A 144,179-nucleotide genomic window follows, 5' to 3' on the forward strand; every position below is an offset into this window, starting at 1 on the left:
TACTGATACTTAAAAATTGCCAACATAGTTTATGTGGGCTGTGGAGTCATGGGCCAATTATTTGTTTTTGTTTTTTGTTTTCCCTTTGTTTCTGCATTCAACTTCAGAATTCTCTGTATATTTTCTTCTTTGTATTTCTTTGCTAAAAAGAATAAGTATTTTAACTTTTATATTGAGTTATATCCTTGTGAATTGACCTGGAAAATGTCTGTGGAATAGTAAGTGAAGAAAGCAAGTTGCAAAGTAAAATTTTTCATTAAAAACAACCTGGGGAAGAATGACTGTTATAACTTCAGATGAACTAGATTGATGAGGAAGAACACAAAACTGCATTTCCTTTATGCATAATGAGCAACTTATAAAAATCGAATGAAGTAAAAAAAATTAAAATACCACTAAGAGGTCTTATAAGGCCTGTTTAGTTTCTTATAACTGCTGTAACAAGTTACCACCAATTTAGTTGATTAACACAACACACATTTATTATCTTACAGGTCTGAGGTCAGAAGTTCAAAATGGATCTCACTGGGCTAAAATCAAGGTGTTGGCAAAGCTGCATTCCTTTCTGGAAGCTCTAAGGGAGAGTTCGTTTTCTTGCCTCTTCCTCTTCAGAAGAGGTATCTGCATTCATTCTTTGGTTCAGGCCATTTTCAAAGTCAATAATGACTAGTCTAGTGTTTTTCACACGATATCATTCTGACGCTCTCCTTCTTGCACTTTTGAGGACCCTTGTAATTACATTGGGCACACAAGGTAATGCAGGATAATTTTCCTTTTTTTTTTTTTTTCATCAAAAAGCTTTATTTCCATTTGGTCCAAGGCTTGTTAGGGTAGTTAAGAAAGCTGCCTAGTGGCTGGAGGGAGAGGCTTAGGCAGAAGCCCTGTTATTTTGCAAGGGGCCCTTCAGAAGTCGCAGGGCTCAGAAGGCTCTTAGTCGTGCTTGAGAGTGAGCCTTTTGAAGAGATACTCGCCCAGCCCAGCCTCCGGGCCACCCAGCCTGTGGAGGTTGGTCAGGTGGTCACCCATCTTCTTGATAAGCTTCACTTCCTCATCTAGGAAGTGAGTCTCCAGGAAGTCACAGAGATGGGGGTCCGTGCGGGCAGAACCCAGGGCATGAAGATCCAAAAGGGCCTGGTTTAGCTTTTTCTCCAGGGCCATGGCGGCTTTCATGGCGTTCGGGGTTTTCCCCTACTCATCTTCAGCTGGCTTCTTGATGTCCTGGAAGAGAGCGTGGCCGCCACGCTGGTTTTGCATCTTCTGGGGACACTCGTAACCCTCACACTTCTCCTCGGCCAATTTATGGAAGAAGTTGCTCACGCCTTCCAGAGCCACATCATCACGGTCGAAATAGAAGCCCAGAGAGAGGTAGCTGTAGGAGGCCTGCAGGTACAAATTGACCAGGCTGTTGACGGCTGCCCCTACGTTGGTGGAATAATTCTGATGAATCTGGGAGCTCATGGTTGATCGGCAAGAAGGAGCTAACCACAAAAACGGTGCTGGCAGGTCCCAGAAGCAGGAGATGGCCGAGAAGATGGTCCCGGAGGTTGCAAGTGGAGAGGAAATAGGAGGGCGGTCGGAGGCTGGAAGAAAGAGTCCCCGGATCTGTTCCATCCAAACACTGTTGAAGCAAGAGACAGACCCGCAGGACCGCCGAACTGCAATTCAGGATAATTTTCCTATCATAAGGTCATCTGATTAGCAACCTTAACTCAACTTGCAGCCTTAATTCCCTGTTGCTATGGAAGGATACATATTCATGGATTCTAGGGATTCGAGCATGGACATTTTGCGGTTATCACTATTTTGCCTACCCCAGGACCTGAGAACAGTGGCCACTTCTGGGACTATACAGGGATGTTCCCAATTCCAGAGGAGCTGGAATGCTAGTAATTTATCTGGAGAGGACAGATGTGGCTTCTTTATCATACCCCCTTGACAGTACTTCAGTTTACTGTAACCTGAAGGAAAACTTGCTATGTTAGTTTAGTACCTGAATTAAACCTGAGAAGCAATAAGATTCCTAACTGCTTAATTCCTTTACCTCTTTCCCTTCATTTTGAGGTGTTTGCTGCTCCTGCTTCTGCATCAGTGCGTTTGCTCTTTTTTCCTTTTGTTTTGTTTGTTTGTTTGTTTTTAATTTTTTGAGACGGAGTTTTGCTCTGTCGCCCAGGCTGGAGTGCAGTGGTGCGTGATCTCCGCTCACTGCAACCTCTGCCTCCCAGGTTCAAGGGGATTCTCCTGCTTCAGCCTCCCGAGTAGCTGGGAACACAGGTGCCCACCACCATACCCGGCTAGTTTTTGTATTTCTAGTAGAGATGGAGTTTCACCATGTTGGCCAGACTGGTCTCGAGCTCCTGACCTCAGGTGATCCACCCCCCTTGGCATCCCAAAGTGCTGACATTACAGGCATGAGCCATCACACTCAGCCCGTGGTTTTGCTCTTTTACAGAGTCCTTCATTCACTGATACAACTATAGCCTTTGCAGATAGAGAGGGGTCTTCTTCTTATGCAGACCAAGTGCTCTGTTCTTGGCACACCTCCTGAGAAAGTTTTAACCATCCCCCAGATCCCCTGCTATAATACGTTTCTCCTCATCAACTACTCATTGACAAAAAGTTTGAGTTAGCAACACTTACTGTGTGCATGTCACACAGATACACATACACAGAATTGACTCTGGCAGTTTACATGGAAAAAGAAACGAGAATACAACTTGGCTTATATAGAAACTCTATGCAAAATTCAGTAGTAGAGTTAATTTGAGGATAATAGAAGAATTGCTTCTATAATTAAATAAAATCGTACTGTTCAGGAATATCAATTCTTTTCTAAGGTCTCAAATGCACATTTTCGTGACCAATTATATATTTCTCTCCTAAACTTAATCTTCCCTCCTGATTTCATGGCATTAGTAGTATCCAACCCAGAATTTGAAAACATCAGAAAAAAATGATCATCCAAAGTGAAGATAATATGAATCAAAATGAAGGAGATTACTAATGAACAAGAGTGATCTAGAGAGTTGATATGTGTATTAGGGAACTAAGCCCGAACTCAAGCGCAAATCTTCGAACTTCTAAGTCCAGAAATTTTACTCTTTAAGGTAGAGACAAAATTCTGGCTTGCTGTATCTTGGAGGAATGGGCAAAACTTAAGGCTAAGGTGGCTGTTCACATAGGAGAATCCCTCGTTGTTGTCAAAGGACAGGGTTAGTCTCCTGTTTAGGAGAGCACTTCCTGTATTTGGTCTACTTGGCATTATGTAAAGGTATGGCCTTATAACAGGCTTTCAGCAAATATTTACTTGCTGCTTGACAAGTGTTTTTTCTTCAGTATAATATATTTTTTAACCTGGTTTCGACCTAGGTGACAACCTCCACAATGGTTGGTTCATGAGGAAATGGTATCAAAAGAATGAGTGCAGAGTGAGGAGGGTTTGGGGTTGGATTAGGAGTGGAAATTTTGCGTGGCTTTGAACATGTAAATACAGGGAAAGGCAGCTGAGAGACACACAATTATTGTGTCATTTTCAAGGCAATATAATGAGCTTCTTTCATCTGAATGGAGCTGCTTATGTAATGTGGGTGTGGGTGTTGAGTTGGGGGAATGAATAGGGAGTACGTTCATGCCTTTCTCCAAGCAGACCTATAAGAACATTCCTGTCACCCCCTACCTCTCTCTCTTCTCTTTTCATTCTACCCACTAAGAGGAAAGACAGGAAGCAGCCAAGTCCACTTCAAATCACACTAAGTAAAAAGCCAAGTATCCTTGTGTACTTAGCATGTTATTTAAATACGTTGCTGCTGATGGTGACATACCCTGAAAAAGTTACGTAATCTGGTTGTGAAACGCACAACAAAGAAAGGCAATATCTTCACTGGCAATTGTCTATAAGTTGCACACTGTAGAGACCAAGGGAAAACATTCCCTTCACCCTCTGAAGGTTTGCTGAAAATCACAGACAAAAGGCAGATGCAAATTTATTTGATCATAATTTTACATGAATGTGGGAGCATTCACAATGAACCTCAAAGATACAGAAGAAACTGTCCATTTTTCCGCTGAGGTTCAACAAAGTACAGATAGCTGTGTAGAAATGTGTTTGGACAAAAAAGGTGAGGAAACCCAGTAAGGCCTGTCTGTCTAGATTCTTCTTGGCCTCTGAGCGTGCATTCCTTCCTTCTGGGTATGGGGCAGGTGCCTCTCTGGAGTGGGAGTGTCTCATGACAGTCAAACAAGATAGATCAGGTAGTTTGTCTTTATGGCCAGTTTCTACACAGAAAGGCAGGGAGAAAGTTAGAATAATATTTTAGGTTTTATGGCTGGCTTTGGGAGAAAGGGTTTCTGACTTCTAATTCATTTTGGGGAAGAGGGATTCTAGTTTCTGTAGCTAGCCTTGGGGGAGAATGAGAAGCCAGCAATAGGAGGGCAGGAGAAAGTCAGAGATAACTGCTTCTGAGACTTTCATTTTGGGGTATCATTTTCTGAGACCCTACAACACCTATCTTTTCCTTTGTTCAGAGTTGAAAACCAACTTACCCATCAGCTTCAGAATTCACAAAAATGGGCACAGCAACTGAAAGACAGGTGTTATTATTCTTTTAAAATCCAAAGAAGGCCAATCCCAATGACTTTTATAAAGCTGTATTTCCTGAGTTAATGGAAAGAAAACTTTAGTATTAGACATTTAATGGTGTCATGCTTTATTTTCTCTTATCCAATAAGGTTTATTTCATAGCTTATCTTTCTTGTCTGTGTCCTTATTTTTGGAAGTTTTAAGTTTGTAGTACCTTTATCCTGACTACAGATCAAGACCAGTTAAACGCCCTTTAGTGAAGAAGAACATATTGAGAAATCACAAATCATTGCTGTGTTTACATTTCTATTATAAGAGTTAAATATTTGTTTTAAGTAAGGGATTATTGTTACTCTTAGTTGCTTCCTAATGAAGGTTGTTTAGCAAAGCCACTTCAAAGCTGTGAGAACATGAAAATTTTGTATCTTTCTCTCTTCATATTTTATAGCAGGAATCAAAGTTCATTCAGTGCTCCAACTTGCAGAGACCTCCAACTTAGGTTAATAAAGAACTAGTCTTTTGTGTGGATTTTGTCTTTATTGGGCAATATTTAAGGGACTTGCTAATAGTTCTTTGGAAATTAAAGAGTTAGTTGTGGAAGACCAATAGAAGGGCAGGGAAAACATTACTTGGGTGAAGTAGCCTGAAAACTTAGTTCTAAGGCCATAACTTATTAACTGAATGACCTTGGGCAAATCACCTTGCTGAACCGAATTATTGGAATTGTATTGGAATTGAGGAAAAGGTAACTGAAAAAACCCTAACATGGAACAATTAGTATTTGGTCCTGAGCAAGCACTCTGGAATCAGACTGCCTGGGTTCAAATTCCAGCTTGGTTGCCTGCTGTATTTGACCTAGAGCAAGTTACTCAACCTTTCCATGTGTAAATTCACTATCTATAAAATGTGGACGAAAATAGTACCTACCACATAGAGTTGTATGATGAATAAATGAGCTGGTATATGTAGAGCACATAGGAAGTTCTATTACTTCCAAATGTGAGTTAGTATGCTTACAGTGGTCTTAATATTGAAATCGGTTAATGATCAGTTCACGAACAGAATAATTTGCCGCATACGATGCTTGAATTTTTATGATCATCAAGAAGAAAAAGGCCTTATGGATGACAACCAAAACCATCTACACCCACAGAGCTCACTATGTACAATCATTAATGTGACTTTACTACTCCATCCTCCACTGTCTTTATTTTTAAAATTTTAAAATGTTTTAAAATTTTTATTTTAAAAAAATTTTATTTGAATTTTGGTGGGTACATAGTAGGTATATACATATTTATGAGGTACATGAGATATTTTGTTACAGGCATGCAATGCATAATAATCACATCATGGAAAATGGGGTATCGATTACCCTCAAGCATTTATCCTTTGTGTTACAATCCAATTCGACTCTTTTAGTGATTTTAAAATGTACAATTAAATTATTATTAACTATAGGTACCTTTTGTGCTATCAAATACTAGGTTTTATTCACTCTTTCTATTTTCTGTGTACTCATTAACCATCGGTAACTTGCCCCCACCACCCACCACTATCCTCTCCAGCCTCTAGTAACCATCCTTCCATTCTCTATGTCCATAAATGTCATTGTTTTGACATTTAAATCCTACAAAGAAGTGAGAACCTGCAATGTTTATCTTTCTTTGCTGGGTTTATTTTACTTAGCAGAATGGCCTCCAGTTCTATCCATGTTGTTGCAAATGACAGGATCTCATTCTTTTTTATTGCTGAATAGTACTCCATTGTGTATAAGTACCACACTTTCTTGATTCATTCCTCTGTTGATGGACACTTAGGTTGTTTCCAAATTCTGGCCATTGTGAACAGTGCTGCAAGAAACATGGGAATGCAGATATCTCTTCAATACTCCAATTTCCTTTCTTGTGAGTAAATACAGTATATCCAGTGGAATTGCTGGATCATATGGTAGCTCTACTTTTACTTTTTTGAGGAAACTGCAAACTGTTCTCCATAGTGATTGTACTAATTTATTCCCACCAACAGTGTACGAGGGTTCTCTTTTCTCCACATCCCCACCAGGATTTGTTATTGCCTATCTTTTGGATTAAGCCATTTTAAATGGGGTAAGATGATATCTCATTGCAGTTTTGATTTGCATTTCTCCAATGATCAAAGATATTGAGCACCTTTTCATATGCCTGTCTGCCATTTGTATGTCTTTTTTTGAGAAATGTTTATTCAAATATTTTGCCCATTTTAAAATTGGATTATTAGAATTTTTCCAATAGAGTTGTTTGAGCTATTTATATCTTCTGGTTATTAATCCCTTGTCACATGGGTAGTTTGCAAATATTTTCTCCCATTCTGTGGTTGTCTCTTCACTTTGTTGATTGTTTCCTTTGCTGCACAGAAGCTTTTTAACTTGATGTAATCCCATTTGTCCATTTTGCTTGTGGGGTATTAAGAATTTTGCTCTGTCACCTAGGCTGGAATGCAATGGTGTGATCTCAGCTCACTGCAAACTCCATCTCCCAGGTTCAAGTGATTCTTGTGCTTCAGCCTCCCGAGTAGCTGGGATTACAAGTGCCCACCACCATGCCCAGCTATTATATTATTATTATTATATTATTATTATTATTATTTGTATTTGTAGTAGAGACAGGGTTTCACCATGTTGGCAAGGCTGGTCTTGAACTCCTGATCTCAGGTAATCTGCCCCCCTCAGCCTCCCAAAGTGCTGGGATTACAGGTGTGAACCACCACTCCCGGCCTTTCTTTCCAATTGGATGCCCTTTATTTCTTTCTCTTCTCTGATTGCTCTAGCTAGGACTTTCAGTATTCTGAAAGAGACTCTCCTAAGAGACTCTTGCCCAAGAAGATCATAATTGCAAATAACTGTTGCTCATTCTGGGAAATTTTTGAAAGACATATTTACTCTTCTATAGAAAGCATCAATGATTTATACCCCAGATATTTTGAATTCCCTTTCCTAAAATCCTCACCTTGCCCTTTCTACCAGTCCTAAACTATTATTCTTACCCAATAATAAGACTCCTAATTGAAAGGCCTGCCTTAAGTCAGATTTCAAGCTCTCATAAATATCTTGACTTTCCCCTCCCTGCCCAAGATTCTGTCAAGGTTTCTTTCTTTTACTTCAATAAGAATAAAGTCAACTTTGTATGATCAACAAGTCATCTTGATGATATTTATGGAAGCCAGTCTTCCACATGGATTAATGGAATTAGCTCTGGAGTTTGAGTTAGAAGAGTTTAAGTCATAGTTCTGCTACTTGGTCCACTAATTTTCAGATACCTCTTCTGTAAAATGTATGTATATGAAATATATATATATATAAAAGTGACTATATAGTGTGTGATAGAGGATACTTAATAAATGTTTCCTACATTATCCTTACTTTTCTTTTTGGTTGCCTGCTGGAGAATGGAAAGCTGGGGAAGTGAATATGCTGTTAGTCTGTTTAAGCCATCATCTTTGGGTAAGTGCTCCTTGGCCACTAGTAACTCACCTTATAAATACAGCCAGTGCTAGTTGAAGACCCTGGGGGATGGGCATACTTCTCTCTGCCAGGGCCACCATAGTTTTCTGAAAGCAGTGCACACAAGACCCAGAGCAAATAGCAACTTTTCATAACTGCAGAGAACTAGTAGCTAATCCTTACGGGCAGAGGGCTGAGGAGGACCAGCACTCAGCTACTTTCTATACATAAGAACCTTGTGTGTATGCAGGAGGTCCTATGTAGGGCATTTCCTAGGCCTTCCAAGGGTTTTCCCCATGAACATAATCTTGCTCACTGGCTCCTCTCTGCTTTCTTTCTCACTTCCTGTGCCAGTTATTGATTCATTGACTCTCAGGTCCATATTCACCCTTTTTGCCTGCTATGGAAAATGGATCTGGGCCTTTTAAATATGCTTCTTTTGCCAGCTGCACAACGTTCATCTTTGTCAGTAGAAGGTGCTAGAGAGATGTTGTAGGAGAAAAGTATTTCATTTCATGCTCTGGTATGCTTGCTCAGGCACTCTCCTGTAGGGCTCTGGGCTTCTCCAGTGTAGACAGTTTCTCCAGTCCCCAGTCCCCACAGTGCACAGCTGCCAGGAGCATGTAGTGTCCAGCAGCTTCACCTGGCCCCCATTTTGGGTGGTTTTGTAGTAGAGTGCCTCTCATGAGAAACCTCCCTGCAAACATCTTCTTGGGAATCCTTGATGATGGATTTTTTTTTTCTAGCAAGTTAACAGAAGGTGGGTTTCTAGCATTAAAGGATTAAATTTCAACAAATTGATTTTTAAAAATATAATTGACTTTTATTAGTAATTTATGAACTGGGCATCATCCAGTCTACAAAATAGACAGAAACTCCACTGGGAATAGCAGAACAGTCAGTTTTTGTAAGATAACTTTGGCAGGAACAAGGAAGCAGCATAGTGCAAAAGGTGAATTGGTTAACAACAGGTTACTTTTCTTGTATGAGTTAAAGCAGAAGGGATTTTCTTTTTTTTTTTTTTTTTTTTTTTTTTTTTTGAGACAGGGTCTTGCTCTGTCACCCAGGCTGGAGTGCAGTGGCCGGATCTCAGCTCACTGCAAGCTCCGCCTCCCGGGTTTATGCCATTCTCCTGCCTCAGCCTCCCGAGTAGCTGGGACTACAGGCACCCACCACCTCGCCCGGCTAATTTTTTGTATTTTTTAGTAGAGACGGGGTTTCACCGTGTTAGCCAGGATGGTCTCAATCTCCTGACCTGATCCGCCCATCTCGGCCTCCCAAAGTGCTGGGATTACAGGCTTGAGCCACCGCGCGCGGCCAGCAGAGGGGATTTTCTTATCCTGCAGGGTCAGGTTGCCTTGGCCCCTTTTGGTTGGTTGCTCTGAATCTCCTGTTCTTGTTTTAGAAAACTGGCCCGTTTGGGAATTTGTCTCTCATTTCTTTCCTGATTTCTTGGAAGGGCAAATCTTACAAGTAAAGAGCTTAGGTTTCAATTTGGTTACATGGAACCTTAGCATGAGTGACTCCATTTTGGGCTGGTCTATTGGGGTATAGTATATCAGCTCTGTCCAAATCAATTGCCTTCCATAAATTTTATTTAACACCAGCAAATTCTGCTGGTGAGGCACCACAACTTCTCTGTCAGTGAGTCATAACCATGACTTGCTGACGAGGTCTGGATCTCATCCCTGGGTGAGGTAATCTTCCTTGGGAACTCTATTTTGGGACCTGGTGTGTTTACTTCTGTATCTGCTATTCTTATATTCTGTAGTGTTCTCCTTACCTTTTACTAGGCAGTCTCTCCTTTCTCCAATCCTCTGTTATAGTTAATAATTGTTTTTTGGTTGTTGTTGTTTTGCTTTGTTTTGTCTTGTTTTGTTTTTTTGAGATGGAGTCTCACTCTGTCACCCAGGTTGGAGTGCAGTGGTACAATCTCGGTTCACTGCAACCTCTGCCTCCCAGGTTCAAGTGATTCTCGTGCCTCAGTCTCCCAAGAAGCTGGGATTACAGGTGCCTGCCACCACCCCCAGCTACTCTTATTTTATTTTTATTTTTTGAGATGGAGTCTTGCTCTGTTGCCCAGGCTGGAGTGCAATGGTGTGATCTCAGCTCACCGCAACCTCCACCTCCTGGGTTCAAGTGATTCTCCTGTCTCAGCCTTCCGAGTAGCTGGGATTACAGGCATGTGCCACCACGTCTGGCTAATTTTGTATTTTTAGTAGACACAGGGTTTCTCCATGTTGATCAGGCTGGTCTCAAACTCCTGATCTCAGGTGATCCACCCACCTCGGCCTCCCAAAGTGCTGGGATTACAGGTGTGAGCCACCACGCCCGGCTACTCTTTATTTTTAGTAGAGACAGGGCTACACCATGTTGGCCAGGCTGGTCTCGAACTTCTGACCTCAAGTGATCCGCCCACTTTGGCCTCCCAAAGTGGTGGGATAACAGGCATGAGCCACTGTGCCTGGCCAATAATTGTTTATAATAACATTTCTTTGTGTGTTTTTCCCCTGATTGAACCCAAACTGATATGCTTCTCAAGCCATTTATTTATCTTATCCTCTTTGATTTAATGTGGTATACCAGGCTGTTCTTGCATTGCTACAAACAAATACCTGAGACTGGGTAATTTATAACGAAAAGAGGTTTAATTTGCTCATGGTTCTGCAGGTTTTACAGGAAGCATGCTGCTGGCATCTGCTTGGTTTCTAGAGAGGCCTCAGGGAGCTTTTACTCATGTGGAAGGTGAAGCAGGAGCAGACATTTCACAGAGCGAAAGCAAGAGCAAGAGAGAGATAGAGCTGGGGCAAGTGCCACAGACTTCTAAATGACCAGATCCCCTGTAAACTCAGAGCAAGAGCTCATTTTATCACCAACGGGATGGCCCAAGCAATTCTTGAGGGATCTGCCCTAGGATCCAAACACCTCTCACTAGGCCCCACCTCCTACACTGAGGATTACATTTCAACAAGAGATTTGGGCCAGGATAAACATCCAAACTATATCACTGGGAAAGGAGACAAGACCCTGCCCTAAGTATTTGCCAAATCCCCCATTACAGATAACTAAGTCACAGTACTCATCAGTCTTTTCTGGAGCTTTGGAGATTTTGTAGCTTCAAGTACCCCTAATTTCAATGTTTTTTTCTCCTCCTTTCAGTCACCACTGCTCCAAGGCAGATAGTTTCAGAGCCTTGCAGTCTGTATTATGGAAAGAGCATCATAGGGAAGGGGGGCATAAAGAAGAGGGGCTCTAGTTGATCTTCTAGAGAATTTGAGAGCAAACACATCCTGCCTTCACAGAAATTAATTTTCTTTGAAAGCTTCCTCTACAAAAGGCAAAAGACCCAGTTATATAAGAAAAATCCATTGTTCCTTTTATTTCCTTTTATTTATTGGGAGCTAGAACCCTGCCTGAATTACGTTAAAAGAGCATTTTGGGCGGAGCAAGGTGGCTCATGCCTATAATCCCAGCACTTTGGGAGGCTGAGGCGGGTGGATCATGAGGTCAGGAGTTTGAGACCAGCCTGGCCAACATGGTGAAACTGTGTCTTTACTAAAAATACAAAAATTATCTGGGCATGGATGCGTGCACCCGTAATCCCAACTACTTGGGAGGCTGAGACAGGAGACTCTCTTGAACCCGGGAGGCGGAGGTTGCAGTGAGCCAAGATCGTGCCATTTCACTCCAACCTTTTTGAGACTTTGTCTCAAAAAAAAAAAAAAAAAAAAGCGTTTTGCCTTCTCTCAGCCATAATTTACATTACAAGGCATGACACAGTATCTGGTAATGTCCGGTCACAATGATTGCAATCTCCTTCCTCATTGAGATGTGCTGTGTGTGTATTTCCCTGTTTTTAAAATTTAAATGAAACAATCTCAAACTTCAAAAAATAAGACAGGCTACTAACAAAATACATTTAGAAATAATTTATGAAATTGAGAATAAACAGCATTTATTTATAAAATTGCTTCCCCTTTCTGTACTAACTTTTTACTCGATTGAAGTTATTTTTACTTCTTTTAACCCACAAGGCAGCTGCTATTTGACCATGTCCCTCATTCTGTTCATTATTTATGAGTGTTTGTAATCCTCTCCTGCGTCTTCCATTCCAAGGCAACCACTGATCTGTTTTCTGCTGCTATTGATTAGTAAGCATATTCTAGAGTTTTATGGAAATGGAATCATATAGCATGTACTCGTTTTTGTTTGACCTTTATCACACAAAAAAATTATTTTGAGGTCCATCCATGTGGTATGTGTCTGGCCCCTGAGCCCAAGCTAAGCCATCATATCCCCAGTAACCTGCAAATATACATCCAGATGGCCTGAAGGAACCGAAGATCCACAGAAGTGAAAATAGCTTAACCGATGACATTCCACCATTGTGATTTGTTTCTGCCCCACCTTAACTGATCAATGTACTTTGTAATGTCCCCCACCCTTAAGAAGGTTCTTTATAATCTTCCCCACCCTTAAGAAGGTTCTTTGTAATTCTCCCCACCCTTGAGAATGTACTTTGTGAGATCCGCCCCCTGCCCCCAAAACATTGCTCTTAACTCCACCGCCTATCCCAAAACCTATAAGAACTAATGATAATCCCACCACCCTTTGCTGACTCCTTTTTCGGACTCAGTCCGCCTTCACCCAGGCGAAATAAACAGCCTTGTTGCTCACACAAAGCCTATTTGGGGGTCTCTTCACATGGACGCGTAAAACAGTATGCACTGCTAATCCATTCCTTTTTCAGTTCAGCAAATGTATTTCTCAGTTCCGAGATTTGTTTTTATTTTTTATTTATTTATTTATTTATTTTGAGACGGAGTCTCGCTCTGTCGCCCGGGCTGGAGTGCAGTGGCCGGATCTTGGCTCACTGCAAGCTCCGCCTCCCGGGTTTACGCCATTCTCCTGCCTCAGCCTCCCGAGTAGCTGGGACTACAGGCGTCCGCCACCTCGCCCGGCTAGTTTTTTGTATTTTTTAGTAGAGACGGGGTTTCACCATGTTAGCCAGGATGGTCTCGATCTCCTGACCTCGTGATCCGCCCGTCTCGGCCTCCCAAAGTGCTGGGATTACAGTCTTGAGCCACCGCGCCCGGCCTGTTTTTATTTTAAATAGTTTCAATCTCCTTGTTAAATTTCCCTGATAAGTTTCTGAATTGCTTTTCTCTGTTATCTTAGAGGTCACCCGAGTTTCTTTGAAGCTACTATTTTGAATTCTTGGTCAGAGAGGTCACATACCATCATCTTGTTAGGGTCAGTCACTGGTTCCTTGCTTTGTCCATTTGGAGAGGTCATGGTTCCCTGTTTGCTGTTGTTTCCAGTGTATGTCTTGGCATTGAAGGATGAGTTATTTATTCCAGTCTTCTCTGTCTGACTTTTTTTTTTTTTAAGTTAGATATATTTGCTTAGAGGTTGTTTACTGCTAGGTCACTGCCTCCTTTTAGCTCTAGGTGGTGCTTTAAGCTCAGGTTCACCTTTGCTCTAGTAAACAATCAGAGCACTGCCCAACCCAAATCGGGGAGGTCCTAAAGGGGATAGCCCAGCATTTTGGGAAGGCTGTCTAGTGGTTCATGCCCAGGGGATCTGTAGGATGAACCTCCTACAGCATGGTGATGCTGAGCAGCCACTCTGATTTGGCATCTCCTGCTTATGAGTTTTCAGGTCTGGGGATGGTAGTTCTGCCTCCCGCCTTTGTCACTGCCTGTTCTCAGGATTATTTTTCCCTTTAGGCACTCGCGATGCTTCTGGTGGGTTAAGGCAGAAACATCCTGCCCGGAACCCAAGATGGTGGGGAAGTTGATTGTGCACCTCAATCTTACTTTTTCCAGTGTAGAAACAGTGAGTTGGGGGAAAATTTTCTATGCACTTGGTGCCAGGCAGAATGGGGCAAGGGCACTGTGGATGTTGAGGTTTGATTCTCTTACCATCAGCTTAGAATTTTTTACTTCTCTGTTGCCCCGGAAATAGTCTCATCTTCATATATAAGATCTAGGATGTTTCTGGTGATAATCCTGGCAATGTATATTTGTTTTTGGTTTTCTGTGGGGAGGAGAATGAAGTGAGTTTGCTTCTATATCATCATTTTGGAACAAGAAGTCCCAATCTTTTTTATGGTTTAGTAATATTCCATTGCATGATACATTACAATTTATTTTTTGAGATGGGGGTCTCTTTGTGTTGCTCAGACTGGTCTCAAACTCCTGGGCTCAAGCTATCCTCCCACCTCAGCCTCCTGAGTAGCTGGGATTACAGGCACCACACCACTATGCCTGGCTTACATAATTTTTATTCATTCACTTGTTGATGGATATTTGCAAAGTTTCCGGTTTTTGGCTACTGACAAGTAAAGCTGCTATGAACATTTGTATACAAATCTTGTGCATATATGCTTTGATTTCTCTTTCGTTGAGCAAATACTTAGGTATATGTTTAACTACTTAATAAACTGCACAATTGTTTTCTGAAGTGGTTGTACCATTTTACATTTCTACCAGAAATGCATAAGAGTTTCAGTTGTTCCACATTCTCACCAACACTTGGTATGATCAGTCATTTTAATTTTAGACATTCTAATAGGTGTGTAGCAGTTGCTCATTGTGATTTTAATTTGCATTTCCCTTTACTAATGATGTCAGATCATCTGTTAATGTGTTTATTTGACATCCATGTATCTTCTTTGGTGAGGTGTCTATTCAAAATTTTCGCCCATTTTTAATTGAGTTGTTTCCTTTATATATTCTGGATATTAGTTCTTTAACAGATATACAATTTGTATACATATTATCCCAATCTGTGGTTTGTCTTTTTATTCTCTTAGTATTTTTTTGAGGAGTGAAAGCTCTTAATTTGGTCGAAGTCCGATTTTCATTTCTTTTATTATATGTATCGTATCGTGGTTTTGATGTTGTATCTGAGAAATCACTACCAAACCCAATGTAACAAAGATTTCCTCTTGTTTTTTTCTAGAAGTTGTACAGTTATAGGCTTTACCTTTGGGTCTCTGATATATTTTTAGTGAATTTTGTATATACTGCAAAGCGTGAATTTAAGTTTGCTTTTTCAAATATGGTTGAATATCCAACTGTTCCAGCACTTGTTGAATAGACTAGCTTTTCTCTGCTGAATTGCCATTTGTACCTTTGTGAAAAGCCAATTGACTATATTGATATGGATCTACTTATGGATTCCCTATTCTGATCAACTGACCTATTTTTCAATCCTTACACCAACACCAACTGCAACTTTATAGAGTAGCTTGCTCTTATCCTCAGTGTATATGTTCCAAGACCCCCAGTGGATGCCTGAAACCATGGATGGTACCAAACCTCATCTATACTATGTTTTTTCCTATGCATATAAAACTATGATAATGTTTAATTTATAAATTAGGCACAATAAGAGATTAATAACAATACTAATACAGTAGAATGATTATAACAATACACTGTAATAGCTGTGTGAATGTGTTCTCTCTCAAAATATCCCTTTTTAAAAGTTTTATTTTATTTTTAATTGACACACAATAATTGTATTTGTGGGATACAATGTGATATTTTGATACATGTATATTCAGAATATCTTCTTGTACTGTATACATCCTTCTTCTTTGGCATATCTGAATTGCTGGCATCACTACTCTTGTACTTTAGGGCCATTATTAAGTAAAATAAAGGTTACTTGAACACAAGTACTGCCATACCATGACAGTCAATCTGATAACTGAGATGAACACTAAATGACTAATAGGTGGGTAGTGTATACAGCATGGATACACTGAAAAAAGAAATGATTCACATCCCTGGCAGGAAGGCACAAGGTTTTGTCATGCTACTCATAATGATGTGCAATTTAAAACTTATTAATTCTTTATTCTTTATTTCTGAAATCTTCCATTTAATATTTTTGGGCCATGGTTGACTGCAGGTAACTAAAACCACAGAAAGCAAAACCATGGATAAGGGGTCACTACTGAAGTCAAGTAATATAAGTCCTCCAGGTGCCTGCCACCATGCCCAGCTAATTTTTGTACTTTTAGTAGAGACGGGGTTTCACCCTGTTGGTCAGGCTGGTCTCGAACTTTTGACCTCAGGTGATCCGCCCACCTCAGCCTCCCAAAGTGCTGGGATTACAAGCGTGAGCCACCGCACCCAGCCTTACAATCATGATTTTTTAAATCTTAAATTTCATCTCCTAATTTAAGATTTCATCTCCTTTGAATAAAATAAAATAAAATAAAATCTCAGCTACTGGTGTACATTAATTAATGCACCACTTCATACACATAACAGTTTCCCATGTCAGTCTGAAATCCGACTTACATTTTCCTTCAAAACACTTTCCAATTTTTCCAAAATTTAATTATCTATGGAGCAGCTAAATCTCTGCTCAAAAGACCATTAGTAGAATGTCAATGTAATTTAAAGAGGTATTAATAAGATAGCATACCTTAAATTCTGGTTTCAGATTGAACTGAATTTAAATATTGGTTTTATTAATTACCAGCTGCAGGACTGTGCCTCAGTTTCCTTTTTTTTGGTGGGGGGAGACAGGGTCTCACTCTATCACCCAGGCTGGAGTGCAGTGGTGCTATCATGGCTCACTGCAGCCTCTACCTCCTGGGCTCAGGCAATCCTCCCACTCAGCCTCCTGAGCAGCTGAGACTACAGGCATGCACCACCACGCCCGGGTAATTTTATTTTTTTGTATAGATGAGGTCTTGCTATGTTGCCCAGGCTGGTCTCAAACTCCTGGACTCAAGCAATCCTCCCGCTTCAGCCTCCCAAAGTGCTGGGATTATAGGTGTGAGCCACCGTGCGTGGCCTGGTTTTCTCTCTTTTTTTTTTTTTGAGAAGGAGTCTCTCTGTGTCGCCCAGGCTGGAGTGCAGTGGCGCAATCTCGGCTCACTGCAACCTCTGCCTCCAGGGTTCAAGTGATTCTCCTGCCCCAGCCTTCCAAGTAGCTGGGATTATAGGCGCCTGCCACCATGTCCCGCTAATTTTCATATTCTTAGTAGAGACGGAGTTTCACCATGTTGGTTAGGCTGGTCTCGAACTCCTGACCTCAGGCGATCCGCCCTCCTAGGCCTACCAAAGTGCTGGGATTACAGGCATGAGCCATCGCACCCGGCCAGTTTTCTCATTTTTAAAAATAGGATAAAGGCTGGGCGCCATGGCTCATGCCTCTAATCCCAGCATTTTGGGAGGCTGAGGCAGGCGGATCACCTGAGGTCAGGAGTTCGAAATCAGCCTGGCCAACAGCGTGAAACCCTTTCTCTACTAAAAATACAAAAATAAGCCTGGCGTGTTGGTGCATGCCTGTAATCCCAGCTACTGGGGAGGCTGAGGCAGGAAAATCATTTGAGCCCAGGAGGCGGAAGCTTCAGTGAGCCGAGACTGTGCCACTGCACTCCAGCCTGGGCGACAGAGCAAGACTCTGTCTCCAAATAAATAAATAACAATTAAAATGGGATAAGATTAGTATCTAACTCATAGGGTCGTGGAAGCGAGTAAATGAAATAAAACATATAAAGAGTGTAGTACTGTGCCCAACACATGACAAATGCTTCACAAGTTGCTGTTTTTGCCTCAGATTAAAACCGTTGGGAATGTTTTCAGTGGAGTGTAGGGTTTCTTTTTAAAAAAAGATAGAAAATTTCTGATTTTGAGGGCTTCAATATTTAAAGGGGAAAAGCAGGCTGGAGGGGAAAGAGGGAGGGCATGGTCACATTACTGAATTTACATATTGCAAAAGAACAGGAGCAGGTAGGGGAATAGTCAATTATGTATTTGTCTAACGCTTAGTAAATTGGCGCTTTACATAAGATAAGCTGAACTTGGAGTAGTTACCTGTGGAGACATTTAACCTTGTATGTGTAGCTATTTGCTTTGAAACAAAAGGAAAGGCAGTTTCCTGCGTGACTCAAGTTTTAGCTTAATTTTTTCCTTTGGCAGAGTGAATTGGGTTTCCAAGATTTTATTTTCCTTTTACACAGTGCACCCAAAGTACATGACACAATCTAATTTCCTGTGGCCAACAATAACTTTCACATTGAGCATATGAGAAATCCAGAGAGACTCATGGCATAGACTGTGATATAAATAGAATCCTTAAATTGTGGAGTGTACCCACCTATACATGGACTAAATCTGTTTTTATGAGATCATCACTGACTCCATATTGAGCATGTTAAGAAACCCAGAAACATCTATGGAATAGGGTGTAATATGAATGGTCTGCCTTCAGCTGGGTAATGCACCCAACTGTATATACAGTAAGTCTACTTTCATGGAGTCATCACTCCCTTCCACACTAAGCAAATTAGGAATTCAGAAAGATCCCTAGCATAGATTGTGGTGTGATTGCTGCCTCCTTGATTTGTGTAGTCCTCTCAACCATGCATAGACTAGGTCTACTTTGATATGACCATCGCTAAATTACATTCACATATGAGTAAATCTGAATAATTTATGATATATACTGGGCTATAAATGGCAGCCCTTCCGATGTGCAATGGAACAATCTCTACATGGTAGACCTATTCTCTATATTTATCCATTCTTGTTTCTTCCTTGAATTTTCAAGCACAGATTCCCTGAATTTTAGCTGAAGAAATGACCACCAAAATAAAGACAACATTTCTCAGCCACTTTTGTAACAAATTGTGGCTATGTAACTAAATTCTAGACAATGTGTATAAGACATGTGAAACTTCCAGGAAGTGTCTTCAAAGTGAGGTAGATGCTTTTCCAGAAAATTTGAATGAGATTGGATAGTTGAGGCTAAGAAGTCATATTCGGACATGAGGCAGAAACTATGTGTGGAGGGAGGATAGCAGAGCAACAAACTGGAATGGGCCTGTTTCTTAATGATTGGAGGGTTACTACACCAGTCCTGGGCTGCTGCCTTTCACTACTTACTTGAGAACTATCTTGTTTATAAGCCACTCCTGACTGTAAGATGTGAGTCCAACGTAGCCATTCCAAATCCCAACTGTTAGGGGTATTTTTATATATATAGGTGTCAACTTGGCCAGGCTGTCATGCCCAGTTGTTGGTCAAATGCCAATCTAGATGTTGCTGTGAGGTTATTTTTTTAGATGTGATTGATATTTAAATCAGTAGATTTGAATAAACAGATTACCTTCCATAATGTGGGTGGGCCTCGTCCAATTAGTTGAAGGCCTTAAGAGAAAAGACTGGAAGTCCACTGAAGAAGAAGGAATAATGCTTCCAGATTGCCTTCAGACTCAGGACATCAACTTCTTGCTGGAATTTCCAGTCTGATCTGTGGGTTTGGGTCTTTTCAGCCCCCGCAATCATATGAGGCAATTCCTTAAAATAAATCTTACCATCTCTGTCTTTCTCCTTCTGTCTTTCTGTGTGCGTGTGTATACACACATTCTGTTTTTCTGAAGAATCCTGACTAATCCATCAACTAATTCAGTTTTCGGTTTATTTTAGTTCATATATTCTCTTCTACTTCAAAGACCGCCTGCTTAAATACTATAAATAAATGTTGCAGAAACCAGCTATGAGCCAACAGTGTAACTTTCAGACAAGTGATTTTATACGTCTAAAATTAGGTACAAATAATTAGGTAATAATACTCTGCCTTTATCACAGAACTATTTTGAGGACAAAACAGCTGTGTTTGGAAAACAAAGGCAAAAAAAGCACTTTAAAAAATATAAAAGACTATACTTCTTGATATCCAGAATGAGTTATATATCAACTGTCGTGCTTAACAACTTACTCAACAGCTAAAAAGAACAGACTTTGCAGCTTGTAAAGAAATATGACTCAATTTTCAAGTCAAGTGCTTCGAACAGAACTTGAAACGTATGCCTGCAAAATTCCATTCATGACTGGGATATTTGTCTGGTTATTGCGTCAAGTTAAATGGATAATTGCTTTACTAGGTTTGCATGCCTGGCAGCCCACTATCAGAGTTTTATGGGGATTTTGGGATCTGTAGAAGCTGCATACAAGGAGGCACACTTTTTCTACCTTTACCTCTGTAGCTGAATCTTAGCATCAGAAGTTTACCAGCTAAAGAGAAAGCTTGTCCAACCCGCTGCCCTCAGGCTGCATGTGGCCAAGGACAGCTTTGAATGCAGTCCACTGCAAATTCATAAACTTTCTTAAAACACTATGAGATTTTTTTTTCGCAATTTTCTTTTTTAAGCTCATCAGCTATTGTTGGTGTTAGTGTATTTTATATGTGGCCCAAGACAATCCTTCTTCTTCTTCCAATGTGGCCCAGGGAAGCCGAAAGATTGGACACTCTTACTAGAGCATCTCTTGTTCTTGACCCAATGGTAGCATAAGTGACTATTCCATCGCTTATCTTTGTTATGAAGAAACCCCTTAAGTAATAAAACAAAGCAAAAAACTTTTCTCTTTTTTGATGTATTCCATGTACACAATTATCAATATTTTGGAGTGTTGCCTCAATTGGTCCTTGTGGCAGCCCTAAACTTTTTTTTTTTTTTTTGAGACAGGGTCTCGCTCTGTCACCCAGGCTGGAGTGCAGTGGCTCAATCTCAGCTCACTGCAACCTCTGCCTCCCTAGCTCAAGCGATCCTCCCACCTCAGCCTCCTGAGTAGCTGGGACTACAGGTGTGTGCCACCATGCCTGGCTAATTTTTGTATTTTTTGTAGAGATGGGGTTTCCCCATGCTGCCCATTCTGGACTTGAACTCCTTGGCTCAAGCAATCCTCCAGCCTTTGCTTCCCAAAGTGCTGGGATTACAGGAGTAAACCACCATGCCTGGCCTAAACTTCTTATAAGTCTTGATTAATTCTATCTACACTCCAAACTCACCTAACAGATACCATATTTATCTATTCTGTTAGCCCCATTGGTTTCTGCCATATAAATGTTTTTATCATTCCTCACTAACAGTCTTTCTCATTATGCCACAGTGATTATACACTCATCATACTAAATCTCTTATTCTCTGGGATATGTCACTCTTTGGCATCTTTCCCGAGTCTATCTGTGTGTTTTTCTTGTCTTTACATGTTCATAATTACTGTAATATCTCCTAAGCAGGAATCTTTTTTGCAGGGCAAAGTTAGGTTTCAGCTTGCTTAATCTTAGGTATAATTGTGACTCTTGTTTCTCAGGCCATGGGGAAAAGGTTAAAGACCATCTACTGAAAAGAGGTATTGGGAACAAGCCTGCAAGAATTTTTTAAAATTAATTTTTTTGGGGAATACGTAATACAAATACATAGTACAAAATGGCAAAAAGCTCCCTAGGCACCCAGTTTCTCTCTCTGGAAAGTAAACAACATCGTCGATTTCATGTGACTTCTTCCAGAGATGTTCTAGCATTTAAAAGACATACACAAAATAAAAAAAAAAATAGAAAAAGACACACGCACATATATGCAAACACACACACACACACGAGAGAGAGAGAAGGGGGGGGCATACTGCATGTACATTATATAACTCCTTTTTTTCACTTAATATATCTTGGGGAATGTTTTATATCAGTACACATACAGCCATCTCATTCTTTTAAATAGCTGCATTATACTCCATTATATAGATGAGCCATTATTTATCCAATTCCTTATTGAGAAACACTTGGGTAATTTCTAATCTCTTGCTATAATAAAAAATGCTGTAATGAGTGTCCTTATACATACATAATTTCACACACCTATGAAAATATCTGTATAATAACTAAGAGCAAAACTCCATAGTCAGAGGGTTTGTGAAATTACAATTTTTTGTAGATATCTTTGACCATTAGTATAAGGGGAAAATGGAATCTCTCTGTAGTTTCCATTTGCATTTCTCTGATCACAGTGAAGTTGAGTAACTTCTCCTAGCAAATTGTTTTGTTTTGTTTTGAGATGGAGTTTTGCTCTTGTTGCCCAGGCTGGAGTGCAGTGGCACGATCTTTGCTCACTGCAACCTCCGCCTCCTGGGTTCAAGTGATTCTCGTGCCTCAGCGTCCTGAGTAGCTGGGATTACAGGTGCCTGCCACCATGCCCGGCTAATTTTTTCATTTTTAGTAGAGACAGCGTTCCACTATGTTGGCCAGGCGGGTCTTGAACTTCTGACCTTGTGATCTGCCTGCCTTGGCCTCCCAAAGTACTGGGATTACAGGCGTGAGTCACCGCACCCGGCCTCTTCTTAGGCTCTTAATGCTGAAAATCCTCAGGGTATCAATATATCACCTCATTCCCTAGAGTTCTTGAGATGCCTATCAAAGCCAGGTGCTTTTTATATGCAGAAGTGATGAGAATGTCCATCCTTGCTCCCCTGGTGTTCCTTACCTCCTAGGCATTGACCCAGGCCCCTGTTTGTGTCTCAGTGACATTTCCTTTTTTTTTTTTTTTTTTTTTTTTGAGACAGAGTCTCACTGTTGCCCAGGCTAGAGTGCAGTGGCATGATCTTGGCTCACTGCAACCTCTGCCTCCCGGGTTCAAACGATTCTCCTGCCTCAGCCTCCAGAGTAGCTGGGACTACAGGTGCATGCCACCACACCTGGATAATTTTTATATTTTTGTATTTTTTCTTTTTATGAGATGGAGTTTCACTCTTGTTGCCCAGGCTGGAGTGCAATGGCACGATCTCGGCTCACCGCAACCTCTGCCTCCCATGTTCAAGCGATTCTCCTGCCTCAGCCTCCCAAGCAACTGGGATTATAGGCATGCACCACCACGCCCGGCTAATTTTTGTATTTTTAGTAGAGACAGGGTTTCTCCATGTTGGTCAGACTGGTCTCGAATTCCCGATCTCAGGTGATCCACCTGCCTCTGCCTCCCAAAGTGCTGGGATTACAGGCATGAGCCACTACGCCCAGCCTAATTTTTGTATTTTTAGTAGAGACAGGGTTTCACCATGTTGGCCAGGCTGGTCTCGAACTCCTGGCCTCAAGTGATCCATCCACCTTGGCCTCCCACGGTGCTGGGATCACAGGCTTGAGCCACTGCGCCCAGCCAATATTTCCTTTTAAAACCAGCTCTTCAGCTTCTGCCTACAGGACATAGTCTCAAGGCAGGTCATTCTGGGAGCAGGGAATTGATATCCAGGACAGACAGGCTGTTTTCTTCATTGCCTGAAGCCATCCTGATACAAATAGAGTTCTCCTGACCTTACTCACCAGTATATCATGTAAGCCTGAATCCCAGTTCAGGTGAAACCTGGGATCACAGCTCTATAAGGCGTGCTAGGTCCATCCCTGTGGGGGTCCCTACCCTGCTTTCTCCTTCTATTACCTGTGCCTCCTGTCTTACACCCCACCTCTAAGTCTCTGTGCTCTAAGTATGGTGAATTATTGGCTATTCCCTAAATGTGCATCAACTTTCACATCTCCTTAACTTTCCCCATGCTGATGTCTCTTCCTGGAATCTTCTTTCACCAATTTCTATTTGAAGATTGCTTCTTCATTCTTTATGACTCAGCTTCAATGTTCATTCACCTGTCAAATCTTCCTCAAGGCTCTTCTGCATTGCAGAGGCCTCTAGCATCCCCCCAGGCTCCTAAATTAACATCTAGTTATTTATTTTTTTGTCTATAAATAACTATTGTATAACTATCATACTATTTTAGTAGTGCTTTTTAAATAATTTTCCTACTAAAAAATTAATGATATTCTGACTTGGAACTATTTCTTAGCCAATCCTGGCAGTCTCTGACTGGGAAATCAAACACAGACAGTTGCTTGATGGTAGGAGTTATTTCCCAGGCACTAACACAGAAGGTATGGTCAAATTGTATTGGCGATGTAGATGACTAAGTGATTAAATAGATAAGGAATGATGTGGCAGACAAGACAGCAAGCAGGGAGCAAATGGCAGTGCCACAGCTGGGGGCATGTAAAAATGACAAGTGTTTTCCTACTTCTGGGAGTGACAAATTACTTCAGAAAACTAAGAAGGGGATCTGCTGAAATTCTTGACTCATAGGTTAAGGTGCTTTAATGGCACATTCAAAGAGAAGAGGCAGAGTTCCTGAAATCAGGACTTGACCCAGTCTGGGCAGTGGGTCAACTAGCTACTCTTGGGAAGGGGTGTATGTCCTAGATGATTCTGGACTAAGAATATCCTGAGGAGAGGGCTCTTAGGTCTCTTGAGTGTATGAGGATATCTTGATAGACACAAAGATGTGCCTTGTGGGTGTGTATTTATAGTAAAAAATATGGCACTCAGTATATTTCGTGAATAAATAATAGAAAATAATTGTAACTTTCAACTGGGCAGCTATTAGGAAGGTATGTATGGAATTGTGTACGGTATATTTCTGTGACAAGTCTGATTTCCACTTTCCCTTGCTTTTTTCTTATTCCTTGAATTCATATAATTTTGTCTTTTATATATGGCAATTTTCCAATCATCTTATTTTCTACTTTATTTTAGATATATAAATAACACATATTTATTATAAAAGTAGAAATCTCAAATAAGCAAAAATAGAGAGGGAGAAAAATTTTTCCCAAATATCATCTTTTGAAGATAACTGCTGTTAAATTTTGGTGGCTACCCTTATAAAGACGAACATTTTTCTTAGTAATCTTTTTATAATATTGAGTAGAAAACAGCTTTTCTCTCGCACTATAACTTTATTTTTGAAATATTTACTCTCTTTTTGCATACCTTCCCAGAGATAATGTATTTAGAACTATAAATATATTATGTATAATTATTATATTATAATATATAATAGATTATATCTAGTGGCTGAGATCAGCCACTAGAGATAGGAAGGGAAAGAGAAATTTATGGAGAATGAGCAAGAACTATTGAAACCCTAAAGAATCCCTGGTTTTGTTCTACTCTGTATGTGTGGACAGGGGAAATTTCTGCCTAGCTGCCATCCCCAGTTTATGCTTCACAATACTTCATTGTAGCCTATCTGAGTTTCTGTCCTACTTGGTTCTCCTGCCTCTTGCAGTTCTTCTCTCAGCAGCAGGGCTGCCCTGATGTGAGGGGACTCTCAAGGCCAGTCTTGGGCCTGTTTTCTCTGGCCTTGCTTGAAGTGTCTTCTTCATCATAGTTGATACAGAGGCCAGGAAGGACTCAAACTTCCCTCCCTTGAGACTCTCCTAGGGAGTCCAGAATCCTCATTCAATATCTTTCCTCTCACAGTGCTGTGTTGGAAAAGCACTGACTTTTCACAAATCCTTCTCTGTTCTTTGCCTAGAGGTGGCAAATCTTGGAGAATTAACAGCCACTTTCTGCTTTCTAAGGGAATGGTCTTCTGCTAACCTTCCGAGGGGCTTAGGTTATCCTTTGTGTAATAATTCTTGAATTGGGGTGGGAATTTCTGCTTACTTCCAGTGACAGTCTTCGACTTGGATCTAGGATTGGTCTTCTTCATGAAAGTAGAGGTTTTGTTTTGTACAATGCCTAAAATAGTCCTTAGGAGAGTCTCTGTCTTCAGAAAAAATATCTGTCGAATGAGTGAGTGGATAAAAATGTAGTGAGGTTTCTAAGGTACCAAAAAAACTAATTTAAGCAGACTGGAAGTGGAGTCTATGCTAAGAAAACTATGGATGAGAACCCGTAAGTGTAGCAATACTCGTAGGGGAAATGTTTTCGGAGATTCCTGACCCCTTGAGGCAGCTTTAACTGGGAGAGTACATCCTTTAGTTCCAAGCTTCCAGTGGAGTCCATCTGAGCAGAGACTGGAGTCCGAGAGTTAGGAAACAGAGACTCAAATAGATGATGGGAAGGCCTGAGCAGGGAGAAGCCCATATTAGGTTTGGGGCGGAAGGGCTGGAGTAGGCATGAGGGAGTGGATGAGCGTGGGGAAATGAGGGTTCCTGTGGAGAGGACAGGTTCATTGGCCCTTTCTTTTTCACTTATATCACTGGGGAGTTCTTAGATGGAATGAGCAGAGACTGAAACCTTAGGGTGGGCGGAAGAGGGTAAGTGGAAAGAGAGAGAGAGAGGAGAAGCAGCAGCAGTTAAAACGCTTGGAGCCCTTAGTTACAAAACAGGATTTTCACTTCTCTTTTTTTTTTTTTTCTTGCTGGTAGATGCTGTTGCCCGCTGAGGGAGGATTTTCCTGTCCCCAAAGCCCCTTCCCTTTTTGCAGAGCCCCTTCACCTTACTTTTACCTGGGAAAGCCAAAAAGGAGCCATCAGGACTCAGGAAGTAAGACTGAGAAAAAATGTAGATGTAGCAGGGAAACAGAGTCAGAGTCCACAGCAGGGTGTACAGTAGGGGACAGGGAGGTGATGAGGGAAGAACTTCTATTTCCCAACCCCAGCATGATCCAGAGGGAGGCAATTTTTAATCACACATGAAGGACAAAGTTGTTTGCCTTTGTGTGCTTTTTCATAAGTAAACACGAATAACCTTTCTTTCTGGATAAGGAGTCTTGCATTGGCTGAAGAAATGGAGTTCCATTTAGGAAAAGGAGCTCTTGTCTTGGAAGTTATCATATAAACCCATTTTAGCAGATTGAGTAACAATACCACACGATTATTTTTAGAAAAAGGAAATATACCCCAAGACGACTAATTATTGTGATGGCAAATGGCAAAGGAAATGGTTTTATTGTCAGACCCGTGATTTTTCCAGTGCCCTGGTCTTCTCCAGGAGCAGGTGTGTTCTTTGATGGTCTGTCATATGCTCAGTGTGATATAGACCACATTCCTTTCCCATCTGCAGACTTGACCACGACATCCTGATCTCAAAATCTGAAAATGTAAACTGAACTATACCCCTTTTAGGAATCTATTCTTAGTGATTTCTGTGAATTAACTTCTTGCTGAAATTTCCACACACTTAAGGTTTTTCCACACATGATTTTGTCTCTCCTCGAGGAAACGAAACAAATAAACCAAGATCTTTTGATCACATGACATTTTAGATGCAAACGGGCAAAAGTATTTGTTTCAAGCATTGAAATAGTTCCTTTATTCAAGTAATAATTACAAGTATCTTAATTATAATGTTTTTATTCTGAGTTTTTCATTACTATTTTTAGGAGATGTTGTGTTTTTGTTGTTGTTGTTGTTTTTGAGACGGTGTCTCGCTCTGTCGCCCAGGCTGGAGTGCCGTGGTGCGATCTCGGCTCACTGCAAGCTCCGCCTCCCGGGTTCACGCCATTCTCCTGCCTCAGCCTCCCCAGTAGCTGGGACTACAGGCGCCCGCCACCTCGCCCGGCTAGTTTTTTGTATTTTTAGTAGAGACGGGGTTTCACCGTGTTAGCCAGGATGGTCTCGATCTCCTGACCTCGTGATCCGCCCGTCTCGGCCTCCCAAAGTGATGGGATTACAGGCATGAGCCACTGCGCCCGGCCCGTTTTGTTTTTTGAGATGGAGTTTCATTCTTGTTGCCCAGGCTGGAGTGCAATGGCGCGATCTTGGCTCACTGCAACCTTTGCCTCCTGGGTTCGAGTGATTCTCCTGCCTCAGCCTCCTGAGTAGCTGGGATTACAGGCATGTGCCACCATGCCGGGCTAATTTTGTACTTTTAGTAGAGACGGGGTTTCTCCATGTTGGTCAGGCTGGTCTCCAACCCCCGACCTCAGGTGATCCACTCGCCTCAGCCTCCCAAAGTGCTGGGATTACAGGCATGAGCCACCGTGCTGGCCAGGAGATGTTTTAGTAAAATGGTTTTGAAGCCAGTCCTCTTGGGCTAAAATCTTAGCACGATAGTTACTAGCTGTGTCCTTGAGAAGTTCTCTGGGTCTCTGTTTCCCTGTGTTCTAAAATAGGGTGTCTCTTTCGCTCAGGCCGGTGGCGCCGACAGGATGGGCAAGTGTCGTGGACTTCTTACTGCTAGGAAGCTCCGCAGTCACCGACGAGACCAGAAGTGGCATGATAAACAGTACAAGAAAGCTCATTTGGGCACAGCCCTGAAGGCCAACCCTTTTGGAGGTGCTTCTCATGCAAAAGGAATCGTCCTGGAAAAAGTAGGAGTTGAAGCCAAACAGCCAAATTCTGCCATTAGGAAGTGTGTCAGAGTCCAGCTGATCAAGAATGGCAAGAAAATCACAGCCTTTGTACCCAATGACGGTTGCTTGAACTTTTTTTTTTTTTTTTTTTTTTGAGACGGAGTCTCGCTCTGTCGCCCGGCTGGAGTGCAGTGGCCGGATCTCAGCTCACTGCAAGCTCCGCCTCCCGGGTTTACGCCATTCTCTCGCCTCAGCCTCCCGAGTAGCTGGGACTACAGGCGCCCGCCATCTCGCCCGGCTAATTTTTTGTATATTTTAGTAGAGACGGGGTTTCACCGTGTTAGCCAGGATGGTCTCGATCTCCTGACCTCGTGATCCGCCCGTCTCGGCCTCCCAAAGTGCTGGGATTACAGGCTTGAGCCACCGCGCCCGGCCTGCTTGAACTTTATTGAGGAAAACGATGAAGTTCTGGTTGCTGGATTTGGTCGCAAAGGTCATGCTGTTGGTGATATTTCTGGAGTCCGCTTTAAGGTTGTCAAAGTAGCCAATGTGTCTCCTCTGGCCCTATACAAAGGCAAGAAGGAAAGACCAAGATCATAAATTTTAATGGTGAAAACACTGTAGTAATAAATTTTCTTATGCCAAAAAATAAAATAAAATAAAATAAAATAAAATAAAATAGGGTGTATACGGGTATTCGCCTGTTAGGAGGATTAAATAAGTTAATACATTTAAAGTTCTGAGAACTGTTTTTAGTGCATAATAAATGCTTGATATGCCTTAGTATCTATTATTTACACCCTCAACGGTTCAATAGAAGGAAAACAACTTGGTGTAGTGGCGACAGAGTAAGCTTAGAATCAGGAATATATTGATCTAAATCCTGATCCTTGCTTGATCTTAGAAAATTATTTAGCCTTTCTGAGCTTCAATTTATTTATTTGTAAAATAGGAATAGTAACATCTAGTTTATGGATGTTACTGAGTATTAAGACAATAAATAAATAACCCAAGTAATGTGAATGTTCTAATCTCAGCAATAAATAGGTAAATACATGCTAAACTTGCCCCGCCCACCTCCCCTACCCTACTGCTTTGTGCTCTTTTAGGTCAGCAGTTCTCCAAGTGTGCTTCCCAAGGCATTTCAGGGGAGTCCATATCAAAACATTCTCATAACAATACGAAGATGCTGTTTTCCTTTTTCACTGTATTAACGATTGCACTGGTGATGCAAAAGCAAAAAACAAAATTCTGACTCCTTAGCATATATCAAGGCAGTGGTGCTAAACTGTACTAGTAGTCATTGTATTTCTCATCCCCACACACTCACAATTTTAAAAAGCCTCTCTCAGTAGGAGGATCACTTGAACCCAGGAGGCGGAGGTTGCAGTGAGTGGAGATTGCGCCACTGCACTCCAGCCTGGGCGACAGAGTGGGACTCCATCTCAAAAAAATAAAATAAAATAAAATAAATAAAATTAAAAAAAATTAAAAGCCACTCTCATTTAAGAATGTCCTTGATGAAACAGCGAGAATTATTAATTTTATTAAATCTTGACTCAAGTACACTTAAAAAAAATTCCCTGCAATGAAATATGAAGCATGCATAGAGCACTTCTGCTGCACATTGAAGTAGAATAGATGCCTCCAGGAAAAGCATTTGAGTGATTGGGTTGATGGCTTAACTAGTGGCTTTTCTCGTGAAACACTCTTTTTACTCCAAAGAGCAACTGGCAAACTATGGTTTTTCAGACTTGGAGATTTGGCAAACATTTGCTTGAAAATGAATGAAGTCTGTTTGTCACTTTAAGGAAAACAACTGACAGTATCTATGGCCAACAATGAAACTCAAGTGTTCAAATGAATATTACAGTTTTGGAAAACTTATTCCACTATTGGGATTTTGACATCTCAGTACCTACCGACTCTTCTGATGAGACCGGTTGTGATATTAACAAATGTGATGTTTTGATATTATACAGTAGGAAATGTGCCAGCATTTGGAAGGGCTGCATAACTCAGGGAACTGATATTTTTTCAAATGACCAATGTATGATGTAAAATCTTTCATGAGTAAACGATACATTAAAAGTATAAGATAGATCAATGGATTTTAATATAATGAAGTATAAGAAGTTCATAATAGACTTTCTGTTCCACATTACAAGCAACCTTTAAGAAATCAAGTTTTGGTGTTGTGTCCAAGAGGAATATCCACAGTTATCTGAAAAGCTTATTAACATACTCTTTCCTTTTTCAGCAGCATATTTCTGAAGGGCCAGATTTTCTTCATATACTTCAGGTTGAATTCTTCAATCAAAACAACTTATCCCAATAGATTAAATGCAGAAACTAGTTGTCTTCTATAAGCCAGGTGTTAAAGAGGTTTGTAGAAACAGAAAAGGATGCTATTCTTCTCATGAATTCTTTAAAAAATAATTTTTAAATCAAAAGTATGTTATTTATATTACCACATAATGGGACTATTATTATAATTATTAAATGGGCCAATAAATGTTTCAAAATTTCTTAGTTTTAATTTTGTTTATGGATAATATCAATATAACCCACATGAGAGCTCTTTGAAATTCTCCATAATTTTGTTTGCTTGTTTTGTTTCTTTATAGACGGGGTCTTGCTTGTTGAGTGCAGTGACTATTTGCAGTTGTAGTTGTAGCTCACTGCAGCCTTGAACTCCTCCTGGGCTTAAGCAATCCTCCTGCCTCAGCCTCCCAAGTAACTGGGACTGAAGGCATGCACCACTCTCCACAATTTTCAAGTGTGTAAAGGAATCCTGACACCAAAAAGTTTTATAACTGCTACTCTAGATCATTATTTCTGAACACTAGAATGTCTCAACACTAGAATCACCTAGGGAACTTTAAAAAATGAACAATGCTTGGCACCATCCCGGATAAATTAGAGTATTTGTGTTTGCAACCTGGGTATTAATATTTATGTACTTTTAGAAACTCACCAGGTGGCGCACCTGTACTCCCAGCTACTAGAGGGTTTGAGGCAGGATAATCGCTTAAGCCCAGGAAGTTGAGGCTTCAGTGAGCTATGATTGCACCACCGCACTCCAGCTTGGGTGACAGAGTGAAACCCTGCCTCTAAAAAAAAAAAAAAAAAAAAAGTGGAAAAAAACCTCCCCAGATGATACTAATGTACATCCAAAGTTAAAAACTATTGCTGTAGGGTAGTCTAATCATAAGAATCTTCTGAGGCAGTTGTTAAATGTGGCAGTCCCAGGTCCAAATCTAATGAACCAAATCTCTAGGGGAAGGGCCTAGAAAATCTGCATATTTCATAAGCACATCAGGTGATTCTTAAAATGAGATAATTTGGGAAACATTGCACCATTCTCTTCCCAACTTCCTCATTCTTGATGACAGGCTCGTTAGTTGCTAACAAAGGCATTATTCAACTAAATTCAACCCACAGAAGATTGCAGTATATGCCTTAAAACTTCCCCTGGGCAGCTATCTTTTAATGTGAGATTTTGCTGCAGAAATGACTTCAAAACTTAAAGTTTTGAAAGTATAAAGACACAGTAGTTAATTGTTTGACAAGGCACTATTCTTGTGTGGAAGGTCTCTCGTCCGGGCTACTCCAATTTCACAGTTTTGTGGGGGGCACTTTATGAATTTGAGTTGGGTAAATCACTGAATTCTGCATAGGCAGCTGACTCTTTACCTTAAATGTTCAGAGGCACCTATGTCAGAGGACCAGCAAGAACCAGTTTTTCTGACTTGATCATCTTGTAATTCGGATAAAAGCTTTGTAGATACAAAAATATCATGTCCTTATGAATTGCAAGAAGGCAAATAGATCCAAGGAGAGGTTCAAATGGATTACCTTGGAGTGCAGACTTGAAAAGGGTTTATGGGAATCACTGGAGAAGTGAAACTTGCCCGAATAGAATATATCCTCAAATTCCGACTTTTTCTCTTCTAGTGAAACAGGAAGAAGGCACTGCCAGTATTAAATAGTAATTTCCTGTCTGCAACACCACAGTCATTTTTTTTCCTGATCAGAGAAGTCACTGAACTATGAGCCTTTTGGAGGTAGAAATCGAACCTTAGTGGTTTTTACGTGTAAAATGCCTAATACCTGGCTCTTAATAAATGCTCAATAAGTATTTTCTGAATTGAATCAAGTAGTGATCAAGTCTAGATCTCAATGTTAAAAAGGTACAACAATTCAATAATTCTATATGGAACATTTCTTTTTTTTGTTTTGAGACGGATTCTCACTTTGTTGCCCAGGCCGCAGTACTGTGGTGTGATCTTGGCTCACTGCAACCTCCACCTCCCAGGTTCAAAAGCAATTCTCCTGTCTCAGCTTCTCGAGTACTGGGACTATAGGCGCACACCACCATGCCCGGCTAATTTTTGTATTTTTAGTAAGGTAGGGTTTCACCATGTTGGCCAGGCTGGTCTTGAACTCCTGACCTCAGGTGATCCACCCACCTCGGCCTCGCAAAGTGCTGGGATGACAGGCGTGAGTCACTGAGCCTGGCCTATATGGAACACTTCTTTAAGGTAACTTGTGCTCAACAAAGCTCACATTGAAAATTGTAAAAATCTGTAAGAGAAACTTAGTTCTTCCAGAAAAGATACACATAAAATGGAAAACAATGCTTTCCTTTGGAAAGTGGGAATAAGGGAGTTAGGGGAGAAGCCTTCTTCCTTTATAACTCTGTACCATTATATATATTTTAAACCACGAGCAGGTAATTTATATAAATTATTTTTAAATGTCAAGTTCAAAATTTGAATTACATAATCTTTTAAGTGGAGATGTTGAAGGGACTTTAGAAATCCCTCTCTCTTCCCCAGCCCCAACTCACAGAAAAGTTCCAACTGCCTCCTCACTATTATCTACATGTGGCAGTTGTTAGAGTGCCCACAGTTGTCCACTTCTTCCATCAAGAGGTAGATTAATGAGAGTTAATCCAAAGTAATTGTACAGAAATATATTGATTAATTTTATCCTTTCCTATCCTATTACTATTTAATTAACTCAGCAGTCTATACTTCTTTGATAGTTGCACAATACTGTTAAAAACCGTAATTTATCTCTTTACGTATAGTCTGATTTCTGCCATTGTACTGTTGATTCTGAATGGTAGAAACTTTTTCTCATCTGTGTCTCAAAACGCTGTGTACTAGATGTTGTATATAATGCATAGAGAATAGTCCTCTGGCTTTGGAGTCAGAAAAACCTGGGTCCAAATTCCTGGCACTGACTTCCTGTGTGACTTTGGACAAAGTAATTAGCCTCTCTGAAATACAAACTTTTCTTATTTTAAAAAATAATCAAACATGCTCTATAGGATTATTTTGAGGATTAAATTACATAAATCAAACCTTTTAGTCTATAATGCATGTATAGTAGGCATTCTGCAAATAAGAGCTTTTGCTATATAAAGCCTTAAGATGCAGAACATAGGTGCCTTGAAACCTTGTTACTTAAAGTGCAGTCCTCCACAGATGAGCGGCATTGTCATCCCATGGGAGATTGTTAGGAATATAGAATGTCAGGGCACACCCCAGATCTACTGAATCTGGATTTAAACAAGATTCCCAGGTCATTCATATGCGTGTCAAAGTTTGAGAAGAGTTGTCTTAAAAGACCGTTCTTATTGTATATGTTTAAAGTGTACAACATAATGTTTTAATATATTGATCATAATATACATATACATAGTGATTACTATAGTCAAGCAAATTAACATACCCAGCATCTCATAAAGTTACCCTTTTTCTTTTCTTTTTTTTGTGATAAGAGTACTTAAAGTCTAAGAGATTTTAAAGTAAAGCCAAGAGATTTGTAAATCAATTTGATATGAATATGTGCAATTAAGCACTTACATCTACTGGATTAGATTCTCGTTAGATTAGATTCTTATCTCATTATTCGATGGGAATTTCTGATAATGAGTCCCCAATAGAAAGTTTGCATCATCATATGCTTCATAGTAATCCCTTCAAGAGACTTGATAAAAAGGATTTATTTCTGCTCTAAATTTTGAAACTAATTAGTTTATTTCTACTAAATGTGAATGTAGAGGGATTCATGAATTTAAAATTTATCTTGAAAGATGTTTTTTTATTAACCTCAAGCATTGTTCTTCTCACCTGCAGGAGTTAAAGAGAAGGGGAAAGAATTACAAAGAATAGGAATTGCTTTATTGTTGTAAATATGTGCCTGTAAATAGACAGAGTTGCTTAAACAAAACTAGCTCTTGAATCTATAATCTGATATATACATTTGCTTGAATTTTACTTATAGAGGGACAGGACCCAAAGAGGGGTTTGATGTGGTCAGTTGGAGACAGAGATGAAACATTTCTACCCCAGAAGCCTCTTCATAAAGCAAGGAAATCTGGAGTCTTAAGGGCTCAACGGCACTAATTTCACTTCTCCATTGCTTTGTGAAATAACGTTACTTGGACTGAAGTTCCAGTTTCTCCTCCATAGGACTCATGTGTCCCTGACTGTCTTTATTAACACGAGCCAGTGCTATGGCATGATAAAAATAGAATCAAGGGGAAAAAAAAAAACTAAGAAGCTTTCCAAAGAGAAAGTAAATTGCAAAAAATCTGGAACTTTCTCTGGGGTGTAGAAACCCCCCACTTGACTTTGGAGTGTCTAGTCCCTTTTTCTTAAAAAATATGCCAAAATTGCACAATCTCGTAGGATTAGAGGACACCAAGATTATGCAGGTTTAATTTTTCCAGGCTCTTTTACCTCTGAATATAAGCCTGAAAACTGTTCAGTTGGCTCTCACAAAGGAACCTCTGAACTTCTAACAACTACTTGATGACAGAAACTAAACTTTTCATAAAAGCTTGGATAAACAGCAATATTTAAACTGCTTAGAAGCTTTGCTCTTGAGAGTCACTGTCCTAAAACAGTCAGGTTGGAAGAGAGAGATGATTTGGAGAGCCCACTATCATCTTTAGAGTTGAAGGTTTACCAAGCTCATTCTTTCTGTTATAGTTCAAATTATCTAAACATGCAGAGAAAAGGATGCCAAGGAAAACAGAATCCATATCTTACCTCAAAATACAGTTTTAACCTCTTAGTTTAATGTGTCTTTTTCATTTAATTCAGTTCTTTACAGAGTACCATATTTTGGATGTTTCTCCCTTGCAAATCTCATGTTGAAATTTGATCCTCAGTGTTGGAGGTGGGGGTCTAGTAGAGTTTGGGTCGTGGGGGCAGATCCCTTACAAATGGCTTGGTGCTATCCTTGCAGTAATGAGTGAGTTCTCACTCTATGGGTTCTGTGACAGCTGGTTGTTAAAAAGAGCCTGGCCCCTCCCACCTCTTGCTTTCTCTCCTGCCATGTGATCTCTGCACACACCAGCTCACCTTCACCTTCTATCATGAGTAGAAGCAGCCTGAGGCCCTCACCAGATGGAGATGCCCAATCTTGAACTTTTCTAGATGTCAGAATCATGAGCCAAAAACCTTTTTTCTTTATAAATTACTTGGCCTCAGATATTCCTTTATAGCAACGCAAATGGAGAAAGATGGAAAATTGGTACCAAGGAGTGGGTTGTTGCTATAAAGATACCTGAAAATGTGGAAGCAACTGTGGAACTAGGTAATGGAAATGAAGTCTCAGATGGAAATGAGGAACTTATTGGGAACTAGAGCAAAGATCACCCTTGCTGCATAGCAAAGAACTTGGTTGCATTATGTCCTGTGCTCTGTGGCTTCATGGAAGGCCAAATTTAAGAGTGATGCCCACCTGGGGTATCTGGAAGAAAAATTTTCTAAGCAGCAAAGCCTTCAAGAAGTGGCATCATTGCTTTGAACAGCTTATGATCAGAAATGTCAGCAAAAGAAGGATCTAAAGTTGGAATTTATAATTTAAAAAGAAGCAAAAATCAAAACTACAATGAGATATCAACTCACCCCAGTTAAAATGGTTTTATCCAAAACCATTGGATAAAATAGCAAGTGCCTGTGAGGTGTGGAGAAAACTGAACCCTCATACACGGTTGGTGGGAATGCAAATTAGAATAACTGTTGCAAAGAGCAGGTTAGTGGTTCCTCAAAAAACTAAAAATAGAGCTGTCATATGATTCAGCAATCCCACTGCTAGATATATACCCCAAGGAAAGGGAATCAGTGTATCTAAGAGATATCTATACTCCTGTGTTTATTGCAGCACTGTTCACAATAGCTAAGGGTTGGAAGCAACCTGAGTGTCTGTCTATCAACAGACGAATGGATAAAGAAAATGTGGTACATACACACAATGGAGTACTGTTCAGCCGTAAAAAAGAATGAGATCCTGTATTTGCAAAAACATGGATGGAACTGGAGATCATTATATTAGGTGAAATAAGCCAAGTCGGGCGCAGTGGCTCATGCTTGTAATCCCAGCACTTTGCCAGGCTGAGGCGGGCGGATCATGAGGTCAGGAGTTCGAGACTAACCTGGCCAATACGGTGAAGCCCTGTCTCTATTAAAAATACAAAAATTAGCCGGAAGGTGGAGGTTGCAGCGAGCCGAGATTGTGCCACTGCACTCCAGCCCAGGAAACAGAGCGAGACTCCATCTAAAAAAAAAGAAAGGCCGGGCGCGGTGGCTCAAGCCTGTAATCCCAGCACTTTGGGAGGCCGAGACGGGCGGATCACGAGGTCAGGAGATCAGACCATCCTGGCTAACACGGTGAAACCCCGTCTCTACTAAAAAAATACAAAAAATTAGCCGGGCGAGATGGCGGGCGCCTGTAGTCCCAGCTACTCGGGAGGCTGAGGCGAGAGAATGGCGTAAACCCAAGAGGCGGAGCTTGCAGTGAGCTGAGATCCGGCCACTGCACTCCAGCCTGGGCGACAGAGCGAGACTCCGTCTCAAAAAAAAAAAAGAAAAAAGAAAAAGAAAGAAGCCAAGTACAGAAAGACAAATATCACATGTTCTCACTTAGCTGTGGGAGCTAAACATTAAAATAATTGAATTCATGGACATAAAGAGTAGAAGGATGATTAACAGAGGCTGGGAAGGGTAAGAAAGGGATGTGGGGGGGAGGTGGGGATGGTTAATGGGTACAAAAAATAGAAAGAATGGGCTGGGCATGGTGGCTCATGCCTGTAATCCCAGCACTTTGGGAGGCTGAAGTTGGCAGATCAGCAGAGGTCAGGAGTTTAAGATCAGCCTCACCAACGTGGTGAAGTCCCGTCTCTACTAAAAAACGCAAAAATTAGCCAGGTGTTGTGGCGGGCACCTGTAATCCCAGCTACTCAGGAGGCTGAGGCGGGGACAACTGCTTGAACCCAGGAGTCAGAGGTTACAGTGAGCCGAGATCGTGCCACTGCACTCTAGCCTGGGCAACAGAGTAAGACTCCATCTCAAAAATAAATAAATAAATAAAAAGAATGAATAAGATCTAGTGTTGCTAGTACAATAGGGTGACTATCATCAATAATAATTTAATTGTGCATTTAAAAATAACTAAAAGAGTATAATTAGATTGTAAAACAAAGGATAAACATGTGAGGAAATGAACACTCCATTTACTCTGATGTAATTACACATTGTATTATTATCTATATCAAATTGTCTCATATACCCCATAAATATATACCCTACTAACTACCCACAAAAATTAAAAATTAAAGGCAATAACATTACAAAGTATTTCCTTAAGGTAAAAAAAAAAAAAAAAAAAAAAAAAGAAGCCGAACATCAAAATTTGGAAAATTCCCAGTCTGATCATGTGGTAGAGAAGGAAAGAGTGTTTTCGGGAGAAAAATCTAACGGTACTGTGGAGCAACCACTTGCTAAAGAGATTAGCGTGGCTAAAAGGGAGCTAGGTGCTAATATTTAATACAATATAGGGCCTGAAGGCATTTCAGAAATTTTTGAGGCTGCTCCTCCCATCCACTGGCTCAGAGGCCTAGAAAGACAGAAAAGTTTTGGGGGAGGTGCCAGGGTATTGCTGCCCTGTGCCATCTCAGGATGCTGCTCCCCAGATCCTGACCACTCCGAGTGGAGCAGCCATGGCTGAAATGGCCCCAGGTACATCTCCAGCTGACACTCCAGAGAATGCAAGCTGTGCACTCTGGTGACATCCATGTGTTGTTAAGTCTGCAAGCATGCAAAATGCAAGTACCTAGTGGAGCTGTAGGAGCAGGGCTACCACTCTCCCGACCTCAGATTATAGAGCCACTAGTAGTGTGCAACTCCAGCCTGGAAAAGTCTCAAGCCCAAATTCCAGTCCATCAGAATAACCGCCTGGGCTGCATCCAAAATAGCCATGGGGGTGGGGCTTCCCAAGGCTTTGGGAGCCCAACCCTCCCACCAATGTGCCCAGTATGTAGGAAATGGAGGTAAGGGGGATTATTTTGGAGTTTTAAGATATAATATCTGTCCTGCTGGGTTTCAGAATTGCTAATAGAGCCTGTTACCTTTTTCTTTTGGCCTATTTCTTCCTTTCAGAATGAAAATGTTTACCCAATTACTATACAACCATTGTATTTTAGAAGTAAATACTTTTTGAATTTACAGGCTCACCACTCTAAGGAACTTACATTAAATCTCAGATGAGACTTTGGACTTTGAACTTTTAAATTGGTGCTGAAACAAGCTAGAACTTTTGAGGACTATTGCTATCGAATGATTGTATTTTGCAATATGAGAAGGACATGCTATTTGGGGACCAGAAGCAGAATGGCAAGGTTTGCGTATGAAGCAGAATGGCAAGGTTTGCGTATGAAGCAGAATGGCAAGGTTTGCGTATGAAGCAGAATGGCAAGGTTTGCGTATGAAGCAGAATGGCAAGGTTTGCGTATTTGTTGCCCCAAATCTTACATTGAAATTGGATCCCCAGTGTTGGAGGTGGAGCCTTGTGGGAGATGTTTGGGTCATGGGTGAGATCCCTCCTGAATGACTTGGTGCCACCTTTGCAGTAATGCGTGTGTTCTCACGGAATTAGTTCTATGAATGCTGGTGGTTAAAAAGAGTCTGAAACTTCCCTCCTATCTGTTGCTTCCTCTCTTGCCATGTGATCTCTATATAGCAGGCTACCCTTCACCTTTGCCTTGAGTGGAAGCAGCCTGAGACCCTCACCAGATCAGATGCACAATCTTGAACTTTCTAGTCATCAGAATTGTGAGTCAAATAAACCTTTTTTATTTATTTATTTATTTATTTATTTTTGAGATGGAGTTTCGCTGTTGTAGCCCAGGCTGGAGTGCAATGGCACAATCTCAGCTCACTGCAACCTCCACCTACTGGGTTCAAGTGATTTTCCTACCTCAGCCTCCCGAGTAGCTGGGATTACAGGCATGCGCCACCACGCCCGGCTAATTTTTTGTATTTTTAGTGGAGACAGGGTTTCTCCATGTTGGTTAGGCTGGTCTCGAACTCCCGATCTCAGGTGACCCACCCGCCTCGGCCTCCGAAAGTGCTGGGATTACAGGCATGAGCCACTGCACCCAGCCAACCATTTTTCTTTACAAATTACCCAGCCTCAGGGATTCCTTTATAACAATACAAACAGACTAAGACACAGAAGCACTAACAAGAAGAAATAGCAACAGATTCAACTTTCCCTTTTCCTTTCTTCTTTTGAAAGGCGCACAGCAGAAAGGGTAATGATAGACTTGGGTTTACGATAACAATCAATGCATGAAAATTGAGATTCTCTACAAATTTGACTGAGTCTTTGGCCTCCTGGTCTTAACAGAAGCAAATTGTTATGAGGCCAAAGCAGAGTTCATATAAATATTCATTTGTACGAGCTTCAAAGAATAGGTAAATACACAGCATAAGTACAATGGAAATTCTCAGTTGTTCAACTATGAAACAGAGCAAGTATTTTCTCTTTAATATCAATTTATGATAGAAGGAATAAAGCATTATCTTGGCTTGAGGAGGAAGTGTCTCTGTGTCCCAAAACCTGAAAATCAGACTGGGGGAGTGATAAGAGGTTAACAAAGGAAAATATAAAAACTAGGGAAGTGAGGCAGAAGTTTGTCAAAATGGGCTTAAAAGAAACAAGCCCTTGTAGCCAAACTCTGTCAAGTATTTCCAGGGGTTGATTTACCTTAGAGTTAATAATAGAGATTTGAGTTTTGGTGTTAGAGATTTTTGCCAGATTGTTAAAGCAAATAACGTTAGGTAAAAGCAAAGGGTGACAATTAAAAAGCAGAAATCAAAACATTTCATGAGATTGCCAATTCCTTCAGCATTCAGGTATTTGTTTTACTGACTCCAAGTAATACCAATTAAAGGGTAATGGCCAAAAAAAGAGGAGCTATTCTATGTACTGTACGTGGCCTTAAAATAAAACATATGGGGATTACATTCAATTTCCCCTTTAACTTATATCATATTTCATTATAAAACATTTTTCAACTGAAAAATATTAAAAAATGCTTCAGAAACTTTACAAATGCAATAATCATATTATTTGATGCTGAAATGGAAGTCTCTTTGAGTTGGAAAATGGGAGTTATTCAAGAGCAAACAGTATACATTACAATGAATTACAGCCTAAATAACAAAATCTCTAGTGCACAAGAAGCCATTACAGCTTCATAGAAATTCAGAATGTTGTACTTAATAAAGCAATTATAATCTGTCATCCCATCCTCAAGCTAAGCAGTATTGTTCGAGAGCTTACCTTATGGATTTCTTTGGTATAAATTAAACCTACTGAAGTATAACTAAGAATTTTTAAATGTCATAGTAATTTTACCCTATGGGATATGTAACATGTTCCTAAATTCTAATGTGTTCATGTTAATTTTTATAGAATGTCAATTAAATTAATCTTCTGCAGAGGAAGTGCATTAATACCTTATATGTAATTCCGTAATTGTGTCTGCAGGCAATAGCGATTATAAAAATTACTAAGGTAAACTATGAAAGTGCATACGGGATAATAGGGTTGTGTTTTTAAAGACATAATGTTAAACATTATTAGGAAAAAAACTTTATTTTTATATCATTATGTTCTCTCATATGGGCACCAGCACTTTTTGTTTTGTTCACTTTTCTTTCGTTTTCTTTTCTTTTCTTTCTTTCTTTGAGGCAGAGTCTTGCTCTGTCACCCAGCTGGAGTGCAATGGCGCAATCTCTGCTCACTGCAACCTCTGCCTCCCGGGTTCAAGCGATTCTCCTGCCTCAGCCTCCCAAGTAGCTGAGACTACAAGCATGCGCCACCACAGCCAGCTAATTTTTGTATTTTCAGTAGAGGCGAGGTTTCACCATGTTGGCCGGGATGGTCTCCATTTCTTGACCTCTTGATCTGCCCACTTGGCCTCTCAAAGTGCTTGGATTACAGACGTGAGCCACCGCGCCTAGCTGTTTTGTTCACTTTTTTTAGAGGCATTTCTGGTGTTATGACAGCTATGATGTCACTAGGCAGTAGGAATTTTTCAACTCCATTATAATCTTATAGGACCACTGTGGCATACGCTGTCATGTATGCGGTCCATTGTTGGCTAAAACGTTGTTATGCAGCACATGACTGTACAGTGAAAATTATTATTATTATTATTTTGAGATAGAGTTTTGCTCTTGTTGCCCAGGCTGGAGTGCAATGGAGTGATCTCGGCTCACTACAATCTCCACCTCCTGAGCTCAAGTGATTCCCCTGCCTCAACCTCTTGAGTAACTGGGATTACAGGTGCCCACCACCATGTCTGTCTAATTTTTGTATTTTCAGTAGAGACAGGGTTTCACCATGTTGGCCAGTCTGGTCTTGCACTCCTGACCTCAGGAGATCCACCTGCCTCAGCTTCCCAAAGTGCTGGGATTGCAGGCATGAGCCACCACGCCTGGCCCTGTCCAGTGAAAATTAAACCTCTCTTCCTATCTGATATTTGTCTCTCAGATCTCCTCCCCAGAGGCAATCACTATTGTCACCTTCTTGTGCATCAATCCAAAAATTATAACTAGTAGTGTGCAATGACACAATATCAACTGGGGGGAGGTGTGGTGACTTTCCTAAAGGAGGGGCTACATCAATGAAGAACTTGTTAAATACATTACTATTGGAACTTCCAAAACCTGGCAGTCTATGTAGTTATTTAAAAGGATGAGGTCAGTCTGCAAGTACTTATGGTGAAAAATTATACAAAAAAGGTAAGAGAACAGCACGTGTAGTATCCTACCATTTGTATACAAAGAAGGATATCTATAATTTTTGGATTGATGCACAAGAAGCTGACAATAGCAATTGCCTTTGGGGAGGAGAGCTGAGAGATAAAGTTCAGATAGGAAGAGAGGTTTAATTTTCACTGCAGTCATGTACTGCATAACGACATTTCTGTCAACAATGGACAGTGTACACGACAGTGGTCCTATAAGGTTATAATGGAGCTGAAAAATTCCTGTTGCCTAATGACATCATAGCTGTCATAATGTCATACACAATTATTTTATTTTAAAAATAAAGCATGTGTAGCCTAACTGCACAGTATTTATAAAGTCTACAATAGTGCCCAGTAATGTCTGAGGCCTTCACGTTCACTCACCACTCACTCACTGACTCACCCAGAGCACCTTCAAGTCCTGTATCCTCTATTCGTGGCAATTGCCCTATACAGCTATACCACTTTTCATCTTTTATACCATATCTGTACTGTACCTTTTCTATGTTTAGGTATATTTAGATACACAAATACCACTGTGTTACATTTGCCTACAGTATTCAGTACAGTCACATGCAGTATAGGTCTGAAGCCTAGGAGCAATAGGCTGTACCATATAGCCTAGGTGTGCACTAGACCAAACCATCTAGATTTGTGTAAGTACACTCTGCGATGTTCATACAATGAACTCACCAAATGCTGCATTTCTCAGAATGTATCCCTGTTGTTAAATGATGCAAAACTATATTTTTGTACCATTTACAGTTTTTAAAAACATGTATGTAATTTTTTTAAAGAAATAAACTATTGAAAAAAGAGGGAATAGTGAACAGTGTCAAATACTATAGAAATGTCAAGGAGGATATAGGGTGAGATAAAGGCTATTAGACTTGATGATTAAGGGGCTTTGGTAACTTTGAGAAAATAGGTTCAGTTGAGTCATTTGAGTATTGAGAGTGGTCAGAGAGCATACTTCAGAAAGACAAATAATTTATCCTGAGATAGTTGAAGTTTGACGGATTACATTTGTGATTGGTCTGTTGTGTGTGTATATATACATATATATTTAATATATACTTACATATACCTTTCTCTAGTTATGGAAAGGCAATAATGGATTTTTTTTTTTTTTTTTTTTTTTTTTGGGATGGAGTCTCACTCTGTTGTCCGATTGGAGGGCAATGGCGCCATCTCTGTTCACTGCAACCTCCACCTCCCAGGTTCAAGCAGTTCTCCTTCAGAGTAACTGGAATTACAGGCACCTGCCACCACACCCGGCTAATTTTTGTATTTTTAGTAGAGACAGGGCTTCACTATGTTGGCCAGGCTGGTCTTGAACTCCTGACCTCAGGTGATCGGCCCACCTTGGCCTCCCAAAGTGCTGGGATTACATGCATGAACCACCACGCCTGGCCAGGCAATAATGGATTTTATATGGGACTGGAAATTGGCAAGTAGGATGTGACAGAAAGACATATTGTTGTGGAATTTAGAGTGCCACTAGGAGTACTTAGAGTTGAATAGAGGGTAGCCAGGGTGGAGGAAACCTGGTGAGGACTGAGAGTGAGCTAGGAGGGATGCTATCATAATGGAAATAACTTGGAGGGTGTTTTCTACAGCAGGAAAAGTAATTGAATAATAGGAATAATGTCCATTTAGAGGCACAGATATCGAGGCAATAACTTTAACTACTATTCAGCAGATTAATAGAAAATCATATTGTAAGATTTCAGCTACAAGGGATATAATTCTATTTTATTTTAACCAGTGAAGAAAAAGCTATTTAAAGCTGATTTTGTATGCTCAGTTTTATCAAATGAGAAATAGTAGAAATAGTAGGCTAGCTTGACCTAGTGCACACTTTTTCATTACAGAATTTTTTTTCTGCAAAGGTGTTTCCATCAAAGGGGTAACTTATAGAGACAAAATAAAGAATGGGCATAATCAAAATTCTGCATATTGTATTTGAATAAAACAGTAAGTGTGACTTAAGACAATGTGGAGAAGATGGAATCACCGCACAATGGTTATTTCATTGTACTTTCCAGGCGACTTCTTGGTAACTCACCATAAAGTGTTTCTGGAGGTCAGTGAGACCTACTCTACGGTGTCTCACGATTGTGATTGAAGCTACACTAAAGTGAAATAAATCAATGTTTGTCCCTACAGGTGTTATGGTCTCTTGATCACAGCTAAATCCTTGATGGGCTAGAAATGCCTGAAGACATCCCTGAACCTGATTTTGTATGATTACACTGTAACTGAACCTGCCCCTGGGGCAATGAGTCTGGTGTTTCCTGTGACGGCAGGTCAAGTCAGATTCAGGACTAGTTGAGAAATTGTCCTTATCATGGCTCATACATGAGACCATGCCTTCTGAAGTGGATTTAAGTAATATTTCATGAAAAAAATAACGCAGAAAATCATGACTGACAAAAATAAAAATGCTAGTATACTTTTAAATATATGACATTTTAAGATAAGTCATTGAACAAAAGTAAACAAAATCAAATCCATTAAGTGGAAATGTTCACCTCTTAAGGGTTTGGAACTTAGCTTTTTTTTTTTCCCCCATAGAACTTAGCTTTGATTGGAGTTAGGTAGAAAAAGATGATGAAGTGGTTATGATGTGGACAGGCTTATTCTTTATTGGTTAACTCGAAGCAGTCAGGGTAAACCAGTTAATGATTTTGAAACCCTTAATTTTTCGGCTTTTGGGCAAGAACTGACCCATTTGCAGATAGATTTGTCTGTCCTCCAGAAAAGACATAGATCATAATACATTTGGGCTGTACAGTCAAAGTTACATATGACTTAAGAATGCCAGTTTTTAAAGTGAAAAAGTAATACATACACATAGGAATTTCAAAAGATATAGAATGAAAAGTGAGTCTTGTTCTTGAACACAATTGCTTATTTCTGATTTCTTGTGTATAGTATAGAAAATGAAATATTCTAGAAAGGCTATAACAAATGCTGGTGAGGATATGGAGAAAAGGGAACTCTCATACACTGTTGGTGGGAATGTAAATTAGTACAGCCACTATGGAGAACACTTTGGAGGTTCCTCAAAAAACTAAAAATTGAGCAACCATATGATCCAGCAATCCGACTGCTGGGTATCCACCCAAAAGAAAGGACATCCGTACATCGAAGAGCTATCTGCATTCCCATGTTTGTGGCAGCACTGTTCGCCATAGGTAAGATTTGGAAGCAACCTCAGTGTCCATCAACAGATAAATGGATAAAGAAAATGTGATACATATACACAATAGAGTACTAGTCAGCCACAAAACAGAATAAGATTCTGTCATTTGCAACAACATGGATAGAACTGAAGGTCATTATGTTAAGTGAAATAAGCCAGACACAGAAAGACAAACATCACACATTCTCACTTATTTGTGGGATCTAAAAATCAAAACAATTGAACTCATGCACATAGAGAGTAGAAGGATGGTTACCAGAGGCTGGGAAGGGTAGCGGAGGGCTGGTGGGGGAGGTAGGGATGGTTAATGGGTACAAAAAATAGTTAGAAAGAATGAATAAGACAAAGTATTTAATAGCACAACAGGGGTACTATAGTGAACAATAACTTAATTTTACATTTCAGTATAACTAAAAGAGTATAATTGAATTGTTTGTAACACAAAAGATAAATGCTTGAGGGGATGGATACCCCATTTTTCATGATGTAATTATTATGCATTGTATGCATGTATCAAAATATCTTATGTACCCCATAAATATATACACCTAGTATACCCTCAAAAATTAAAATACAAAATTTTAAAAGGAAATATTCTATTACATAAGCATGTGTATACATATATTGCTTAAAAATACAAACTGGAAAATGAGTTCTTGCTAAACAAGGTATGTTAGAGATCTTTTCTTTCTTTCTTTCTTTTTATTTTTTTTGAGATGGAGTCTCGCTCTGTCACCCTGGCTGGAGTGCAGTGGCATGATCTCGGCTCACTGTGACCTCCACCTCCTGGGTTCAAGGGATTCTCATGCCTCAGCCTCTGAGTAGCTGGGATTACAGGTGCCCACCACCACGCCTGGCTAATTTTTGTATTTTCAGTAGAGACAGGGTTTCACCACATTGGCCAGTCTGGTCTCAAACTCCTGACCTCAAGTGATCCACCTGCCTCGGCCTCCCAAAGTGCTAGGATTACAGGCGTGAGCCACTGCACACAGCCTACATAGGATTTTAAGTATGCATACATTCTCATTTATTTGGCCAATATCTTATTTATGGATATAATTTTTTCTAGTCATGTATTTTCTCAAGCAGTGCCGCAACAAATATCTTTTCACATAAGTCTTTGTGTACAAGTGCAAATATATAGCTTGGATAAATTTATAAAAATACAATTGTTGGGTCAAAGGGTATGAATATTTGTATTTGAGAGATACTGGGAAATTGCCCTCTAAATATGCTTACAACCTCATCAGTAGTGTTTGAGAGTGCTTGTTTCTTCACAACTTTGCCCACACTGTGTATTATTGTTTTGACCTTTGGTATTTGGAGAGAGAAAACTTTTTTCATTTACGTTTTTAAAAATTATAAGTACCATTGAGAAATAATACTTCTTAAAAATGATAGATTAGTAATGTAACAGATTTCTCTAAAGTCATATCTGACTTTGGCTCTCTTTTGGGCAAAGGATCCCAGATAATGTACTGTTCTAGAAAGAAAATTTAATTCTGTTGCTAGGGTTCTTACAAAATGTGTAACCATAAACTATTTTAATAAGAGACAGTTTCGTAGATAGGTTTCATTTTTCGAAAAAGAGGAAGAAACACCATTCTGTGGCTTGATGTGGCTTTGTCAGTTACTGCCTCCCCACCTCCCGGGACTTCCCACTGCCTCTTTAGCACAAATCAGACTTAAGCAAAAACAACTCTTTTTCCATGGGATCAGTTATAAAAAGAATGGCTTTGCAGTGAGCAGTTCAGTCTACTGTTCTCATCAGTGAAAGGCTTGTGAAAATTTCTGGAAAGAGCACTGGCTGGCTTGTTCATCTCTCTGTTTGGTCAATTGCTGTGTTTCTGCCGGATCAGATGAGCAGATTGGTTAGTGAAGGTAAGAAAAAGAAAGCAAAGGACCCTAGAACTCTGCTATTATTTTTTGTCATCTGTCTTCTCACACTTTCTTAGCCCTTTATCACCAGAGCACAGATCCATTCTTATGACATCAAAATGCTTCTCTAGCTTACCATATCAGAGGCAAGTGGGAGTTTAAACAAGCATTCAGTGGAGTTGAAAAATAAAGAGAAATTAAGCCCAATACTTCCTTTTCTTACCTCCTCGTGTCCACATTCTAAGCATTTCTAAAATACATATATTTTTACCTACAATTTTTGACTGATCTGATCAAATATTTATTGTATTATTTTTGCAGTCCTCTTTCACTAATTGCTACACTGGTTTAGCTTCTGCATTTTTAAAAGAAGGCCTAAAAACCTAAGCAAGGTTTTGCAGGGACAACACAGCTCTTGAATTCAGTTACGGTGATGCAGTTTTAGAGACGAACACAATCACAATCCTTTCCAGTTGGATTTGACTCTCAATTATTCAGTTCAGCAAGCTTGTGATAGTGTTTTTCTGTGTGGCAGGATGTATTCAAAATGAATGCGATCTATAGTGAGGATGCTTTTCGACTTTCATCTGGGTGATTTGGGGAAAGCTTCCCTCTTGGTATTAAAGATAGCACATGTACGAGTGGATTTTTGTTTGAATTATCTTTAGATTCGCTCGAACATTCTTTGTCTTGTGCATATGAATCTGTGCTTAAATATAGACCTGGTTTGGAAAGAATATTTATATTGATATTTTTATAACATTTCTTGCGTAGGTCAGTGTGAGAAGATTGTTTCTGAGCTTGAGAAGCTTCTGGAGGATTGAAGAGTATTTGAAGTCTGTGTCAAACATTCATATCATAAGTGGAATTTTGGAGGTATTCAAAGGTAGTATACTAATTCTGTTATCTCAGAGCAAAGTGATGTTTGAAGTATTTATATCGAGGCACTGAGACATTTCCCATCACATATGTAATGATTATTTTAGATACATAAGATATTGTCCCTCTAGGCCCTTAATAAACATTATACAATGTAAATATGCCTTCATTAACTAAATATGGTTATTTCCCCTCCCAATTTTTGTTTAAAGACGTTTCAAATCTATATAAAAATTGAAAGATAGTACAACGAACACCCATATTTTCATCATGTATATTAATCAGTGGTATCCTTTTGTCACATTTACTTTCTCTCTCGCTTTGTCTTTCTGTCTCTGCTTGTCCTTTTATGTATATATATATAAATATAAATATAAATACACACATACACACACATATGCACAGTTTTTTCCCTGAATGGTTTGAAAGTATGTTGTTGACTTTAGGACACATGTCACCCCTAAATTCTTGAGCATGTATCTCCTAAAAATAAGAGCAGTCTTCCATAACTCAATTACGACACCACGGAAACATAACATCAACACAATACTATTATCTAAGATGTGCTACACATTCAAATTTTCCCAATTATCCACATGTCCTTTAGAACCTTTTTATTTTTTAAATCTAGGATCCAATCAAGAATCTTGCATTGCATTTGTAGTTGACATGCCTACAGTTAAGTAAATGTTAGTGATAATTGGCATAATTAACATGATTAACAATGATTAACAATTATAATACCAAGGACATTGTATCAATACAATACTATTATGATAGGTTTTCTTATTTTTGTAGTCCTCTCATTTTGCATCAAAATATGTTGAAAGTGATTCAAGAAAACAATCCATAAGATTTAATTTTTCAATTTATGGTATATCAAGAAGGGGTATAAAGAAAAATCCAAACTATGATAAAAATATATTTACTAATATTTCTTCGCCAAAGTTTACAACTTCTGAACTAAGAAAATTCACACATCAGATCGTCCTTGGAAGTAGCCATTAACTTTGGTCGTAAGAATCTAAGCAGAACTGAACACAAAAGTATTTATTTACTTGGTAATATTAATATGAAGAACAGAGGGCTTTTGATTTATGATTGTACTATCTTAGCCATCAAGTTATACTTTCAGAAATTAATTTGTTAAGTAAGAATTGCTTCATATTTGATAGAATAGATAATCCCAAATTATATGATTTGTAACAGAAATTGAAATATTAATGAGCAATATTTTAGAGCATTCATCAGTAAATTCAGTACAAGTTGAAATAATACGGATATAATCTAAGGTATGTGATGAAGTGATTATTTCCAGGTCTAAGGAAAAAGTATTTTTAAAGATAAGAGTAAGGAAACTGCAGATGCTATTTTATACAGGGAGGTCCTTCCTAAAGAAGCTTTTTGTTTTAGATAAAGGTCTTGCATCATTCACTGAAAAAAAAAATCGGAACATGTAATACAGATTTGGTTACATTATCATAATTAAATCATGAACAAAACAATATTCAAGTTTTTCAGTGATCACTTTTCAGCAATTTACCTGCAAGTCCCCCAAATAAAGAAAGTCTTAAAAAGTTTACATTGGAATTATGGGATTTAGAATTTATATTATAGGATAATATAATATAGAGGTAAAGAGATGAAATATGGGATTTTGAGTTTTGCAGGTACTAAAAAATAACACATGACCTACATATAATCTTAACAAGACAGTTCACTCTCTAATTTGAGACAAACATAAATTAGCTCATTTGATTGGAAAACTAAAAAAAAATAATGTGCTAAGGAATGTCAATGAAAACAATCTCAAACATTGCTTGTGAGAGAATAAATTGATCCAAGCTACTTGAAAGGAAATTTGGCAATAGCTTTGATCTGGTAATTCTGCTGCTCTAAGTCTGGCCTGTGGAAATACTCACGGAGGCATATGCAATAATTATACATAGAGGAAAAGCAAGACTAACCTTAGTGTCCCTCAAGAGAAATGATTTACTAAAATAAGATGTGTCTTTAGATGTACTATTTCAAGGCCGGGCGCGGTGGCTCAAGCCTGTAATCCCAGCACTTTGGGAGGCCGAGACGGGCGGATCACGAGGTCAGGAGATCGAGACCATCCTGGCTAGCATGGTGAAACCCCGTCTCTACTAAAAATACAAAAAACTAGCCGGGCGAGGTGGCGGGCGCCTGTAGTCCCAGCTACTTGGGAGGCTGAGGCAGGAGAATGGCGTAAACCCGGGAGGTGGAGCTTGCAGTGAGCTGAGATCCGGCCACTGCACTCCAGTCCGGGCGACAAAGCGAGACTCCGCCTCAAAAAAAAAAAAAAGATGTACTATTTCAAAAACTCTTAAAAGTTATATCTCTGTAAGCAGACATGTTGACAGGTAGAAGCCAAACTGCACCCCTGCTAGCTAGGCTCAAGATCTATGAAACAGCAGATAACAAATGTTTTCCTGTCTATAATTGCAAGATGTTATAGCCCATGATGGTGGAAGGCAGTCCCATCCCATTGCCTCCATTTGTGTGTGGCAGCTAGAAGTTTTTGCGTCCATCTCAATCCAGCCTCTTCGGGTGTCTTAGTTCACACACCTCCAAAATGTTCTTCAAGAGGAAGGATCTGTTTTGCCTCATCATCCAAAATTTCCGCACTCTCCACCAATCCTCAATCTTGTTTTCCTTTTGCTCGTGTCAATTTTTCCTTCTTTCCAAAGACTATTCCAGTGATTTATCTTTTCTGTTTTATTAAAGTTTCATGCAATCCTTTTTTTTTTTTTTTTTTTTTTTGAGATGGAGTCTTGCTCTGTCGCCCAGGCTCGAGTGCAGTGGCCGGATCTCAGCTCACTGCAAGCTCCGCCTCCCGGGTCACGCTATTCTCCTGCCTCAGCCTCCGGAGTAGCTGGGACTACAGGCGCCCGCCACCTCGCCCGGCTAGTTTTTTTGTATTTTTAGTAGAGACGGGGTTTCACCGTGTTAGCCAGGATGGTCTCGATCTCTGACCTCGTGATCCGCCCGTCTCGGCCTCCCAAAGTGCTGGGATTACAGGCTTGAGCCACCGCGCCCGGCCCCATGCAATCCTAATGAACACCTTGGGGTAGGGGAGAGAAGAGCCTAGAATCATTTTTCCAATTCAGATGCAAGGATTCTGAGTAGATGGCCAAGGGTTCTGAAATGTTAACATATGAGGTGAGACTTGAAGGTTATGGGTGGTGGACCAGAGGGTGGGTAGGGAACCAGAACTCTCAGGACAGAAGACACAAAATGCACAAATCCCTGGGCTAGGCATGCAGCTCAGGTGAACTGGGAAGGGATCAGCATGGCTGGGGTCCTGGGTCCTGTGGGAAACAGGCAGAGATGAGATTAGGAAGACAGATAGGGAGCACACATCACAGGCTTATCCTGTATGAACTTAATCCCTGAGGTGATGGGAAGTGGTTTGTATTTAAACAGATAATCTGTATTATTATTATTTTATTTATTTATTTATTTTTTATTTTTGAGATGGAGTCTCGCTCTGTTGCCCAGGCTGGAGTGCAGTGGTGTGATCATGACTCACTGAAACCTCCACCTCCTGGGTTCAAGCAATTCTCCTGTCTCAGCCTCCTGAGTAGCTGGGACTACAGGCACTCACCACCACACCAGGCTAATTTTTGTATTTTTAGTAGAGACAGGGTTTCACCATATTTGTCAGGCTGCTCTCGAACTTCTAACCTCGGGTGATCCACCCACCTCAGCCTCCTGAAGTGCTGGGATTATAGGCATGAGCCACCACACCCAGCCTGTAATATTAAATTACCTTTGAAAGATGGTTGTAAAATTAAAGATGAGGCAATGCCAGGCTATAGCAGTGTCATGGTTTAGGAAAATGTTCATAGGGTTAGATTTAAAAAAAGAGGACAAATTAATTGTATTCCTGAAAGACATATGAGCATTGATACACAATTGGGACATATGTGTAGTCATCTGGGCCACCCCTCTGGGGTGAGTGCTGGCTTTTCCCTGGAGCCTTCCTTTTTGCACTTCACTGCACCTTCCTTCTTTTATTTGGCAAGTGCTGTTGTTACTACATGGAATCAGGGCTGATGCCCTTTTCCTGGAAGGACTAATTGCTTGTTATTATGATTGCGTGATATTAACTGCTCTTAGCTGTACAATAGTGTGATATGTTCTAAGAACAGAACACACACTTTGGAGTTTGTAAACTTGGGCTTGAATCTTGCCTGTAGTACTTAGTAATTATATGACCTTGGAAGGGGTATTTCTCATATCTGAAACTCAGTTTTCTCATTTAGAGAATCTAGATAACGATAAAGAGAAAAAAATTAAAAGATTTTTAAAGTGATATGCTCGCATCTAGATTATGATCATGTCTAACCTGCAGTGTTGTTGGAAGGTTAGGGGCTATGCCTGGAAAGCACTTGGCATACAGCTGTCATTATTATGATGCCTATCCCATTTATTGCATCTGCTTTTTGACTTAGGTCAAGGGTAGGCAAGCCACTGCCCAGGACCAAATTGGCCCCCTGCTTGTTTTTGTAAACTTTAGTAGGAGCACAGACACAGTCATTTGTTTACATATTGTCTATGATTTCTTTCTTGCTATGCCAGCAGGGCTGCAACAGAGTTTGTATGATTTGCAAAGCCTAAAATCTTAACTCTCTGGCCCTGTATAATAAAAGTTTACTGATTCCTAACTTAGGTTTTTTTAAACGTTCCCCCTTATAAAGTTCTTCTCTCATTAGATTTCCTCTTTGACTCCACGCTTGTGTCGTTTAGATGTAAATTAAAAGTGTGTCCTTTGATCAGCATGCTCAAAGGATACAAAATTACAGTTATATAGAAGGAATAAGTTCAAAAGATCTCTTGTACAGCATGGTTACTGTAGTTGATGATCTATCATATTCTTGAGAAATGATAAGAAACTGAATATAAGTATTCTCACCACAAAAATAATAATGTGAGGTAATATATATGTTAATTAGATAGATTTTGCCATTTCACAATACATACACTTCAAAATACCATATTATACATGAGAAATTCATACAATTTTATCTGTCGATTTTTTAAAAAATCAATAAAAAATGTGTCTATGTGAAGAAGTGATAACAGCTTTTGGAAAAACTAAATGCTAGTCTAGAAAGAAGAACCTACATTGCAGTTTCTTCTGAAAAGCAAGTAAATGATTTAACAAGGCACTGCACTTTAGCACATATTTCTAAGTTGTGAATTTGCACATAAGGTTAATTTTGGCATTCCCCTATCTGTTAATGATTAATGTGGGCTAAATTTGCCTAGAACATCCCCTCTGCAAATGTTCTCAGGTATCTTTTCCTTCACACCTAACCAATCAGGGAGAATTTTATACATTTTATATATGTGTATTTTATATGGAATATATATAGCTTTACATATATATAGCTTTATATATATATAGCTTCTCTAAGATGAGAAACAAGAATTCAAGTGACAAAATATCATTGAACAACTGAAGTAACCCATTGGGTCAAATTTTGGTGTCTCAGATGAAATCGATTCTAACAAGTATGTTAATATTAAGAAAAATGCCAAAAATCAGTCAAAATAAACTCAATTAACTTTTCTTGATGTCTCTAAAATTTTAGGATATTGTGATGTGCAATGCTGTCTTTATTCTAGTGGTGCATTAAAGGGTGCAGTAATGGGCCCTTTTTTTTTTTTTTTTGAGATGGAGTCTCGTTCTGTCACCCTGGCTGAAAGGCAGTGGCCCAATCTCAGCTCACTGCAAACTCTGCCCATCACCCCCCCACCTCCATTCCAGCAATTCTCCTGCCTCAGCCTCCCGAGTAGTTGGGATTACAGGCGTGCACCACCACGCCCTGCTAATTTTTTGTATTTTTAGTAAAGACAGGGTTTCATCATGTTGGCCAGGCTGGTCTCGACCTCCTGACCTCATGTGATCCACCTGCCTCGGCCTCCCAAACTGCTGGGATTACAAGTGTGAGCCACTGTGCCCAGCCTTGAATGGGCCCTTTTAAGTGCATTGAAGTGGAAGATGAATTGAAGCAAAAGGAAATTAATTATGAAGATTAAATGTGTTAGTACCTGTACTTTTATTTATAAATTTTATATTTTATTACTCTGCATAGCTTTAGAAAGATCTTTTAAAAGCCTCCTTAGTGTGCTCTATGCTGCCCTCTGCTGCTAATTTTCAGAAATTAATTTTGATTCTGATTAATGCTCACTTGACTCTTCATAATCTGATTCAAAATTAAAGTTTGATGGTACTCAAGACATAATTTAATCCCGCACTCTCAATTTACAGATGATAAGTTGAGTGTCTGAGAGGTTAAGAAAATGAACTTGGCCTCCGTTTCCTGACTGCTGGTGATTTGGGGCACATTACTCAATTTTGTCATCTGTAAAACAAGCGTAATAATAGTACCTAAATATTAGAGTTTTTTTGTGATGATCAATTAATTTAGTACACAAAAAGCTTGCAGAATATTTTCTGGGTTGTAGCTAGTAGTATGTTAGCTATTTTATAGATTTGGCAACAACTAAACTAAAACCACTGCCAATGACAAAATCAGAGCTAGAACTCTGGTCTCTTAATACTAGTACGTGCTCTCTCTCTCTCTCTCTTCATATATGTATTTATGTGTGTGTGTGCATTTATGTATACACACATATATATTTTATAAAATACATACAATTCTCCATGATTTGTTAAGTGTGAAGGAAAAGACACCAGGAAACATTTGCAGATGAGATGTTCTAGGTAACATACATATATTTAATATATACACCACATATGTATATTGCCTGAATGAGTATGAAATTAAATTTTGCCTTCAAATATAGGGATTTTTTTTTTTTTTTTTTGACGGAGTCTTGCTCTGTCGCTAGGCTGAAGTGCAGTGGCTCAATCTCGGCTCACTGCAATCTCCACCTCCTGGGTTCAAGCGATTCTCCTGCCTCAGCCTCCCGAGCAGCTGGGATTACAGGTACACGCCACCACGTCCAACTAATTTTTGTATTTTTACTAGAGATGAGGTTTCACCATGTTGGTCAGGATGGTCTCGAACTCCTGACTTCGTGATTCATCCACCTCGGCCTCCCAAAGTGCTGGGATTATGGGCGTGAGCCACTGCACCTGGCCTGAGTATAGATATTTAAAATGTGACTTGTTCACTGCATCCAAAGCTCTTGTAGTCTTTTTTTTTTTCTTTTTGAGATGGAGTCTCGCTCTGTTGCCCAGGCTGGAGTGTAGTGGCACGATCTGGGCTCACTGCAAGCTCTGCCTCCCGGGTTCACGCCATTCTCCTGTCTCAGCCTCCCCAGTAGCTGCGACTACAGGTGCCCGCCACCTCGCCCGGCTAGTTTTTTGTAATTTTTTTTTTTTTAGTAGAGACGGGGTTTCACCGTGTTAGCCAAGATGGTCTCGATCTCCTGACCTCGTGATCCGCCCGCCTCGGCCTCCCAAAGTGCTGGGATTACAGGCTTGAGCCACCGCGCCCGGCCAGCTCTTGTAGTCTTTACAAAGCCCTCGCTGCTGCTCCTTCCTCCTTGTACTGTTCCAGGTGGGCTCCCCACAGAAGAAGTTACAAACCTAGAAAGCTCCTCAAGCCCCCAGTATAAATTCCTACTGCCTGCAATTGGAAGGTGACTTCACTGTGGACTTTAAGTAGCTTCTCTAATGAGCCGCCTACCTGAATCTCCAATGGACAATGACACACTTGCACCCAGACAGTCTATCTCTTGTCAGGCTCAAGAAGAGCTAAGCGAAACCCATTGCTTCCTTCGCAGCTCCTCCTGATCTTCCCATTTTGGTCAATGATGGTGCCATTTTCCCTACATACCCACACTCAGAGTTACTTTTGGCTCCTCTCTCTCCTTCACTTCCATGTCTGGGCGTCTTGGTCTCTCAAATGCGTTCCTTCTCTTTCTTTTCTCCTACCTTCCTCTTGGTTCCTGTCCCAGTCATCTCAGGCTGGGATGAATCCAGCAGCCTCCTAACTTGAGTCCTTAACACCAATCTCACTCTGCTGAAATTAATTTTGCCCTTTATTGCTATATTATATCATGTGGTGAATCCGCTTCCTTACTTGCCAGAACATTGTATTGCCTACAGGATGAATCAAATGTACTCAGTCTTGCATGTCCCAACTTATCTCCCTGACCTGACCTTATCTCCCACTCCTCCCTCCCAGGAATCTTTTTTTCTTCCTTTCTTTTATTATTATTATTATTTTTGGCTGGGGACATGTCTATCCCTAGACACTAGGATGCACTTTCTGCTTTTCCGGCATCGGACCCACCACTTTACTGGTCTGTCTTGGGTCCTACACATCAGAATGATAGAGTTCTTATTCTGCCGGAATTAAGATACCAGCAAACTTCTCAGTTGACAACAAATAGGAAAAGGGGCCCATTACTGTACTCAAAATTCTAGGCCCTTTTCCTTCATTGCTATGAAGGAGTGTGGAGATTATCTGGAGCACTTATAAACCTCATAATGAAAGAAGACTCCGTTAGGGCTGATTGTTTAATATGAAGAGAAATAAGATAAATAGTGGGAGACTTGGGGCATGTCTGAATGGGGATAAGGGATCCTAAAGGGGAGATTCGGCAAACTGGGACATTTCAAGAAAGGCTCTTAGATGAGCATGACACTGACAAACAACGCTTGTACCCACCTATATTGGTGTCTGTTACTGACCCACGTGAAATTGACAACAGAAACCTCTTCACTTTTGTTGCCCTTCTCTCCTCTGTCTCCAATGTTTTCCCTCTTCTCACTGCCCTTATGAATTCTTTCTGTCTGTAGGGCCAAATAAAGGTTAACCTGTCACACAGTCATCTCTCTCTTCTTCACCCTTAGAATGTGCATCATCTTTAACCACAAACAGCTGTACAGGAAATGCCATCTGCTTCTCCCCCCACCCCCTTAGTTACTATTTATTTATTTATTTATTTATTTATTTATGACAGAGCAAGGCTCTGTCATCCAGGCTGGAGTGCAGTGGTGCGATCTTGACTCACTGCAACCTCTGCCTCCCCAGTTCAAGTAATTCTCCTGCCTCAGCCTCCTGAGTGGCTGGGATTACAGGCGCCTGCCACCATGCCTGGCTAATTTTTGTGTTTTTTAGTAGAGATGGGGTTTCATCATGTTGGCCAGGCTGATCTCGAACTCCTGACCTCAGGTGATCCGCCCTCCTTGGCCTCCCAAAGTGCTGGGATTACAGGCATGAGCCACCGTACCTGGCCCTTGGTTACTTTAAAATATTTATCTTTAGTTTTTATTTTAATTAAAAATTTAATCACAGTTATACTTGCACATAAATTGGGTCAAATAATTCTGAGAAGTTTGTTATGAAAAACTGCTGTCCTTGCCTCCTTTTCCAGAAGCAACTACTTTTATCTCCCTTAACTAATTATTTGATATTTACCATCATTTCTTTAAATGGCATGCTTTTGTTGCAACTTTTGGATTTTTCAGTTTGGGGCATTATTTCTTGACTTGTCATCATGAAGAGGAGGATTTAGTTCTCATTCCTCTCCTGGCCTCACCAAGGATATACAACTTTGTCCCCTTCCTCTCACTATATGGAGTGGCCACCTAGTCTGGACTCACAGGCCAATGCCTAGGATGATTTTTATTGGTATCACTGTACTATATATATATTAAAATAGTGTTTTATACATACATGATATTCTGCTATATATGATAAAAATATTTTTTCTTTGTTTACTGACTTTATGGTCACCTTGTGGTTATATTTTAAGTTGAGTTAGATCCATTTTCAGTGCTTTATATTATCATGTGCTGTATTATTATGACTCTATAAAAGCTATTTATAGCTCAGCCATGTAGTAGACGATGGGTTGTTTTTGTTTTGCTTTGTTTTTTGCAACACAACTTTCTTTCTTTCCTTTTTTTTTTTTTTCTTGAGACATGGTCTCGCTCTGTTGCCAGCCTGGTGTACAGTGGCACAATCACAGCTCACTGCTGCCTCGAACTCCTGGGCTCAAGCGATCCTCCCACCTCAGCCTCCCAAGTACTGGGACCACCACGCCTGGCTAAGTTTTGAATTTCCTATAGAGATATGATCTCCCTATATTGCCCAGACTGGTCTCAAACTCCTGGGTTCAAGTGATCCTCCCGCCTCAGCCTCCCAAAGTGCTAGGATCACAGGCATGAGCCACTGTGCCTGGCTTTACTGCTACACAACTTTCTTAAAATTATGAATTGGAGATTATAATTGTCTGGATCTGTCTATATGACAGCTACTAGCCAAATGTGGCTATTTAAATTGAATTAGATTAAATCAAATTAAAATTTCAGTCACAGTAGCCACATTTTAAGTGGCTATTGGCTATCATATTGGAAAGCACAGATATTTGACATTTTCATCACTTCAAGACGTTCTATTGGATAGCACTTTTGTCGCCTCAGAGATGACCTAAAAGAATGCATAATTAAAATGAAAATATCTTTACAATTTTTCTTTGAACAATTCACACAGGCATTCTAGACTTCTCCAAATGGAAGCATTTAAAAACCTTTAAAAGAAATTCTATATCTTCCTTGTTTCAAAATAGTGAAACAAAAAAAAAAAGCCTCAAATAAGTGTTCTAGTCCCATTTCATTACCAAACATCTAATAGTTTATGCTCTGGCTTTACCATCTCTTTTTTTTTTATTTGTTTGTTTTTGAGACAGAGTCTCACTCTGCCACCCAGGCTGGAGTGCAGTGGCTCAATCTCGGCTCACTGCAACCTCCACCTTCCGGGTTCCAGCGATTCTTCTGCCTCGTCCTCCCGAGTAGCTGCGATTACAGGCATGCACCACCACGCCTGGCTTATTTTTGTATTTTTAGCAAAGATGGGGTTTCACCATGTTGGCCAGGCTGGTCTCAAACTTCTGACCTCATGTGACCCAGCTGCCTCAGCTTCCCAAAGTGCTCGGGTTACAGGCATGAGCCACTGCGCCTGGCCTGGCTTTACTATCTTTTGTTAGCTCCTTTCTGACATCCCTTGAAAGGAATACAGAAACAAATTAATTACTCAAATGTTACTTTAGTATGCTAAAAATAACTGTCATAGTATGCTATGATAGCGATCCACCAATGAACTTTAAATTGCAATTATTGGCCAGGCGCAATGGCTCATGACTGTAATCCCAGCACTTTGGGAGTCCAAGGTAGGCAGATCGCTTCAGGTCAGGAGTTCAAGACCAGTCTGGCCAACATAGTGAAACCTCATCTCTACTAAGAATACAAAAATTAGCTGGGAGTGGTGATGTGCACCTGTGGTCCCAGCTACTCGGGAGGCTAAGGCACGAGACTCACTTGAATCCGGAGGTGGAGGTTACATTGAGCCGAGATCGTACCACTGCATTCAGCCTAAATGAAAGAGCGTGAATGCCTCAAAAAAAAAAAAAAAAAAAAAAAAAAAAAAAAAAAAAAAAAAAAAACACACACACACACACAAAACAAACAAACAAAAAACCCCAAAAAACTGCAATTATAATTAGCAGTCTTCAGTATTTAAAAATTTTACGTTATCACTTCACTATTTTCTAAGTCTTTGCTGTTCCATAGAGTAGCCATGTGTCAATTAAAATCAAATTAAGTTAAATTAAAAATTGAGTTGCCTTAGCCATATTACAAGTGCCTAATAACTACATGTGGCTATTGGCTGCCATTTTGGACAACACAGATATTGATCGTTCCATCATCCCAGGAAGCTCTGTTGGACAGTGCTGGTCTAGATTTTTCATTTGCTTAGCTTTTTCTAATTTATCCCCAAAGTTTGTGGTCAATTATGTAAATTGTATTTCATCATGGTCAGACCTTTTCAGTTGTCTTCAATTTTATCTTTAGCTTCAGAAGCCTTCCGATCTGTTCTAATCACCTGTTTGCCTTTTTTTTTTTTTTTGAGACGGAGTCTCGTTCTGTCGCCCAGGCTGGAGTGCAGTGGTGCGATTTCGGCTCACTGCAAGCTCTGCCGCCTCCCAGGTTCACGCCATTCTCCTGCCTCAGCCTTCCGAGAAGCTGGGACTACAGGCACCCGCCACCACGCCCGGCTAATTTTTTTGTATTTTTAGTAGAAACGGGGTTTCACCGTGTTCACCAGGATGGTCTCGATCTCCTGACCTTGTGATCCGCCCGCCTCGGCCTCCCTAGAGTGCTGGGATTATAGGCGTGAGCCACCGTGCCCGGCCCTGGTTGCCTTTTAAACCTGATACATATGCAGCTTTCATCCTGGAATGTCTTTTCACTGTCATCATGGGTAGGTCTCCTCTTCACAACTCCTGGGCCTAGGACAAAAATGGGGAGCTTCAGTCTTCAGCCCTTCCATCTTCTTTTCCCAGTCCTGGCTATCCTTGACATTCTGCCCATATACCTAAGCTCTGTCTACAGCCCTCGTTAAAAACCACCTCTTCATCATCTTTTGGGCCTAGGGGTGTGTACACATTCAGTTTCCCCAAGTCTGTCCTAATCATAATGGATTTGGGGCAGAGCCTGTACAGACTCTGTAGTTGGGTCTGCCATCTGAGCAGGGAATTCTGAGGTCCTGAATACCAGAAGTGTGAGTTAGAAGGCAGCAGTATAGAGGCTGGGTGGCCTCCCATCATGTTGGACTCTAGAACTCCTTACCCTGTTGGGAGAGGTGCAACTTAAGGAGGGCTAGAATGAGGCCCTTTACATTACTGGGTTCAGAACAAGGGCTCAGGCTATCCTGGTTTAAGGGCTATTTGTTTCTCTCCTGTGCTGGATTTCCTGTTTCCGGTACCCTTTGTCTCCATTTTATTGTTTTGCTTACTCCTTTCAGTGGAGCACATATTCTATTGACTTTCTGAGAAAGGTGCTTGGAAAATCAGCTATTTGAGACTTGTAACCTAGAAATATCTTTATTCTATCATCATACTTAATTGATAACTTGGTCTTGGTTGAAAATAACTAGTTGAATGAAAATTCAGAATTTGTAGACATTTTTTCATTGTCTTATTGTTCCTTATGCTGCTGTTGAAAAGTCTGAAGATTCTGGTTCTTGGTCTTTTTTTGTGACTCTTTTTTCATTCTGGAAGCTTATAGGATATTCTCTTTGTCCCAGGGGTTCTATCATTTCACATTCATGAGAGGAGGTATAGATCTATTTTCACTCACTATTTTGTTAACTTATGTCCTTCCATTCTGGGAAATATTCTTAAATCGTGTCTTTGAATTTCTCCCCTATTTTCTCTGGTCTTTCTGAACCTCCTATTATTCAGATAATAGATCTCCTGGACTGGTCCTCTCTAATTTTATTTTCCATCTTGTAATTTTGTTCTGCTTTCAAAATAATAATTTGCTTCAACTTTACCTTTCAATCCTTCCATTGAGGTTTAAAATGATCATTTTTAATTTCTAACAGCTTCAGAATTCTTCTTTTTTATAGCATCCCATTTGTAATTCATGATTATATTATACCTTAACTCTTTAAGAATATTGGTGGTAGAATCTGCCCCCTCCTTCACCCCGCCCTAACTTTGTTTCCTCCAAATGACTATTTTGGTCTCCCTGATAGCAGACCTTTCCTCAGAGGTTTCAGAATTCTACTCATATTTAAGGATAAAGATCCAAAAAGCTCAATAGGCTCTATTAATTGTGGGCTTAAATAAAGGATGATCTGGTGGCCTGTTGAGTTGGGGAAACTCTGATGTCAATTGCTCTTCTCAGACAAGTCAGATTCCCCAAGACATTCTTCCCAATATCCTGCTTAGAAGGATACTCCTCTTGCTATCATTCTTTGAGCTGAGTAAGGGGAGAGAGGTCATGGATCTCAGCAAAAATATGCATATGTTTATTTAATTGATCTATTATCAATTCAGTAATTTTACCCTCAATTGGTATTCCCTACTCCAGAGACCCTCTGTTTCACTCTTTAGAGACTACATTTGAAGTTTTTCTTTGGGGTTAAGGATGGGGAGTGTCACCTGGCTGCATGGCCAGGTGTGAAAGATGATCTGGGTTTCTGACTGCTTTTTAAATAGACTTTCAATATTTCTTACTTTAGATATATCCCCTTTACTCTCACTCCAAAAAGGTATGTGATACCACCAATTCCTCAACACTGAGGGTAATTTAAATCAGATTGGCTCTTCGCTTTCCCCATGTGTATTAGTCTGTTCTCATGCTGCTTTAAAGAACTGCCTGAGACTGGTTAATTTATAAAGGAAAGAGGTTTAATTGACTCAGTTCTGCAGGGCTGGGGAGCCTCAGGAAACACAATCATGCTGGTAGGCACCTCTTCACAGGGTGGCAGGAGAGGGACTGAGTGCCCAGAGAAGGGGAAAGCCCCTTATAAAACCATCGGATCTCATGAGAACTCACTATCACGAGAACAGGATGGGGGAAACCACCTCCATGATTCAATGATCTCCACCTGGTCCCTCCCACAACACATGGGGATTATGGGAACTACAATTCAAGATGAGACTTGGGTGGGGACACAGCAAACCATATCACCATGGCTCTTGTAAGATTCAGTTTTCTTAGGTCTCCTGTCATTAATCCTCAATCTCCTGCTTCCCAGCTTCTAAAATGTTATTGTACTGGTCTCTTCTCCTGTTGTTGTTGTTTTTTTTGTGTGTGTGTATTTGTGTGTGTATTATACCTTTTGAAAAACCATTTATTGTTGTTTTAGTGAAGTTTGGAAAGGAAGAAAAAATACATGCATGTGCCTATTCTGCTATCTTTCCTAGGGATCCTTGCTTTCTTCAACCTCAGTTGGATATCTTTTTTGAGCTCACGTTCTCCAGAGTGGTGGGAAAGTACTCACTGTCAATCAGGATTTCCTCAGTCACTTCAGGGCTCCCTCCTCCTTGGATGTGCGTCTAAGTTTTAGATTGTTTATATAAATCATAGGGTCAGCTGAGGATGGGAGTGGGTGGGAGATATCTTTGGTTGTCATCATGTAGCCATACTGGTATCCATGGAAACTTATCATTCATCTGGTCCCTGGTTTGTAGTCTATGGAGATCATGTCTGCAATCTTTCCATCCCAACTGTAGGTCTTCTCCAGGGTTTCAGGTTCTCAGCAGCATGCTGATGTGTGAGCAGACTTGATGAGGCAGCCTCATGCCGGCCTGCCCAGGTGATGCATGTGGCTGTCTCTCCTTCTGCTCCTGCAACATGCTGGTCATGAGATAATTTTGCAAACTTGTCTACTCTTGGCTCCCAAATCTCTCTGGAGACATACTTTTTCCCTCTATGGGGGACTCAGTCTACTTAAGTTTATTATTACTGCATAAATATTATGCCTTAAGTCCTTCATGGTTCTGGATTCTGAGGTGTAGAAGCTCAGGTTATGGTTTCTCAAAAGTCATTTCTCCCAAACGATTATTTCTACCAGGAGTTTCTAAAGCCCATTTAGATACTCAAAAGTCAACAGATCGTTTTTGCTCTGATTTTCCACAATGATATTCTGAGGACTTGAAGGTGGAATGCCCTAGCTATAGCCTGGGTGGGGGTAGGGTGTTGAGGGCCAGGAAGTAACTGCATCCCCATTAGTTCTTTATGATAAACTCTTTCTCTGTTTCTTATCTTTCCATGTAGGCAAGATTGGCCTTTTCACCTGGATATTAGGTTTGAGGGCAGAACTTCATATAGATTTTTAAGGAAAGGGCAACTTTTGTTTTTATCCCTATAAGTGTGTTCAGCATACAGTAATTACTTCATGGATTTGTTGAAGACCTTTAACTTAGTAACTTCATGGCACATAACTGTGCCCAAAATATAGTAAACATTAAAAAAATTGAGATTTGCTAAATAAACCAGGAATAGTTCCAGAAGAGAAAAAAGAAATTTATAATCTGACCCTTCTACAATTTTTAAAAAAGGGAAACATTCTATTTACCTGGGAAACAATAATTACATGAATGTAAAAGAGATGTTAACAATTTTTAAAAGGACCTTTATGTACGGTTAAAAAAAAATCCTCCTTTTCTTATTTTACGTTTCAAGTTCAGGCTCAAGTTGACAGGTCTGTTTCAGAAGCCCAGCTCTCGAGGCCCAAGAGGACCAGTTTTCCTTGCTGTTGCCTCTTGCCCCAGTGCCAGGAATGCCAGTGTGTTCTGTTTTTAGAAAATGCAGCTGCTGGTTTCTAGCCTGTTCTAGCCACTCCAGACCAGTGACAATTGCTGGGGGTGGGGAGGGGAGGTAGATGTAGGGAAAGCCCGTGGTCAGGAAAGCTCCTTGGTAACTAGGAGGTAAACATCAGTTAGATACAGCGACATTTTCAGGATGTATTCGGAGAACTGGGAGGGATAGAGAAAGAAATTTATTCTGGGATACAAAGGCAGGGTAGGCTTTGTGGTACTTCATGATGTATTGAGCACGAATTAATTTCATACCATGTCATTGTTGAAAATTCTTTAACTCAAATTAACAAATACCTTTTGAGTCTCTGTAGAAATGCAAATAACTGTGCTAGCTCCCAGGGATCCAATACAGTGTTAAGTAAGACACAGCACTTGTTTTCAGTAGAATTTGCCACAGATTTTCTCATTGTTTGCTCATAACCCACTAGCCATGTTTCCAATCTGCAACTTCTAGGTCACTGTTCATTTCCTATGGGGCAGAATGTAAATGCTTTTGCCTGACTGCCAAGGCTCTTCACGATCCAATTTCAGCTTATTTTCCCAATTCCTTCTGCTTGTGCTCAGCTTCTTGTATGTGGTGGGTAGGTCATGCTGCCATATTCTCTTATAACCCTGTTCCTATGGCTGGAACTCCTAATTACTCTTCAGCATTCAGCTGAAATGTCACCTTCCCTATGACACATCCTGTGACTTCTCCCCTTTGCCCCAGGCTAAGTTAGGGACCCCCACCCCCTGTACTTCCTTTGTACCTATCACTATTATAATCCTCAGTGATGTAATATTGGAATTGTTTATATCTAGTTAATTTTTTCCTATAGTGGGAAACTTCCTGAAGGATGGAATTGCATGTTTTTCATTTTTATATCGTTAGCACATGCCATAGTCCTGGTACAAAGTAGGCACAGAATTAGTAAGAGCTTGGTGAATGTATAAAGTGAGTTTATTCATTGTCCTTATTTTTGATATATCAAGTGCCAACTTCTAAAATTTCAGTATTCTTTTTCCCCATTCTTACTCATTGATTCTCATTCCAGAATGCTGTCAGAAGGGTATCTCAGTGGACTTGAGTACTGGAATGACATCCACTGGAGTTGTGCCTCTTATAATGAGCCGGTGGTTGGGGAAAAGGAAGAGGAGACAAATTCTGTTGCTACTCTTTCCTATTCCTCTGTGGATGAAACACAAGTCAGAAGTCTCTACGTGAGCTGCAAATCATCTGGCAAGTTTATCTCTTCAGTGCACTCAAGAGAGAGCCAACATAGCAGAAGTCAGAGAGTCACAGTGCTGCAGACAAACCCCAATCCTGTGTTTGAAAGCCCAAACTTGGCTGCAGTTGAAATATGTAGAGATGCCAGCAGAGAGACCTACTTAGTTCCATCTTCTTGCAAAAGTATTTGCAAGAATTATAATGACTTACATATTGCAGGGGGCCAGGTGATGGCCATTAATTCAGTGACAACAGATTTTCCCTCTGAGAGCAGTTTTGAATATGGCCCTTTGCTGAAGTCATCTGAGATTCCTTTACCCATGGAGGATTCCATTTCTACTCAGCCCAGTGACTTTCCCCAAATACCTATCCAGCGGTACTCATCCTATTGGAGAATAACAAGCATCAAAGAGAAAAGCAGCTTGCAAATGCAGAATCCTATTTCTAATGCAGTGCTGAATGAGTACCTGGAGCAGAAGGTTGTGGAGTTATATAAACAGTACATTATGGACACCGTGTTTCATGACAGTTCTCCTACTCAGATTCTGGCATCTGAACTCATCATGACAAGTGTAGACCAAATCAGTCTTCAAGTGTCTAGAGAGAAGAACCTGGAGACCTCAAAAGCCAGGGATATAGTATTTAGCCGCCTATTGCAATTGATGTCAACTGAAATTACTGAAATTAGCACTCCTAGTCTCCATATTTCTCAGTATAGCAATGCAAATTCATAGAGAGAATGCTTCCATTACTGTCTCTCATTTACTTAACCATGAAGCAACACTTTATCCATTTATTCTGAGAATGTGCAGGAGGGAGTGGTGAAGGGGAATTAAGGGCTAGAGAAGTAAAGGTCAGTTGGAAGTCATGTGTGAATGATGGGGAAATCTCATATATTACACTTGATGAAGGAATGTGGTAAGAGGAGCCATAAGGAAAGATTTCAAAGAAAGGTGTGTACAGCAAGGAAGCAAAAATAAAAATGATCAAAAAAAGAAAAGGTTAATTCATTTAAAGAAACATAGGAATTAAAAAAGAAGACAGCCAAATGAGATGAAACAAAAAGGCCAAAAGGTAGCTGGGCGCGGTGGCTCTAGCCTGTAATCCCAGCATTTGGGAGGCTGATGTGGGTGAATTACCTGACATCAGGAGTTTGAGACCAGCCTGGTCAACATGGTGAAACCCCATCTCAACTAAAAATACAAAAAGTTAACTGGGCGTGGTGGTGGGTACCTGTAATCCCAGCTACTCAGGAGGCTGAGGCAGGAGAATTGCTTGAACCCAAGAGGCGGAGGTTGCAGTGAGTCGAGGTCGTACCATTGCACTCCAGCCTGGGTAACAAGAGTGAGACTCCATCTCAAAAAAAAAAAAAAAAAGCCAAAAGGTTTCCAACTTGTTTATTTTCGAAGGAAATGGACTGTAGAAACCTGCTATATTTGGGTGGAAAGATAGGGTCAAACAGTTTTCAAAATACGTTTATCTCTCATTTGTCTATTCTGTATCAGATCATCTAAAGGTTTATTCTTTGTAAATATTAAAACTGTAACAAATTATAATTGTGTTTTTATTTTTGAATGGTTTCTTAGTTACAGACACAGTCACAGAACAGCCACTCAAATCGCCTACATCTGTTTCCTGGTAGAGATGAAGTTGTCTAAATGAAAAATACCACATAGCACTAAACCATTTAGTGTTATTTTGCTGTGTATGATTTTCTTGGTACTAAGCTTCAAAAGAAATTATGAGTCCGGGCGTGGTGGCTCATGCCTGTAACCCCAGCACTTTGGGAGGCCGAGGCAGATGGATCACCTGAGGTCAGGAGTTCGAGACCAACCTGGCCAACATGGTGAAACCCTGTCTCTACTAAAAATACAAAAATTAGCCAGACGTGTGGCAGGTGCCTGTAATCCCATCTACTTGGGAGGCTGAGGCAGGAAAATTGCCTGAACTCAGGAGGCGGAGGTTGCAGTGAGCCAAGATTGCACCATTGCACTCCAGCCTGGGCAACAAGAGCGAAACTCCATAAAAAAAAAAAAAAAAAAGAAAGAAATTATGAATCTTATTGTTTCCCTTTCTTTCCTCTTCCTTTTCTCCATGCTCTCTTGAGCTGGAGCCAGGAAAGAGTCTTCCATGTCTTTGGAACAAGGTTACAAGCCGTAGGGTCCCATGATATCAAAATCTCTAAACCTCATTCACTAGAATAGTAGCTTCACTGCTCTGCATCGCATCTTTCCTCTGGCTCAGGGATTGTCAAACTATGGCCCATTGACCAGATCTAGCCTGCTGCCTGCTTTTGAACTCCCACGAGCAAAGAATGGTTTTTCTAATTTTTAAATGGTTGGGAGAAAAAAAAAAGCAAAATAAGAACGGTATTTTGTGATGGGTGAAAATTATATAAAATTCAAATTCAGTGTCCATAAAATACAGTTTTATTGGAACATAGCAGTGCCCATTTGTTTATGTGTTGTCTGTGGCTGCTTTCACACTAGAATGGCAGAGTTGAGTAAAAGTGATAGAGAACATGGCTCACCAAAGCCTAAAACCCTTACTGCCTGGCTCTTGACAGAAGAAGCTTGCCAACCCTGCCTAGCAGTAGTGAGTTGTCCATATAGTGGTTGTTGGCTTAATTCAGGTTCGCTGGGAAGGCAGACTCTGAGATGGAGCTTGGTAAATTTCTTGAGGAGTGGTCTTGGGAACAACGTCTGTGATGGAGTGAAAGAAGCAGAAGAGATTTCCACAGCAGCCTCCGCCCATCTCACAGGGAGCCCTGGAGCTAGGGTGACCCTTCAAAATGGTTACAAATGGAAACAAGAGAGTCATATTTATACTCCAGCATCCACCAGGAGCGGGGTGTAACCTTAGCCGAGGTGGTTCAGTGGAGGGCAATCCCCAAAGTAGGAATCGACTGTGTCTTCAGCAGCCAAACTCCAAGCAGCTACTGGGGGAATGAGCTCCTCACCCTGAAAGAGCAATCTGGGTGGAGCAATCCTCTACATTTAGCAATATTTGTATTTGTAGAGTGAATGGATATATATATATTTTTTGGATGTATGTTTTTTCACAATATATACTATTGTGTAAGGAAATCTGGTTTTGAAATAATTGTTAGAAATGTTATTCACTGTTTTAACCTATCACAATAATAACTGCAACGTACTAATTGCTTGCTCTATGTCTAGCACCATGTTAAGAATTTTACATGAATTATCTTACATAATTCTTATAATAATCTTATGAGGGGAATGTCTATTATTATCCCTATTTTACAGATGAGCCCGCTGGGCTCAGGGAAATTAAATAATTTGTCCAAGGGCACACAGTAGATAGTGGAACTGGCTTTGGGTTCAGTTTCATTTAACTTGAAAGCCCTGGTTCTTAACCACTGTCACCTACTCTTTCTGTTCACCACTCTATTTGTCTCACTAAAGATTTTTTTCTGCTCCGAGTGGAGTCAACTCATTAATTTCTTACGTTATCTCATCTTTCCTTTTTAGTATTTTGCTTGATATACTATTTATTTGTATGTCTTCCTGCCCAGAACATGAACTTTGATTTATCCACATGCTTTTCCACATCCCAAACATTACTTGCACATAGTAGGCAATCATTTCATATTTGTTAAATGGATAAATATGTTTTGGTCATGTTGGCTACTGCATTTGGTGATTGAAGTAAAAGACCATCAATATGAAAACCAGATAATTCTGACTAGGAAAAAAGTGCTATTGAGGTTTTCTCAAGGCATAAACTAACTAAATAAATGAGTCTAATTTATTATAGCAGGTTAGTAAATGATACAATAGAATGCATGGTTATTTTCCGTTGCTTCCCAAGATATAATTTGTTACAAAGTAAACTGGTTCATTTTCTTTTTCTTTTCTTTTTTTTTTTTTTTTTGAGACGGAGTCTCGCTCTGTCGCCCAGGCTGGAGTGCAGTGGCCGGATCTCAGCTCACTGCAAGCTCCGCCTCCTGGGTTTCCGCCATTCTCTCGCCTCAGCCTCCCCAGTAGCTGGGACTACAGGCGCCCGCCATCTCGCCCGTCTAATTTTTTGTATTTTTTTAGTAGAGACGGGGTTTCACCGTGTTAGCCAGGATGGTCTCCATCTCCTGACCTCGTGATCCGCCTGTCTTGGCCTCCCAAAGTGCTGGGATTACAGGCTTGAGCCACCGCGCCCGGCCTCATTTTATTTTTCAATGAATATTTATTTGATGCGGTGTTTTTGTTTTGTTTTGTTTTGAGTTTTGAGTTGGAGCACTCTGTATTAAGCATATGGAGGGAAGACATATGCATGTGTACACACACAGAAGTAGACCCTGCTCTCTGAAAACTTACCATATTGTCAGGGAGACCTGAAAGATAACTAAGGAAGAAAACTTACCATATTGTCACGGAGACCTGAAAGATAACTAAGGAAGAAGTAACAAAGCCATTTATTAGGTAAGAACTTGGCAAAGTGATACAAACAGGAATAAGATGATAAATTATTGCAACTCAAGTGTAGTGAGTGCTGAAAAGGAGACATGGTAGGGAGTTCTAGACAGTGGGGGAGCCCAATGTAGGAAATGCTTCCAAGGGGGAAGTGATGGTTTAAATAACTCTTGAAGAACAAGATCAGATCTAAGTAAATGGATAGGAGAAGTGTTCAGGAGACTGCAAGTCGATGGCTGTAACTGGAGCTGAATGAATGCATGAATAGGCAGGATATTTGTTTTTAAAATTGCTATTGTAACAAATTAGTAGAGTTTAGTGGCTTAAAACGACAGAAGTTCATCATCTTACATTTCCAGAGATCAGAAGTTCAAAGTCATTCTCACTGGGCTAAAATAAAGTTGTGGGCAGGGCTGCCTTCCTTCTAGGGTCTCTAGGAAAGAGTAAGTTTCCTTGCCCTTTCCAGCTTCTAGAGGCTGGCAACATTCCTTGGCTCTTGACTTTGACCTCTGCTTCCATCCTCACGTCTTCTCTGACTCTGATTCTTCTGCCTACATTTTATAAGGACCCTTGCGATTACAACTGGGCTCACCTGAATAATTGAGGATAACTTTCGCATCTCAAGATGCTTCATTTAGTCATACTTGCAAAGTCCCTTTTGACATGTAAGTTAACAGTTCACAGGTTCTGGGGATTAGGATGTGGACACTTGCAAAGGGGGAAGGTAGAATTATTCTTTCCAACACAGACAGAAACAAAATCATTTTTGACTCTTAATTGTCAGAAATTTGCCTCTCTAACACTAATTCTCTTTAAGATGGATAAATCCATGTTTGTTTATGTACAAAATAGTTTGCTTCTCTTTTTGTCTCCTGTCATCCAACACTATATATGTTTTTTCTGTATACATTAATTCACTCTCTCTTGCTCATTTTAGTTATCATTTCTTGTACTTTAATTTTATTCTTATCTTTCTTTCCTTTAAAATATTTCTTTTTTCATTATAAAGATAGTACCTGCTCACTCTAGAAGACTTGGATAACAGCAAAGTAGAAACGCAAAGAAAAAATCACTTTCAATTCTCCAATCCCCAAACATTCATAGTTTCAAGTGAATTTTAAGTTAATTTCTTCCCAGTTTTCTCTCCATGCATTTTTTTGTTTCTCTGAGTAGCAGTCATGTTATCTATGAAGAAAATACTGTCTCTTGTTGTTTGTTTTACTTACACTACAGCAGAGCTAAAAGTTCTAAAGCTGATAGATTTACATTGCTTGCCTGAGGATCATATATTAATTTTTATTTCTTCCCCATTCTACTATTTGATAATGTCTGATATTTTGTTGACATTTTTCTTATCTGTTATTGAACACTGGGCCAATCTACTCAGGAAATTGTGTATATTAACAATAGGTCTCTCTTTGTGTTATGACTACTAAGTCAGGTTGACATGCAACATAATTTGGATTATTTCCCTTTTATATACTACTTGTCCATACTGAAAGTCAACTGCTCAATTTTTACCTACTCACACTATAAAATGAACTAAATTTAACAAATGTTTTTGGAGCATGAACTATTATACAAAGATGAGACTATCCCCATTTAAATAGTTTATGTAATACAAAACCTATAAAGCAAGACACACTAAGTGTAGTGAGACATGTGCGATGACTGTTTAGGTGTGTTGAGTAATTTTTCTTTTGCAACTTATTCCAATTTAGCATCTGTAGCCCTTGCCCATTGCTTATTTTATTTATTTTCTTAGTTTTTGCCCTCATTCCCTATTACAGGGTTATGACTGGAACCTTCCTTACTAAGTACTCTGGGAGAAGATGAAGGGGTAGGGGTTGAGTACTTCAGTATGGATGTTAGTAATCATCCTGGCTTTGACTTTGACTTGGCCTCAATCTCAGAGTGGTCACGATGCATGGGTATTGCACACTTGGTGCTGAAACCGCTCTGTTCCTTCCCAAAGCGCTGATTTCAGTCTTTCTGTGCCCAGTTCCTGCCGGGAACAACCCAAATGTTGAAAAAAATTTCAAGTAGAGAGCCTCTCAACATTTCATTTGAGACTTGCGGAGAATACTTGTTAAATTTGCTTCTGTGATTTAATAATTTTGGGTATTAGGAGCATGAAGAAACCAAGGCAAGTGTGGGACTTGTTTTTGCAGTTTTTTAATTTTGCAAAATATAATTACTTTTATTTATCTTAAAAAATAGAGGCAAAAGTCAAGGTTCAGGGAGCGAATATTTCAGCTCAAATTGTGAGAGAAGTTAATTTTTTTTTTTTTTTTACTCTCAGTATATCCTAGTCAAAAGAATATTTTGATTTTTCAGACTTCTTTTCCTTTCTTTTCTTTTCTTTTCGTCTTTTCTCTTCTTTCTTCTTTCTTTCTTTTTCTTTCCTTCTTTCCTTCCTTCTTCCTTCTTCCTCTTTCTTTCCTTCTTTCTTTCTTTTTCTTTCCTTCTTTCCTTCCTTCCTTCCTTTTTTTTTGGACAGAATCTTGCTCTGTCACCCAGGCTGGAGGGCAATGGTGTGATCTCAGCTCACTGCAAACCCCCACTTCCGGGTTCAAGCGATTCTTCTGCCTCAGTCTCCCAAGTAGCCAGGATTACAGGTGTATGTCACCATGGCTGACTAATGTTTTGTATTGTTAGTTGAGACAGGGTTTCGCTATGTTATCCAGGCTGGTCTCTAACTCTTGGCCTCAAGTGATCCACCCACCTTGGCCTCCCAAAGTGATAGGATTACGGATGTGAGCCACCATGCCCGGCCAAGACTATTTTCTTAAGTAAGGTAAATTGGGTGGTTGTAGGAAGAAGAAAACGTGGCCTGTGGGTCCTAGAAAATCAGGAACCTGGAGCTGACAGTCTCCTGCGACCCCCAACCCTCCCTCTGCAGAGGTGGCATGGATTCAGAGAGGACCAACCTGTGGAGAATGGGATCAGAGGAAACCCTGAAAAATTACTGGGTTCCTTCTATAGTCTAGAAGCAGCAGACACTTTGAGGACTGGAAGGGGCCATGCAGACAGAATAATGGGCTTCTTGGTAACCTGTAGTAACCTGTGTCAACTGAAGACCAATAGTCTATGGCTTGAAGATCACCCACAATCTCCTGCCTTGCCCTTCACTGGCACTGCATGACATTCTAGGACTGTGAACCAACCCTGGGGAGGATTGAAGAAACCAAGAATGACTGAAGTGAAATTATCTGCCACCATGGAAGAATGGAGGTCCAGCTTCAGAAATTTAGCCATTCTGGAAAGAAAAAAAAAAAAGGAACAAAAGAAAAAAAGAGGAAAAGAAAGAAGAAGAAGGAAGAAAGGAAGAAAGGAGAAAGGAAGAAAGAAGGAAGGAAAGAAAGAAAGAAAGAGGAAGAAGAAGAAAAAGAAAGAGAAAGAAGAAGAAAAAGAAAGAAAGAAGGAGTGAAAGAAAGAAAGAAAAAGAAAGAAAGAAGAGAGATGTTATTAATTATACTTCCGAGTTTGTGGAGAAGTTGAAGTTAATTAGATTCCTATTCCTCAGCCCTGTCCTGGGAAGAAATAACCCAAAGACAGAAACCTCTTACTTCTGAGGTAACATTATGAAGTAACATTATGAAATAACTTCTGAAGTAGCATTATGAAAGGCACAAATGAGAAACTAGGTTTAGATCTAGTCTAGGAGGAAGAGGCAATGGAAATTAGGAAATTGTGTTTCTCCCCTCCTTTTCCCTTCCTCTTCTTTGTTTCTTTCTGTTTTTCTTTTCTTTTCCTTTCTTCCTTCCTTCCTTCCTTCTTTCCTTCCTTCCTTCCTTTTTGTTTCTCTCTGTCTCCCTTCATTCTTTTCATTTATTTCATTCATTCTCTTTCTCTCTCTCCCTCTTTTCATCCTTTCCCTTCCCTCTCCTACTCTCCCATCCTTTCCATTTCTTTCCTTTTCTTCTTCTCTCCCTTCTTTCCCTTTCCTTCTTTTATTTTTTCTTCCCAACTTTTTTCCTCTCTCTCTGTTACTATTTATTTGATACAATGCTAATTTGTGAAATTCCAAAAATATTTCTCCATTTTATTTTATGTAATGCTAATGAATAAGAAGTTAATTCATGAATATTGCATAAAAGAAATTCAAATAGTGATGACTTCTCACTTCAGCACCCCTTTCCTTTCCAGATTCCCTGCCAGAAAGGCTCACAATAGTCTACACTTGTACAATATATAATTATATATATATATTTTTGAGACAGAGTCTTGCTTTGTCACCCAGGCTAGAGTACAGTGGCACAATCTCGGCTCACTGCAACCTCAGCCTCCTAGATTCAAGCAATTCTCCTGCCTCAGCCTCCCGTGTAGCTGGGACTATAGGCACCCACCACCACGTACTGCTAATTTTTGTATTTTTAGCAGAGACGGGGTTTCACCATGTTGGTCAGGCTGGTCTCAACCTCCCGACCTCAGGTGATCCGCCTGCCTCAGCCTCCCAGTGCTGGGATTACAGGCGTGAGCCACTGTGCCTGGCTATAAATTTGTATTTTTAAACAAACGATACTGTACTATTCTGTCCTTTTGTCACTTAACTGTACACATTTACATAGGAAGGAGTGTTGTAAAGGGTTTGAATCATATATACTCTGTGAGGAGGACGCCAAGACCCCATTCTACTACAGCTTTCTCTAGAATGGGAAATATAGAAATCTGAATAGACAAACCTCAGTACAGGAAAAACAATGAACACTATCTCCTTGTAGGCCATATATTTCTTTTTTTTTTTTTTTTTTTTTTTTTTTTTTTTTTGAGACGGAGTCTCGCTCTTTTGCCCAGGCTGGAATGCAGTGGCCGATCTCGGCTCACTGCAAGCTCCGCCTCCCGGGTTCACGCCATTCTCCTGCCTCAGTCTCCCGAGTAGCTGGGACTACAGGCGCCCGCCACCTTGCCCGGCTAGTTTTTTGTATTTTTTAGTGGAGACGGGGTTTCACCGTGTTAGCCAGGATGGTCTTGATCTCCTGACCTCGTGATCCGCCCGTCTCGGCCTCCCAAAGTGCTGGGATTACAGGCTTGAGCCACCGCGCCCGGCCTGTAGGCCATATATTTCTTAATGGAAAGACTATTCACATAAAATAAAAAAGTTTTCTTTTTTAGGCACCTAGTGTTAGAGAGAGTGTAAAATTTAGCTGAAACACACAGGCATTACACTGAAATGGACTGACAGATTGACACTGGTCCATTAACAAACTCCTCACTTATGGTCCACGAATTCTAGACTGTATTTTCATCTAGCTCTTATTTCTATGTCTTGTCCACAAAGATATTATGTTGACTAATGTGTTATTATGTGACAACTTGACTGGACCATGGGGTGCCCAGGTATCTGGTCAAACAAATTTGGTTCTGAGTATGTCTGTGGGGGTGATTTTAAATGAGACTAACATTTGACAAGGTAGACTGAGTAAAGCACATTGCCCTCCCTAACGTGGGGAGGGCCATTAATTGAAAGCCTAAATAGAACAAAAAGGATAACCCTCCCCTGAGTAAGGTAATTTCTTCTGCCTGACTGCCTTCAAATAGGGACATTGGCTTTTTCTTGCCTTTGAACTCAACCTGAGACATTGGCTATTCCTGGGTCTTGAGGCTGCCAGCTTTCAGATTAGCACTACATCACTGGTTCTCCTGGGTCTCAGGCCTTCAGATTGGAACTACACCCTGCAGATTTTGGGACTTGTCACCTTCCATAATTGTGTGAGCCAATTTCTTATAATAAATTTATCTATCTATGTATTCATCCTATTGGTTCTGTTTCTCTAGAGAACTCTAACTAATAAAGATTTTATGACACATTTTCCAGATGCCTTCCTGAAAATAGGATACACTAAGCCTATGGCCCCTTCTTAAGCTATCAGCTTAGTGACCCTATCAAAGAGTACAATGAAGTTGATCTGGCATAACGGGTTTGTGATGTGTCATCCAGTAATTAGTCTTTGTAGGCACTCACCCAACATCCTTTAAACCAGGGGTGTCCAATCTTTTGGCTTCCCTGGGCCACATCGGAAGAAGAATTGTTTTGGATCACACATAAAATATACTAAAAATAGCTGATAACCTTAAAAATTGTAAAAAAATCTCATAATGTTTTAAGAAAGTTTATGACTTTGTGTTGGGCCACATTCAAAGTCATTCCAGGCCATATGCGGCCCACGGGCTGTAGGTTGGACAAGCTTACTTTAAACAGTCTGTTTAGCAGTTTCCCCTGATTAATAGTAAATTCAGGATACATATTTTTGAGATCTTAACTTAAACAAATTTGGACATTTCATTTCTTTAAACTTCTAACATTTCCCTCATGTTCCTTTACATATGGAGAAGGATTGAAGTGGTTTAGTCATCATGTTTGTTAAGCTGATAATACCTTGGGTGGTGATGTGCCTGAATTTGGAGACTTTAATTCATTGAAATGAACTTTGTATACACATGCATATATATTTACATATGTTTTAGTATATTTCTTGTTGCAAATATTTTAATTTTATGTTTCTACTCTTTCCTCTAACTGGAAAATCACTTTTCTAAATACGGTTAAACTATATGTTCAAGGTGGTTTAAGTTACATCTGTTTGTTTTAAAGTAGACTTTATTAGGCTAGAGAAAGATTGTTTATTCATGTTCTGAGCACAGAATCTGATATTGAAATCACATTATGGAAATACAAACAGGAAAGCAATATTTACATCTTAACTAATGTCATGTGGTATAGGTAAAAAAAGATAAGGTAGCAACTATCTTTTTATGCTATGAAGAAACATTGTTTTTTGATAAATGACGTAGATTGAACAGAAATAAGTTTATGTAATTCTGAAAACATTTAGAGCTGCCACTAAAATAAACTTCCCTAAATTATAAAATAGTAAGAAGATACAATTGCTATGAAGTTTTTACCCTCTGCCAGTCCTCCTGGGGCAGTTTATAAGTAGTTTATAAGAAGAAGTTTAGGGTGTCTTGAAGCTTTGGGGAAAGAGATTTGGCAATTTTCGCCATCTCTGAAGTTTTTTCTTAAGGGATACAGGTAAATTTGGCACCCTTCTGATCTCGTTAATCGTTTCAAGGATTAGGATACTTATTATCACTCCATGTGGGCCATTCACAGTTCAATACAAAAGAAACTGAAATTCTGAATGTTTCAAATATAATCTAGGATTTCCACTCATTTAAAGTTAGATTCAAACCTGGTGTGGGGGCAGGTGCCTGTAGTCCCAGCTACACTGGAGGCTGAAGTGGAGGACTGCTTAAGCCCAGGAGGTCAGGGTCACCCTAAGCAACATAGTGAGACTCCATCTCTAAAAAATAAAATTAGATTGACTTTTAAATAAAATTAATTTATTTAGTATATAACATGATATAATTCATTATAAAATATTTCATCTATTAATGAACATTTGTTGAATTAAAATATCATTATTTTATACCCTCCAATGAATTAAATGGAGCTAGGAAGTGAGCATCAATGTCCACTAATATAATAGAAGAGAACGAACTGGACATTATGTGCTTCCTGATTAAAGAACAAAATATCACCCAATGGATGGAACCTGAGTCTGATCAAGCCTCTAAATCAGCTGTCAATTTTCAGAAAATACAGGGGAAAGATGAATATGTTAAAGTGCCCTGTGAATATGCAGTCTACAAAACTCAGACTAGAGGAAACTAGTGTCAGTTTTTTCAACAGGCAAATTGTAAGTAAAAGAAAGAGATCAAGGGTAGAGTTATAGATTTAAAAATACTTAAAAGGCATATCAACTTATTTCTAAATGGGAAAGACTGAATTAGAGTATCTAGGGATGCACATTTGGGTGAAAATACCATCAAGAAAGACAAGGACATGATTACTTTGTAAGTCAAGATAATGGTTACTTTTGACGGGAAGAGGGGACTGCGATTAGGATGGGACACATGGAGGGATTCTGCAGTGTCTGGTGAGTTTCTATTTTTTTAAATTTGAATCAAGATCCAACAAAGTTCATATGTTGCCATTGGTTAATACGTTTCTATAAGTATCTTTTAACCTATAAGTTAAATGTTCATCCTGATTTCTTTGTTTTCCTTACAGTTTATTTGTGAAGGAACTTGATCACTTTACTTGTCCTATAGTTTTCTAGATTGTGCTGATTTTATTCCCAGGGCATTATTTTACATGTTTTTCTATACTCTGTTTTTCTTTTAAATTAGTAGTGAGATCGATAGGCTTGATCGATACAGGTTTTGCTTTTCCTTTTCTCAAGGAGAATCCATGGGTAGTGTTGTGTCCTTCCATGAGGAGGCACCTAATAGCTGGTTGCATGATATCTTATTTGAGAAAATATTATTCCAACTGCTAAATGGCAAGCTTTATACTTTTTTAAAATATTGAAATGTATATTTCCCAGGTGGTCTTTCTGACTCCATTTTTCTTTTTGTTTTTTAAAATATTGAGATTAGGTCTATGTTGCCCAGGCTGGCCTTGACCTCCTGGGCTCAAGCAATCCTCCCAGCTCAGCCTCCCAAGTAGCTGGGACTATAGGTGCACACTACCATGCCCAGCTCCGTTTTTCAGCAAATATTTTTACAAGACAAAATTGGTCCAGTACATTGTCTCTATTTTTGATACTTTGGAATGTTTTGCCAAATTTAAATGTTGCAAAATTAGAACCTTCTCAATCTTCTTCTGGTAATGATAATACATGTATCCAATTAAAATTCAGAGCTCCACCAGAATATTCTTCCCACAAGTGGAGATATTCCAAGCCCAATAATAGGATTTCAAAATTAAATCTTGCATACTATTTGTGCTATCATCATTCCATTTGTTTAGTTCCTCCTTTCTTTTTTGCAAAGATACATTTCCAGTCTTTCCTTTTGCAAGTTCTATTTTCAATAATCACAATTTTCTAGAAGCTTTAAAGATTTCCAATGACCAAATTTGAGAGTGCAAATTTACATAAAAGTGTAATATTATTGTAAGGCACATAGGTTGATCTACATAGTCGTTTTTCAAAGGTGCAAACATTTCTAAAATCGGACGATGGGAAGCTGAGAAGACTCATGTTGCCATGTTAAAGTACTTTTAGTTTTCAATATTAGTTTCATCACGAACATTTTATAGTTTACTTATTCTGTGTGTTTATAAATTTTTTTTCTTTTTTTTTTTTTGAGACGGAGTTTCGCTCTTATGTCCCAGGCTGGAGTGCAGTGGTGTGATCTCGGCTCACCGCAACCTCTGCCTCCTGGGTTCAAGCGATTCTCCTGCCTCAGCCTTCCTGACTAGCTGGGATTACAGGCATGCGCCACCACGCCCTGCTAATTTTGTATGTTTAGTAGAGACAGGGTTTCTCCATGTTGGTGAGGCTGGTCTCGAACTCCCGACCTCAAGTGATCCACCCGCCTCAGCCTCCCAAAGTGCTGGGATTACAGGCGTGAGACACCACACCCGGCCTATAAAAATACTTTTAAAATACTTTTAATATTAATAGCTTTCATTTCAACTGGTAGAGTATTACTTCTTGTTTGGATACATTAAGAGTTTTGTGTTCATTATGACCTATTGTATTTTCTTGCTTTCAAAGTTCCTTAATTTAGTGAGAACATTGCCTTTACTATGATGCTGTGCCCTACCAAAATTAGTAATCATTTCATCCTCTCAAAAGTAAAAACTTATTCTTCAAAGTTTAACTTTTTAATTGAATCTGCAATAATACTGACATTAATGTCAGATGTTTTATCTTCAATAGAATGAACATTTAAAAGCTTTACTTTAATTACATAAATTGAATGGAAAGAAACCACTATTGAAATTAACCTATTTTTTACTTGAAGCATCTGGAGTTATTTAACTTTATGAGAAATTCTTCTTATGTTCACGGTAAAAGCATATTTATAACTATTGCCTTGCCTTTTTTTGTACATGGCAAGAAAACTCAGCACTGAAAATTATCACAATTAATTTCACATGGGTATTTGATCTCAGTGAAAAGCGATGTGTCATATACCTTTGATCTTCTTCAGGTATAGTCTTTTTAAATAAGTATAACATTTTGTGGTAGTTACTGGTGCTTCTTCAGCAGATTTGTGTTTTCATGTACTCAGTAATAACATTGTAATCCCCATGACTGATGACAAATGTTAATACATATTTTTCTCAAAAGTTACTCATTCACCATATTTTCTTGAGAAATGAGAATCCAGTTCCTAGTTACACTTAATACAATTCCTTTCTCATACAAAAGTTTAGTACAAAATGAAAAGTATCACCATACAATAAAATAGATATATGAAAGTAGATTCACAGTATTCAACTTTGTAGTAAGAATGCTAATATTTCTCTGAGCATCTTTATCCCATACATGTTTCGTATATACCTCACTTAATCATTTTTTAGGTTTCCCACTGATTTCACTAACTGTTGGCCTGGTGACACTGTGTGTGTGTGTGTGTGTGTGTGTGTGAGAGAGAGAGAGAGAGAGGAGAGAGAGAGAGAGAGACTGAGTTTCTCTTGGGTGTACACCTAGGAGTTGAATTGCTGGGTCATAGATTATGTGAGTTTTCAAATTAAAGTGAGAGATAAATCCATTATCAACAGCAATATATAAGGAGTCTTGTCAGGCAACATCTTTGCCAAATCTTGACATGGTAAAACTTTAAATTTATGGCCAATGGAGTACATACAGAATAGTATTTCATTTGGCTTTAATTTATATTTTCCAGACCACCAAGAAAGCCGAAAATCTTTTCATATGTTTAATGGCTATAGGTATCTCATCTTCTGTAAAATGCTTATACATGCCTTTAACTCATTTTTTTCTCCTTTTAAAAAAATAAACTTTATTTTTTAGAGAAAGTGTATGTTCACAGCAAAATTGAGTGGAAGATACAGAAAGTTCCCATATACCCCATAGTACTTTGTTACTATTGATAAACCTACATTGACAGATCATCATACAAAGTCTATAGTTTACATTAGAGCTCACTCTTGGTGGTGTTCATTCTGTGGGTATTGACAAATATATAATGACATGTATCTACCATTATAGAATGATACAAAGATAGTTTTGTTGCCCTAAAATCTTCTGTGTTCTGCCTATTCATCCTTCCTTTCCCTCAATCCTTGGCAACCATGAATTTTTTTATACCTCTGTAGCTTTGCCTTTTCCAGAATGTCACATAGATGAAATTATGCAGTATGTAGCCTTTTCAAATTGGCTTCCTTCACTTAGTAATATGCATTTAAAATTCCTCTATTTCTTTTCATGTGTTGATAGCTGATGCATCTTTCAATAAAATATTATAAACTGTGGTGTAGCTAGACAATGAAATATTATTCAGAGCTAAAAAGAAATCACAGTTTATCCATGTAACTACTGAAGAACACCTTGGTGGCTTTAAAGTTTTGGTAATTATGAATAAAGCTGCTATAAACATTAATGTGAAGGTTTTTATGTGGACATAAGTTTTAAACTTCTTTGGATAAATACCAAGGAGTGTGATTGCTGGATCATATGGTAAGAGTATATTTAGCTTTGTAAGAAACTTCTAACTATCTTCCAAAGTGGCTGTATTTAATATCATTTTGCATACCTACCAGCAACGAATGAGAGTTTCTGTGGCTCCATATCCTCACCAGCATTTGGTGCTGTCAACAGTTTTCATTTTGGCCATTCTAATAGGTGTGTAGTGGTATTACATTGTTGTTTTGATTTGTAATACCCTAATGACATATGATGTGGAACATCTTTTCATGTGCTTATTTGCCATCTGTATATCTTCTTTGCTGAGGGGCATGTTCAGATCTTTTGCCCATTTTTAAATTGGGTTGTTCTTTTTCGTATTGTCGACTTCAGCTTTTCCATATACTTTGAATAACAGTGTTTAACCATGTCTTCTGCAAATATTTTCTTCCTATCTGTGGCTTATTTTCTCATTCTGATGACAGTATCATTCTCAGAGCAAAAGCTTTCATAATTTTAACAAAGTGCAACACTTATCGATATTTTTTTCATGGTTCATTTTGGTGTTGAATCTAAAATATCATAATCATATCCTAGGTTATCTAGATTTTCTCCTATGTTATCTTCTAGAAGTTTTATAGTTTTGTGTTTTACATTTAGGTCTATGATCCATTTTGGGTTAATTTTAGTGAAGGGTGTAAGATCTGTCTAGATTCATATTTTTGCATGTCTTGTTGCTTTAATACCATTTGTTGAAAAGACTATGTTTTCACCATTGTATTGCTTTTGCTCCTTTGTCAAAGATAATCAATTATGTTCATGAGGGTATTATGGACAAATAAAATTGTGTATTACATAGGTGCAAAAGTAATTTTGGTTTTGGAAAGTGAATTTTAAATCATTATAACTAGGCTCGAACACATCTTTATTAATCAAAATACGAAGCATTACTATCAACACATTTTTGCCAACCAGAAATGTTTGTTTTATTCCCGTAGAGTAAAAATCAGTGCTTTGGGACTCGACGAACTCTTGGAAAGCATTTTCTGCATCCTGCTGGTTGTGAAAGCGTTTTCCCTCCAAAAAAAATTGTCTAGATGGCTGAAGAAGTGGTAGTCGGTTGGTAAGCGGTCAGGTGAATATGGCAGATGAGGCAAAACTTCATAGTCCAATTCGTTTAGCTTTCGAAGCCTTGATTGTGCGACCTGTGGTCCGGTGTTGTGGAGAATTGGGCCGTTTCTATTGACCAATGCCGGCTGCGTATGTTACCGTTTTTGGTGCTTCTCACTGATTTGCTGCGTATACTTATCTGATGTAACGGTTTCACCGGGATTGAGAAAACTGTAGTGGGTCAGACTGGCAGCAGACCACCTAACAGTGAACATAACCTTTTTTGGGGGGCAAGTTTGACTTTGGGAAGTGCTTTGGAGCTTCTTCTTGGTTCAACCACCGAGCTGGGCATCGCCAGTTGTCATATAAAATCCACTTTTCGTCGCAGGTAACAATCCGATTGAGAAATGGTTCCTTGTTGTTGCGTAGAAAAAGAGAAGACGACACTTCAAAACAATGATTTTTAAAAGTTTTTGCTCAGCTCACCAGACACCCAATTATCGAGTTTTTCACCTAGCCGATTTGCTTCAAATACTGAAGGACCATAGAATGGTCCACGTTGATCTCTTCTGCGACGTCTTGTGTAGTTGTAAGAGGATCAGCTTCAATGACTGCTCTCAATCAGTCGTTGTCAACTTCCGATGGCCAGCCACTACGCCCCTCATCTTCAAGGCTATTGTCTCCTTTGCTAAACTTCTTGAACCACCACTGCACTGTACATTCGTTAGCAGTTTCTGGGTCAAGTGCGATGTTGATGTTGTGCGTTGTCTCTGCTCCTTTATGACCCGTTTTGAACTCGAATAAGAAACTCGCTTAAATTTGCTTTTGGTCTCACATCATTTCCATAGTCTAAAATAAGCAGAAAATAAACAGCAAGTAATAAGACATTAGCAAAATAAATAAATAAATAAAAAATTAAAAAACCATAAAGCGAGAAAAGCCCACTAAAATTATGTATAACATAACCACATTATTTAAGAATTTATTCCAATATCAAATGATAAATTCCAACATTTCAAAAACTGCAACTACGTTTGCACCAACCTAATACATTTAAGACATACAAAGTGATGGATTTGATATGCATATACACTGTGAAATGATTACCACAATTAAGCAACATTGCTGGGCACAGTGGCTCACGTCTGTAATCTCAGCACTTTGGGAGATCACCTGAGGTCAGGAGTTCAGGACCAGTCTGACCAACATGGCGAAACCCCGTCTCTACTAAAAATACAAAAATTAGCTGGGCGGGGTGGCACGCGCCTGTAATCCCAGCTACTTGGGAGGATTAGGCAGGAGACTCGCTTGAACCCAGGAGGCCGAGGTTGCAGTGAGCTGAGATTATGCCACTGCACTCCAGCCTGGGTGACAGAGCAAGACTCTGTCTCAAAAAACAGTAATAGTAATAAAATAAAAAAAAAAGTTAAGCAACACATTCAATTACCTCACATAGTTACCATTTTTTGTGTGTGTGCTGCGAACACTTAAGATCTGCTCTCTTCACAAATTTCAAGCATACAACACAGTATTGTTAACTATAGTCACTATGCTGTACATTAGATTTCCAGAACTTATTCGTCTTGCATGACTGAAACTTTGTACCCTTTGACCAAAACCTCTCCATTTCCCCACTACCTCTCCCACTGGCAACCACCATGCTACTCTCTACTTCTAAGAGTTTGACTGTCTTAGACTTCATATGTAAATGAGATCATACAGTATTTGTATTTCTATATCTAGCTTATTTCACTTATCATAATGACCTCCTGGTCCATCTATGTTGTCACAAATACAAAATTTCCTTCTTTTTGAGGCTGAATAATATTCCAACATTATATATATATGGCATATATAATAATATAATATTTGTAAACTATATATAGGCATATATATATATAGTATATATGGACATATATATTACATACAATATATGGGCATATATATTACATACATGTAACATATATATATTTTGCCCTTTATTTAAATTATTTTAGTTTCTTGGCTATTGTGAATAAGGCTGCAATGAACATGGAAATGGAGCTATCTTTTAAAGATAGAGATTTTATTTCCTTCGGATGTATATCTGGGAGCAAGATTGCTGAGTATTATGGTAGTTCTATTTTTCAAGGAACCCCCATACAATTTTCCATGATTGGTGTACCAATTTACATTGCTACCAATAGTGTACAAGGCTTCCCTTTTCTCCACATTTTTGCTAACACTTGTTTTCTTTTGTCTTTTTGAGAACTGCCATTCTTACAGATGTGAGGTGTTATCTCACTGTGGTTTCAATTTGCATTTCCCTGATGATTAGTGATATTGAGTCCCTTTTCATATACCTGTTCACCATTTGTATGTCTTCTTTTGAGAAATGTCTATTCAAGTCCTTCACCATTTTTTAATTGAGTTGTTATTTCTTCTTATTATTGCTATTATTATTACTATTATTATTTTGAGACAGAGTTTTGCTCTTGTTGCCCAGGCCTGAGTGCAGTGGCTCAATCTCGGCTCACAGCAACCTCCACTTCCCGGGTTCAGGAGATTCGCCTGCCTCAGCCTCCCGAGTGCTGGGATTACAGGCGTGTGCCACCACGCCCGGCTAATTTTCTGTTTTTAGTAAAGACAGGGTTTCTCTACGTTGGTCAGGCTGGTCTCAAACTCCCGACCTCAGGTGATCTGCCCGCCTCGGCCTCCCAAAGTGCTGGGATTACAGGTGTGAGCAACCATGCCTGGCCTATTATTATTATTTTTGCTATTAAGTTGTATGAGTTATTTACATATTTTAGATATCAACCCCTTATCAGATAGTTTGCAAATATTTTCTCCCATTCTTTAGGTTGTCTTTCATTTCTTTGATTGTTTCCTTTGCTGTGCAGAAGTTTTTTAGTTTGATGGAATCTCGCTTATCTGGTTTTGCTTTTATTGCCTGTGCTTTTGGTGTCATATCGAAAAAATTTTTGCCAAGACCAATGTCAAGGGACACATGTGCAAGATGTAGGTAAACTGCGTGCCATGGGGGTTTGCTATACAGATTATTTGGTCAACTGGGTAATAATCATAGTACCTGATAGGGTTTTCTTTTTATGATCTCCCTCCTCCTCCCACCCTCCACCCTCAAGTAGGCCCCAGTGTCTGTTGTTCCCCTCTTTGTGTCCATGTGTTCTCGTTGTTTAGCTCTCACTTATAAGCGAGAACATGCAGTATTTGCTTTTCTGTTTCTGCACTAATTTGCTTAGGATAATGGTCTCCAGCTCCATCCATGTTGCTGCAAAGAACATGATCTCGTTCTTTTTTATGACTGTGTAGTACTTCATGGTGTTTATGTACCACATTTCCTTTATCCAGTCTATCACTGATGGGCATGGAGGTTGATTTCTTGTCCTTGCTTTTGTAAGTAGCACTGCGATAAACATATGTGTACATGCATGGGTTTTTTTTTTTTTTTTTTTTTCCAGAGTCTTACTCTGTCACCCAGGTTGGAATGCAGTGGCATGATCTCAGCTTACTGCAACCTCTGTCTCCCGGGTTCAAGCGATTCTCCTCCTCAGCCTCCAGAGTAGCTGGCACTACAGGAGCGCACCACAATGCCTGGCTAATTTTTGTATTTTTAGTGGAGACAGGGTTTCACCATGTTGGCCAGGTTGGTCTCAAACTTCTGACGTCAGGTGATACACCAACCTTGGCCTTCCAAAGTGCTGGGATTACAGGCATGAGTCGCCATGTCTGGCCAGGCCACCATGCCCGGCCTGTGTCTTTATGGTAGAATGATTTATAGTCCATTGTTTATATACCCAATAATGGGGTTGCTGAGTTGAATGGTAATTCTGTCTTTAGATCTTTGGGGAATCACCACACTGCTTTCAATAATGGCCGAACTAATTTACACGCCCACCAGCAGTGTATAAGTGCTCTCTTTTCTCTGCAACCTCACCAGTATCTGTTATTTTTTGACTTTCTAATGGTCATTCTGACTGATGTGAGATGGTATCTCATTGCGGTTTTGATTTGCATTTCTCTAGTGATCAGTGATGCTGAGCTTTTTTTCGTATGTTTCTTGGCCGTATGTATGTATTCTTTTGAAAAGTGTTAATGTCCTTTGTCTACTTTGTAATGGGGTTGGTGGTTTTTTTTTAACTTGTAAATTTGCTTAAGTTCCTTATAGATTCTGGATATTAAACCTTTGTCAGAGGCGTAGTTTGCACATATTTTCTCCCATTCTGTAGGCTGTCTGTTTACCCTGTTAATAATTTCTTTTGCTGTGCAGAAGCTCATTAGTTTAATTAGGTCCTATTTGTCAATTTTTTTTTTTTGTAATTGTTTTTGGCATCTTCGTCATGAAATCTTTTCCCATTGTTATGTCCAGAATGGTAGTTCCTAGATTTTCTCCCAGGGTTTTAAAAATTTTAGGTTTTACGTTTAAGTCTTTAATCCATCTTGAGTTGATTTCTGTATATGGTATAAAGAAGGGGTCCAGTTTCAGTCTTATGCATATGGTTAACCAGCTAGCCCTGTACCATTTGTTGAATAGGGAGTCCATTCCCTATTGCTTGTTTTTGTTCACTTTGTTGAAGATCAGATGGTTGTAGGTATATAGCATTATTTCTGACCTCTCTATTCTGTTCTATTGGCCAATGTGTCTGTTTTTGTACCAAACTGCTGTTTTGGTTGCTGTAGCCTTGTAGTATAGTTTAAAGTTAGCTAACGCGATGACACGAGCTTTGCTATGTTTGCTTAGAATTGGCTTGGCTATTCAGGCTCTATTTTGGTTCCATATAAATGTTAAAACAGATTTTTCTAATTTTGTGAAGAATGTCATTGGCAGTTTGATAGGAATAGCATTTAATCTGTAAATTGCCTTGGGCAGTGTGGCCATTTTAATGATATTGATTCTTCCTATCTATGAGCATAGAATGTTTTTTTCATTTGTTTGTGTCATCTCTGATTTGTTTGTGTCATCTCTGATTTCTTTTTTCTTTCTTTCTTTTTTTTTTTTTTGAGGTGGAGTTTTACTCTTGTCACCCAGGCTGAAGTTCAGTGGTGTGATCTCGGCTCACTGCAACCTCCACCTCCTGGGTTCAAGCAATTCTCCTGCTTCAGCTTACCGAGTAGCTGGGATTACAGGTGTCCACCACAATGCCCAGCTAATTTTTGTATTTTTAGTGGAGACAGGGTTTCACCATGTTGGCCAGGCTGGTCTCAAACTCCTGACCTCAGGCAATCCACCCGCCTTGGCCTTTCAAAGTGCTGGGATTACATGTGTGAGCCACTGCTCCCTGCCTTGATTTCTTTGAGCAGTGTTTTATAATTCTCATTGTTGAGATCTTTCATCTCTCTGGTTACCTGTATTCCTAGGTATTTTATTCTTTTCATGGCTATTGTGAATAGGATAATTTTCTGATTTGACTCTCAGATTGGAATGCTACTGATTTTTGTACATTGATTTTGTATCCTGAAACTTTGCTGAAATTGTTTATCAGATCAAGGAGGTTTTGGGCAGAGATTATGGGGTCTTCTAGTTGTGGGATTATGTCATTTTCAAACAAGTATAGTTTGACTTCCTTCCTTCCTGTTTGGATGCCTTTTATTTCTTTCTCTTGCCTGATTGCTCTGGCTAGGACTTCCAAACTATGTTGAATAGGAGTGGTTAAAGAGGGCATCCTTGTCTTATTCCAGTTTCCAAGGGGAATGCTTCCAATTTTTGCCAATTCAGTATGATGTTGGCTGTGCGTTTGTCATAGATGGCTCTTATTATTTTGAAGTATGTTCCTTCAATGCCTGATTTGTTGAGGGTTTTTAGTATAAAGAGATGTTGAATTTTATCAAAAGCTTTTTCTGCATCTATTGAGATAATCATGTGTTTTTTAGTTCCGTTTATGTGATAAATCACATTTATTGATTTCCATATGTTGAACCAACCTTGTGCCCCAGGGATGAAGCCTACTTAATCGTGGTGAATTAGCTTTTTGATGTGCAGCTGGATTTGGCTTGCTAGTATTTTATTGAGAATTTTTGCAAATGCTATTTTTTTAAGTCTATATTAATGAGCAAAATAGGTTTGTTATGCTCCTTTTTTGTACTGTTTTTATGCATTTTTGATCTCAGATATATGCAGGATTAATAGATGAGTTAGGGAAGAAATCCCTTTTTTTCTTTTTATATTCTCTGAAAGCATTTGAATGAGAGTAAGATTATCTGTTTTGAGATTGGTATTTGTTTTAAAAGAGATTTGAAATTATTGCTTTAATTTCTTTAATATTAACAAGACCATTCAAGCTTATAATGTATTTCTCAAATCAATTCTGCTAATTATATTTTTCTAGAAATTGTCCATTTTGCCTAATTTGTTAAACTTGATGTGTGCTTATTATCTTTATATTCTCTGCTTTATCTAAGTTAGGTTATTTTTCATTTATCATTTTTACTTTGGTGCCTCCTCTCTTTCTCTTTCTCTGTCTTTTTTTCTTTGTGAATCTTGCTGAAAGTATACTTATTCTGCAATTTTTTTCCCCAAAAATCCAATTTTTGTCTTTGTTGCATTTCTGCATGTGTCACTCCTATTTCATTGATTTACACTCTGTTTTTATTATTCTTCTACTTTCTTTATGTTTAGTCTAATATTCTCTTTCAGATGTCTAATTAATTCATAACTTCCACCCCGAAAATAAGCATTTAAGGCTATAACATTTCCTTCAAAGCACTGCTCTTCCTATATGCCTTAAGTTTTTATGTACGGTATTTTTATTATAATTTTCTTTTAAACATATTACAATTTTCATTATGAGTTACTTATCAGTGTGTTTTTAAAATTTCTGAAAACATGGATATCAACCCATCATGAGAGATTTTACCCTACTTACAAGCTAACAAGTTAACATCCTTGTTAACATCCAAGTTCATAGATGATGACAGATTTGAGACTGTCAGGTCAGTGACAAAGGACCTTATAAAACACAGCATTAGCAGTGGTCAGTGTATCACAATTTTCATGCGCTGAGTCCTCAAACCCCAATTTCGCCAGAGTGATGAAGGGAGCCAGGTGACATGTGCATTTACAGCGAGTTGTGTTACGGGAAAGAATTCAGAGCTTAAGAAACTCAGATCTTTTATACTGCACAGTAAGCATGCTTGCCCTTTGCTCTAGAGGGAGATGCTATCTTTATCTTCCAAAGCTGTCTGGTATACAAATATCCTTGAAAAGATAGCCTGAGAAAAAGCCAGTCAGTGCCTCTGCTCATAAGACTTGCAGAAATACAAGACCCATGGAAAATGGTCTCGCAATAGTAAGTATATTTGTTAATTATTTTTGTTGTCTTTCTCATTTAATTGAGTTGTCAGAGAAAATAGTCTGCATAATACCTATGCTTTGAAATTTATTAGGGCTCATTTTGTGGCTCAGTACATGATCCAGTTTTTTTACTGTCTCATTTACAAAATATATATTACAAAATATAATTACAAAGTATATTTTTTAAAAGAATGCAAGTTCTCAAATTTCAGGATACAAAGTTCTATGTAGGTCTACTAGGTCAAGATTTTTAATTGCATTATTTAGACTTTTTATATCCTTTCTGAATTTTATCTCCTTAAGCTATTGATAATTGGGAGAGGTGTATTGAAATCTCCCACCATAATGGCATCAATTTCTTTCTTTTTTTTTTTTTTTTTTTGCTTTTGTTGTTCTATCAATTTTAACTCTACATATTTTGAAGCTATTTTGTTAGGTTCATTCATAGTTAAAAATTTCTATACTTTTTTGGCAAAATGAATGTCATTTGTACTGACCTGCTCTCACTCTAATAATGCTTTGTTTGAAAAAAAAATCTATTTTGTCTGATACTAACGTAAATACTGGGCTTCTCTTGGTAAGTATTTGCCTTATATGACTTCTTTTAACCTTTCGCTTTCAACCTTTGCATGTCCTTGATGATTCAGGTGTGTCTCTCATAAAGAGATGTATTGTATTATGTTTATTATTCTTTTTAAAACAAGTGTTCTCTGTGTTGTAATATTTCTGCTTTAGATGAAATCTTTTCAAATAGTTTTCCCTTGAAAGAATCCTGTTCTTCAGATATCTTGATGTATTGGCCTGTTGACATATTTCTTGGAATATGAGCTACTTTTTTTCATCAATGGCTATGGAGAAAGGGTCAGAGGTCAGATCTCAATCTGCATTAGCTCAAATGAGTTTCAAGAAGTCACTGTGGGAGGAATATGCCCCTTATGATGGGCAGCCCCACATTTAATCACTGCTCTGTGGCAGCATTAACAGAGGTCTCAGGACCCACTCATGATGTTGAGAGACAGGACTCAGGGCACTCATTTTGCTTGTATGAATCACAGTAGGAATGACACGCCTCTGGAGCCCACAGCAGCAGTTTCCTGATCATGGTGGTTTCCTGAAGATGGCAATAACAACACAATTCTGGAGCCAGGAGCCTCCTGATCACACAAGAGGCAGCAGCTGCCCTGAAGCCAGGTTCCATGGTGAGTCCATAGAAGTTGTTCCTGAAAACTCAAACTAGAGTTTTTTTCTTCAGCGCCTACCACAATTCTATAATGAATTCTGATATGGTTTGGCTCTGTGTCCCTTGAATTGTAATCTCACCTTGAATTGTAATAATCGTCATGGGTCGAGGGTGGGATCAGGTGGAGATAATTGAATCACAGGGGTGGTTCCCCCATGCTGTTCTCTTCATAGTGAGGGAGTTCTCACAAGATCTGTTGTTTTTATAAGGGGCTCTTCCCCCTTTGCTGCTGGGCACTTCTCCTTGCCGTGTGAAGAAAGTGCCTGCTTCTCCTTCTGCCATGATTTTAAGTTTCCTTAGGCCTCCCCAACCATGCGGAACTGTGAGTCAATTAAACTTCTTTTCTTTATGAATTACTCAGTCTCCAGTATTTCTTCATAGCAGCATGAGTATGCACTGATACAAATTCCTTCCTGCTTGAACTAGCTAAAGTGCAGTCTGCCCTGTACAACTGAACCCTGACCTAGACAGTACGCTAAAGGATCTAAGAAAGTTGAACTCATAAAAGTAGAGAATCAAGTGGTGGTTACTAGAGGCTAAGAGGGGTGAATGGGGAAAGGGGAGATGTTGATCAAAGCGTGACAATTTTAGTTAAACAGGAGGAATAAGCTTTAGTGATCTATTGCATAGAATGGTGACTGTAATAAATAATAATGCGGCCGGGCGCGGTGGCTCACGCCTGTAATCCCAGCACTTTGGGAGGCCGAGGCGGGTGGATCACGAGGTCAGGAGATCGAGACCATCCTGGCTGACACGGTGAAACCCCGTCTCTAATAAAAAAAAAAATACAAAAAATTAGCCGGGCGCGGTGGCAGGCACCTGTAGTCCCAGCTACTCGGGAGGCTGAGGCAGGAGAATGGCGTGAACCTGGGAGGTGGAGCTTGCAGTGAGCCAAGATCGCACCACTGCACTCCAGCCTGGGCGACAGAGCAAGACTCCGTCTCAAAAATAAATAAATAAATAAGTAATACATTATATATTTCAAAATTACTAAAAAAGAAGATTTAAAATGTTTTCACAACAAAAAAATAAGTGTGTGAAGTTACAGATTTGTTAATTAGTGAATGATTTAATCATTTTATGTTGTAAATATATATCTAAACATCACATTGTACCTCATAAATGTCTAATATATACAATTTTATTTGTCAATTTAAAATTTAAATACAACATGCTTGTATTTAAGGGAATTATAAGAGTTTAAAAAATCTTATACCCTCAAAATCTATATCAATGTGCTTTTGTCTTTTGCATTTGTATTACAAAACTTTTGCTTTAGTTGTGGCGGTGATCAGACAAATTGAAAAGTTTTCTCAACTCAGAAATTCTGTTAGTAGTCAAAACTTCAAAATGGACTGCTTGCACTATTTGCAATAGCAATGACATGGAGTAAACCTAAATGCCCATCAATGGTGAACTGGATAAACAAAATGTGTGATACATACACACCATGGTGTACTATGCAGCCATAAATAACCCAAAGTCATGTTTTTGTTTTTGTTTTTGTTTTTCCCGGCAACATGGTTGCAGCTGGAGGCCATTATCCTAAGAGAATTGACACAGACACAGAAAACTAAATACTGCATGTTCTCACTTTTGTAAGTGGAAGCTAAGCATTGAGAACACAAGGACATAAAGATGGAAACGATAGAGTTAGAGAAATGAACAAGGCTTACTATTTGATAGCACAACAGGGCGACTATAGTAAATAATAACTTAATTGTACATTTTGAAATAACTAAGAGTATAATTGGATTGTTTGTAATACAAAGAATAAATACTTAAGGTGATGGATATTTCATTTACTCTGATGTGATTATTATTCATTGCATGCCTTTATCAAAATATCTCACGTAACCTGTAAATATATACACCTACTACGTACTCACAAAAATTAAAAATAAATTTTTTTAACAAAAGATGGGAGCAATGGACAATGGGTACTATTAGAGGAGGGAGGGCATAAGGGGAGCAAATGTTGAAAAACTACCTATTGGGTGCTATGCTTTCCTGCTATAATATCCCAACCTCCACATCCCTCACACTACACATATGGATGCATCTGGCCACCTAAAACAGTCATATATATTAAATCATATTAACATATTTTAAAGTAGCATCTCTGTTGTAAATATTTATAACTACTTCTTTAAGATTAATTCCCAGAAATTAAATTGCATCATGAACATTTTTCACTCCGGATACTTATTTCATATCACTTCCTAAAGTGTTTTACTACTGTATTTTCTGTCCACAATGTAGGATTTTTTCCTAGCATTTATCCACTGCACAATTACCCCAAGTAGGAATCCTGACAAAGTATCTTTTGCTAATTTGGTAATAAACGATGGTCTTTTATTGTTGTCTCGATGTGCATTTTTGATTACTGGGATACTTGAAAAGTTTACAATATTTATTTAACTAAATGTATTTCCATTTCTTGATGGAGTCTTTAAAGTCAGAGAGATTTTGTGTGTAGAGTAAAAAGATCACTTGGATTTTGCTTTATTTACAAGTCTAGTGAACAAATCTGGCAGTCATTTTTTTCTTAAATACATAGAGATTAAATGCTGTCTTAATTAAATTTCCTTAAACAATTTAAGCTCCAATAACACATTTAATGTAACTGGTTTTCTTTTTGAAGACTTCAGACACATTATCAGCAGTGTAAACATTTCAAACACCTTCAACAGTAAAGATAGCATGAATAAACATAGTGATTGCTAAACTTATTCTACAAAATAATTCCTTGGGTTCCAGTTTAAGTATCAACGAAGATGGTCAGCTAAGACAACTAGCTACCTTAGCCAAAACTGATCTCTGAGAGATACTGTAAAGGTATGGAGAAAACTGAGAAGCTTCTCTGAGGTTCAAGCCCTGGTATGAGTGTTTGCAGAAGTAAAATCAGGGTAGTGAATAAACAGTGCTGAAGATCTGAGGAAAATGGGTGGAGATTGACCAACTTCCCACAGTCACATGCCCATTGCACTCCCAAACTCCAGGCCTGGTGCCTCTTCCAAATGGTCCTGTGGGTGGAATTACTGAAGGGAAAACCTTGATATGGAGAAACAGCTTGGTGGAGTGAGAAGTGATTAAATATGGGGCTCCCCATCACATGGGGGGCATATTTCCTTCCACAGACTCATCATAGAACCTGATTATCAGGGCAGCTGCTGCCTTTTACATGATCAGGGGGCTTCTGGCTCCAGAACTGTGTTGTTATTGCCATCATCAGGAAACCACCATGATCAGGAAACTGCTGCTGTGGGCTCCAGAGGCGTGTCATTCCTACTGTGATTCATACAAGCAAAATGAGTGCCCTGAGTCCTGTCTCTCAACATCATGAGTGGGTCCTGAGACCACTGTTAATGCTGCCACAGAAAATAAAATACCTGCAAAATCATTCTTGCCCCAAAACCTAGTACTAACAGCAGAATCTCAGCCTTTGTGTCACTTCCACCTTCTAAATTTTGCATCGAAGTATCCGATTGCCTGATTTTAAATCACATCTAGGATTCTAATTGCAAGGAAGCCTGGGAAATGTAGTTTTTGTTTTCCAGCCACTGCAGAACAAGAGGGCACAACCGAGGAGGGTGGAATAGACATTGAATGCCAAGTTACTATACCAGGATGCATATTAAAACCCAGGCCCAGGGACTTCATGGTAATGAGCACATAACCTAGAGTGGACACTGTCCACCGTGCTTCCTCTATGTCTCCTCCTTTGTAATTTAAAAAAATTGTTTCTCTATACCCCTCTGTCAACTTCAATGCCAACTTTTGCTTTCAACCTCCTCCTTCCCACCCACCAGTTGGAGGAGTGTCACTGGACTTCTGAAGTCAGTTTTTCTGACAAGTACAGAGAGTTAGAACTACTTAGATGTTTCTACCCTCCTGGGAAAGCCCTTAGCCAACAGCTGAAGAATGCACTACTGTGAAAGTCGAGCCCCCTTGTCTCCGATTGGAACAAACTCTAAGGCACCATACTTCGGAGTTACCCCACAGGATTAGGCTGTGGTTGTCCTAAAGACTTTGCCTCAATTGCAATCTTGCAAACCTTCTCCTACTTTCTTATCCATCTGCTCTGTTCCTATATTTTTTATCAGCTTATTTCAAGAAAATTTCCTTCATAAATCATTTGCACGTGGATATGTGCTTCAGGTTATTCTTCTACTGAACCCTACCCTCAAATGCTTCATCCACCACTAAGACTCAGTGCCGTCAAGAAATGTAGATATCGGCAGGAAGCTGGACTCTGGGCATCATGTACTACAAATTTAGTGGCTTCACGCAGAAGTTGGTGGGAGCGTGGGCTTCCGAGGCCTAGAGCCCGTAGGGATTAAAGCCTGTGGTTTCCACAGAAGCACCACCTATCATATTTGCCACACCAACTAAACTGACCTCTGATTCTACAGTGTATGATTATGCTGGGAAAAACAGAGTTCCAGAGCTTCAGAAGTTTTTCCAGAAAACTGATGGTGTGCCTGTCTACCTGAAACGAGGCCTGCCTGACCAAATGCTTTACCGGACCACCATGGCGCTGACTGTGGGAGGGACCATCTACTGCCTGATCGCCCTCTACATGGCTTCACAGCCTAAAATCAAATGAGTTAGGTGGCAGAGGACTGGTTTGTTTTGTGGCATAAACCCTTTGAATTTCCTTTTTCACTGTTAAATTAAATTTTTTTTTTTTTACTTGGATGGCTTAATATTTTTGCAAGAAAAATAGGAAGATGTGAAGATGATGTTTTGGTTTGTTTATGGAATGCATATGGCTTGTCAGAGCTCATTTGACAGTTAAAGCCATTGTTTAAAGAAATGGTGCTTTGCTCTGTGTTTGTGCTCCTGATTTCCCTGGAGGTTCTGGATGAAGGCTGCACACAGGCTTGTTAACCTCAGTCTGTGCTGAGGACCTCAGGGACTTGAGGTTGCATTTTTGAGCATGGGGTGCAGAAGACTTCCTGGATTTGGATGTGGCTGTGGAAAGAACACAGAAGCCAAGGTCATGTGCATGAAATGAGGGGTTTGAGTTAGTCACCTCGGGATTTTTTCCATTTTGCAGTAAAATGTTAAATTAATGTAGCCTGCCTCTATTCGTTGGGCAGTTAATTTCAAAGGGTTATTTGCCTCATCTCCTATCTTCAGTGAAATCTTGTGTGTAATTGTGTGTATTTACTTCACCATGGGAACAGAGAACACCTGTTTAGTGTTGCACTTTAGACCAGTGTCTGTTTTGTTAATGCAGCTGTGCCACAAATTCTCCTTTATCTTTTAAAAATGTTATAGCTTTAAATTATGATTTATTTTGACTGTGGAATAAATACATGAATTAAAAAAAGAAATGTAGATATGTACTACTCAAATACATACAAGAGTGAAAGTAGAGAGCCACTCACTTCATTAGTAGAAAGCTCATGAGATTGTAGGAAGAGTAGGAGAAATGAATATGGGGTAGCATATTCTTGTATCCTGATCTCCCTTCTCTAGCCTTCAGGTTTGGAATAGGAAACTACAATACATACTGCAGATTGGGTCACTTCGCATCCATTGTAACCACTTTCTAGCTTACTATTCTGGATAAAAGTAGTTGGAAATTTTAAAACTACACATCTCAGATTTCCTTGCCTTTAGAGTTCTGCATGTGACCCAATTTCTTAGCATCAGTGTTCAACTTGGAGGCAGCAACAGGAGTTGGTGGTTGCATGTGGGAAGAGGGATCATCTGGAAAGTTCAGGGGTTGAGGCATTTGGTCTTCAGCTGTGGTGGAGTTTTTGGCATCCAGTGTCAAAGGATCTGAGTGGTGGATTTGTGATATAATTGGATTTGCGATATAATTTGTGTTTTCCCAGGATTTGTGATATAATTTTGTGTTTTCCCAGACTGTATTTTCTCTCAATACTTTGATCCTGGGACTACAGTATATAGGTCCATTCTTTGGTCCTCTCAGAGTATCTGCCTAGCATATTTTGATATGCACTTTATGCCTAAATTAGCAGATCCTGTTGTCTGCAACTAAGAATCCTGGCATGTGGACAGGATGTATATAGGAGAGGTTGAAGATAAACCTGAGGGGGGTTCATTTCCCCACTTATCCCAGAAACAAGGGACAATGGAGTGGTTAGACAGAGAAAACTAGAACTAGTATTCCAAAGCTGCCCTTGGGTCTTAAATGGCATTATTTCCATATGCCCCCAACAGGTTATCTAGTCTAATTGGGTAGTATACCAGAGTGGGTTGCTATGGCATTTGGTAATTTTATTTATTTTTTTTGAGACATAGTCTCACTATGTTGCCCAGGTTAGAGTGTAGTGGTGCGATCTCAGCTCACTGCAACATCTGCCTCCTGGGTTCAAGTGATTCTCCTGCCTCAGCCTCCTGAGTAGCTGCAATTACAGGCATGTGCCACCACGCCCAGCTTATTTTTTGTATTTTTAGTCGAGACAGAGTTTCACCATGTTGTCCAGGGTGGTCTTGAATTCCTGACCTCAGGTGATCTGCCCGCCTCAGCCTCCCATAGTGCTGGGATTACAGGTGTGAGCCACTGCGCGTGGCCTTCTTGGTAACTGACTGACAATCACAGCACATTGTAGTTTATAAAAATGGCCACAATTATTTCTTTCCATCTATCCGTGCCCTTTAATAGTGTGCTCCTACACTTGCTTTAGCCAATGGGACATTAGAAAATATTATGTAAACTTGAAAAGTGACTTGAAAAGCAATTGTGCCGTAGAGTTTTCCCCTCTGTCTGCTTTTGGAATAGCTGCTTTTTTTCAGTGGTGACATGAAAACCTCCATCTAGCCTGCCAGATAACCAAAGGTAGATGGGCTAGTAACTCCCATTGTACCTGTCAACCACCAGACATTTGAATGATGAGGCCAATCGGTTATGCACTGACCTGCCAACTAACCATGAATGCATGAACAACCCAACTGAAATCCCTTGAGCCTGGTCCAGACAATGAAGTGCCCAGCAGAATCATGATATAGATAGTTATTTTAAACCACTAAATTTAAAAATATTTTATCATGCTACTAAAGCCAACTGACGCATACTGAGACGTCTTGAGGGATTTCATAGGCACCCCTGAGAACTAAGATAGAGACAAGTTGTCCGGAAGAACAGTCCACAAGTTGCATCAGCCAAAATCTTCAGCAGCAGGTGCCAACAGAGCACTTAAGGATGGGGCTGGATCAATACCATGTTATGAACAACATTTTCTTCCCGCAATGCCATGAGGTAGAGTAAACCTGTGAACTTCTTAGAAATAACAGTAGCTGCAAGGAAAATCTGAAATCTGGGTCCATTCCAATAAAACTCAGTTTAAATTATTTAAATTAAGACTTAATGGAGTTATCGGGTTGGGCTAAACCTTAATTTTTATTCTACCCATAGAGTGAAAAATATACCAGTTATACAAAATGAAAGAGTTAGTGTAAGTGACATTGCACAGTCAAGATCATTTTTTGCATAATTTATTAAGTTCAGTATAATTTATGATCATGAAAATTAATGTATCATTAAATATTAATTAAAAGAAGATAAAAAAGAATGTTTAATCTGTGATACAGCATTAGATAAATTATTTTGCAGTGTAGGGAACAGGCCCCCAAATTTGGCCATAAACTGGCCCCAAAACTGGCCACAAACAAAATCTCTGCAGCACTGTGACATGTTCATGATGGCCATAATGCCCATGCTGAAGGTTGTGGGTTTACCAGAATGAGGGCAAGGAACACCTGGCCTACCCAGGGTGGAAAGCCACTTAAAGGCATTCCTAAACCACAAACAATAGCATGAGTGATCTGTACCTTAAGGACATGTTCCTGCTGCAGATAACTAGCCAGAGCCCATCCCTTTATTTTGACCCATCCCTTTATTTCCCATGAGGAATACTTTTAGTTAATCTACAATCTATAGAAACAATGCTTATCACCGGCTTGCTGTCAATAAATATATGGGTCAAACTCTGTTCGGGGCTCTCAGCTCTGAAGGCTGTGAGTCCCCTGATTTTCCACTCCACACTCCATATTTCTGTGTGTGTGTCTTTAATTCCGCTAGCACCGCTGGGTTAGGGTCTCCACGACCGACTGAGCTGGTCTTGGCATTTCAGAACTATATAAAATGCCACTTGTGAAGATTATGTAATAGTGTAGAAAAATACTTCTGTTTTAATATTGAGAGAAAAATCATCAAACAATATTGTATGTAGTATTACTTACTGTTACATTTTTAATAAACAAATGACTTTTGCATAAAAAGTAAGCTAGAAGAAAGGACATGTAATACTCAAAGAGATTATATTGAGATAATGGGACTAGATGTGATTTTTTTGTCTTTCTGTATTTTCCATATTATTTTAATGATAATGTACTGTTTATAATATTGATTTAAAAAAATTTAGATTGTGGTATAGAATGTTTAAAAGTATCTTCTAGGTCCAAGAGTCAATGATTCAAAAAACTCAAAGCTGTTCATTGAAAAATGGTTTAATAATATATGATGCTTGTGCAATAATTTTATTTAGTTTTGTTATAGCCAGTGTTTAATAAACATGAGTGGCTCACTTGCAGTCAATGAAAATTAATTGTTGGCTAGAAGAATATACATAATTACCATTACTATTCCATTTCTAAGTAATAAATAATAATGGTTAGTTCCTGTTTGACATGCTGGGATATAAGTGACGAATGAAAAACTTCAAGACAAAAATGGGATCATAGCAAAGTTTATGTCTCCCACTTGTTAAACATATGTAGACCCACCATGGGAATGTCCATGTCTAGAGGAAAAAATGTCTTCTAGGAACCCAAGCAATAGAAGGAAAACTTCAGATTTCCAAGAACCAAAGATTTACATCTAACTAAATTTTTTGGTAGACTTTGTGGTTTTTGCTGCAAGATAATTCTGGAAAATACTGTGATACGACAGACAGGACTTATTTGTTTTTCTTTTTTAGAATTATAACATTTTTCTTGTTAGCTATAAAATTTAGGAAAACTCTCAAGGGAAATGTAGTAATAGAAGAAGCCAGTTTTTGTCCCTGTGTCATCAAGGATAGAAGATTGGGAAACCTATATTCTCTTAGGTATAAATACCTAGAAACTTCAGTGTGGCAATACAGAAAAGTTCGTAGAATGAGAGCTTATTTTTTCTGTGTATATTTGTGTAGTGTGTGTGTTAAAGAACAAGATTGCTTATTTTCAAATTCAATGCTGCTCAAGTCGTGGTCCACATACCACTGCTGGGCTGCAAATTATTCTTAGTTCAAAATAGTTATAAATAGTTCATGCACAAGCACTTGGCGTAGGTTTGCTTAGGCACTCCTGGGTCTCAGGCCTTTAGACTTGGACTGGAGCTACACCGCTAGCTTTTTGGGTCTCCAGGTTGCAGATGGCAGATTGTGGGACTTCTCAGCCTCCATAACTGTATAATCCTTTTTTTTTTTTTTGACAGGATTTTGCTCTTGTTGCCCAAGCTGGAGTGCAATGGCATGATCTTGGCTCACTGCAACCTCTCCCTCCTGGGTTCAAGCGATTCTCCCACCTCAGCCTCCTGAGTAGCTGAGATTACAAGTGTGCATCACCATGCCCGGCTAATATTTTGTGTTTTTAGTAGAAACGGGGTTTCACCATATTAGCCAGGCTGGTCTCGAACTCCTGACCTCAGGTGATCCGCCTGCCTCGGCCTTCCAATGTGCTGGAATTACAGGCGTGAGCCACCACACCCAGCCAACTCTATGATCCTTATAATCACTCTATCTCTCATGTGTGCATGTGTGTGTGTGTGTTGTTCTGTTTTACTCGAGAACCATAATTAAAACTCCTACCTCACTGGACATCTCAAATGACAATAAATCCATATGTTTGGTGGTCCATGCTTTTTTTCAGATTAGATTTGATTATTATAATACAATTATTACTTCAATTGAGTGAAAAATCTACCTTTCCATGGCATCTAGCCATTGTAGATGTTTACAAATAAATCATTTTTGAGAGGGATGAATATGTTCATTTTCTTGATTGTAGTCATGTTTTTGTTGTTGTTGTTTTGAGACAGAGTCTCGCTCTGTCACCCAGGCTGAAGTGCAGTGGTGTAATCACAGCTCACTGAAACCTCAACCTCCCAGACTCAGTTGATTCCCCTGCCTCAGCCTCCTGAGTAGCTGGGGCCACAGGCACGCATCACAATGCCTGTCTAATTTTTATATATTTTGTAGAGATGAGGTTTTGCCCTGTTGCCCAGGCTGGTCTCAAACTCTTGGGCTCCAGTCATCTGCCCGATTCGGCCTGGGATTACAGTTGTGAGCCACCACACCTGGCTAATGTGTTTAAAACTTACCAAATTGTTGCCAAGTGTTTTGCTGTCACAAAAGAAGGTTGGATGTAACAACATGAATGAATCTCAAGAGCATCGTGCTTAATAAATGAAGCCAGACTTAAAAAAACAAAAACAAAAACAAAAACCTTATCACATTATACATTTAAAACATGCACAATTTATAAGATGTCGATTATCCAAAAGACTAATATCAAGAATATACGGGGAATTCAAGCAACTCAACAGTAAAAAGCAATAATATTATTTTTAAATGGGCAAAGGATATGAATGGAGATTTTTCAGTAAAAGGCAAACAAATGGTGAACAAGTATGAAAAAATGCTCAATATCACTAATTACCAGGGAAATTTAAATTAAAACCACAATTAGGTGTCATCTTATGTCACTTAGAATAGCTATTATCAAAAAGACAGAAAATAACAAACACTGGTGAGAATGCAGAGAAAATGACTGTAAATCAGTAGACACTAAGGAAAACAGTGTGGATATTTCTCAAAAAACTAAAAATAGAATTGCCATATGATCCAGTAATCCCACTACTAGGTGTTTATACAAAGAAAAGGAGATCAATATGTTGAACAGATAGCTACAGCTTCATGTTTATTACAATACTATTTACAATAGCCAATATATGTAATCAACCTAAATGTCCAACAATAGATAAATGAAGAAAATGTGTCTCATATATACAATAGAATACTCTTCAGCCATAAAACAAATGAAATCCTGTCATTTGTGGCAACATGGATGAGCTTGGAGGACGTTATGTTAAGTGAAATAAGCCAGGCACAGAAAGATAAAAATGCATGTTCTCACTCATATTTGGGAGCTAAGAAAAGTTAAGCTCATAGAAGTAGACAGTAAATTGTGGTTATTAGAGGCTGGGAAGGGTGGGAAGGAGGATAGGGAGAGGTTGGTTAATGGATGCAAAATTACAGCTAGATAGGAGGAATAAGTTCCAGCACTATATAGCACTGTAGAGTGAATGTAGTTAACAATAATTTATCGTACATTTTCAGAGACCTAGAAGAGAGAATTTGAATGTTCCCAGCACAAAGAAATGGTAAATATTTGAGGTGATGGATGTGCTAATTACCTTGATTTGGTCATTGCCCATTGTATACAGGTATCACAGGTTCACTCTGTATCCCATATATATGTACAACTTTTGTATATCAACTAAAAGGAAAAAGAAAAATGCCAATTATACTTTAATAAAACTGATTTTGAAAAGGAAATATGGAAGAACCTAGGAAGTATAAAAAGAAGTGTTCCCTCACACCTGTAATCCCAGTACTTTGTGAGGCTGAGGCAGGTGGATCACCTGAGGTCAGCAGTTTGAGATCAGCCTGGCCAATATGGTGAAACCCCATCTCTACCAAAAATACAAAAAAAATTAGCTGGACCTGGTGGCAGGTGCCTGTAGTTCCCAGCTACTTGGGAGGCTGAGGTAGGAGAATTGCGTCAACCTGGGAGGCAGAGGTTGCAGTGAGCGAAGATTGCACCACTGCACTCCAGCCTGGGCAACAGAGCAAGCAAAAAAAAAAAAAAAAAAGAAGTGTTCCTTTATATTATCCTAAACTCACATAACTATTGGGATACTGAAAAACCATCCAGTTCACATCTTCAGGCAAGACCAGACTGAAAACAACTCATGAAATTGTCAAGTCATTTCTGAAAACTCTTCGAAACAACTTCTAATATCTTTCAACCTTTAAAATAATTTTTAAAAGATACAAAATTATAGCTATATGAGGAATAAGTTTCAGTGTTCTATACTACTGTAGGATGGCTATAGTTAACAATAATATATTATATAGGTTCAAATAGCTAGAAGGAGGGTATTAAATGTTCCCAACAGAAATAAATGATAAATGTTTGAGATGATGGATGTACTAATTACTCTGATCTGGTCACTATACATTATATGTATTGAAATATCACTATGTTCCCCATAAATATGTATAATGATTATGTATCAATTAAAAAATAAAGTATAAAAAGTGAAATAATTTTTTGTAATATGTAACTACTAAAAACTTCTACTGTAATTTAAACCAATTGCCTCTTGTCTGTATTAAGCAAGTATGAAAAACAGTTGTTCTTTCTTATTGGGGTTTCCTAATTCTCCTACATATTAACTGGCATTTAGATAACTAAATCTTTAAATCCTCCTAAATAAAAGAATCATCTCTCAACATGTGTATAAATTAATTTACAATATTTTATCCATCTACAGTATATCTTATATATGTTATATACTAAAATATTTAAATATCTTGATTCCATATGTGGAAAATTGAAGGTTAGAGAAGTCTAATGGTTTTACCCATGTTGCACTAACAGTCCATGTACAGGATTGGGAACAAGTTGAGGCCTGGGATAGCGTCATATTCATTTTTAATTGCATTGTGATCAGCCTGGCACGTAAGATGACTCAATTCGTGTTTGAAAAATAATAGTGTGAATGTCTTTCTCTGTTTCCTCCTGAAAATATTTAAAAAGCAAGAAGGGGAGAAAATATTGAACAAACCCCATTTTGAATGAAACCAGGAGACAAATAATCTTCGTATTCCAAAATACATTATATCAATATATTTTTGTATATGCATTATATTTATATGCATTTATGTGAGCCTATCAAATGAAGCTGAGACTGAGTATAAGCTGTACAGGAGGTAGTGAACAGAATGAGTCATTGAGAATGATGAGAAGAGCCAATAGAGGAAGATCTCAGAAAATTCCAGAAAAAATATACTGAAAGAAGGTGAAGGGCTTACTTGGATGTGCTAAAGTGATACTCACTGTTTGTAACCATAGATGCAGGAAATGCATCAATTGGCTTGGTTGGTAGCAGAAGCTCAAAAGGCCCAATGTGGGTCAGAGAAGTAAAGGAGCTGGGGCTGCACAACGGATCACAAAGGTGAATCATAGTTGTAGGAAGTAATTTGTCCTTATGGTAGTAGCAGAGATTTAGCCTTTGATTTGTGATGTTGTCCTGGCCCATTATCCAGCCTTACTTCTGTGCCATAGGAATGTACTAGAAATAACTGACCTCAGGAGAATACAATCTATTTAATTATGAGTAATAGAAAAAACAGGAACAAAGATACTATTAAAAAAAAAAATTGTGGCTGGGCACAGTGGCTCACGCCTGTAATCCCAGTACTTTGGGAGGCTGAGGCGGCCGGATCACCTGAAGTCAGGAGTTCAAGACCAGCCTGGTCAACATGGTGAGACCCTGTCTCTACTAAAAACACAAAAATTAGCTGGATGTGGTGGCGGGTGCCTGTAGTCTCAGCTGCTCAGGAGGCTGAGGCAGGAGAATTGCTTGAAGCCGGGAGGTGGAGGTTGCAGTGAGCCGAGATTGCACCATTGCACTCCAGCCTGGGGAACAAGAGCGAGACTCTGTCTCAGAAAAAAAAAAAAAAAAAGTATGATAGAGGAGTAAAACTTACTGACACATAAAGAACATTCTCCAGAAAAATGTTGCCTCAGAAGTGATGAAAAGTGTGAGTAGCAGATGCGTCATCCCCTTTGTACTCAGAGTTTCTAGACAGGCTGACGACTTTTTGCTGCATGCCTCTTTGACTTCATGACAGCTTTCTCTGACTGATTTTCTGACACGCAGAGCAAGCTGAAAGTGCCAGAGAGCTTACAGCCCCAGGAGCATTGCTCAACCAATTATAGACAGGAATTGCTTCACCCTGGAAATGTGAGGGAGGGACAGTGCTGAGATGAATTCTGCATCCCTGTTACTCAGCGTTGTCTGGGATGGTTTTATGAGAAATGCAGAATCTCAGAACTTATCTCAGACCTGCTGAATGAGAACCTATGTTTTCTAAAAATCCCCAGATGATTTGTATACGTATTAAAGTTTTATAATCTCTGTTTCACAAAGTCTCCTAGAGGAACTCAGAAGGGTTGGGATCCACTTGTTATAGCAGTGATTGGCTCATTCATGCACTCTGCATTGACTGTCATCCTTCCTGGTCTCAATTTCTCAAACTCACCCCAATGTTTCTTGGGGTTATCTCCAAAATTACAACTTGCCCTCACACCTTTGTTTTCTTCAGCGGGAACCCAACTTGTGATGATGGCCAAATGTTTGGTGACCACATATGGTGACCTATGATGGTGACAATTTTTTTTTAAATAATGAAAGCAATTGCCTCTCTGAAGAAAAGTTTACAAATACGGAATATAAGAATTCAGGGAAAAAATGGACAGACATCAGGAAGATAAAGAAGTGAGCTGACAGAACATGATAGAATATTAGGAAAAAGGTCGGGTGCGGTGGCTCACGCCTGTAATCCCAGCACTTTGGGAGGCTAAGGCAGATGGATCACGAGGTCAAGAGATAGAGACCATCCTGGTGGTTTCACATGGTGAAACCCCGTCTCTACTAAAAATACAAAAATTAGCTGGGTATGGTGGTGTGCGCCTGTATTCCCAGCTACTCAGGAGGCTGAGGCAGGAGAAACGCTTGAACCCAGGAGGCGGAGGTTGCAGTGAGCTGAGATAGCGCCACTGCACTCCAGCCTGAATGACAGAGTGAGACTCCGTCTCAAAAAAAAAAAAAAAAAAAAGAATATTAGGGAAAAAATGCCAGAATCATAGAAATAAAGACGGAATTGGAGGAAAGCAAGAGATCATAGACATTGTTATATATATTATAGCCAACAGGAAGTGGGGAAATAGAAGATAGAAGTAAAAATAGCAAACCTAATGATACAGAAGTATCATAATAGTTAAAAGAGATTAGAGAGAAAAAAGTAGTTATAAAGACAAAGAACATCCCAGAGGAGAAAAACAAAATATGGAATGGGACAAATATTTAAATATGTAATTCAAAATACTTTCCTGAAACCAAAGACAATCTTTACATCATTGTGTAGTAGGAAAAGAGTGACGTAAAATGGTCTACATTAAAGCATGTCCTAGTAAATTTACTGAAACTTAAAGCCAAAGAAACAGTACACTGGACAACCAGGCAAAAAGTTCAAGTCACTCAGGCTACCTCGGATTTCTTCATAGTATCAGTGCAGGCCAAAAGACACTGGAGAGTGTCTCACAAATTACTCAAGGAACAAAACAATGAGCTAAAGATGTTATATTTAGCCAAGCTGTCCTTCAAATGTAAAGGCAGTAGAATATATAGACATACTTCAGAGATATTGCAGGTTTGGTTCAGACCACAGTAATAAAGTGAATATCACAGTAAAGCAAGTCTCACAAACTTTATGGTTTCCCAGTGTATATAAAAGTTATGTTTACACTATACTGTAGTCTATTAAGTGTGCAATAGCATTATGTCTTAAAAAATATGCATACCCTAATTTAAAAATACTTTATTGCTTAAAAATACTAACAATCATCTGAGCCTTCAGAGAGTCATAATCTTTTTGCTAGGAGAGAGTCTTGTCTTGATGTGGATGGCTGCTGACCAATCAGGATGGTGGTTGTTGAAGGTTAGGGCAGCTGTGGCAATTTCTTAAAATAACATAACAATGAAGTTGGCTGCATCAATTGACTCTTCCTCTCAGGAAAGATTTTTTTGTAGCATGTGATGCTGTTTAATAGAATTGTATCCATAGTAGAACTTCTTTAAAATTTTCAGTTAATCCTCTCAAAACCTGCTACTGTTTTATCAACTAATTTTATAGAGTATTCTAAATCGTTTGTTGTCATTTCAACAGTGGTCATGGAATCTTCACCAGGAGTAGATTCCATCTCAAGAAACCATTTTCTTTACTTATCCACACTAAGCAATGTATCCATTCAAGTTTTATCATGGGATTGCAGCAATTCAGTCACATCTTCAGGCTTCACTTCTAATTCTAGTTATGTTGCTATTTCTACCACATCTGTAGTGACTTCCTCCACTGAAGTCTTGAATGTCTCAAAGTCATTCATGAGGATTAAAATCATTTTCTTCTGTACTCTTCTTAATGTGGATATTTTGACCTCCTTTCATGAGTCACATATGTTCTTAATGGCATCTAGAAATGGTGAATCCATTCTAGAAGGCTTTCAATTTACTTTGTACAGATCCATTAGAGAAATTATCATCTATGGTAGCTATAGTTTTACAAACTGCATTTTTCAAATAATAAGAGTTAAAAGTCAAAATTGCTTCTTTATGCATGGTTTGCAGAATGAATGCTGTGTTGGCAGGCATGAAAACAACATTAATCTCCCTGTACATCTCCATTAGAGGTTTTGGGTGACCAAATGCACTGTCAATGAGCAGTTACTATTTTTGAAAGAATTCATTTGGTTGTTTTTCTTTTTTCTGAGCAGTAGCTCTTGACAGCGGGCTTAAAAATTCAGTATACCATGCTGTAAACACATATGTTATCATCCATGCTTTGTTGTTCCACTTGTAGAACATAGGCAGAGTAGATTTAGCATAATTCCTAAGGGCACTAGGATTTTAGAATGGTAGATAAGCATTGGCTTCAACTTAAAATCACCAGCTGTATTAGCCCCAAACAAGAGAGTCAACCTGTCTTTTGAAGCTTTGAAGCCAGGCATTGACTTCTTTCCAGCTGTGAAAGTCCTAGATGGCATCTTCTTCCAATAGAATGCTGTTTCATCTGTATTGAAAATCTGTTGTTTAGTGTAGCCACCTTTACCACATGTCTTAGCTGGATCTTCTAGATAACTTCTTGCAGCTTTGCCATCAGCACTTGCTGCTTTACCTTGCACTTTTATGTTATGGAGATGGCTTCTTTCTTTAAACCTCATGAACCTACCTCTGATAGCTTCCAACTTTTCTTCTGCAACTTCCTCACCTCTCTCAGACTTCAAATAATTGAAGTTAGGGCCTTGATCTGTATTAGGCTCTGGCTTAAGGCAGGGGTCCCCAACCCCCAGGCCACAGGCCAGTACTAGGCTGTGGCCTGTTAAGAACCAAGCCACACAGCAGGAGGTGAGTGACAGGGGAGCGAGTACTGTCAACCTGAGCTTTACCTCCTGTCAGATCAGCGGCGGCATTAGATTCTCACAGGAGCCCAAAACCCTATTGTGAACTGCACATGCAAGGGATCTAGGTTGCGTGTTCCTTATGAGAATCTAACTAATGCCTGATGATCTGAAGCGGAACAGTTTCATCGGGAAACCATCCTCCGCCCAACCCTGGTTCATGGAAAAATTATCTTCTGCGAAACTGGTCCCTGATGCCAAAAAGGGGTTGCAGACCGCTGGCTTAAGGGCATGTTGGCATTGGTTTGATCTATGCAAACTAGTCAGACTTTCTCCATATCAGAAATAAGACTGTTTCACAATCTTGTCATTTGTGTGTTCACTGGAGTAACACTTTTAATTTCCTTCAAGAACTTTTTCTTTACATTCACAACTTGGTTAACTATTTGGCATAAGGCCTAGCTTTCACTCTGTCTCAGCTTTTGAGATACGTTTCTCACTCAATTTAATCATTTCTAGCTTTTGATTTAAAGTGAGAGATGGGCAACTCTTCCTTTCACTTGAACACTTAGAAGCCATTGTAGGTTTATCAATTGGCCTAATTTCAATATTGTTGACTCTCAGGGAATAGGGAGGCCCAGAGAGAGAGAGAGATGGGGGAATGGCCAGTTGGTGGAGCAGTCAGAACACACACATCTTATATGGTCATAGTTTGTAGCACTCTAAAACAATTGTAACATCAAAGATCACTGATCACAGATCACCATAACAGATATATTAATAATGACAACGTTTGAAATATTGCGATATTACCAAAATGTGACACAGACAGAAAAAAGAACATATGCTGTTGGAAAAATGGCATCCATAGGCTTGCTGGACTCAGGGTTGAATATGCAAGACCCCAAAGGGATATTGTTATCATGAGCTCTTCTTGAGAAAAGTACAAGGGGATGCACTTCAGCCAACTAATGGATGACTAGAGAAAGGACCAGTGGGTGAGCACCAAATGCATTTTAAGTGTAGAGTTAAGACTAAAACACATGCAGGGATTAGAATGACAGATAGGAATATAAATGAATATGTCCAGACAATACTAGGAATGATGCATTTAAAAATAATGTGAGAAAGGCCAGGCACAGTGGCTCATGCCTGTAATCCCAGCACTTTGGGAGGCCAAGGCGGGTGGATCACAAGGTCAGGAGTTCGAGACCAGCCTGGCCAATACAGTGAAACCCTGTCTCTACTAAATATACAAAACAAAAAACTAGCCGGGTGTAGTGGTGCGCACCTGTAGTCCCAGCTACTCGAGAGGCTGAGGCAGGAGAATCACTTGAACCCAGGAGGTGGAGGTTGCAGTGAACTGAGATTGTGCCACTGCACTCCAGCCTGGGCAATAGAAGGAGACTCTATCTGAAAAGAAAAGAAAAGAAACATAATGTGAGAAACAAGGTGACAAGTAAGTTTTCTGGGTTGCCTTAACTGGGTGACAAAATACATCATTTTATTTATTTTTTATTTGTATAAATTTAGGGGATACAAGTGCAGTTTTTTTCCATGGATATGTTGTGTAGTGGTGACATCTGGGCTTTTAGTGTAACTATCACCTGGAAAATGTGAATTGTACATATTAAGTAATTTCTCATCCCTTACCCACCTCTCACCCTCCCACCCTCCCAAGTCTCCAATGTTTATCATTCCACACTCAGTGTCCATGTGTACACATTATTTAGCTTCTACTTATAAGTAAGAACATGAAGTTTTTGACTTTTCGTTTCTGAGTTACTTCACTTAAGATAATGGCCTCCAATTGCATTCATGTTGCAGCAAAAATGTGATTTTAGACTTTCAAATAAAAGTCATAGAAATGTAAACATATATAACAGTGTACAAGATAAGCATCAAGAAAGATTTATTTAATAAGGCTGTCTAACTCATAGAAGCAGAGAGTAGAATAGTGGTTACCAGTAGCTGGGGGCAGGAGAAGTGGGGAGATATCGGTCGAAGGTACAAAATTTGAGTTAGATAGGAGAACTAAGTTCAAGAGCTCTATTGTACATCATGGTGACTATAGTTAATAATAATGTATGGTATATTTGAAAATCACTAAGAGAGTAAACGTTACTGTTCTCACCATAAAAAAGGTAAGTGTATTAATCTGTTCTCACACTGCTGTAAAGATACTACCTGAGACTGGGTAATTTATAAAGGAAAGAAGTTTAATTGACTCACAGTTCCGCATGGCTGGGGAGACCTCAGGAAACTTAGGATCATGGTGGAAGGGGGAGGCAGGCACCTTCTTCACAAGGTGGCAGGAGAGAGAAGAGAGAAGCAAGAGGGGAAGAGCCCCTTATAAAACCATGAGATCTCATGAGAACTCACTGACTATCAAGAGAACATGGAGGAAACCACTCTCATGATTCAATCAACTCCCACCAGGTAACTCCCTCGACATGCGGGGATTACGGGGATTAAAATTCGACATGAGATTTGGGTGGGGACATGAAACCTAACCATATCAGTAAGTATGTGAAGTAATATGTTAATTAACTTGATTTAATCATTCCACAATGTATGTTTATTTATATATATATGGAACCATGTTGTATATTATAAATTTATACAATTTCTATTTGTCAATTAAAAATAATAAATTTAAAAAGAAGAATTGTTAAAAGACGAGGAGGAAAGGGAGAAGAAAAAAGTGAATAAATTTGGGTTATTTGTTTGCAAATATCATTCGAATTATTGTTTTGTACAATCAACATTTTTTAGGTAAAATGTATCAGAGGCCGGGCACGGTGGTTCACGCCTGTAGTCCCAGCACTTTGGGAGGCCAAGGCGGGTGGATCAGCTGAGGTTGGGAGTTCGCGACCAGCCTGACCAGCATGGAGAAACCCCGTCTCTACTAAAATACAAAATTAGCCAGGCTTGGTGGTGCATGTCTGTAATCCCAGCTACTTGGGAGGCTGAGGCAGGAGAATCACTTGAACTCAGGAGGCGGAGGTTGTGGTGAGCCGAGATCACGCCTTTGCACTCCAGCCTGGGCAACAAGAGCGAAACTCTGTCTCAAAAAAATTTAAAAAAATAAAAAAAGTACCAGAATCTTCTTTAATGAAAAACTAAATTATTAAGATTAAACTACTTAGTTGCAATTCGTGAAGGAAGAAGATTTGGAGGTCTAAGCATTATGGTGAAATTGAAAGATAGTATGATTTTGTGAATAGATAGGAGTCTGTCATGTATGTGGCATTATATGAGATTTAAACCACAAAGCTCAACATGGCTGAAAGAATGAGTGATGAAAATAGGATTTCTCATGCAAGTACTTATTTTTATATAAAAAATCTTATGCATAAAGTAATTGTGACGTGATCTCTTATGACACTACAGATTTTCCTTCCATGGAAAAATGAACTTCCAAGTAGCTAGAAAAGTATAGGAGGGGAAGGGGGGCACTTGCCATCATGAGTACGTAATGGTTCTAACAATTGTGCTCATTTAGAGTGCACTATCATAATTAACCTCATAAAATTACTTTGTGTTAACTTATCTCATGGAAGTAAGTGTAAACGCCTTTATATGTAGAATGCATAACTAATTCCAAATTAGCACTAAGGAAATTCATAAACACATTCTGTAAGCACCTAACCTGGATACTTCAGTTGATTCAGGAATAAACACTTCAATTCAAAAATTCATGCTGAAAATGTGCTTTGTGAGATTTTCTTTTCATGCTGTTTTCTGCTCCCTAGAGAAGGCAATGCTTTGTGAAGTTACCTAACGGACCAAGAAAACTCACTGAGCTAGTGACTCATAGGCAAAAGAAGTTTCAAAGCAGACATCTCAGGCATCAAACTCACCAGACTGATCAACTAAATTGAGAGACAGAAACTTCAGTTACTCATCCATGTATTTGATCTGTATCAGTCCATATACTCCTATAGAAAAAAGAATTGATTTAGTGATTCTCAAGCTTTTCAAATGTGAGAATTTCCTTTTAAAGATCAAAACATTTTAAGAGCCACACATATTGAGAAAATGTGTTATTATAAGTGACCATTATGTATTCTACAAAGCTATAATGACCATCGTATTTTTGCTGGTCAGCATCCCTTCCCCTTATTGACCTCAGTAAGTACCCCAATTTTCCTATTGTAAAACATCCCTTCCTTTTTCACCCTTGGTCCATTCACGTTGGGTGATTTAGACTCTACCCTTGGCTGCAGCAGTGGGTATATATCTTAGGCCTGGCCTATAAAAGTAATTCATATCCCGGATCACAGTAATTACCTCCCTGATGGGCGTGGGCTACCTAATTTGAGACAGTTTCAGAATCTTTGCTGGGACTGTTGAAAGTGAGGCAGTCCCTTTTATCTGTTGGGATTTGCCTATATAAACCTGTACCTGCTGGCAACCACCTACACAGTGTTAAAGTATGCATGAGAATAAAGCTCAAAGGCAGGAAATGAAGCTGAGCTATTTAAAGAGATGGAGTCCTATATTCACGGTTTGTGCCACTAGATCTATTGATGCATGCTCAGATTTATCCATATTCTTTTCAGACATGTGTGTCCCCAAATTTCGTTTTTAGTTTGAATTGGGCTTCTGCCACTTGAAATTTTCTGACACAAATGCTTTGCAATGATATTTTATTGTATGAATCCCAATAGCAAGTAATATTTGAAACAGCACAAATATGCATGACACACATTATTTAGTTAATGTGAAAGTAACACTCTGTGTGTATGTGAACATGAAGACCTTTTACAATTAACTACCACCAGAGGTCAGAGGTCCCTGGATTTGAAACCATTTTAATTTAAGTTTTGGAGGTCACATCAACACAGATTAAGGTCACATTTATACAACTAAAATGTGGAGTAGACTGTGATTATCTTGAAAATCTACTAGGGCTTAGAAAGCTAATCAGCACTGCATTTTCTCTCTGTGTCAGCATAGTTTCAAAGTCAAATGTGGCTTGCATCTAAAAAATATGCATTGCGGTTAGACGGTGTTTTATCATGATTGAAAATACTCTAGGGAACGCAGTACAATTTTGTTTTCGCATGTAGAATATTTAGAACTTCAATAAGTCTTCAAGGCATTATTGAGTAAAACAAGTTCATTCTCAATGTCGACATAAAATGAATCATGAGGATATGTACATAAAGCCATTTTTTCAAGCATCATTTTATTACTTTGTAAGTTTGTTGAGCTAATCTACAGCTTTCCAAGTGCCTCCAAACACATTATTTTATTTAATTCTAACAATAATTTTGTAAAGAATTGAACTAGAAGTTATTGAGACTATGTTGAATTCTATGGTGGGGAACACATAAGCACACATACATGTATTTTAATTTAAAGTAACATTATAAGGTGACTGTTATTATAACTATTTTATATGCAAGATAATTAAGGCTCAAAAGGGAAATAAGTTGTTCTAGTTTGCACAAAAAGCTCAAATTAATACTAAAAGTTTTGAATTCAAGATCTCTATTTTCTACTACTAATAGTTCTAAGTAGGGTCTATATGGGTGAAAACAGAATTAATGAGTGAAGATTTGCTTTATTGGATTAACGGTATTGAGGACTGGTATATCTGGATTTCTTGCCTCCATGTTGACTTGAATTATTGAAATCAATCATATTTATGTGATTCTAGTGCATGTCAATAAAAATCAATCTAAAACTCTTCCTCTCTTCCTTTCTTCCTTCCTTCCTTCCCTTCTTGTTCTTGTTTATTTCCTCCTCCCATTCTTCCTCCTCCTGTTCCCCCACTCTTTATTCTCTTTCTGTGGTGGTGATATGGTTGAGGGAAAATCTTGCTTTGCTAATGTGCCATTTTTTTACTTCCTTCCTTAGTCTGACACAAATGATGTTTTCTAAAGTCCACTTTAGACACAACATTTTGGAAACCCTGATTCAATTTTACCGATCTATAAGCATACTAATCTACAAGGGCTGGTGGCAAGGTGAAAAACTAGGGTAGACTTGATAGGCTTGAAGAAAAAGATGGAGTGATTCTAGGTAACACATTAAGAAAAAAATACAGAAATCAGGAGAAGTGAGGAGATTTGATATAGGGAAATAAATCACAGGGCTCCTCCTTTTTTTTTTTTTTTTTTTTTGAGGCGGAGTCTCACTCTGTCGCCCAGGCTGGAGTGCAGTGGCCGAATCTCAGCTCACTGCAAGCTCCGCCTCCCGGGTTTATGCCATTCTCCTGCCTCAGCCTCCCGAGTAGCTGGGACTACAGGCGCCCGCCACCTCACCCGGCTAGTTTTTTGTATTTTTTAGTAGAGACGGGGTTTCACCGTGTTAGCCAGGATGGTCTTGATCTCCTGACCTCGTGATCCGCCCATCTCGGCCTCCCAAAGTGCTGGGATTACAGGCTTGAGCCACCGCGCCCGGCCAGGGCTCCTCTTTTAACCTGTCCAACTTAGACTCCAAGAGCAGCCATCCGAATACCACTTTTGCTGGTAATTTGAAGTACTTATTCTCCTTGACCTCATTGCAAGTGGACCTTGGCAATACCCAGCGTGTGACAAACTCTACTTTCTTCTTACACATGGATGAAATCACAACATTGAATGGATCTACTGAAGGTCGTGCCATCGAGTTAAAGAGGAAATTCCTAGCTGATTGCTCCATTAGGGCCTCAAATTCAACATATTTTAGATCTGAACAAGTTATCTCTTCCTTTTCCACATGTACCCCCTCTCCTCTTTTTTTCGTTTCCCAATTTGTATTAATGCCACACCATTTTCCTAGTCACATAGACTTCACAACTAATTCATGTTTTTCTCTACCCATTTAGTCTTCACATCCCAGCACTTACAAAACCCTGGAGATTATGTCTCTTTATATCTCTTGAATTTGAAAAGTTCTTTTCACTCCCTCTCCAGGGGCTTTGGTTTCAAATCTCATTACTGGGCCATTACTATAATAGATATCTTGTTAATGTCCACTTGAATGGGGTCTCTCTCTCTCCTTATCCCAGTCTCACATTGCTTCCAAATTAAACAGTAGCTGAAACTGTATTTCCCCACTTTGAAACATTCTCACTGATTATCTTATAAATTCTAAATTCTTGGCCCTGGCACTCAAGGTCACCCCTACTTTATTCCAGACTCAGTTTTTCAGAAGTTTTCACACTGCTCTCTTAACTCCTAGGCGACACTTCACATCTCCTTGACAACTCCTGATACTATGATTATCCCATGTCTTTGGACCAAGAATGGTCTTACGTTTCCAGTTCTGGTTAGTTTTGAAGTTATCCTTTCTTTCTCTTAGCATTGTTGGCACTTTTGACACATTTCTAAAGCAATCATCTTATTATTCTGTACATTTTAAATATTTGTGTAATCTCTTGTTGTCCTGGCTAGATTGGGAGCTCACTGAGAAAAGATATTACTCATGTTTGCATTCCTCACGAGGGCCCCTTACATTCCATTTACACTTTTGAATGAAAGTGATTAAACCTTAAGTTTGGATTGTTTCTTTTATGGTGACTGAAAGCAAGGAGAAGAGTTGCATCTGTGTGTGTGTTCATTTTGACCTCTGCTCTGAGCCTCTCTTGAAAGATGAACTTAATTTAGGATTCTAAGTAGTTAAGGAATAGGAAAAATGCCTTTCTTTGTTCTTTGTGTTGTTAAGGCACTGTTGGGAGCTGTTTTAAAACCATGGAGAGAGATAGAAGGCAGAGTTCTATAATATTTTAAAATTTAGATAGACGCAGTGTAAATCATTTCTGGAGGTGACATAGTACCCCACCGTAGTACTGTATCTGAGAGGGCTGTTAGATGAAAGTAATCTTTTCTAAACTCAAACTGACATGGGAACAGTTAAGTCTGATTTGTGAGCTACTGAAGTGTCATCTTTTATTCTTCTCAAAGACCTTAACAACTTGAAGGTGAGAACAAAGGGAAGGAAAGAAATGGAGACTCATTTATTTTTCTTGATGCAGAAATTGATGTTCATCAAAATCTTCTCTCTAACGACTTGCAATGATACAATTGATGGGTCATAAAAATGTTCACCAAGTTTTGACATATTGGGTCACATTTTAATTTTATTTCTGGAGAATTTTGAGATTCAGCTCTCTTTTTGTGAAGGTGATCATGCCCCACTACGTAACAGTAAGGATATTAATGACCACTCACACATACCATAATTTGCTATAATTCCCCAGGCATTTTTCTCACCTTATTTTATTCTGAGTATATGAATTGAATTTTATAGTTTGCTTATTCATAAAAAATCTTTTTTCCCCACTAAGGTACAAGAAGAGGAAATAGTTCATATATTTGTCTAAGAATTGACACGTATTTATTTGTCTAAGAATTGAAACGTATTCCCATTTCTGATGGAACTTTGAACTGTGGAAGATGGAAATGAAAAAAATAACCAGAAAATCTGACAAAATACTTATTATGCTTTTCTATTCCAACCCTATGCGGGGGTTCATTAGTATTTTCTTACCATTTCAGAGACAAGTATCACAAAAGTCAATTACATTTTCTTGATATCTGTACTTCTTTTTAATTCATTCACCCATCAAATATTCTTTCATTACTTACCCTATGCCAGGTAGACTTCCTGGTGCTGGCATTCAATAGCAGATTCTTAATTGATGGGGCGACATCCGCAATCCCATTAACATCTTTACCCACTACATGCTGTCCAGCACTGATCATGGAGTATTAATATGTTATTTTCTACCCATTTTCACAGTGCTTTGCATAGTATATGTGTGACAAAGTAATCCTCAGAAATTTATCATGATGTCAAGACGTTTAAGTCTAAAGCAAATGGAAGTTTCTCATAGCCATGCCAGGAGGGTAACTATCTCATATAACGATTTCTATGAAGGGGGATATTGCAAGTCTGTTTCATTTGAAGATGTGAGTCTCTCCCTGTGACAGGTCTCATGTCTTATTGTTAGTGGCTGCTTGACTCATCCTGAAATGGGAGTTCTTGGTTTCCTTCTTATTTAGAAGGGAACACGGTCAGCACCTCAACTACTGCAATGCATTACAGGAATTAGAAAATTTTAGTTTTCTCACACAGGTAAACAAGTGATTGTCTTTTATGTATCTCTTGTTTGAGTACTGGAGAGCTTTCATTTTATCTCTCTCCTGAGGTCACCTGGAAGAAATCTCTTCTCTGCCTCCTAACTCCACATTTTATTTAGTCTATTTTAATAGATGTTGACTGATCGATTGCAGGAACCTCTTAACTAATTTGACTCCTTTTCTCTCCTGCCTGAGTGCTTTTTTCAAGACAGCCAATCTAATAATTCCTTTCTGCATCTTTAAAGTCACTGATGGCTGCTTTTCAAGGCCTATTTGAGCTACAGAGGCTCCCACACAGAGTGGCTCTCCTGACCTGCCATTTTCTCTCTCTCTGATGGCCAAAGACTAGATCATTCCTTCCTGTGCTGATTCCCACACCACTGTTTTTATACCTATAATGTAGCCGTGATTACACTGTAATCTAGCTAGTCATTTATATTTCTGTCTTCCTCACTTCCATTTTGAGCACGTTGAGGGCAGAGAGAATGTCCTATTCATCTTTGTCTTTCCAGGACCTAGCACAGTGCCTGGCACATAATAGACACTAAATATTTGCTGAATCGAATTAAACAAATACACTGGAAGTTTCCAGAGAAGTCCTGAAGAATTTTATGAGAAACACTAAATTCCTCTCATATCTTGTGAATTTGTAATTTTCAGCAACCACCTGTTGCTTGATAGTATATGCTGCCTCCAAAGAATAAGTCATCCTATAGTAAGTCAATGAGTTCTGTATTATTTTTGCTCTTGATGAGGCACAGTTGATCATTTACCGTATGATTGATTTTAGATGTAACACACTATCAGATAACCCTATCTATGCCCATTTGATCTATTTCCCCCTTTCTAGTATCCATACGAAGTGAGAAAAATAATTTTCTTCCGTGGGCAGTTTATTCCAAAAAGATATGGTTTGAAAAGGAGACTTTGAGCTCTGGATCAATCAGAATTTTCACAAATCCCACAATAGGAATGGAATCCAAAGAAAGCCCACCTACTTGGTTTTCCCCACAGAAGGCGAATGAACGTGCACCTCCTAAGAGCTCTGTATTCAGAGAAAATGATCTCTATATGGTACTAGCTGGAGCTTACTTCATGAAAAGATGTTTGTTAGACAAAGCTTGCCTCTGTTTTGAATTCACTTCACGTTTCCACTTTCATCTCCCTTTTTTCCAGCTCATTTTTTTTTTTTTCACAGATTCTCCTGACCTCTTTTCACCAAGTCCCATGGATATTTAGGTCTCACAGTTCCTACCCCACCTACCTGTGCTATCTGTAGGCCATTCATGAAAACCTGTTCAAAGCTAAGGTATTAACAGACTGACGAATTATTTCTCTACAGAGGTTTTACCCTTTTAGAGGTGCTCCTGGACAAGAAAATGCCCTAGATCAAAGGAATATTAACCAATTGTCAATATTCAGGCACTGTTGCAAGCTAAAGGGATAACAAATTTCACAAGCAACTCAAATCCCACCATATCGGCCCTGGCACCAAGATAGCTTTATGCATTCACAGAGGTTGTGAGTGGTTCACTGTGACTGGAAAGAAGAGAGGATCTACTAGATATTCTTAACATGAGAGTTTATGTTTTGGGTTTTCAAACTGTGTTTCTCAGTACCAGGGGATTCTGCAGAAGAACTTCACAGGTCACCAAGGACAGTAGGAGAGACCGACCAAGAGAACAAATGGGTTTTGTCTCTTTTAGCCATCCCCTCCCCCTGTCAACTAATAATAGACTATTAATAATTACATTAACATTATTTGACCAATAGTAGAATAACAGCATGGTCATTTATCTTTTAATAATTTGGATTTCTGATTAAGTTTGTTGGAAGATAAAAGTTTTATTTCCAAAGTTTTTTCTTTTTTACAACTGCTGTTTAAGCTCACGTGCTCTGTGACCAGGAATCCCTAGTTAAAATGTGTAAGTCTTTAAGCAAAAAACCCATTCACCCATTCAGCTGTCACTATCAAAGATGGTTAGCCATCAGACAGAGAAGTCTCGAAGTGCAGAGGGTTGAGTTTAGTGGAAGTGGGCTTACAGGGATATTTTGTTAGGGGGACAGGAGAAATAGATAAGACAGAGGCATGAAACCAGGGATGATTAGAGGTGAGATTGAGCAATGTCAAGGACAAATTTATCTGCTTCATAATTTAGCACATGATGGAATCTGCCAATGATTCTACACTTCAGGTTTTCAGAACTTAGAGACATATCACCTCTGTCTTGCTTAATTGATCAGATTTAATATTCTTTCAGTACTCCAGAGTATATCAGAGTGTTAAGCCATCCCTTTCCTCGCTGTGGACACATACATCTCAAATGATTTATGAAAGATTATGCCACTATGGGAGCCCACTGACATAGTGAGTGGGTTATGTTGAATTATTTTTTCAACATTTTATCCTTTCCTGTATCCACACTTTGCTATGTAACTTTGCATGTTCTTTCACTAAAAGAGGAATATACTTCCTTCCTTACCCCTAAACTTTGGGCTTGGTTACCTGACTTGTTATGGCAAATGGGATGTGGATGGAAGTAACACTGTGTCAGATATGAGCTTAAGCCTTATAAGACCTTGTGTGTTTCTTTTACCCTCTGCATTTCTGTCATCATCATGAGAATACCATGTTCCAGCTAGTCTGCTGATCCCAAGGGGTTGAGAGACGTGTGGAGCAGAGGTGGATTCAACCTGCAGCTTGAAACCATTCAACTGAGCCCAACCAAGATCAATTGAACTGAGGTAGTTCAGCTGATGTGCAGATATGTAAGAAATAAATCTTTCCAGTGATACGCCGTTGAGATTTTGTGTTTGTTTATTATGCAGTGATACCTGGTTGGGCTTGAGTTTGCAGTTACACAGACTTGAATTTGGGCAACTTTCCTAAATACTCAGCATTCTTTTCTGTAAAATGTATGTAATCACAATAACTAGCCGGGCGCGGTGGCTCAAGCCTGTAATCCCAGCACTTTGGGAGGCCGAGACGGGCGGCTCACGAGGTCAGGAGATCGAGACCATCCTGGCTAACACGGTGAAACCCCGTCTCTACTAAAAAATACAAAAAACTAGCCGGGCGAGGTGGCGGGCGCCTGTAGTCCCAGCTACTCGGGAGGCTGAGGCAGGAGAATGGCATAAACCCGGGAGGTGGAGCTTGCAGTGAGCTGAGATCCGGCCACTGCACTCCAGCCTGGGTGACAAAGCAAGACTCCGTCTCAAAAAAAATAAAAATAAAAAAAATAACTGTACCACAGCATCATAGGCATTAAATGAAATCATACATGTAAAATATTAGGCACAATGCCTCACTATTAATATTCTACTTTCAGAGAGAAAGATACTCTGGGATTGCAAAATCTAATAAAATAGGATGCACTCATAGATTTCAAGATGGGGATTTAGTTTTAGAATATATGGTAGTTTTTAAAAAGGCATTTATTGTTCTGAAACTTGGGGCACATCGATTCTTTTTTTTTAGTTTAATGACTGCTAAACTTCATAAATTTACTACTTGAGAAGATGAATAATTGGCTAGGAAATTGTTTTCTTTTAAAGGAAAATGAAAACATGACTTTACCAACATCACTTGGTATATAAAGTGCTATTAGTCACATGCTGTAGTTAGCATGTTTGACTTGTTTGTGACCAAGAGTTCAGGTGAATACATTTGAGATTTATTTTGTAATTTTCCACATGCCAATATAAAACAACTTTTTTTGCCCCTCCATTGCCATCAAGTCGGAATAAATTGCCTTTTGATGCAAAGTTGTGGCCAGAGGTTGAAATTTACATGTGATTGATGGTCAAAGTGCTTACTAGTCGCACCCCCATCTTTTTTTATATTACCTCCTGGGCTGGGATCTGTTTTGTGTAAAATATCGAGGTACTCACTGGTCTCTCTGCCCCTCACATGCCCTTGAAAGTGAAGAAAAATAGTTGACTAAATTGGCTTAAATTGGCTGTTAAAGAAAAAAAAATAAGACAACTCCTAATGAATGAATGGATTTTCTAAGATGCGTTTCTAATTCTTGGGTCTTTGAGTATGCAATCTTAATATATTATTCCTGAGCCAATTAGTAAATTAATTGGTCCAACCAGCTCTCAGCACCCAGTTCAAGTTTTCTTACAGGGATTTTAGAATAGATACAAAATCCCTGGAGTAGAGATGCCCTCTTTCCTTACTGAGGCAATTCCCCTATGTTGAACTTCTATTTCCATAAAGAGAAGGACTCCAGAGGAACAGCAGCAGGGCTGCCAGCAGCTGTAAAAGGCTTTACTGTTGCAATAAAACCAAAATAGGCTAGACTTGTCTTTGTTCTTTTCATTTTGATGTGTTGCTAATTAAACTAGTAAAAATGCTTAGAACTCATTTTTTTTCTTTGAAACACATTTACATGTGTGTATATAGAGCATGGGTACATCATTGGGTGTTTGTTTGTTTTTGTTGTTTTTTGGTTTGGATTTCTCCAAAAGCTGGCCCTGAGACAATGATTTGAGCGCACATAGTTTATTTGGTAGTGATGCCAGGAAGCATAGAGAAGGAGTTAGGAATAGAGGAAAGACAATAAAAGTTGCAAATTACTGTTGTAGGCAGCTGGAGTTTAGTTCTGCTGAGGTCCTCCCGAGAGAGCATATAGAAAACAATTCAGAATTGTCCCACCAAGAGGGGGAAGAAGCTGAGGTATTTATTTATCCGTTTGCCCCCTTGCTTCTGAGTGGTTCATGGGATTGCTAACTTCCAGGTATTTCCTGACTGCCCAGCATAGGCAGGACTCATTTCTGCAGCCAGAGATAGACTCCAGGCAGAGATAATGCATGCAATGTATTTCCGTCCACCCAAGCCACAAAGGGTCAGTGGAGGAAACACGGAGAAAATCTCCAAGAGCATCTGCTATGGGCACTAAAGGGAAAAACGTGTTTCCTCTATTTTTATTTAAAAAAATAGAAACAAATCAAAGTTTCTCTTGTCATATGCATTTCAAAGGTAGAATATTTTTTGTTCTAAACAGTGAGTTGATGGAATAAAATATTTGCAGCACCCTGGTCTGTTCCACAAGAGGGCTTTTATTCCCCAAGTTAAACTATTTTGTCCTTGTTAGTATGAAACGTATAAGTCAAAACCCCAGGATTTTTTTTCTCACAACCAAAAGCTAAAATGAGAAAAATTCATTTTATCTACAAGAACAAAACTTTAATGTTTTTCCCCCTTCCATTGTACTTGGTTTCCTTATATTGACTTTTTTCTAACGTTAGAAAGTTTGTTACCAATTCTTGCCACAAGATGTCACTATTTTACCAGACTAATCTCTAAATGCTTTTCTGCAAATGTTTAAAACTACCTTCTATGCTGATGTTTCAATAACTTATTGAAATGCATCCATGAAAATTGTCAAAATCTTTCTGGTAGAAGAAGTTAGAAGGTTTCATTTGAACAAAGATCAAATCACAAAATATCTAGTAATCTCCCACAGAATCCAGGATCTTCCAGGGGCTTTGAAGGGAACCCATACACGTTGGATAAATGTATCATAATTCAATAAAATATTTTACTTTTTCACTATTTGCTTCATTCTATGCTTTTAAGATTTATTAATCCATTTTTTAATACAGCACTTCTCAAACATTACAAAATACAACCCCAAATGATATGTTTCTGGAAAATTCTTTTTGAATTTTAATTTAGCTGGCAAGGGAGAAACTCCTGTGAAACCTGGATGAGGAGCATATCACATGTCCACTATAAAGCACCTTCACAGAAATTAAACCTTCAGGCAGAGGCCAGACTCCTCACCAATTGTGCAATGCTTCATAGGAGTAACCACTCTTAGGTTTATAATTCCTCTCCATGGAGTTTTCATGTAGAATACATTTTTTTTTTTTGAAACAGAGTCTTAGTTGCCCAGGCTGGAGTGCAGTGGTGCAATCTCAGCTCACTGCAACCTTGGCCTCCTGGGCTGAAGTGATACTGTCACCTCAGCCTCCAGAGTAGCTGGGACCACAGGCGTGCACCACCACGCCCAGCTAATTTTTGTGTTTTTATTAGAGATGGGGTTTCACCATGTTGGCCAGGTTGGTCTCGAACTCCTGACCTCAAGTGATCTGCCCACTTCAGCCTCCCAAAGTGCTGGGATTACAGACGTGAGCCACTGTGTCCAGCCCAGAATCCATTCTTGATAGCTGCATTATGACTATATTTCCCATACCTATTGGGATAAAAGAGTTTCATTTGCAATATAAAAGCCTCCTTATGGAAACACACTAGAACCCTGCAAGTATATGGTTCAATCAGCCCATTGTTTTGAACAAATACTTTCCCTTTGAAATAAATATGTGTAAATGGGACACTTTGATTTGCTTCTTTTTATTTATTAACAGGAGAAGAAACTTTTAGGACAATACACAATGAAATGTGCCTTGACAGTTCATATTAGCCAGCATGATAGAGGAGAATGGTCTGTGGGCTTCAAGTCACACCTAGCTGCCAAGCTTGTCTCTATCATTCTGTAGCTGTGCACATTGCCTAGTTATTTATTTATTTTTTTACCTCTCTTCCTGTCTCATTTGCTTCATCTGATAAACGTGTGAGTAGTTGTATAGCAATAATACCATCCTTCCAGAGTAGTTTGGAAATTAGAAATTGTGTTGGTGTCCTATTGCTGCTGTAACAAATTCCCACAAATTTAGTTGCTGTTTCACAAATACATTCTCTTACAGTCATGGAGGCCAGAAGTCCAAAATCAGTTTCACTGGGCTAAAGTCAAGGTGCTGGCAGGGCTGGTTCCTTCTGGAGGCTTATCTAAGGGACAACCCACTCTTTACCTCTTTCAGCTTCTAAAAGCTATGAAAATTCATTGCCTTCTGTGGCTCATGGACTCCTCTTCCTCCATCTTCAAAGCCAACAGCATGGCATCTTCAACTTTCTCCAGTTCCATCTTCTCATTACCTTTTCTGTTATAAAGACACTTTGATGGCATTGGACCTGCCCAGATAATCTAGGATAATCTCTCCACCTCAAGAACCTTTATTTCATGAAATTTGCCATAAAGTAACATTCACAAGTTCAGGACATGGGAAAACCATTATTCAGTCTACCACAGCAATGTTATATGTAAAGGCCTCCTCACTGAGCAAATGCTCAATAAATAGTACTGCTTATTATGATACTATATGAACTATTAATTTAGCAGTATGGTGCTGTGTCAGTGAACAACCCAATAGTAAGATGGCATTCTTCACATTTTGAGTTTAGTGAAAGGATACTGGTATTTAATTTTCAATATCTACTCAGGTAAGAGGTTAATTTATAAGAAAAAAAGTCAATTTAGTCTTCAAATACAGTATGTAGAATAAGTTATGCATTTCCTTTGTTCAATCGAATAACTTTCATTTTCTCTTTGCTTTAACAATTAGAGAAAGTCAATGTTTTTTACAGAGCAACATCTAGTTTACTGGTCAGCAAAAATACCATGTCTTTGTGGGGCTTTTCTTAAGGTACTTTCCTTTGTTCTTCAAATCAGCCTGAAAAAACTGTATAGGATATTGGGAATTTGTAACCCGATTTCATAAGAAAAACTAGTTGTCAATCTATGGAGAAAAATTAAACACATAAAGTTTTAATCTCATTATTTTCATTTTATATTTTTCATATCTTGTTGACATTTTCTATGTTATGCAATCTTGAATATACTTGAAGCTATTATTTAAAAAAAAAAGGACAACATTTTGTTAGCACTCCAACTTATGTGGAATAATTATACTGAAGAGACTATCATTTGAATACTTCAGTTTTGTACTGAGTTTAAATGACGCATTTCACCAATATGCAATTAATTGAAGTAGAGACACCTGCAAAATAATGTGATCAAATCAAGTGTGTAAGTAGAATGTACACTTCAGCAAAGTGGCATATCTTCTTCCATTCACATACTGCAAATTTAAGATGGCAGCAGAATTAAATGCTGTTCAATTAAGAACAGTCTACTTAATGAATTGCAGCCTTTGGAAGACCTACCAGGTGGATGAATATGGCATATTCTACCCAGTGGATGAGTAGAATACAATTCTACTTAATAAACTAAAGCCTATGGAAGACCTGCCAGGTGGATGAGTATGGCATATTTTACCCAGTCTTATAGATTGTTCTAGTGCCCATTGCCATGTGAGTTTCCCATTCACGCACTTTTCATTAACCGTGTTTAGGAATAATCAGTTGCTTAATCTTATTAGACCAGTAGTTTTAAATATATAATTCAGCTAAAATGAGATATAGTGAGGGTACATGAATATCCCCAAATTGTGTAAGAAATTGTGTGCATGCCCACTTTTTATGATGTGATTTAACCTACCAATGGATAGCCAATATCCATTCTTCTTGTTACTACTTACACGAATTTTATTCTACCTGGAAGGATGCTTGACCAAAGAGTTCATGTGTCTATTTTCCCACTTATTTTTTAATCTAGGCTTGTCCAGTAAAACTTAAGTGCACATTGTTGGTGGGACTTTGGGTCTCCATTAAGAAAGATCAGACAGCAGGCATATGTCTTTGTCCTTTCATCTTTCCATTAGTTCTTCTCTCTACTGCTTGGAATACAGATGTGATGGCTGGAGCTTTGGCAGTCATTTTGGGTCTTTTAAAATGTCAAGGAAATACACTATCACAAAAATTTTGTATTGAGGTAAAATTTACATACAGTGACATATTGAGATCCTAAATATACTGGTCAGTCAGTTTTGACAAGTATGTATTAAGACCCATAATATTTCCATCATCTCAGAAAGATCTCTCATTACTGGAATGATGGAAATATTGTGTGATTGGCTCTTAGTCGCATGATGAAAATATTGTGTGATTGGCTCTTAGTCAGCCTCTGTATCCCAACTAAGAAGCAACCATTACTCTGATTTGTATCACCATAGGTTAATTTTGTCCATATAGAATTTCATATAAATGGATTATATTGTGTGTACTCATTTTTGCATCCAGATCCTTACACTTAGGATAATATTTCTGACAACTATCTATGTTGTTGCATGTTAATTCCTTTTTTACTGCTGAGTACTATTGCATGATATGAATGTACCATAGTTTGTTCATATATTTTCCTGTTGATAAACATCTGGGATGTTTGCAGTGTTGGGCTATTATAAATAAAGCTGCTGTGACATACATGTGCAAGTCTTTATGTGGACTTACGGTTCTCATTTATTTTGGGATGTAATTGCTGAGTATATATAGATAACTATTTCAAAAACTTCCAAACATTTTTCCAAAGTGTCGGTAGAATTTTACATTCCCACAAGCAATGTCCTTGCTAACATTTGGTGTTGCCATTATTCTTTATTTTAGTCATTCTAGTGGGTATGTAGCAATATCTGATTGAATTTTTAATTTGCGATTCCTGATGATTATTGGACATTGATTTCCATATGATTATTGGGCATTGCATTTTTTTTTTTTTTTTTTTGAGGTGGGGTTTTGCTCTTGTTGCCCAGGCTGGAGTGCAGTGGCACGATCTCAGCTCACCACAACCTCTGCCTCCCGGGTTCAAGCGATTCTCCTGCCTCAGCCTCCCGAGTAGCTGGGATTACAGGCATGTACCACCACGCCAGACTAATTTTTGTATTTTTAGTAGAGATGGGTTTCTACATGTTGGTTAGGCTGGTCTCGAACTCCCAACCTCAGCCTCCCAAAATGCTCAGATTACAGGCGTAAGCCACCGCGCCCAGCCCATGGACATTGTATTTTTAATGCAATTTTGGAGTAGAGGGCAAGACTTTTAAAGGACACATGATGGTTAATTTTATATATCAAGTTAACTGGGCTAAGGCACAGCCAGGGAGCTGGTAAAACGTTAATTCTGAGTGACTCTGTGAAGGGTATTCTGGAAGAAATTAGCATTTGAATCTGTACACTGAGTAAAGAAGACCCACCATGACTAATGTGGGCAGGCATCTTCCAATCCTTGAGTGCCCCAGTAGAACAAAAAGTTGGAGGAAAGGTGAATGCAGTCTCTCTGAGCTGGGACACACATCGTCTCCTGGCCTCAGACATTGGAGCTCCTGGTTCTGAAGTCTTCAGATTTGAACTGACTATTACATCACTGGCTCCTCTTGGTTTGAGACTCAAACTGAACTACACCACCAGCTTTCCAGGTTCTCCAGGTTACACAGCGTAGACCATGGGACTTCTCAGCTTCCATAACTGTGTGAGCCCATTCCTATAATCTCTCTCTCCTCTCTCTCTCTCTCTCTCTGTGTGTGTGTGTGTGTGTGTGTGTGTGCGTGTGTGTGTGTATCTTTTTGGTTCTATTTCTCAGGAGGGAGAATGCTGACAAATACAGACACATTCCAAGAACCATAATGCTCATTGAAACCACTTTTAAAGGACAATGGGTATTGTTATCTGTTTAACCGGGCTTGCATACTTTGAGCGAGAACTGAACACTCTGGAGAATATTGGGCTCTTTGAAAGATTTGTAGTACAAAGGGAAAAACAAAAGAGACCTGGGGCTACTGGGGTAAACAAATGAGAATTTCAATGGGGAATTAATTGAGTTTTTCTCTGAAGTGTGTGATGCGAACCCTCTTTGCCGTTTATCATAAAAATGTCAAAAAAAAAAAAAAACCCCCACATTATTTATTTGTGCAGGAGTGGGCAGACTACAGCTTTCAGGCCAAATCTGTGCCAACATCATTTTTGTGAATAAAATTTTATCGAAACACTGCCACACTCATTCGTTTACCTGTTCTGTTGTCCGTGGCTGCTTTCATGTTACAACTGCAAGTTGAGTAGCTGCAGCAGAGACCATATTGCCAGCAAAGCTGAAAGTATTTACTATCTGGACCTTTATAGAAAAAAATCCTCAACCTTTGAACTACTAAACTGGGGCTGTTTGGGGAAAGAGAAGCTGCAATGAAGTGCTGAATACTAGGTCAAGGTGGGAGGAGTAATCATCTGGGAGGTTTGAGCCCCTGTGTTTTTTTTTTTTTTTTTTTTTGAGACGGAGACTCGCTCTGTCGCCCGGCTGGAGTGCAGTGGCCGGATCTCAGCTCACTGCAAGCTCCGCCTCCCGGGTTTATGCCATTCTCCTGCCTCAGCCTCCCGAGTAGCTGGGACTACAGGCGCCCGCCACCTCGCCCGGCTAGTTTTTGTATTTTTTAGTAGAGACGGGGTTTCACCGTGTTAGCCAGGATGGTCTCGATCTCCTGACCTCGTGATCCGCCCGCCTCGGCCTCCCAAAGTGCTGGGATTACAGGCTTGAGCCACCGCGCCCGGCCTGAGCCCCTGTGTTTTAATCCTAGGGAGGACACTGGTAGAGTCTCTTGTCTCAGCAGAAAAGTATTTGAAGATATATCAAGTGATGTTGCCAGGTAACAACTGAGCAGTTATTGAGCTGCCTCGTTCCTCTTCTTCTTCTGATTGAGCAGTTATTGAGCTGCCTCTTTCTTCTTCTTCTTCCTCCTTCTCCTTCCTCTTCTCATCCTTCTTCCTCTTCTCTCCTCCTCTCTCTCCTCCTCCTCTTTCTCCTCCTCCTCTTTCTCTTCCTTCTCTTTCTCCTTCTCCTTCTCATTCTCCTCCTCCTCCTCCTCCTCCTTCTTTTTCCTCTTCTTCTTTGCTACTATGCTTGGCTGTACAAAATAATTTAGATTCAGACAGTCCATACCTCCTAAGCTAGATGATATTGATTTTAGGGACATGAAAAATCACATGACCAACAAAACAAGGATGCTAAACCAGAGCTGGCATTGAAATATTTTCATAGACTATCTAATTCCCCTTTCTCTGGCTTCATGTTGACAAAGCAATTTTTTAAACAAATCCAATTTGTAGAATCCAATCATGGATTAAAGAGCAAACACAAATATATGCTTTTTGATCAACTATAGCTCCTTCTATGAAACAAAAACATTCACTTCTTGATTCAAATTGGTTTCATGTGACTTTGATGTGCACTATTTTCTCTGGGTTTTATAACTCTTAAGTAACCTGACCAGTAAATACTGAAATTTAAGAAAGACCCCATGGGTTCTCAGAAAGACTATAGCGCTGAGGTCAAATGGGATAGGGTTCGAATCTTCACAAAGTTTACTAGTTTTGTGACTTGGAGTGACTTATTTCATCTCTCTGAGCCTCACCACTGTGGTTTGCTCTGTTAATGGAAGTAAGATATTGAAGCCCTGAGCCCAGTGCCAGAATAGAATAAGTGGTTTATAAATAAAGTGCCCTTCTCTGTCTTCTGCATGTAGGGCTGAGAGATCAGACTTTGAACAGTGGTGCTACGGGCTGAATTATGTCCCTGCAAAATTTAAATGTTGAAGCTCTGACCTCCAATGTGATGGTATTTGGAGATGGGGCCTTTGAAAGGTAATTGGCTTAGATGAGATCAAGAGTGAGGGCCCTCCTGATAGGATTAGTGCTCTTTTAAGGAGAGACACCAGAGAACTCACTTTCTCTCTGTCTGCATGCCCAAAGAAGAGATCATGCGAGTGCACTGCAAGATGGCAGCCACCTGTAAGTCAAGAGAAGAGGACTCAGAATAAAAACAATCATGTCAGCATCCTGGTTTCATCTTGGACTTTTCAGCCTCCAGAATTATAAGAAATAAATGTCTGCTGTTTATAAGCTACCCAGTCTATGGCATTTTGTTATGGCAACCCAAACTAAGAGGAGCAGTAACCCAATTAAGCCCAGTGTTGAAAAGCTTTCCCAACCCCATTTATCTCCATTCCAAAGGATTTTATGGTGGATGTGGCAATTTAAGGAGCTATCCTAATAATCTGTACTTTTGCATTTCTGAAAGACAGAACACTCACCAGTCATTTACTTGCTTGTCATTCTCTACTGACTTATTATTTTCTTTATCTTTTGAGCCATTTCAAGCCATTAGATGCTTTAAGTTTCAAGGAGTTAAGCTGAGTCTGTGATGTGTGGGTAGAAACTTTCAAACTATTTTACTGAGAACCCAACTAAAGATGAAAGCAGGGTTTGGGCTAAGGATGTAATGGGTTGAGAGGGTTATGTGGGCCTTGTTTTTGTGGGAAGAGTTTAGGAATTCTATTTAAGATTCAGAATGACAGTCTGTCTGATTCCAAAGCTCGTAGTCCCTAATAACTATGTGCTGCTATTTTGTCAATAAATACCACCCTGTTCAATGTCCAGGCCAGGAAATTTCTGGTATGCTTGATTGAATATAGGCTTTCAAAATCTCAGAGTGCCAGCTGTGACTATATTTAATGTTTACATTCAATGAAAAAGCTTTGTTTAGGTATGTTTTGCTTTCTTTTCTCTTTTTCCTTTAATCAGGGACTAGATATAACATGTCTGCCTGGCCAATATGATAGAGGTTAACTGAGATAACTCTAAAATTTGCCACAAAACCCTGATTATCTATCAGTCAACAAGTTACATGGAAACATATTTTTCGTTTATATCTAAATGATTCTTATCAATTATGCAGAAATTTGCTCCTGCTCTTGCATTAGAAAAATCATATGAAGCACAGGAGGGTTGTATGTTAGAATGTGGCTTCTTCATTTTTGGTCCTACTATGCATTGAAATAAGATTTGAAATATTTATTTGTTGCTTTTTAAACATTTTTCTTCTTTACTATAGTGTGCTAAGCGTGCTAACATCTGGTGGAGGAGAAGCCTGTAAACATTAAACATTGCCAGTTTTCTGGAAAGTTGTAAGTTTCCCTAGGAGGACTAGGAAATTGATTGTAATTCCACTCATTGGTTGTAAACTCCACTAAGACAGGGACTTTGCCCTGTTCACCTGCTTACTGATTGATCCCAATGTTTAGAGCAATGCTTGCAGACAGTGGTTACTCAGTAAGCACTTATAAATAAAGAATAAATAGTGGGCTAGGTGGGGTGGCTCACGCCTGTAATCCCAGCACTTTGGGAGGCCAAGGTGAGTGGATCACTTGAGGTCAGGAGTTTGAGACCAGCCTGGACAACATGGTGAAAACCTGTCTCTACTAAAAATACAAAAATTAGCCTGGTGTGGTGGTGGGTGCCTGTAATCCCAGCTACTTGGGAGGCCAAGTCAGGAGAATCATTTGAACCTGGGAAGTAGAGGTTGCAGTGAGCCGACATTGTGCCATTGTGCTACTGCACTCCAGCCTGGGAGACAGAGTCAGACTCCATAAAAAAAAAAAAAAAAAAAGAATGAATAGTGAAAGAAAGCACATGAATTTTTGGGGGGAAAATATTTTTTCTAATATTAAATTTGAGAAAAGCATTTTAAGGATATTTTATATTTTTTTTTAAATAAAAGGAATTGAGTATACAAATTACTGCTTTTTACATGGCCAGAAGAAGACTTCTGGCCATTTGTTATATAGGACCTTGCTTAAAAATAACCCAAGAAAGGATACAACATTAAAATCTTTCAATGCACTGAAAATATATCTAGGAAACTGAACAGGGTTGGCTTCAAGGGCATGAGACCCATGTGACTGCACAAGGTCCTGTTTTCAGACAGGCTTTGTTTAATGCTCTGCTGTTGCTATTTTGAAATTGTTAATCATTTTTGAACATGGGGCCTCACTGTTTCATTTTACATTGGGCCCTGCAAATTATGTAGCTAGTCCTAGAACTGAGCTACTATATTCCAAGGCCATTCCATACTAACTTGACATTAAGAACAGAGTTTAGAGGAGCTAAAAAATATAGCACATCACTAACAAGTTCCTTCGTCCCAGTTTTTCAATTATCTGTTGTCTAAACTGTACCTTGGGCAAGAACTGGTGGTTATCAATTTAAAATTGAACTTTGTAAAGAGTGTGTAAAAATTGCTGATCGAAGATACCGGCTGTGTTAGCAACATTAATATTTTGTCATGAAAATGAAGGAGCCTAACTTGATTTCTGCCTTAGACAGAAAGGCCACTTCAGAGTAACTGATATCATAGCCAGATCTTACAAAACCAAGCAGATACATGGCAAAAGGTGGCTGATTTTTGTCATTGTCATCTATCAGGATTCCATTTTCTGTAATATAGGGCGATATTTTATGATGGATTGAGAATTCAGGTCTTCATACAGATCTTGTGCTGTATCCCTACTTAATTTCTAGGTTGTCCTGTATAGGGGGTAAGGCTGCCAACCACTGAGACTGAGGTGGGTAGCACATTTGAACCATGGGGAGGTCAATGACCTGTGGTGATGTGACTTCACTCTGAGCCTCAGTTTCCTCATCTATAAAATAAGAATGGCAGCAGCTACTACACAAGTTTGTTATGAGGATTATGTAAATAAGATATGTAAGTATGTATGTAAAGTTTTGGGTAGGAAAGTAGGTGCTCAATAAACACGAATCTTCTTCCCCATCTACCTTTTCTGATGTATCATTTCTCATAGTGCTTTTTCTTGCATAACATTATGTTTTCTAATTTTTTTTCCTGCTGAAATTAAAGCCAATATGTTTCATTTTAATATTTAGCAACTTTATATATTCTGGAAATTTTGATCAATGTAATTTTCATTTGAATCACATAAATTTGCTCATGAGTTACTCTTTTAGCATTCTTGTATAGAGAATAGAGTCAGAATTATTTGGTTTACAGCCTATTTGTGCTACTTACTAGTTGTGTGATTTCGAGCAAGTCACTTAACTTTTCTGTTCCCATATGGATAAAAACTGTCTCATCTTCATACAGTTAATTGTGAGATTATATGAGTCAACACTAAAGAATATAACACATGTATATAACACATATATATATTTTAGAACAGTGTCTGGCATAGAGTAAGCTCTCAGTAAATATCAGCTATTATTTTTATAGTAGTTAATAAGAAAACCTAAGTCTAAAATGTTCACCCTCATATGGATGGTGTTATGAACTGAATGTTTTTATCTCCTCCAAATTTCTATGTTGAAATCTTAATTCCCAATATAATGGTATTAGGTGGTGGGGCCTTTGAAAGAGGATTAGGTCATGAGGGCAGAACCCTTATAAATGGGATCACTGCCCTTATAAAAAGATATGAGAAAGCTTCCTTCCTCTGTTACTACTCTTGCCATATGAGAATATGATGAAAAGATGGTTATCTGCAAACCAGGAAGTGGGCCCTTATCAGATACCAGATCTGCTAGTACCTTGATCTTGGACTGTCCCAGAAATAAGTGTTTGTTGTTTAAATCACCCCGTCTATGGTAATTTGTTATGGCAACTTGAACTAAAGCAGATGCTTTTGTTTCTCATATATTAGTAAATTTTCCAGGTATCTAAATAATTTAGTGTCAAGAAGTCATCATCAAATTGGGTTATTTGAGGATAGCTTAATAAATAAATATATAAACAAATGGTCAAAGTATAAAATCACAGAGGATTGGCATATCCCAGGGTGGTAAGTACTGAATGTTCTTATCACCTCAGGGCTTAAGGTAATAAGGAGGAGGGAAATGTTATTGGGAGGTGGAGTCAGAGAAGGCAGTGTGGAGGGGATAAAGGGTAGTAGAAGTAGAAGCTGCAACTGTTGATGGAGGAAAGCAGCCAACATTAGGTGACTATGCAGAGAGGGAGCTGCGGTACTGAATACTGTAGCCTCAACTCCCTCCCACCTAACCTGCCAGTGCTCCTAGTGGTCAAATGGAGCCTATAACTACCAAAGCCCACTGGTGCAGCCCAACTAGGGTAGCCTTCTAGCACACAGCAAGGGTGGGTGAGAGGGACAAATGAGCAGTTACCATGCTAATTCTTCAACTTAAAATTCTGACAGTTTCATAAAGTTATATCTAATTCTTTAACAATAAGCCTTTATTTTTTTTTAGAAAGAAAAATCTTTCATATAAGGCCAATATCTATTAAAATGGGTGATATGTCTATGAGCTTTACATGTGTAGGACTCGTGTTAACTTTAGGATTTATACTGGGGCCCATATGTCTCTGAAATGAAGAAATCAGGTTTGTTGGAAAAAATGCTATTTTAAACCATAGTCAATAATCTTCTAAATAGTTGTGCTTGGCTGTAAGAAAGATAAGGTTTCAAGAGTTTGGATGGGCTCAGCCCATTCCATCTCCAAAAATGTAAAGACTCCATATTTATGTCCTATCATCAGGTGGATCAGTTGCATCATCTGTATAGATGAAGACGTGTGAAATACGCAAAAAGATAAATGTAAATTTTGGTCTTTTTTTTTTTTTTTTTTGACACGGAGTCTCGCTCTGTCGCCCAGGCTGGAGTGCAGTGGCGCGATCTGGGCTCACTGCAAGCTCCGCCTCCCGGGACTACAGGAGCCCGCCACTTTGCCCGGCTAGTTTTTTGTATTTTTTTTAGTAGAGACAGGGTTTCACCGTGTTAGCCAGGATGGTCTCCATCTCCTGACCTCGCAATCCGCCCGTCTCAGCCTCCCAAAGTGCTGGGATTACAGGCTTCAGCCACCGCGCCCGGCCAAAATTTGATCTTTGAAAACCCGGATGTGCTTCTAACATCATATACAGCAAAGAAGTCCTTTTTTTTTTTTTTAATTCTGTTGCTTCCTGCTCACAAAGACATCCTACCTTGCTTCCTGTATACATGCTTTTGAACTGAAAAGCCTTGATCATCATTTCAAAATTCAGCATTTCATTTTGCATTAACAGGCTTTAGCACAAACTCATTTCCCATTAGGGACAGCCTTCATAGGTCCTTCCCTCTCTTCTGCTAACACAGATTATCCAGTGGGTTCCTAAATTTGAGTTCACTGACAACCCTCTTTCCCAGCATGGCCCCTTTACTTCTTGCAATTGTACCAAGAGGGAGCAAGATGGTGTCCCTGTCTTTATTGCTGCATTTCCTTTGGATCTCAAGTTCAGCTTTTACATTTAATAAGAAAATTTGCTCTCACCCACTCTAACTTTTAGTCATCCCCAGATCTACACTATTATTTTCTAAACTCTATGGAATCAATTAAAAATATTACTCAACTTTCCTTTCTTCATATCTCTGACACAATAATGGAACCCAGAACCCATAAAGTTCCATTAAAAGTGTATAAATTCCTCCCTAGCTCCTACTAAAAAACATTTCCCATGTTTCCCTTTATCTAGCAGATTATTGTTGTCGTTTTATACCAGACTGTTGCAAGTTTAATGTTAAGTGCTTCATTAATAATGTTTATGCTTTAGAAAAATTTGAAACAGATAAATCTTGACAGTGAACAGAACCTATTTATTTTATTCTTTGTGTTTAACATCACAAGGAACAGTTTAAAAACAGTTTTATTTGTACTTCAAGATATAAAAAGCAGTATTGTACAAACCACAGCCACAGAAATAGAACTAATTACTGGAAAGATAATAATGGTTTTACAATTTGAAACTAAATGTTTGCTTCTATCAGTAATAAAAGGATAAAAATTGCTACATTAAAAGAAGAGAAAAAAGAAAAAAACGTATATATTTTCCTGGAATGATAGGGCAAGCTCATGAGTTGTTAACAAAAGAGTTTGTACAGAAAAATAATTAAAATAGAAAAGTTCTAGCTTTACTTTCTTTGAAATGAATTTGCGACTCTCATTTTGGCAATATTTGCCAGTAATTCAGTTTCCACTGGAAAATAACCTTGACTTAGTTTTCTATTCAGTTTGGTACTCTGCACATTATTTTTCTAACTCACTCATATGAAAGTGGAAATAGAGTTTCTTTTGACGTTCCCAACAGCTCTCTTTCTCCAATCCCTACTACTCACTAGTTATATAACCTCCAGCAAGTTTCTTAACCTCTCTGTGCCCCAATTTCTTCATCCATAAAATGGGGATAATAACAGCATACACCTTGTAGGATGTGTGGCCAGGACTAAATGCATCATTACACACTCACAGTCTCTGACAAACAGGAAGATCTCTAGGATGTTATTATTTTATATTTATATTCCACCAAGCACATATTCATGCTACTCTGCATTTCCTTTTTCATGCAATGCTTCCATTATTTTTCCTAAAGAGCCAGTTTATGACAATGATTCAGCAAACATTTTTGATTGTCCACTGCGTACCTGATACTGGGTACTTTGATCCCTTGAATCAAAGCACCAGATGTAACCTTGAATCTGGTACAGAACTTAAATGACACCAGATCAGCCTTATTTCAAATTAAAAGAAAAATTTCTGCAACATCTCTGAGAGTTGGCCACACTGTCTCCTTAAACACTTTTAGTGAGGGCAGCTCACCCTTTACACTTGGAGGGCCATTTTATATGTGTCTAATTGTCAGGCCTTCTGCTGAGCAAACATCTGCCTCCCTATAACTTTGTAGCTGCTGGTTCTAGGAAGCTGCTGGAACATTACAGCCTGCTTGTTCTTTCTCCCACCTAACATACCTCTTCAGATTTTAAACACCAGTGTTATGTTTCTCCAGGTTTCTTTGCTTCGGGATAAATATTTGTAGTTTTCTCAAGTAACTTTTTTTTTTTTTTTGAGATGGAGTCTCGCTCTGTCGCCCAGGCTGGAGTGCAGTGGCCGGATCTTGGCTCACTGCAAGCTCCGTCTCCCGGGTTAACGCCATTCTCCTGCCTCAGCCTCCCCAGTAGCTGGAACTACAGGCGCCCGCCACCTCGCCTGGCTAGTTTTTTTGTGTTTTTTAGTAGAGACGGGATTTCACCGGGTTAGCCAGGATGGTCTCGATCTCCTGACCTCGTGATCCGCCCGTCTCGGCCTCCCAAAGTGCTGGGATTACAGGCTTGAGCCACCGCGCCCGGCCTTTTTTTTTTTTAAGACGGAGCTTCACTCTTGTTGCCCAGGTTGGAGTATAATGGCATGATCTTGGCTCACCGCAACCTCTGCCTCCCAGGTTCAAGAGAGTCTCCTGCCTCAGCTTCCTGAGTAGCTGGGATTACAGCATGCACTACCACACCTGGCTAATTTTGTACTTTAGTATTAAAGTAAAAAAGTAGAGATGGGGTTTCACCATGTTGGTCAGGCTGGTCTTGAACTCCCAACGTCAGGTGATCTGCTCACCTTGGCCTCCCAGAGTACTGGGATTACAGATGTGAGCCGCCACACCCAGCCGAGAAACTTTTTAATTTGTCAAAGTTCTTTACATAGAGGATCTAGAAGTGTAAAAAAATAGTTGAGATATGTTCTTACCAGTGCTATTAGACTACATGATTTGATGATACTATACACCTGTGCAAGTAGGCGAAATATTGCATTTTTATGTTTTTATTGGACATTTTATATTGTGGGCTCCAATTATCTTGTGATTATCTAAAACTTCACATCTTTTCCCAGTGATTTGAGGTCCAGTGTGACTTTTCATTCTAAACTTTGTATTATTTACTTATTTATTTTTTGAGACAGGGTGTCATTCTGTCACCCAGGCAGGAGTGCAGTGTTGTAATCACGGTTCACTGCAGCCTCGACCTCCTGGACTCAAGGGATCCTCCTTCCTCAGTCTCCTGAGTAGCTGGGACTACAGGTGAGCGCCACCACATCCGGCTACTTTTGGTATTTTTCGTAGTGACAGGATTTTGCCATGTTGCCCAAGCTGGTTTCGAACTCCTGGGCTTAAGCAACTCACCTGGCTCGGCCTTCCAAAGTGCTGGGATTACAGGCGTGAGCCACCATGCCTGGCCTAAACTTTTTTAAATGAAATTTTAGTACCTAAATGTAAGATTGACTAATTATCCTCTTAAAATGTTACATTCTTATTCCAACTCTATTTTGGATTTTAATGATACCATCCAATGCATTACTTTCAAACATTATGGCATCTGAAAATTTGAATAACATGCCCTTGATATGTACTTGATGTGGATAGCACATCACTAGAGTCCTCACTGTGCTAGAAGTCAGTATACTAATTATGCGTCAATAGTAGTTCAGAAGACTTTAAGTGTCCATAATTGATAAAAAAAAAAAAAAAGATAAACCATCACTATTTAATTTTTAAACTGATATTCCTGAGTGCTTGGTTGTATCAAGAACTGTGCCAGGTAGAGTAGATTATTGCTGTAACACACCCCATTTTGTTCACACTTTCTATATCCATGGTCTTGTGTATTCTAAATCTGGGCATGGAGATACAACTTGCTTTGGCCAACAGGTTAATAGCAAATGTCATACAAGCAGAAGCTTGAAACACATTTGTGCATTAGGGCTTACTCTCTCTTGCCAGTCTTAGACGACTGACACCTCCATTATGTGAATAAGTCCATACTAGGCTGCTGGAGATAGGTGGCACTGTCACCCTTTCCACTCCAGCCAACAGTCCAGCACCAACTGACAGTCAGCACCCACCGCCAGGCATGGCAGTGAGGTCATCTTAGGTCAATTTGTCCCTAGCAAACTCACCAGATGACTACAACTCTAAGAGTGAGTCTAGATGAGACCAGCAGAAAAACTACTCAACTGAGTGTAGCTCAAATTTTCAAATCATATATATCATAAACCTAATAAATGATTGTTGCTTTAATCCACTAAGTTTCGGGGGGGCTTTTTGAACAGCAAACGCTTCAGTGGAGAACATATCAGACATAGTCCCTGACCTCAGAAATTTTTTTCTAATAAGATTCTTAATGGATGTGGTAAGTTTTCCAGTTTTCCATCCCTGCTCATATCCATTCCCTCTTCTTTGACCCTTTTTAGTCATTCTCACAAGATACAGAGAGCATTCTTTTTTTTTTTTTTTTGAAACAGAGTCTCACTCTTGTCACCCAGGCTGGAGTGCAGTAGAGCGATGTTGGCTCACTGCAACCTCCACCTCCCACCTCCCGGGTTCAAGCGATTTTCCTGCCTCAGCTTCCCCAGTAGCTTGGATTATAGGCGCCCGCCACCATGCCTGGCTAATTTTTGTACTTTTAGTAGAGATGGCGTTTTGTCATGTTGGCTAGGCTGGTCTTGAACTCCTGACCTCAGGTGATCTGCCCGCCTCGGCCTCCCAAAATGCTGAGATTACAGGCGTGAGCCACTGTGAGCATTCTTTCTGGGCTTGGCCATTTCACTTGTCTTGGCCCATGAAATGTGGGGAGAAGTGATAGTATGCCAGTTTTGAGTTGAATTCTTAAGACTCACCATGTGTACCTGCTCACCGTCTTGTGCTTCTGCACCATAAGAAAAAGATGAAAGAGATATAGAGCTCACCTGGATGCAATGTGAGTCGTGGCACCAAGCCCATCTGAGGCCACCCCAGATCGGTCAGCCCTCAGCCAAACTGCAGATGTGAGAACAAGGAGAAATCATTGCTGTTTTATGCTGCCCAGTGTCAGGGTGGTTTGCTTTGCTGCATTTTTATGTTGATATCTAACTGACAAAGTGAAGACGGTTAAAGATACTGCTATGTCAACAGGATCCTTTAAAGTAACAAAGTCACGGATCATAGTAAACTACTGGTTGAATTTGACTTACTAATAAATTTTTCCATTGGGATAAACTAAAATAGTAGGTATCCAAATACTACTCAGATGGTTAGAAATCATGGGTCACCACAACATCTGGGAAATGAGCAATAGCAGTGGCTTTTTAATTTCGCAGTTTTGTCATATTTCTAGGTCCTACCACTGGGAGCCACTGTTGCTACTATTACTATGATTCAAGGTTGTTCTTAGACACTTTCAGTACCAATCGTCTTGTCATCTTTCCCCTTTGTTAAGCAAGTTACTTAACTGCTCTGTGTTTAAGTTTTCTCATCTGCAGAATGGTAGTAAAATAGTACCTACCATGTAGGGTTGCTGTAAGGATTAACGTCATGGGAGGTGATGATTAAGGTGTTAAGAGTTAGTGGATATAAACAAGATTTCCATTAGAGGTATTTGTGCTTAGAAGGGGGTTTCTTAAACATCACAAACCTTCAGTGCTCAAAGGAGTTAGGTTACAAGAATGGTCTGACGTGAAGTGTGGTTTATATTTTGGGACGGGCAGCCTCCTTTCTATGCAAGTCATAGAAACGTAGATTGCTCCATGCAGCTCCAGCTGGTTTCAAATGTCAGCCCTGCTGGTCCCCAAGAGCCAGTAAGAGAATGTTTTCATTTTAAATTTCTAATTCACCAAAGTCTGGTAATTTTGAAAAATCACAATAAACATGGATTCCTAGATGCTGCTGCAATATAAAATTGCTATATAAGTTTCTGTTTACTCCTCAGCTTCTGTAGCTACTTCTTTGGTGGACTGGCAACATGGAATTCATAGCCCAGGACCAGCCTGCTGACCACACTGTGAACAGTGCTGCAGTGAGGTATTTTGGAAGGGAGGGGTTGTCAGAGAAATGCTCTGTTTTGTTTCCTCCCCTGCCAATACCATAGCCACCTTATTGTCCCAGACAAGCAGAAAATTATGAGCGTGAAGGTATCATTGCTTAGAGGAGATCACTGTTACATATAATACTATTCAATAATGAGTAACAATGAAATGATGCAATCAACACCATCTTCTGCCAACCAATGTGTTTATCATGTTTTAGTATGGTAACACACGATGCGAGTTAACTAAATCATCAAATATATACTGAACATCTGCTATATGCCAGACACTATCCTAAAAGCTAGAGATACATCACTGTATCAAACAGACAAGCCTTACAGTAACCAAAACAGCATGGTACCGGTGCCAAAACAGATATAGAGACCAATGCAACAGAACAGAGGCCTCAGAAATAACGTCACACATCTACAACCATCTGATCTTTGACAAACCTGACACTAACCAGCAATGGGGAAAAGACTCCCTATTTCATAAATGGTGTTGGGAAAGCTGGCTAGCCATATGTAGAAAACTGAAACTAGACCCCTTCCTTACACCTTATACAAAAATCAACTGAAGGTGGATTAAAGACTTAAACCTAAGACCTAAAACCACAAAAATCCTAGAAGAAAACCTAAGCAATACCATTCAGGACATAGACATGGGCAAAGACTTCATGTCTAAAACACCAACAGCAATGGCAACAAAAGCCAAAATTGACAAATGGGACCTAATTAAACTAACGAGCTTCTGCACAGCAAAAGAAACTACCATCAGAGTGAACAGGCAACCTACAGAATGGGAGAAGATTTTTGCCATCTATCCATCTGACAAAGGGCTAATATCCAGAATCTATAAAGAACTTAAACAAATTTATGAGAAACAAACAAACAAACAACCCCATCAAAAATTAGACAAAGGATATGAACAGACACTTCTCAAAAGAAGACATTTATGCAGCCAACAGACATATGAAAAAATGCTCATCAACACTGGTCATTAGAGAAATGCAAATCAAAACCACAATGAGATACCATCTCATGCCAGTTAGAATGGTGATCATTCATAAGTCAGGAAACAACAGATGCTGGAGAGGATGTGGAGAAATAGGAACACTTTTACACTCTTGGTGGAAGTGTAAAATAGTTCAACCATTGTGGAAGACAGTGTGGCAATTCCTCGAGGATCTAGAACTAGAAATACCATTTGACTCAGCAATCCCATTACTGGGTATATACCCAAAGGATTACAAATCATGCTGCTATAAAGACACATGCACACACATGCTTACTGCGGCACTATTCACAATAGCAAAGACTTGGAACCAACCCAAATGCCCATCAATGACAGACAGGATAAAGAAAATGTGGCACATGTACACCACGGAATACTATGCAGCCACAAAAAAGGATGAGTTCATGTCCTTTGCAGGGACATGGATGAAGCTGGAAACCATCATTCTCAGCAAATTAACACAAGAACAGAAAACCAAACACCACATGTTCTCACAAGTGGGAGCTGAACAATGAGAACACATGGACACAGGGAGGGAAACATCACACACCGGGGCCTGTCGGGGTGGGGAGCTAGGGAGGGAGGGAGAGCATTAGGACAAATACCTAATGCAGGTGATGGGTTGATGGGTGCGGCAAACCACCATGGCACATGTATACCTATGTAACAAACCTGCACGTTCTGCACATGTATCCCTAGAACTTAAGGTAAAATAAAAAAAAAATTAAAAACAAAAAACAGACAAGCCTTGGCCCCTTATAAAGCTTATGTTGTAATAGAAAGTCCCCCAAATACAGAATCGGTTTTGAATGGACTCTGCATTTACTCCCTACTGCTGTTGGCATAAATACTTGATAAACTTCATTAATTTTAACATAATTAATTCTTGGCTTCTTCCTCTCATGACAATTTTTAAACTAGCTTGGATGATTTGTGTTTATTTCCTGAACTGAGGATGTAATTTTAGAGTAGTCCTCATTTGCCCTTTGAGGAACAATTTTTTTAAAAAATTGAAAAGTTGTATTGTGAAGGTGTCTCTGACCAATTCTTTCATTTATATTAACATGCCCAAGCAACTGACCATGTATCATAAGGAAAAATGAAGACTAGAAAGAGAAGAAGGATTATTGATTTGCAGAAGTACATGTTTGAAACTGAAAAGTACCCAACAGGAAGTTCAGCCTACCATTTTTAACATGCAAACATTCACCATCATAATTATTTGTTAATATAAATCTATATTATGGATCCTGGAGAATAAATTTATAAAATGAATTATCCTAGGAGCTACTAGTGGGTAACAAATTGCAATGGAAATGGAAATGGCCTGCTTTCAACCATTTATCACCACAGACACCTTCATTCCAATCCCAGATCTGTCATTTACAAACAAATTGACTTGCTGGGTTTAAATGCTGTGTGACTTGGAGCAAGTTACTTAACTGCTCTGTGTTTAAGTTTTCTCATCTGCAGAATGGTAGTAAAATAGTACCTACCATGTAGGGTTGCTGTAAGGATTCACATGATATTCTATGTAAAGTGCTTAGCGTAGTGCCTGGTACATGTTAAGATCTCAATTAATATTTGCAATTATAAAAGGGAACTAGCCTGTTGTGTGGATTTCAGTTTTTGTATTTGATTTCCGAACATGTTGGGAAACAGCTATCAGAAATAAATTCCTTTGTTGGTTGTCCAGGTACCAAGTGAATCAGCTGACAATTTTCAGATTCCTGTGGAAATGTCTGTTTGGGTCTCTTAATATAATTATTTCAACAGACATAAAAGCATTTTTTAAAACTCCACAGATTTCAGAATTGTACCAAATATTAGTAACAGTCTTTTCAGGAGTTAACAAAATAAAGAGTGTTTCAAAGCACACAGTGGAAGATCAGCTGAATTCCAAGATGCAGTTTCTAAAGGTCATGGGTAATTGGTCAGAGCAAGCAGACTCCCTTGCTTGTTTCCATAGCAGAATGTTCTCTGAAGACATTTCTTCCTAACCTGTTCAGCTGTTTCCTGCCCCTTTACTGCTACTTTCTGCTACTTCAAACAAGAGTAAGCAGGGTCACCTTGATACCGAAATCTGTCAGCTGAAGAGTCTACATTCTAGAAGAAACTGTTCCTTTCTTGGCATTGACTGAAATAACTTGATGAGCTTCTTTCTCTTTTTCAAAATGACACACAGTAAAGTCTCATTTCTGTAGAGACTGGAACTCTAAAAGGCCCACCTTCTGGAACACTGCTCTGAACACAATTGTACTTACGTTAATAAACATTTGCTAACTACCATTAGCTACACAGTTACAAATAAAACTGTAACATTGTTCCTCTAAACAGAAGTATTTGGTAGAATAGCTAGTATGTAGAGTATCATAATGATATGATACCAACATTATCAATTTAAAAATAAGTGCATAATCTTTTTTGTTAACAGTAGGAAGTTTAGCAGTTTCTGTCCTTGACACTGTTTTTAAACTTTCTTTCTTTCTTTCTTTCTTTTTCTTTCTTTCTTTTTTCTTTCTTTCTCTCTCTCTCTCTCTCTCTCCCTCCCTCCCTTCCTTCCTTCTTCTTTCCCCTTTCTCTCTCTTTCTCTTTCTCTCTCTCTCTTTCTCTCTGTTTCTTTTTGAATTGAAAAGTAAAAATAGGCCAGGTGCGGTGGCTTATGCCTGTAATCTCAGCACTTTGGGAGGCCGAGGCAGGCAGATCACCTGAGGCCAGGAGTTCTAGACCAACCTGGCCAACATGTGCCTGTAATCCCAGCTACTCGGGAGGCTGAGGCAGGAGAGTTGCTTGAACCCAGGAG

At 39.2% G+C, this 144,179-nt stretch overlaps 2 protein-coding genes, 1 long non-coding RNA gene and 1 pseudogene across 7 annotated transcripts; 2 read left to right on the forward strand and 2 right to left on the reverse strand.

The window, feature by feature from the left end:
• Nucleotides 1-773: 773 nt before the first annotated feature.
• LOC117078447 lies at nt 774-1,672 on the reverse strand (annotated as a pseudogene). The gene has a single exon (XR_004434993.1). The product of XR_004434993.1 is annotated as a ferritin light chain-like (transcript).
• Nucleotides 1,673-3,898: 2,226 nt separating this feature from the next.
• Nucleotides 3,899-66,897, forward strand: CUNHXorf21 (chromosome unknown CXorf21 homolog). 4 transcript variants are annotated; one of them, XM_033201997.1, is made up of 3 exons: nt 3,899-4,115; nt 47,908-48,019; nt 65,172-66,897. In XM_033201997.1, the coding sequence occupies exon 3, from the start codon at nt 65,173-65,175 to the stop codon at nt 66,076-66,078; it is 906 nt and encodes a 301-aa protein (XP_033057888.1). In that variant the 5' UTR covers nt 3,899-4,115; nt 47,908-48,019; nt 65,172; the 3' UTR covers nt 66,079-66,897. The 4 variants fall into 4 exon arrangements, with proteins under 4 accessions (XP_033057888.1, XP_033057887.1, XP_033057886.1 ...); XM_033201996.1 differs by having other exon boundaries at nt 47,908-47,991; XM_033201995.1 differs by lacking the exon at nt 3,899-4,115 and adding an exon at nt 46,863-47,136.
• On the reverse strand, nt 27,754-28,578 carry LOC117078448. The gene is made up of 2 exons (XR_004434994.1): nt 28,370-28,578; nt 27,754-28,056 (listed from the first exon to the last, which is right to left on the reverse strand). It is a non-coding gene; the product is annotated as an uncharacterized LOC117078448 (long non-coding RNA).
• Nucleotides 66,898-94,934: 28,037 nt separating the features above from the next.
• Nucleotides 94,935-96,192, forward strand: LOC117078078 (cytochrome c oxidase subunit 7A-related protein, mitochondrial-like). Its single transcript, XM_033201591.1, is given in 1 exon segment — nt 94,935-96,192. A coding segment is annotated over 1 exon segment (345 nt). The 5' UTR covers nt 94,935-95,120; the 3' UTR covers nt 95,466-96,192.
• The last annotated feature ends 47,987 nt before the right edge of the window (nt 96,193-144,179 follow it).

The sequence above is a fragment of the Trachypithecus francoisi genome, unplaced genomic scaffold (assembly GCF_009764315.1).
Source record: "Trachypithecus francoisi isolate TF-2019V2 unplaced genomic scaffold, Tfra_2.0 Lachesis_group6, whole genome shotgun sequence".
Taxonomy (NCBI): Eukaryota; Metazoa; Chordata; class Mammalia; order Primates; family Cercopithecidae; genus Trachypithecus; species Trachypithecus francoisi.

Excerpts from the sequence above, each read along its gene's own strand:
- CUNHXorf21 (XM_033201997.1), top strand. The coding sequence starts at position 65,173 with ATGCTGTCAGAAGGGTATCTCAGTGGACTTGAGTACTGGAATGACATC.